The following is a 114,319-nucleotide window of genomic DNA, read 5'->3' as shown; positions in this document are numbered from 1 at the left end:
TCAGCATGACATTGCTGAAACTGCTACCAAGTAGTGCGTTTGGTTGGAAAGGTCAATGCTTGGTCTGTAGACCTTGCTTCAGGATTCATGTAAATATTGCCCTTTGGCTTGTGGCAACAGCTGCTATTTACAGAGCATGTGCTATCCTTATTTGCAAATCTGCCTAAAATTCATGATCTATAGACTCTGTTCAACAAGAGTCACCTCGTTTCTGAACCTACTCAACACCTTGCTCTATCTGCTACTACTTTCTCCTATTTTGTCTTTTCATTTGAAATTGCTATACTCCAGTAAGGTAGGAGAACAAAGCAAACTTTTATAGAGGACATTGGGGCCATATTTGAGAACCTCAAGACCAATCTTCATCTACTGAACAATATATCCATTCTGTCAGGTTGTGAATATTGCAGAATTTATTCAGTAGTCATTTTTATACAGCCAAACTTGTCAGTAGCTGCCAGAATGCATGTGCAGTGGTGATTGAAGTACTTTTATAAAGTTCATGAAGGCAAGGTCAAAGACTTGGTGTTCATTCTCTTACATTGAAACCACAGTATGACTCAAAACTACATTGTAATTCCACTTATCAATGTTGTTCAGAAGCTGGTACAAGGGATTCTGGTCACAGTATCTTGCTTACAACTATAGTAACAATTCTGTTCACAGCAGTAAGCTTTCTCACCATTCTTCTTGAAGACATTTATGATAGTGGAATTTCTGAAAATGTGATATTTCCTTGGTGCTCTGTATGTTAAGGAAAAGGTAATCGTAATGGCCAGTATGCATTCACAATTTCTTAAGCACTGTGCTAGGTTCCTTATGTAGGATATTGCTAATCCTGCTGGTGATTTTATGAAATAAATATCATGATCCCTGTTTTACAGATCAGAAAATGGAGACTGAGGTTATATAACTTATCTAAGTTCTCACAGCTAGTGAGTGACAAAACCCAGATTCAAATCCCAGACCAGCCGGCTCCAAACTTCATCTTTCTACTTCACCTTTATTTTTTTTTAAGAATTTATTTATTTGTCAGAGAGAGAGAGCGAGAGCAAGAGAGCGAGCACAAGCAGTGAAAACAGCAGGCAGAAGCAGAAGCAGGCTCCCTGCTGAGCAAGGAGCTGTGCAGGACTCAATCCTAGGACTCTGGGATCATGACCTGAGCCGAAGGCAGACACCTAACTGATTGAGCCACCCAGGTGCCCCTCCACTTTGCCTTTATTAAGTTCTCTGTTCTTCACAGGGCTTCCTCCTTGACAGTAGAAATCATATGGGGAAAATTACTGAAAAATATTTCTGCCATCTGTCTCCATAGTGTTCCCTCTGGATTTATGAGGAGGCACTGTCACTCTTAAGGCTCTGATAGTATGCACAGCCAGATAATTTCTTTAGCTCCACAGAAAAGTTGCTGTAAGGTGGAGGTTAGAGAATAACTTGGGATTCTTGCATGGCCTGTACCCAAAGTAAATTCTCAGAATTTACTGAGAATTTACTGGGTTGGGGAAAAACTAACTGAAACAATAGAAATGTGCAAGAGGAATTGTTTGCAAAATGTGCAAAACATTCATAAATGGAATACTATGCAATCATTATGAAGGATTACGGAAATACGTATCTGTTGGCATGCAAATATGCTGCTAACATCTTTTTCCCCCCATTTTTTTAGTTTTTCATTTTATTTGTTTCATTATGTGTATAGAAAGTATTTGAAAAAAATAAAGTATTTGAGTCTCAACAGTCGAAATTATGTTAAAATATATATTCATAAAATCTCTACTGCAACGCTGCCTTATCTTTTTCCTGCTCCTAACAAGTAGCCACTTCAGTATTCTTTTTGGTTGTATTTCCCATTTTTACACCAAAAATCTGGCTATGACATATTCTCCACATTTAGTGGAAATCACTCCATATTATATTAGTAGTCTTTCGAGTTTTTATAGCTTCACATTATATAATCATGTGTCTCTCCCCATTTCCCAAGTTATTTTCATCAAGGCAAGTCAATATGACAAATTCTGCCTAATAGGATAAGAGTAGAATAGATGTCTCTCTCCTAGGCCAGTTGTGTAAGAGCCAATTTGTGACCTTCTTGCTCCCTGTTCCTTTGCAGTCGTGATGACAGAGGTCCCTAATATACTGTTAAGTGAAAAAAGGCGAGCAAAAAAATAGAATTATCACATTTTTGAAGAGAAAGAAAGGAAGAAACTGTTTACATGAATAGATTTCCACAAAGGAAAAGGTCTCAAAGGTTCTACTCCAAATGTTAACAGTAATTGTAGGAAGGTGGTGGGATTATGGGTGAACTTTTTCCTTATTTTTGTCCATCTATTATTTCTAATTTTCCTTGATGAGGGTATTTATACTTATACAGTGAATAAATAACATTTTAAAGATTAATTGAAAAATATTGCTCAAAATGAGGCAGGTTGAAATAATCTCTAACAGATGGAGCAGGAACAAGTAGACAGGATGAGTCAAAAAAGGGAAAGAACAGTTTCATACCAAAGACACAAGGTAGTTATTTAATGTGTAAAATAAGAGAAGGAATATAAATTACTGGGCTATTTACAATGTTACCTGGTTAAGGAGCTATTTTTGAGGGGCACCTGGGTGGCTCAGTGGGTTAAAGCCTCTGCCTTCGGCTCGGGTCATAGCAGGGAGCCTGCTTCCTCCTCTCTCTGCCTGCCTCTCTGCCTACTTGTGATCTCTCTGTCTGTCAAATAAATAAAATAAAATAAATCTCTTAAAAAAAGGAGCTATTTTTGACATTATCATTTTAAGTTGTATGTAAAAGAATTCTTCTACTCTTAAAAATTATCACACAGGTGCGCCTGGGTGGCTCAGTGGGTTAAAGCCTCTGCTTTCGGCTCAGGTCATGACCCCAGGGTCCTGGGATGAGCCTGGGCTCTCTGCTCAGCAGGGAGACTGCTTCCTCCCTTCTCTCTCTGCCTGCCTCTCTGCCTACTTGTGATCTCTGTCAAATAAACAAAATCTTTAAAAAAAAATAAAAATTATCACACAAATTCTGGCTCTGAAAAAAGATATAGTCGATTTTTTAAACACTTCCCAACCTGGAATTCTGTACACCAAAGTGTGCCCTAAAATATGTAACACATGCTAAGTAATCTGAATTGGATTTGCTAAAAGCACATGGTGAATATTATTAGAAGCAGAATAACATAATTATTACCAACTTAGGCCTCTAGAGTCAGAAAGACTTGGAGTTCAAATGCAACCAAATTATTTAACCTCTCTAAGCCTCAGATTTACATCTGTAAAATGGATATAATATGTAACTCAAAACTAACTGGGATTAAAATAACAATTAAAAAACTAATTAAAAAAAAACTAATTCAGAGTGACTTTATGAGGATTTAATGTAAAAATACATGTAAAACATTTAACATTGTCTTAGCATGCCATTTGCATGCAATGGATGGTGGTTAACAAGAAGAAAAAAAGCATCAGACTGAGCCAAGGGAAAAGCCAGGACATAAGAAAGTCAGTCTAGAAGTCAGTCCTGAACTAAAGTGAGAATAAAGCAAAACTGTTGTTCGCCAAGTTAACTTTTTCTGTTCATTATCATCTATTAGGGTCAACAATTTGGTGCAATTACACTTCATCAAAGGTAAGTTTTGAGGAGTAGCAGTCAATGAGGAAGAAGAGGATCAGGACATAGAACATAGAACTTCCCTACATAGAACATGACCTCCTTGAGGACAGGGACCATACCTGATTCATGTTTGTTAAAAGGCTACATGAAATGAGGTGGAAGGAAAGAGGCCCAGGGGCTGGTGGAGGGCACAATGAAGGCTAGCCCTTCATTGTGCCCTCCACCCTCCACATATATCCTTCAGGTTTTATGCTGTCCTCTGTGGTTTCTCCCATTTTTCCTCCTCTAATTTTGACTTAGGTGTCTATTTTGGCCAGATTTCACATGCACAAAAATATATTTATAGAACACTTTTGAAGGCTCTTTTATAGCTTGCCCACTATGGGTAGAACAAAACATGAAGGCCTATGATGGCTTGCAAAGAAAATGGATTAGGTCCTTGTCCAGCGCCTAAACCAATTGTGTCAAACTTGAACACATCAGCATTACCTGGAGGGCTTGTTAAAACTCAGGTAGTTTGCCACAATCGCAGAGTTTCTGAATCAATAATTTTGGGTTGTGGCTAGGAATTTGCCTTTCTTTTTTTTTTTTTTAGGATTTTATTTATTTATTTGACAGAGAGACACAGCAAGAAAGGGAACACAGGCAGGGGGAGTGGGAGAGGAAGAAGCAGGCTTCCTGCTGAGCAGGGAGTCCAGTCAGGGCTGGATACTAGGACCCTGGGATCATGATGGGAACCGAAGGCAGACACTCAAATGACTGAGCCACCCAGGCGCCCCTGCTTTCTTTCCTTCTTTTTTTTTTAAGATTTTATTTTTTTATTTAACAGAGAGCAAGAGAAAGCACAAACTGGGGGAGCAGCAGAGGTAGAGGGAGAAGCAGCTCTCCACTGAGCAGGGAGCCCCAGCATGGGGACCAGCAGAGGGAAAGGGAGAAGCAGGCTCCCCAATGAACAGAGAACCCAACACAGGGCTCCTTGTGGGGCTCAAGGCAGGGCTCAATGAGGGGCTCAATGCAGGAATTGACCCCAGGATCTAGGATCATGACTGGAGCTATTTTGACACTTAACCAACTGAGCCACCCAGGCGCCCCGGAATTTTCCTTTCTAACAAGTTCCCAGGTGATAATGATACTACTGGCCCAGGGATCACACCTTAGAACCAGTAACCTAGACTAGAGATCAGCAAACTTTTTCTGTAAAAGGCCAGGTAGTAAATATTTCAGACATCGTGGTCCTCGAGGTCTTTGTCACAATAACCTCTGATGGGGTAGCATGAAAACATCCAAAGACAATAGGTAGACACATGACAATAGCTGGGTTCCAATAAAGCTTTATTTAGGGACACTGAAATTTGAATTTCATATAATGAAGTATTATTCTTCCTTTGATTTTTTTGGACCATTTAAAAATATGAAAACCATTATTAGGTTGAGGGGCATACAAATATTGGCATCAGGCTGTGTTCGCTGATTCCTACCTGAAAAAGGCTCATTATCTAGGGAAGACAAAACAAATACACGTGGGGAAAAGAGACATAACAAAGCAGTAAATGTATGAGAAGGTTTTAACCTCAGTAGTCCTCAGGGAAATGCAAATTGAAGCCACAATGAGATACTGGTACACATCCACTAGAATGGCTAAAATGTTTTCAAGATTAACCACACCAAGAGTTGACAAGGATGAGAAGCAATAGGAACTCTCATATAGTGCAGCTGAGAGTGTAAGTTGTACAACCACTTTGGAAACCAGTTTGGTATCATTACCTAGAACTGAACATGTATGTACCGTATGATGGATTGTGGTAGAGAAACAGAGAAGCCACTCCGATTCCCCTTCAAGGAAGGACATTCTGCACAGGTATGGGGAATGCATCAACAGATAGCCTCCAGCTGCCAGCTCCTTGAGGGTCGGCCTTAGCCGCAGAGAGCTGCCTTACTCAAAGTCATGCTCTTCCTAAGGTGAATGAGTAAGGCAAGAGAGTAACTGAGTGAGGTTTGAAGCAGAACACACAGATGGGCACTACTTATTCCCAAGTTCCACACCAAGTCAGCTCAAGCTTTGTCAGACTTGTATCACAGTTCATCTTCTTCCTCTGCTCAATCCTACTTCCTTCACCTTTCTTCCACAAGTGTTAGTCCCTAATAAACATCTTTTTTTAAAGGATTTATTTATTTATTTATTTATTTATTTGACAGACCGAAATCACAAGGAGGCAGAGAGGCAGGCAGAGAGAGAGGAGGAAGCAGGCTCCCCGCTGAGCAGAGAGCCCTGATGCAGGGCTTGATCCCAGGACCCTGGGATCATGACCTGAGCCGAAGGCAGAGGCTTTAACCCACTGAGCCACCCAGGCGCCCCCTTAATAAACATCTTGCACTCAATACTCCATCTCAGCTTTTGTTTCTGGAGAGCCCAACTTGCAACACCTTGACCTAGTAATTCCACCAGGATAATATATCCTAGAAAATAATCATATGTGCACCAAAACCCATATACAAGAGTGTCCATAGTAGGTTTTATTTATAATAGCCAAATACTTGAAACCATTTCAATGTCCATCAACAGGAGAATGAATGAATTGTGATGTATTCATACAAAGAAATATTATGCATCAAAGAAAATGACAGTTATATACAGCTACATGAGTGACATAATATTGAGTGAAATGAGCAAGATACAAAAGAATGAATACTGTATGAGGTAATTCATAGAAAGTTGAAAAACAGGCAAAGGCATTTATGGCTGCATCTGTAATGGGCAAAACTATAAAGAAAAGCAACAAAATGGGTAACACAGAAGTCAAGATAGTGGTTATGTACAGGAATGATCTTCAAAAATTTTAACAGGGGCGCCTGGGTGGCTCAGTGGGTAGCCGCTGCCTTCGGCTCAGGTCATGATCTCAGGGTCCTGGGATCGAGCCCTGCATCAGGGCTCTCTGCTCAGCAGGGAGCCTGCTTCCTCCTCTCTCTCTGCCTGCCTCTCTGCCTGCTTGTGACCTCTCTCTGTCAAATAAATAAAATCTTGGAAAAAAAAATTTTAACAGCTGTTATGACACAAACCTTGGCTAATCCAAATAGACAGAAGCTCTTATTCCTCATCAGAGTATGCGAGCTCAATACCAGCCCTGGTTTAATTCTGGGTGGATGAAGAAGAGGTAGTCGAGAGAAAGGCGTCTGGTTTGGGGGTGTCTTCCAAACTGCTAACAACGTTTGCTTTCTTTTCTTTTTTCTTATTTAAGGTTTTATTTTTAAATAATCTCTACACCCAACATGGGGCTCAAACTCATGACCCCAAGGTCAAAAGCCACATGCTCTATCAACTGAGCCAGCCACGCTCCCGAACGGTGTTTGATTTCTTGACCTGGATAGAAGTTACATGGGCACTCACTTTATAATCATTTGTTAAACTGTACATATATATATATATATATTTTTTAAACTTTTTTAAAGATTTTTATTTATTTATTTGACAGACAGAGATCACAAGTAAGCAGAGAGGCAGGCAGAGAGAGAGGAGGAAGCAGGCTCCCCGCTGAGCAGAGAGCCTGATGTGGGGCTCGATCCCAGGACCCTGAGACCATGACCTGAGCAGAAGGCAGAGGCTTTAACCCACTGAGCCACCCAGGCGCCCCTGTACATATATATTTTATGTTCATTAAAAGAAGGAAAAATAGGGCACCTGGGTGGCTCAGTCATTAAGTGTCTGCCTTTGGCTCAGGTCATGATCCCGGAGTCCTGGGATTGAGCCCCACATCGGGCTCCCTACTCAGTTGGGGGCCTGCTTCTCTCTCTCTCCCTCTGCCTCTCCCCTAGCTTGTGCTCTCTGTCTCACCCTCTCTCTCAAATAAAAAAAATAAAAATCTTTTTAAAATTTTTTAGAAAGAAGGGAAATAAGCATACTACGGAAAAATGTAAAAAAATGTTTTGTAAACATTTACTTAAAAAAGTATAACTGTAAAGTGCTGCAGAGGTGGCGGGGAAGTGAAGATAAGAATGATCAGAGCTCATCCTGTGCTTATTTGTTCTGTAACAATATGATACAAGGTAGACCTTGAGAAGTTCTATAAGAGATACACAGAGACGGTTGTTCAGGAGAGGGAGAATTCTTTTCCAGCTGAGGACTGAAAGAAGAAAAGCTTCAGAGGACCATCTGAGGTGAGCATTGAAGAATAGAGAGGATTTCAGCAGGTATAGTTGCAGGGAAAGTTATCATTAATAAGATGGAAGTAGTGGGGCGCCTGGGTGGCTCAGTGGGTTAAGCCGCTGCCTTCGGCTCAGGTCATGATCTCAGGGTCCTGGGATCGAGTCCCGTATCAGGCTCTCTGCTCAGCAGGGAGCCTGCTTCCTCCTCTCTCTCTCTCTGCCTGCCTCTCTGCCTACTTGTGATCTCTCTCTGTCAAATAAATAAATAAAAATATTTTAAAAAATAAGATGGAAGTAGTTAGCATGTGATCAAGAAATTAAATAGTCAAATATTTAAAGCAGTATTTCACAACTTGTTTTGATGCTTAACACTCTTAGGAAAATTCCAAATCATGCATTATTTTCTGCAAGGGATGATTATATGTTCCACAGATACCTATCAAATAGCTACGGTGCTAGGTGCGTAGCCATAGCAAGACAGACAAGGTTCTGGAGCTTACACTGCCTATATCTGGACTTACGTCTAAGTTACCATTCTTCCTGAGAGCAGAGAATAATCTAGCCTTGTCCACATGAACTCAGTCAATTCAATGGTGTGTGTGTGTGTGTGTGTGTGTGTGTGATTTCATGTTAAACTCAGATTTCAGAGTTATCTCTTCCCTTCTTCATGCCCCTCATGTTGATTTGGAGCTGTAGAGTTTATGCAAGACTGAAATAGCAGTGATGGGGAGGAGGTGTCTACTTCTTGGGTTCTTAATATATTCTGAGCCAGCCTTCCTTACGTTATACAGTCACCCTCTCCTCTGTCCCTACTGCCATTCATTAAGTGGGGGGGGGCAAGTCCCCAGCAGGCCTCTAATGGCATAGTCCATACTGTGTCCCTAATGGCTACCCAATGCTGCTTCCCCTCATCATGACCACAAGATCCCATCTTCTGTTTTTTTTTTAAGGTTTTATTTATTTATTTGTCAAGAGAGAAAGAGAGAGCACAAGGTAAGGGAGGAGTAGAGGGAGAAACCGACTCCACTGAGCAAGGAGCCCAACCTGGACTCAATCCGAGGACCCTGGGATCATGACTGGAGCTGAAGGCAGATGCTTAACCAACTGAGCCACACAGGTGTCCCAAGATCATATCTTCTAAGTTCCCTTTTCTACTTGCCTTCTTCTTCTCAGTTCTGAGGCTTTTATCTACTAGGGTAGAGGGATGGGTACAATACCTAAAAAGCAAGAATATGTTCTGCCCTTCTTTCATGACGACTGTGTTGGAGGCGGGACCAGCCTCATGTGCCACTGCTTGCCTTGAGAAGGGTCACAGGATTGAGGATAGAAGGGAGCTTAGGTAATCTTCATAGATCATCCCACTAGATCTATCACAGTGTAGATTAAATGTCACAAATAGACAAAAACTCAGTTGAATTTAGCCATAACTCTACTTTCTCTTTTAGGGCTTTTGAAGTATGTACTAGAGAAATCTTTACGTGCCATGTAAGAATTTTGATCAGATAAATGCAGCTTATGGGTCTGATGAGTATCACCTTGAGAACTTGTAGAATTTTTATCATTTTTATGGTCTGTGTTTCAACATCAGCATCTCTTTGATTTTTTATGGATATATATTAAACAGCTTATGACCATTAAAAAAACTGAACACTCTATAAAGGCCAAGACCAAGATAACATGTTAGCAGTATTCAGCTGAATGATCAGTGGAATACCTGAATCACAAGCATATCCGTCTGATTGCTACTAACTGCTGCATGTGTTCATTTCTTAAGGAAAATGCTGGGTAGAAAATAAGGTTTGTAAACAGTGATCTTGGGAAGTAACTGGAAAGATATGTTCAGGGCAGAATCCTTGGAGCCTTAAATGCCAGGCTAACTCCATATTCTTTCGGTTCAGCATCTCCAATTTCTGAGGGGAGAAGGAAAGTAGGACTATGTTGGCTCAGAGGTGCCAGAGCTGACTATGGGATTCTTGAAGCAGAAAGGAGAGTCTGACCTTAGAGAATGAAATAGAGGTGGAGGTCAAAGGAAATGAAGAAACTACCTAGGATAGGAATTAAGTAGCAAGTACCAAATTCCATAAGGAACAAAAAATAAAAATGGAAATATGTAAAAAAAAACGAACTTTTCTTTATGCTGCTTTTTATGGAAAGCAGTATCTGTATTGGATTTGTGTATATGAAAAGTGAGGCTTTTCAACTAGTGGTGACTTAAAAATCTGTGAATCATTTATACCTCTGCCCAGCCTGCCTTTCAGCCTCTGGCTGCTGACTCACCGATGCGAAATCTTCCCAGGCCTCGTCTGTGTTAGGCAGGCCTGTTTCTGCCTTCACAGGCCCTAAGCTTTCTCACTTGTGAAGACTTCAGCCAGCCTCATATTAAACATATTAAAATGCATCCACATTCTGCATTAAATATTTATATTTTTGTTATAAATTTTTGAAAGGGCTTTTGTAATTTTGTTCTTGAAATTATTTGTCTGTGCATAACTAATTTAATTTATGATGGCTGTGATTTCTCCATAATCATTATGCATATTTGGACATTCTTGGGAAGTGAGAAGATCCAACCTAAAAGTTGTTTTCAAAGACTGAATTTTTTAATAAATAGAAAATTTAATAATTAATGAACTTAATATGTTATGTTTTGTGGCCTTTAATTAAATGATTATTTTTGAGTTTTCCCATTTTCTTTTAGTATTTTATACTCTCCTTAAGATCTCACTTTTTAATTTGTCTCTAAAAAGCCTTTAAGTTCTAAGCTCTTAGTTACAGTTGTCTAATAAAAAAATAAGCACTGTGCACTGACTTGTGTGTGTGTGTGTGTGTGTGTGTTGTGTGTTTGTGGTGGTGGTGGTGAGACTCGTGTTTTCTTGAAGCTAGAATTTCGTTTAATTGAATTTTATTAAATGACCATTCAACTCTTTGCACCGCATGTTTCTGGTATGTAAATACAAGTATAGGGTATAAGACCTTTAGTTAGGCAAATGGTCATCTGATGATGATAGGTGAGAACAATCAGAGGTATACATTAAGGAATTTACTATAGAATTGAGAAAACTTGAGTTAGTAGGTACTGTAGATGAAGGTGAGCAAGTTCACCAATAAACCTGAAGCTTTAAACTGCAGTGACAAGTTAAACAGTGGTACCATTAACAATTGTAGCTAAGTCAGAAGGTGGTTGTGGATAAAATAATGATTTTAGCCAACTTACAAAAATTATTTAACACCTACATAAGCTCTTAAGTAAGCATAGTCCCTGAAGTGAGACTTCAAATATACAATAATTTGCTGCTGGGTCAGACCTAGGCATGATTACATTGGTCAAGCTTGCCTTCCTTCTGTCTGCTGACCCTAGGCTGAGGGGGTATATATTTTTACCTCACTTTGACTCCAGGATCAGCTATTCCAACATATCACAACTATTGCTTCAGACTCCCTCACTTCATGACTTCTGCTTTGCCTGCTATACTAATTCTCAAGCTTAGTACACCTTTTCAGTATATTTTTTCTACTCTTGCTTTTGATCTGCCAAGTATTAAAGAAAATTACAGACCTTTGCTGATTTGGACAACCACGGAAATTCAGGTTATTTGCCTCCACCTGGGCTTGCTCTGTTGCTCTAAAACCCCTTATTTTAAAAAAAAAGAGATTTTATTTATTCATCTGAGAGAGCGAAAGAGAGAGAGAGTGGCGCATGCGTGCATGACTGGGGAAGGAGCAGGGAGGGAAAAAAAAGCGGGTTCCCCACTAGGTGGGTAGCTGAACTTTGGGCTTGATCTCAGGACCCCAAGATCATAACCTGAGCCAAAATCAGACACTTAACGAACTGAGCCACCCAGGCGCTCCTCTAAAACACCTTAATTTTTCTGGATTCATTGTCATTCTCCAACGGTGCCTGTTCCCTTTTTCTCCACCTTGTTCAAGTTCCCAACCCCTCTCTCTCAACTTCAGTTTCATTAACTTAAATGTGGTAATTCAGGTAGAGCAGTTACCATAAAGCCTGACACACAGAGGGTTCTCAGTGAAAACTTATTGTTAGTACTGTTAATACTGAATGAACAGCATATTGTGTTTGGTTAAAAAGTTCTGACTTTGGGGGCACCTGGGTGGCTCAGTGGGTTGAGCCACTGCCTTCATCTCAGGGTCCTGGGATCGAGTCCCGCATCGGGCTCTCTGCTCAGCAGGGAGCCTGCTTCCCTCTATCTCTCTCTGCCTGCCTCTCCGTCTACTTGTGATTTCTCTCTGTCAAATAAATAAATGAAATCTTTTTAAAAAATGCAAACTATAAAAACAAAGTTCTGACTTTGGAGTCAGACAAACATTAAGTTTGAATGTTAAATTTGACATTTACTAGTTAATGAGCAAGTTGCTAAACCTCTCCAAGTCTCAGCTTTCTCACCTTTAAAATGGAAACAATAATATTAGTATTTTACAAGGATTTAGTGAGGATTAAATGAAAGTGTATATGTAAATCCATGCCGAATGTGTCTGTCACAAAACTATTGAACATCAGCCACCAGGATTTTTACTGGTATTAGTATTATAACACTCACTTACTACTTTTTTTTTCAATTTATTTATTTTCAGAAAAACATTATTCATTATTTTTTCACCACACCCAGTGCTCCATGCAAGCCGTGCCCTCTATAATACCCACCACCTGGTACCCCAACCTCCCACCCCCCCCGCCACTTCAAACCCCTCAGATTGTTTTTCAGAGTCCATAGTCTCTCATGGTTCACCTCCCCTTCCAATTTACCCAAATTCCCTACTCCTCTTTAACGCCCCTTGTCCTCCATGCTATTTGTTATGCTCCACAAATAAGTGAAACCATATGATAATTGACTCTCTCAGCTTGACTGATTTCACTCAGCATAATCTCTTCCAGTCCCGTCCATATTGCTACAAAAGTTGGGTATTCATCCTTTCTGATGGAGGCATAATACTCCATAGTGTATATGGACCACATCTTCCTTATCCATTCATCCGTTGAAGGGCATCTTGGTTCTTTCCATAGTTTGGCGACTGTAGCCATTGCTGCTATAAACATTGGGGTACAGATGGCCCTTCTTTTCACGACATCTGTGTCTTTGGGGTAAATACCCAGGAGTGCAATGGCAGGGTCATAGGGAAGCTCTATTTTTAATTTCTTGAGGAATCTCCACACTGTTCTCCAAAGAGGCTGCACCAACTTGCATTCCCACCAACAGTGTAAGAGGGTTCCCCTTTCTCCACATCCTCTCCAGCACATGTTGTTTCCTGTTTTGTTAATTTTGGCCATTCTAACTGGTGTAAGGTGATATCTCAATGTGGTTTTAATTTGAATCTCCCTGAGGGCTAATGATGATGAGCATTTTTTCATGTGTCTGATAGCCATTTGTATGTCTTGATTGGAGAAGTGTCTGTTCATATCTTCTGCCCATTTTTTGATGTGTTTGTCTGTTTCATGTGGGTTGAGTTTGAGGAGTTCATAATAGATCCTGGATATCAACCTTTTGTCTGTACTGTCATTTGCAAATATCTTCTCCCATTCCGTGGGTTGCCTCTTTGTTTTTTTGACTATGGTCAATTAATCTTTGACAAAACAGGAAAAAATATACAGTGGAAAAAAGACAGTCTCTTCAATAAATGGTGCTGGGAAAACTGGACAGCTATATGTAGAAGAATGAAACTCGACCCTTCTCTTACACCGTACACAAAGATCAACTCAAAATGGATAAAAGACCTCAACGTGAGACAGGAATCCATCAGAATCTTAGAGGAGAACATAGGCAGTAATCTCTTTGATATCAGCCACAGCAACTTCTTTCAAGATACGTCTCCAAAGGCAAAGGAAACAAAAGCGAAAATAAACTTCTGGGACTTCATCAAAATCAAAAGCTTCTGCACAGCAAAGGAAACAGTCAAAAAAACTTACTACTTTTTTTGGAGAAAGTCATCTCCCCTGTCAGGGACCACAGTTTTTAGTGTCCTCATCTCAATATATTTCCGGTTTTTTCACAACCTCTTATTCTTTACAACAAATATTTGAGTACCCCACTATGTATCGGGCACTGTTTTAGATGCTGAGGATACTGTAGGTTTGGAGGAAGAAATCTCTCTCTTCTTCCCTAAAGTTGATTCCTCCATCTGTACCTTGGATTCTTGTCTTTCCCAATCACCAGGAAAATTTTCTTTTTTTTTTTTTAAGATTTTATTTATTTCTTTGAGAGAGAGAGAGAGATTGAGCATGATATGGGGGCGGAGCTGAGGGAGAGGGAGAAGCAGGCTCCCCACTGTGCAGGGAGCGGGAAGCAAGACTGGATCCCAGGACGGAGAGATCATGACCTGAGCTGAAGGCAGATGCTTAATTGTCTGAGCCACCCAGGCGCCCCTGGAGGATTTTTTCTTAGAAATTTTCTGTTTCCATCTTCTAATATCTTAAATGTATCCCTCTTTCCTAGCCCCTTCCCCTTTGCTTTAAAATGGCTTCAGGTTTTGTCAAGAATTTCTGACTCTGGGGTGCCTGGGTGGCTCAGTGGGTTAAAGCCTCTGCCTTCGGCTCAGGTCATGATCCCAGTCCTGGAATCGAGCCCCGCATCGTCGGGCTCTCTCTCTCTCTCTGCTTGCATGTCTGCCCACTTGTGATAAATAAATAAAATCTTTAAAAAAATAGAATTTCTGACTCTTCTAATTAATTGAATTAAAATTGTATTTCACTCCTTTTTATTTTCAAGCCTCTTCAGTACATGGAATCTTGTTTCCATTCCTCACAATATAGTCCCTTCTCAATTCCCAATCATCTTGTTTCCATCTTCACTACTTACTGAAGCCACTTACGTGGTGGTCTCCAGTGACTTCCTTGACACATCTAAAAAGTCTCTTCATCTTCATTTTTCCATGCAGCATTTGACACTGCTAACCTTCCCCTACATATTATTTCTTTGTTTTTCATTTTCATTGATTGCTAACAATTTCAAAAACAGGAATGTGCATAATATAATATAACCAATTTATGTACCTTCTACCCGGTTCTACTGAATCTTGCAACATTAACTTTCAGAATGGGTTTAAAGAAATAAGTATTATAGATATAGTTGATAGTCCCTGTACGCCTCTCCCCAGTCTCAATCCACTTGAATTTGGTGATGATTATGCCCTATCATGTTCTATATACTATACTATTACTATTATATCTATGTAACCATAGCAACAGATAATATTTTATAAATATTCTTTTTTTAAAGATTTTATTTATTTATTTGACAGAGAGAGATCACAAGTAGACAGAGAGGCAGGCAGAGAGAGAGGGAAGCAGGCTCCCTGTTGAGCAGAGAGCCCAATGTGAGACTCGATCCCAGGACCCTGAGATCATGACCCGAGCCAAAGGCAGCAGCTTAACCCACTGAGCCACCCAGGTGCCCCAATATTTTCAGACTTTATATAAGTAGACTACTGCACATGTTCTGCTCTTTTTACTCAACATTATATTTTGAGATTTAATTCTGTTAATACATAGTTCAGATTATTCATTTGAATTTCAAAATAGTATTTAACTGTATTCATGGTGATTTATTTGTCCATTCACCTGTTGATGGACATTTAATTTGCTTCCCTTTTTTTTTTTGAGAGAACATATAATGCTATAATGAGCATTCTCTTTAAAAACTTTATTATGGGGGCGCCTGGGTGGCTCAGTGGGTTGAAGCCTCTGCCTTCGGCTCAGGTCATGATCCCAGGGTTGTGGGATTAAGCCCCGCATCAGGCTCTCTGCTCAGTGGGGAGCCTGTTTTTTCCTCTCTCTCTGCCTACTTGTGATCTTTGTCTGTCAAACAGATGAATAAAACCTTTTTTTAAAAAAACTTTATTTATGTATTTATTTGAGAGAGGGAGAGTGCATGAGCACACATGCCTGCAAGTGGAGGGGGGAGGGAGAGAGGGAGAGAATCCCAAGTAGACTCTGCACTGAGCATGGAGCCTGATGTGGGGCTTGATCCCATAACCCTGAGATCCTGAGCCTGCAATCAGGATATAGCTGAAACCAAGAGCCTTTGCCCAACCGACTGAACCACGCAGGCACCCCTTCAATGAGCATTCTTTTTCATGTCTTCTTGTGCATAAAGGTTAGAGTTTTGCCCGAGTCTATACCTGGAAATTGAATTTCTGGGTTGAATTGTATTACATATTCAACTTTATTATGCATGTCAAATTTCTCTTCCTAGCAGTTCTACCAGCTTATGGTAGAACTTAAGGAGTTCTGCCAACTCCTTCTAGCAATGGATCAGAGAGTTTCATCTGTTCTATATCCTCAACAACACTTGGTGATATCTGAATTTTTAAAGTTTGCCATACCAATGTTGTGAAATACTACCTCATTGTTTTAGTTTTCAATTTCTCTGAATAGTAATGAACTGAAACATCCTTTAATGTCTTTTTAAGAAATTTTTATTTAAGTAAACTCTACACCCACCATGGGGCTCATGGGGTTTAAACTCATGACCCTGAGATCAAGAGTCCTGCTCTTCTGACTGAGCCAGCCAGGCACCCCCGTCCTTTCATGTCTTTTTTGGCTATTTGGGTTTCTTTGAATATGAATTGCTTATTCATGTATTTTATCAATTTTCTTTCTTTTTCTCACTGATTTATAGGAGTCTTATACATTCTGAACACTAGTTCATTCATTAATTTAATCAAAATTTCTCTAGTATATACTTTGTTCCAAGAATGGTTATATGTTCTGGGACTGTAGCTATGAACTAAACAGACAAAATTTCTGCCCTCATGGAACTTACATTCTTGTGGGGGAAGGAAGGTAAATAATAGACAACATCAATAAGTAAAATAGATAAAATAATGGATTGTGATACATTTTATGGGAAAAAATGAACATGGAGGATAAATGAAGAGGCATGTTTTTGTGAAAGTGGTTAAAGAGATTGTTGAATGGCAATTTTAAATAAAGTTGTCTAGGAATTCCTCACTGAGAAAGCAACATTTGAGCAAAGACCCGAAGGAGGTGAAAGTGCAGGTAAATAGCAAGTGCAAAGGCCCTGGAGCAGGGGTGTGCCTAGAAAGTTCTAGGAATAACAAGGAGCAGTGTGATTGGGCAGAGTGAGTTGCAAAGAGTGGTGGGAGACAATTCTGTAAGGTGATGACAGCTAGAAGTATAGAGCCTCATATTTTGTCCTTTGTCAGTTAAGTGTATCAAACATATCTTCTCCCAGTCTGTGGCTTGTCTTTTAACTTGTTTATGTTGTCTTGAAGTACAGGCATTTTGAAAGTTAATGTAGTTAAATCCATCTATCAATTCCTTTATTGTTTGTGCTGTTTGGTGTCTTAAGTAGTCATTCTTATTCCTTATTCCAAGCTCATAAAGATATCCTCCTATTTTCTTCTGAAAGTTGTGAAGTTTTGCTTTTTCACGTTTGGATCTTGAATCCACTTGGAATTGAATTTCTCCTCTATGGTATGAGGTAGGGATCTAGTTTGATAATTTTCTATATGGATGATCAAGAGTGCCAGAACCATTTAGTGAATAATCCATTCTTTTTCCACTGATTTGAAATGCCACAGTATGTTGCATATCAACTTTCCATATTTGTGTGTGGATCTGTTTGGGGCTCTGAATTCTGTTCTATGGGTCTGACCAGCTCTACATAGCATGCTCTTAATTACTACAGTTTTAAAATCAGTCTTGCTATCCACTCCACTATAGAGTCTTTTTCTTTTTAAAGATTTGTATTTATTCATTTGACAGACACAGCGAGAGAGGGAACACAAGCAGAGGGAGTGGGAGAGGAAGAAGCAGGCTTTCTGCTGAGTAGGAAGCCTGATACAGGACTGAGTCTCAGGACCCCAGGGATCTTGACCTGATCTGAAGGCAGATGCTTAATGACTGAGCCACCTAGGCTCCCCTGTAGATTCTTGAGCAAGTAAAAAATGCAAGTAAAACATTATTCCGGGAAGAATGTTCTTATGATTATCAACAGAGTAAAATGGTCAAAGGAGAGATCACAAAGGGGTACCAGTAAAATGATGGGGGTGCAAGTGGAGAGAAAACAAGGAATATGAAAGTAATTCCAAAGAAAATATTAATAATGTTTGTTTGTTGAACAATTCGATACAGAGAAATTAGGAGTAAGGAGGAAAGCACATGGCTTACAAGTTTCAAGCCTGAGTGACTGTGTAAAATGATGAGTTAGTTTTTTGGTCCAGTATTGCGTTAACCAGTGGGATATGTTGGCAAGGGGTCTGGACCCGGGAAGTGTATTTGGTCTTTGCCTGCTTAGAGATTACCTGGAGGGGGCGCAAAGGAAGAATAAAGGTCTGAGCTTTGGGAATCTTTCTAAAGATTTAGTTGGTGGAAGGAAGAGAGGGAATGGGAAAACATTTGAGGTAGGATAACCACCAAGTGCGTTATAACTGTAATAACGATTTTTTTTTTTTTACTGGATGATGTAGGTCCTATCGGTCCATCACACTTGGCGTTCTCTCATAGGTATAGCTGTGCTTTGTTTCTATGGCAACCTTTGATGCCCACAGAACAATTCTTGTGTCACAGGCAGCATTTAAAACGCAGTCCTCCCTGGACGTGGTAGAGACGCCCCCGGTCCGTCGGATCTCTTGCTGCAGTTCCGCTGGTTGGCCGCAGGGGGCGAAATCTGCGGCGGCCTGGAAAACTGGCGGGGGCGCGAGACGCCGCTCTCTCTCGGGTCAGGCTCTCGGCTCTCGGCTCGGCTCCCGGTTCCCGGCTCTCGTCTCCCGTCTCCCGGGTTCCGGCTCCCGGCTCCGGGTTCCCTGTTCCCTGTTCCCTGCGCAGTGCTGTTCCTCAAACGACGCGCAGCCGAGGACTGTGGGTGAGGACGCGGGAGGCAGTGTCGTCTGATCCGCCCGCAGTCCGCAGCCCCACTGAGCCTGGAGGCCGCCGGGATGGAGCCGCGGCTCCCGGTTGGAGCCCAGCCCCTTGCTGTATCCGCTTGAGGGAAGGGGGAGGGAAGGCCGGGCAGGGCGGGTGGGGGGTCGGAGGAACTGCGGAATGCGGTGGAGAGGTTGGGGTGCGGTCGGGCCGGGGCCGAGCCGACCGGGGGAAGGGGGCCGGCGCGGGAGGCGATGCCTTGGGCAGTGGGGAGGACGGGCGGAGGGATGGGAGCCTCTAACCCGCACCGCGCCACCCCTGCCTGGCCGCGCATTTAGAGGAGACCCTTGACTACTGCCTGCATACTATCGAGGGTATGGAGATGAAGGGTACTCTGCGGGAGCCCCGCGCCCTGACGCTAGCCCGGAGGAACGGGCAATATGAGTAAGTAACCACCTGATTCCCACGGAGAAGGGGAGCCTGCCATTACCTCCTAACCCCAAACCGCGACAAGCCACCCACCCTCCTCCCCCTGAGGCTGCGTGGGCAACAGGTTCAGGCCCAAGTGTGAAGTGCGAGTGCTGTAGGCATGGGGTTTTGTCCCCAACTTCCAAGCCGCCAGATCGCTCCTAGCAGTGTGGTTCAGTGGAAGGACTCAACAGGCGGGCGCTGAAGCAGGAAGCCTGGGTTTTTAGTTCCTGCCTCTGCAACTGACATGTGTTGTGTAACCTTGGGCAAGTCAATAATGTTTTCTGGGCTTTGGTGTCCTCAACAGTTAAATAAAAACATTAACTGCCTTCACCTTATGGACTTTGAAGTTGTAACTGGAAGAATAATAAATGCTGAAATAGTTTGCAAAAAGTAAAAGTGTTATGGAAAGGCATGTTAGCCTTACAGAAGTGCCTTTTCTTAATCCCATTCAACTGGTTCCTCCAGTCTGCCCACCCCCTGTTCCACTTGCTTGAAGGCATAATCATAAATTCAGTAATGGTTTAGTGTACACCAGTAACTGCCTCACTTATTGACTTGACTGATAGAAAAAGTAATGAAAATGTGTAGAAATATAAACATTTGGCAGTTTGTCAGCGTGTGTTAACCTTCCATTCTGCCTGGCATTTAGAAGCTCAGTAAACACTGTTGAATAAAAGATTATTTTGATGAGCTATCACTATAGTTGCTGATCTCACTCCTTTCTACTAGTGCCACATCTTAAAAGTATCCATGGTGACCAGTACATATGGGCCCTATCCCTGTGTGCCCAAGCCACCTTCCTTGGTTGTTCATTGGTTTCTTGACATCAGAATTTAAAAATCATTGATCACTCAAATCTTGTCTTCTCCCAACATGGAATTAGGCCTAAAACCAGTTTTTCTCAATCTCTGCTTTTAGATTGCTCAGACCTGTGTCTGGTGCTGTATAATTTACACAGAGGATATTCCCACTAACCTAGCCTTCACTTTTCTGAGTCTCTTGGTGCCACTCTAACTGGACATTAGTTGGGCTTATGAAGTAGCTTTTCCCTAGGTCCTGTTTGGTCAGTTCTGTTGGTGTGGTAAATTTATGTTGTCTTTCCCAGATTTCAGCAAACCCTGGAAGACCAGTTTAATAGTAAATTCAATAGAAAAGTGAACTGAAGAGTGGAATACCACTGCCACTTCCAAAGGCTAGAATGGGTGAAAAGATGTGACCCTTGGGTAAATCAGTAAATTTTTTGTACTTCTGTTTACTCTTCTGTAAAAACACAATTAGGAGGATAAATAAAAGAGCTACACTGTTGAAATGACCACAGATAGGATGTGGTTCCTTGATTTGATAGGTTTAGAGCTCTAGTTAGCTAATACTGAAGTGACCAGCTGGCTTTGAGATAATTCCTCGTTTCATCTGGCCTCCTGCACTAGAAGAACGTTTAAATTTGGAGTGGGGGACACCTGGGTGGCTCTGTTGGTTAAGTGTCTGCCTTTGGCTCAGGTCATGATCCCAGGGTCTTGGGATTGAGTCCCATATTGAACTCCTTGCTTAGCGGGAAGCCTGCTTCTCCCTCTGCCTCTGCTGCTCCCCCTGCTTTGTGCGCGCTCTCTCTCTCTCTCTGACAAATAAATAAAATCTAAAAAAACAAAAAACAAATGGAGTGGCAGCTCTCTTGACTATTTGTGTCCTCTCCACAAAGAAATCAAAGTTTTATGTTCCATTTCTGTTTAAGGTACAAGGGTATAGCAACAACTAATACTTTATGGCTTGGATATGCTGGGTACTCTTCTAAGTACTTTCCACGAATTAGTTCATTTAACCATCATGTGAGGTTTACTGTGAAATTATAATATAGTCTCATCATCATCCCCCATTTCTAGATAAAGAATCTGAGGCACAGAGAGATTAAGTCACTTGTTCACAGGAAGTACCATACCTGAGATGTGAACCTATGTAGAATTTCAGAGTTAACGCTGTTTGAGAAGTTTCTTTTGAAATCGTTTGTTGGTACCTAATACTGTCATATAATCTATAATCCTCAGATTCTTGTCTCATGGGTACCTTCTCTGACTTGCATTCTTCCAAGTAATTTTCTTACTTTTGGGCTTTTTATCTTAGAACTTGAAGCCCATTATAACCTTTAGTTCTGTGGTTCCTGCTGTCAACCATTGGAGACATTTAGTGGAGAGAGTAAAATTATAATAAAAATAAGAGGTTTTTTTTGAAATAGGGACTCAAACACTATTCATTTTTTTTTCAAGGAAAATGGATTATGATGCAATGTGTTGTTTCATCTTTAACCTTCCTTGAACTAATCAAAGTATTTCTTAGTAATGCCAAGTTCATATTCACAATCTGTTTTTTCTGTTTGACAACTACCAAATTCTAATTTCCATTCTTTTTGCCGTATACTTATTACTTTTCATCTTCCTGTTCTGAAAGTAATGATTACGTTTAAGAATTTTTTAAAGATTTTTATTTATTTATTTGACAGAGATCACAGGTAGGCAGAGAGGCAGGCAGAGAGAGAGAGGAGGAAACAGGCTCCCCGCGGAGCAGAGAGTCCGATGTGGGGCTCGATCCCAGGACCCTGGGATCATGACCTGAGCCGAAGGCAGAGGCTTTAACCCACTGAGCCACCCAGGCACCCCTAAGAAGAATTTTTTATACTTATTTTTAGCCCTATTGCTACAATTTATTTAGTGACTAACACATAGTAGATATTGAGGAATTGACTTAAATTCCAAGTTTATCTTTGTTTTGTGATGGATTTTGAGGAGGTTGTACTTTTTAAATTGAGATATATTTGACATTATATGTTTCAGGTGTACAACATAATGATTCAGTATTTGTATATATTGTGAAATAGTCCTAATCTAGCTAATATCCATCACCACACAGTTACAGATTTTTTTCTTAGAAGAATTTTTAAGATCTACTCTCCTAGTATCTATCTTTTTTTTAAAGATTTTATCCATTTATTTGACAGAGATCACAAGTAGGCAGAGAGGCAGGCAGAGAGAGAGGAGGAAGCAGGCTCCCCGCTGAGCAGAGAGCCCGATGCGGGGCTCCATCGCAGGACCCTGGGATCATGACCTGAGCTGAAGGCAGAGGCTTTAACCCACTGAGCCACCCAGCCGCCCCATCTAGTATCTTTCAAATATACAACACAGTGTTATTGACAGTAGTCACCATGCTATATATTACATACCCATGACTTTTTATTTTATAACTGGTAATACGTACCTTTTGACCCCCCCTTGATCCATTTTACCCATACTGTACCCCTGACAACCACTGATCTGTTCTCTGTATCCATGATTTCAGGGTTTTGTTTTGTTTTAAGACCCTACATATAAGTGCGATCGTATGGTATTTGTCTTTCTCTGACTTACTTCATTTACAATAATTCCCTCAAGGTCCATTCATGTTGTTGTTTCATGATGGCTTTTTTTTTGGAGATTTTTATTTATTCATTTATTTTTGAGAGAGAGAGAGAGAAAAAATGAGCCAGGAGAGGGGTAGAGGGAGAAGCAGACTCCCAGCTGAGCAGGGAGCCCAATGCAGGACTTGATCCAGGGCCCTAGGATCATGACCTGAGCCAAAGGCAGACGCTTAACCAACTGAGCCACCAGGTGCACCTTCATAATGGCTTTTCACAGTACAATCCAGTCAAAGTTTTACTGCCAATGTCAAACACTCTATTTCTTTTTTTTTTAAGATATTTATTTATTTGACAGAGATCACAAGTAGGCAGAGAAGCAGGCAGAGAGACAGGGGAGAAGCAGGCTCCATGCTGAGCAAAAGTCAGCTCTTCCTCCTTCACTCTTGCTTTGTCAGTTTTTATCTAGTTTCTGATCTTCATTTGGCTTTACAGAACTCTGCAGGCTGAAAGGAACCTGCCCAAGGGCACCTGGGTGGTGGCTTAGTTGGTTAAGCATCCAACTCTTGATTTTGGCTCAGGTCCTGATCTCATGGATTCTTTGATTGAGCCCCATGTCCAGCTCTGCGCTCAGAGGGGAGTCTGCTTGAGAGTCTCTCTCTCCCTCTCCCCCTGCCCGCACTCATGCACACATGTTCTCTCTCTAAAACAAATAAATAGTTTTTTAAAAAAGGAGCATGCTCCATATTCCTCTAATCACCTTAAAATAGGAACCTTTGCAAATTAGGTAAGCAGAATCAGAGCAGAAAGATAGCATTAATATTTTTATTTCCACTTAGTTCTCTCTAGGCAATTCTTTTCCCCATGTTATCTCCTTTAAAGTTAACACATTTGAAATAAAAATTCATAAAGCCAAAATAAGTCCTCCGAAAAGACAACAAACTAGAAATAAAACCCCTTAAAACAATGACATTTTTTAATGTCAGAGGCTGAACAAGTTATGCTTAGAAATTTATCTGTTTATAGTTTAGTTAAACTGGTTCATTTATTCACCCAGTATTGAGCATCTATATTAGGCAGGAAGCAAAACTGAGTATGATAAGGTCTTTGTTTTCAAGGAGCTCAAATCAGTGAGGGAAATAAATAGAACTGCAGTGGAGGGCATTTGTGCTTTAACAAAGAGGTAAACAAAGAGGATTAGGGTACCGGTTCGGCTTCGGACAGTTAGGAGAAGCTGCTAAGAGGAGGTGATATTTGAGCTAGGTCTCAGGAAGAAGAGTGTTTCTGGCAAAAAATACCATCTGAGGACTGCTTGATTTGGGGAAGCTAGGAGATACTCAGAATGGTTGCTTACAAATAGGTCATCCCTTGATTCTGGGCCACTAAGAATAAGTAGTAAATGAAAATTAGTATTTCAGGAATACATAGAAATACATTGAGAAGTCTTTCATTTCGTACTGGGGGGCCAAATTCAGTCCTGTTTACCTAGAAACACCAGCCTGAAGTTGGAAGCCAGAGTGAAAGCACAAGAAATGTAAAAGCCCTGATTGTGAGATCTGCTACCCTGTCGTGGGTGGTTTTAACTGATCCAGCTGGCTGGACACCTCTTCGTACTTCTCCATGAACCTATTTACTTGTTTGAAGAGACAGAACCATTGTTTGGAAAAAGCCATGAGAATATAATCTGAAGGCTAATCTATGAAATTTCTAATTCATTTATTCAACAAACTTGAGTGCTAAGTTCTAGGCACTATGCTAGGTACTAGAAATACTATGGTGAAAAGACAACCATAGTCTGCCTGCATGGAGTTCACACTTAGCTACTCTTCACTCTGCTGTGCATACTCTAAATGTGTATGCACTATAATTCTTGTTTTTAAGATCATAAGCTGTGTTTAGGACATAGTCTATTATATATTCTTTATGGCAAAGGACAGTGTGGTATTCAGATATTGATCATCACTAATATCCTCTTAGATCTAGAGCAATTTCTAGCTGCCACGATGCTCAGATCCAGGGAATGGGATACAGTAAGTCTAATAAATATGGACTCGATTTGTGTAACTAGATTTGTTAAATGTTTGAATTTTTCAGTAGTTATTCCTTGATGCATTCTTCTGTTTCCTAGGTTAATAATCCAGTTACGCGAGAAGGAACAGCATGTTCAAGATATCATTCCTATAAATAGCCACTTCAGATGTGTTCAAGGTACTGGCTTTAATTGCCTAGCTAGTTTTACAATGTTTTTCCCTGGTCATTATTGCATCATGTAATACCATACATATTTAAATTTGTCACTGCACATAAATGAAATGTATTATTCTTTGCATAAAATGATAACATTACTAAGCTACTATTGAGAAGATGCTTTGTCTGTGAGTGCTGAAGGATTGTACAGAAATGCAATCACCTGCTTCCCTCGTTGGGAGTTAGAGGTGTATGTAGTCTGTTACCTATGATGGTAGTCTTTTATGCTTATGGACCTATGTTTGGATCTAAATGACATTCTTGGTTTTAACAAACACACTGCTCATTGTAAAGTATCAAGGTCACTTGGATTCACACACATTCAGCACTTTCTCCCCACACTATTCGAAATTAAAATATTTGGCAACAAGCCTTACCAGATTTTAATACCTTACACTCAATTGTGCTGATTCTCAGACCTTGACATTGGTGAATCATAAGAAAATTGACTCCCAAGGAGGAAATATTTGGCTTCCTGCTTGCAAATTTGGGGACAAAGAACAGAAAATCTGTTGTTTCATCTGCTATAATGAGACTCAAAATTTGGGAGATTTGTGTGGGAGCTGTTGCTTCTGTTATCTCACATTGCTCTAGAAGGGAAATTGATTACTAGAGAACAAATGCATTATGTTTCCAGTGGGTTCATTGGTGTCATCAGAAAGAAGCATTCTGTATCAACTGTAGCTTTTTGAAAAACTTGAATCTTATCTTGCATAGATTTTTTTTCTTAAGTTTCATAGAATCTTATTTTTATCACAGAAGTAATGCATATACTGTAGAAAGTTTGAAAAGACAGAAAAAGTGTAAAGCAAATAAGTACATTCCTATCTTTCAGAGATAAACACCTAACATTTTCCTTTTCTTCTACACATGTAACTTTTAGGGTGGGCAGAACTCATACTATATGCAGTTTTTTGTGTGTTCTTTATGCCGTCATATTCTGATTGCTTTTCCATGCTATTAATAGGTATATATATGCCATTTTATGAATAGCCCATAATGTAGTTATTCCCATGTTTGACATTTGGGGTTTTTTTTTTTGCTAGTTTAAATAGTAAATGTGATGAATATCTCTGTACATAAACCTCCTTGTATATCTCTTATTAGGATTTATTACTGTAAATAGAAATACTAAATGGGTCTGACTTTTTAAGAAAATATATATTAAGAATTAAAAATACCTGCAATGAATAGTATCCACATTGTATTGAAGAATGAAATCATAGCCATTTAGCTTGCACTGTGTGCGAGGGACATATTGAACAAGACATCTGCATGCCATAGTAAGTTGCTATGGTCATTTCACTTTTCAGGGTGTAGTACCATTTATTACATGCCTAGCCCTTTAAGGAGGTGAAAAGCCATGACTTCAGTAAGTTTTAGCATCCTATTAACTCTGTACCTTTTTGTACTATTTCTACAACCTCTTTTTACATTATTTCTCTTAGTATTCTTTTTAATAGGAAATGGTCGATTGTTAGATTGTAATCTAAGAAAATATGTGTGTACACACATCGTAGTTCCCCATAACAAAAGGAACAGTTACTTCCTTGTTTTTACACCCTTTCTGTTTCCCAACCTGTTGCATCTATTTTGATAAGTCTATAAATTCTTGGTTTTTATTTATTTTTTTTTAAGTTTTTAAAAATTTATTTGAGAGAGAGAGGGAGAGAGAGAGTGAGAGAGCCACAAGCAGGGGGAGGGGCAGAGGGAGAGGGAGAAGCAGGCTCCGCACTGAGCAGGGATCTCGATGCTGGGCTCGATCCCAGGACCCCAGGACCGTGGCCTAAGCCAAAGGCAGATACCCAACCAGCTGAGCCATCCAGGCACCCCAATACTTGGTTTTAAATAATTGAAGTTACTGAAGAACAGTGAGAAATTTATAGTACTTATGTCTTGATACACTATTGTCCCTTGCTAGTCTCATGCTAATGAGAATATTGAGGCTATTTTTTTAATATCAGACAACTACTTATAGTAGCTACTGTAATAGCTGAATAATGGGACCAAATATACAATCCAGGCTTGTGAGGAATCTAGAAAAGGCTGAGACTACTCCATCTGGCCAAGGTAGATCCAGGCTAATCCTAAGGAGTCAGTACCCAGAATTCAACTAGCCAGGAGGGTCTTACAGGTGCTGTTGGCCAAATCCAGGGAAGTCAGAGAAGAGATGGGTTGCATCTAGACACTGGAAGGAAGGAAGTCCAGGAGAGCCAGCTGGGAGAAAATAGAACTGAACTTGGAGACTGTGCTTTGCCCTGTTTTATACTTCCTTGTTGGGTGTGATAGGCCAGACCACAGGTATTAATTGTAGCCTGAAGGTCAAGAGCTTAAGGTATTCTCTGATCCTAAATGGGGCAGAGGCAGAAGAAATGAGATCACTGGGAAGTTTTCAGAGACAAAATCTGAGTTAAGGAAGTAATTCACCTCTGGACCTTTAGGGTCACTTCCATGGCTTTTTTTTTTAAGATTTTAAAAAATTTGTTCATTTTTAGAGAGTGGGGGGAGGGGCAAAGGTGGAGGGAGCCCCACACACGGAGCCCACAGAGCCCTATGAAGCCAGATGCAGATGCGGGGCTCTATCCCATGACCCTGAGATTATGACCCAAGCTGAAATCAAGAGTTGGACACTCAACCAACTGAAACACCCAGGTGCACCTTGGCTTTCTATAAGAATTATCTAGGGGCACCTGGCTGGCTCAGTTAGTAGAGCATATGACTGACTCTTGATCTTGGTGTTGAACCCCATGTTGGGTGTAAAAATCACAAAAAAATAAAAACGTTTTTAAAAAAAGAGTTAACTAAGTGACACAGATTATATTAAATCAGTATGTTATAGTTGAGGGGAATTGAATTCATCTTTGCTTGAATTAATATGTTTATATTGCCTACTATTGCCGTTCCTTAATTTGGTTTGAGGTGTTCCATATGGTTATTTGTTCAGTTTAGTTTTCTTTTAGTTGAATTGCTTATAATCTTTAGAACCTAGTGCTTCCAAAATCCATTTTTAAAAATGCTAAACAAAAAAAGCAAAGGATTTTTAAAATGTTTTCTAAGACCCAGGAGTGGTGACTGAGAGAAACAATTATTTACTTAGGCATATACCTTTTTTAGTTGTAATGAATGGTTTTCTCTTCCCTGATCCTGTTCTTTGTTTTTTTTCCCTCAGAAGCAGAAGAAACTCTTTTGATTGATATAGCTTCAAACAGTGAGTACCATTCTGAATGGAATTTACTTTCATTCAACATATATTTAATTGAATACCCACTAAGACCCCTTTTGGAGCACGTTTTGATTTTACCATTTTATCCTGTATTCTTCATTTTCTTAAGGCAGCCATACAAATTAAGTTTGCCCCCTAAAAACTTTTAGTCTAAACATAAGAAAAAGCAGGTAGCTGGCAAGAATTTAAAAAGTTGAAGAGGTGATCTGCTTCTCTAATGCTGAACTTCTTTGAGCCATCAGTATGGCATCAGTGGTTTTGTTTTTTAACTGCTATTATATTTAAAAAATTTTTCCTCACTCGCTGTTTATTTTTGCATATTAAATCATAATGGTTTCCTTTAGTCGTTATATCATTTTGGGAGGCCATAGAGTCCCCCTTGTACTGAGGGACTCAGTTTGATTGCTTATCTCAGGCTACCTCTTTTTCCTTAAAATAATTTTGGTCTTTCATTTAAGCTCCATCCCCTCAAGGCATCCCTTCATCAGAAAGAACACAGTCTTCCTTCTCACTGTTTCACTTTTCTCATTTTTATCTGTTTGAAGCAAATCATCATTGACTTTCTGTGCAAGCTGTTCTCTGTTTATCATCCAATTGTACTGTGTTATGGGGAGGAGAAAATGGACACTCGAATGCTACCTTGACTACTCAGTGGTTGCTATGGAAAGGAGTTTGTGACCGCATGAATGTAAATCAAACTGGTTGCCTTATCTCTTGCTTGAGTCCTCGGATGAGTGGGGTTTAGCCCTTACCTTGAGGCTATGGGTTTTACATAATTTTGTTTAGAAACAGTCCCTGTCCTGGCTACCATTACTTCGTATTGAATAGTTCAGTTAGACTTTTTCTGATTTGGGTTTTATTATTCTTTTCTTTGGTCATGGATTTTAGAAGTCTTAAGGGTTGGTTCTAAAAAGCTAAATAAACCCAGCTGCTGATTTCTACAGGTATCCAAGAGAGCAAATAATTTACTATCTATGTCTTACTGTGTTTACAAAGGAGAAGACAGAAACAACACTAAAAGAATAAAATGTGAGCAAAGGCAGTTCAGTAGTGACTGACATTGCTGACGAAATAAGATGCCAAAATGTCCTGTTCTCATAGAAATTGATACTTGAGCCAAAGCCGAAAAGTTAAACTGAGCTGTGCCTTTTCTCTTATAAACACCTATTTATAGCATTAGTTCTTTTTGCTTTTCCTACATAGAAATTAGACATGTGTTGCTTTGTCCTGGGTTCGAGTTACTGGATCATAGCAGGATCAGTAACCACTTGAATAAAATCCTTCGTTATTTCTGCCCATTTAGTAATATTTGCAGGGAAACCAGATTCTGTCTTGATTTTTGCGCTTCATACATAAACCTTTAAAGCATATAGTATGTGCAGGAGGGAGGCCCTGGGTTTGTTAGGCAGGCCTGATTTTAATGTAAATATGTTTTCCCATTGTCTGGATGTTGGTTTTAAACATTTTATATTTTTCTGATTATTGAGGTAATAAATATATCTTCATTATATACAATTTGGAAAATTCAGAAAAGTTTGAAATATCAAATTGAAATTATGTTCCTGCAATCTAGAGATCACTGCTGTAGGTAACACTGTTATGTGTCATTTTCCAGTCTTTTATGTTTTTATATGATTGGAATCTTTATATGTAGTTTTTATGTTGCATTTTCATTAACTTTATATTGTGAGCTTTTTCATTTTCATTAACTTTATATTGTGAGCTTTTTCCATGTCATTTAAAATTATTTAAAAACATGATTTTTAATGACTAATATTTCACCATAAGTATGTGCCAGATTTTACTAAAATTAAGTCCTTTTTAAAATTAAGACACTGTCAAGGAACATGGTGTATCACTGTACTAACTGTTACCGGGTTTTAGATATTTATCTTTTATCCAGTCACTTTATAGAAATATATTTAAAATTTTGGGGGTGCTGTTTATTTTGTTGGTTTTGATAGACAGCCTTAATCATCTGCAAATAATAATTTTGTCTCCTTTCTAGTACCTGTAACTATTAGTTTTGCTTCATGTCTCATTTCACCAATGAGAATTTAAAGACCAACATTAAATAACGATGATAATCCTTGTTTAGCTCCTATTTTCAGTAAGAATGCCTCAGGTGGTACTTCATTGTTGAGGACATGATTGCATATTGATTTGATAGGGTTTTTAAAAAACCATATTAAGAAACTGCATTTATTTCAAGTTTATGTGGTTTTTAAAATCATAAATGTATATTGAATTTTATCAGATGTCTTTATACTATTTATAGAGATGATTATATTATTATTCCTTATTTGACCTCTTGGACTATATTATACTAATTTCCTGATATTAAATCCTCCTTTACTATTCATTATTTAGCAAATACTTGTTGAGTACCTTCTATTTGCCAGGCACTGTTCTAAGTGCTGCAGAATCAGTGGAGAACAACATAGATAAGATTGCTGCACCTGCTTTTGTTCTTGCTTCTGTGCTTTTTGGTACTATATGCCTATAGGGAATTAATTCTTTCTATGAAATGTGAATACCCTTTATGTGCTAGGCACTGTGCTAGGCTCTAGGGATGTATCAGAAAGCAATATAGTCATGTTATACCATCAGTCAGTACAGAAAACAAACTTTGAACTGATAGATGTAGATACTTACACAGTTGCAGTTTTGATAAATGCGCTCAAAGAGAAATACAGAGTTTATAAGAGAGTTAACTAAATTAGGTGATGTGTTCAGGGAAGGCCTCCTTTTTTTAAAGATTTTATTTATTTTATTTGAAAGAGAGAGAGATCACAAGTAGGCAGAGAGGCAGGCAGAGACAGAGGGTGAAGCAGGCTCCCCACCGAGCAGAGAGCCCGATGCGGGGCTCGATCCCAGGACGCTGAGATCATGACCTGAGCCACCCAGGCGCCCCAGGAAAGGCCTCTTTAAGTGACATTTAAATTGAGACCAGAGGGGCTAATAAGAGAGAGGTAAAAATAGGGGAGAGAAAAGTAAATGGAACTATATGTGTAAAGGCCCCAAAATTGGGGAAGTAGCTTGACACATTCTTTTTTTTTTTTTTAAAGATTTTATTTATTCACTTTTTTAAAGATTTTATTTATTTATTTGACAGAGAGAGAGAGAGAGAGAGAGAGAGGGATCACAAGTAGGCAGAGAGGCAGGCAGAGAGAGAGGAGGAAGCAAGCTCCCCGCTGAGCAGAAAGCCCAATGTGGGGCTCGATCCCAGGACCCTGAGATCATGACCTGGGCGGAAGGCAGAGGCTTAACCCACTGAGCTACCCAGGCACCCCTTGACACATTCTTTGAAGTGAAAGAAGGCCAGGGTGGTTGGAACAAGGCTTAGGCATCAAGTTAGGATGGGCTAAGGCCAGATCCAATAAGATCTTATAAGCCATGTTAAGGAATCTGGATTTTTACATTTAAAAAATGAGAAGAATATGAAGGATTTTATGCCAGGGTGTCATCATTTGCATGGAACCCAGTTAGGAGGCTGTTTTAGGAGTTCAAGTTAGAGGAGCATCTGGGTGGCTCAGTCAGTTGGGCGTCAGACTCTTGATTTTGGCTCAGTTCGTGCTCTCAGTGTCATGGGATCTGGCTGAGTGGGCTTTGCGCTCCGCAGGGAGTCTACTGGAGATTTTCTCTCTCCCTCTCCCTCTGCCCCTCCTCCTCCTGTCCCCTGGCTTATGTACACACTCTCTCTAAAATAAATCTTAGGGTCCTTGGGTGGCTCGGTTGATGAAGCATCTGCCTTCAGCCCAGGTCCTGATCCTGGGTCCTGGGATGGAGCCACACGTTGGGCCCCTTGCTCAGCAGGGAGCCTGCTTCTCCCTTTCCCTCTGCCTGCTGCTCCTCCTGTTTGTGTTCTCTCTCTGTCAAATAAATAAATAAAATCTTTTTTAAAAAACTTAAAAAAAAGGATTTTAAGATCTAGAATATGAGCATGGTGGCAGTATAAATGGAGAGAAGTGGACAGATTTGATAAATGTTTTTGGAGATTAAATCACCAGAGATTGGTTTGGGCATAGGGAGTGAGTTGAAGAGAAGTGTCAGGAATGAATCTTGGGTTACTGGCATGAATGTGGATGATGGTACCATTTGCAAAAATAAGAACGTTGTGGAAGGATTAAGTCTTCCTTTGAGGGGGTTGTGAGTTCAGTTTTAGTTATGTTTAGTTTGAGGTTTCCTTGAGACATTTGAGTGTAGGTGATAAATTGACAGTTGAATGTATGCATCCGAAGCTCAGAAGAAAGGTTTGGGCCACTAGCACATAGATGGTCTTTGAAACCGTGAGAGATGATGCAACTGGACATAGAGCTGTACTATCAAATATGGTAGTTACTAGTTACATGTGCCTGTTTAAATTAATTAGAAATAAAATGAGAAGTTCATTTCTTCAGTCACACTAGTAACATTTCAAGTACTCATTTGCCACATGTGATTATTGGTTACCGTATTGGACAATGCTGATAGAAAATGAGAAGAAAGGTTCTAGATTGAACTCTAAGGAACCCTGCTTTTAAAAGGTTAGATAGTGGAGGAAATACCTGAAAGGGTGCTAAAAAATTAGTGATCAGAGAGAGGCAAACTAGATGAGTATAGTATCATAGAAGCCTTCCGAAAAGATTATTCAAGGACTGGTTAACTATTGATTTCTGCTGATAGGTCTAATAAGATGACTGAAGAGGATATATTGGATTTAGCAATTTGGAGGTTATTGGTGACCCTAACAAAGATATTTTAAAAGGGTTGTGGGAGCCAAAGTCATATTGGAATGGATTAATGTAAGAAATAGGACGTGATTAAGTAGTGACTGTGTTGTTGTTTTTTTTTTTAAAGGCTTTGCTGTGAGGGATGCCGGGATGGCTCAGTCGTTTAAGCATCTGTCGTTTAAGCATCTGTCTTTGGCTCAGGTTATGATCCTGGGGTCCTGGGATTGAGTCCCACATCAAGCTCCTTGCTCAGCAGGGAGCCTGCTTTCCCCTGCGCCTGCTGTTCCCCCTGCTTGTTCTTTCTCTCTCTCTCTCTGACAAATAAATAAAATCTTTAAAAAAAAACTGTTGTGGAGGGGAGTGTAGAGATAGACTAGAGTTGGAGGGAAATACGGGGTCTAGGAAGGTTTTTTGTTTTTTAAAATAGTGTAGTGCATAAACAATGAATTCTGGAACACTGAAAAGAAATAAAATAAAATGAAATGAAAAAAAATAATAAAATAGGATTTGGAATACAATTTAATGCTAATGGGAAGGGGCATGTGAAAGAGGGAGGTTAAAGATCTTGGGGGGAGGTTTCTGGGAAATGATCGCGAGTGTAAGGTTCCTGAGAGAATTGGAGGGATTATAATTCAAAGAGGAGGTGGCCTTTGATAGGACTTCTCTTCCTTAGAATGGAAAGGAGAATTTGAGTACAAATACAGGTAGGTTTCCATGTGATGGCTTCCATTTTCTCTGAAGCATGAGGTAAGCAATCCACTTGGAATGAGAGGTTTGAGAAGAGGGGATCCAAAAATTAAGGATAATTGAAGAGGTGTGAAATGTTTGTCCCAGATAGTAGTGGGAGACTAGTTGACTGTGGAAACTTAGATGACTTCCTATCATAGAGGGCCCAGTTGAGGTTAGCAGTCAGTTTATAATGGGGTGTGTGTGTGTGTGTGTGTTTACTTCCTCTGGAGAAAGACAGTTAGTTGGATTTCTGAGGGTTGAAAGTTAACCAGGTAGGAGGAACAGGATGGTGAGCAGTAGGTTCTGTGGAAGAACAGGGTGATAAGGCAGTTCTGGACTTTTGCAACAGAGTTTAATGACATCTGTTTGACAAAATAGAAAGTGAAAGCAGGAGTTAGCGAATGGATACTAAGAAAGTAGAGAGGGATCAGTTGGCTGGAGGTTCCCATATGAGCAAGTAAGCTGGAAGTAACAGGTCAGAATGGGATATTTCAATTAGAGATTTATGAGGTGATGGTTTCTATGATTAAAAGGTTCAGAGTGTATCTGAGGGAAATCCCCGTAGGGACTGAAGGAGCAGGTGGCTGAGATGGTGGGCCAAGGTCATTGGATGAGGAAGTTGAAGATGTTGACTGTGTTTTCTACACTAATTTGTAAGGAATCCAAATTTAAGGCAAGAGTTTGAGTGGGGAGAAAGTCTTAGGAGTTGGGTATTGAATCGTAGATTCAGTTGTAGAGAGGATGGTACATGATCTCATAGAGGGAGGAGAGAAGGGAAGAAGTTGGTATAACCCAATGGGTGAACCTAAAAGGAAAAAGGATTTGTCCTGAGGGAGGAGAGGGAATGGTTTGGAGATGGCATTAGGACAAAGAAGGACAGCAGTCTTAAATTCCATAGGGTGTGAGAGACCATAAACAGCATCCAGGGACCAGCCTCTTCACAGGTGACTCTTTGATTTTCAATTTAGATACACATTAGAATCACTTGGGGAGTGTTATAAAAACTACCAGTGCCTGAGTGTCACCCTCTGAGATTCTGCTTCATCGGGCTGGGGTGGGACCCAAATGTCCATTTTCTAAAAATGTCTCTGGTAATTCTAACACAGACATAGTTGAGAATTGCTGAGAGATTGAGAGATTGTTGAGAGAATTACTGAGAGAACAGGGAGTGTTCAGAGAAGTTTGTTGATTATAGAGAGGCTAGGGGGTTTGGGAAGGAAAAATAGTAGAAGGTTGGGTCATGGGGTAATTTGTCTTCTTTCCTATGCAACATGGTGAGAGAGTATCCAGTGTTATTTTATAAGCAATTTCTGGAATTTTCTGTTAAATGAGTCAGTGTATTTTTTATATTTGCTAAAGTATATCTTTCAAGGACTGTGGGAGAGAGATTATGTATTCTTGTTTAAGTTTATATCAGATAGAAACTTATTTTTTAATTTTTTTCTATTTTTTATATAAAGTATCCAAGAAAGGGAGGACTGTTCGTGCCCCAAAGGAGGTTTTCCCTCTATCTTCAAGGCTGTGATAATTGACAGTCATGCCCTTTGTTTTTTCTTCTCCTTATGGTAACACCCTCACTAATGTTCTTATCTGTGGTTCACTTGGGTGCCTTCTTTCTCACATTTTTCTTTTTTATCTCTTTTCTTCTAATCACTAAGTCTATGAAGATAGAAACAAAGAAATGCAAAGGAAAGAGAGATTCAGAAGTGGATTTCCAACATAAGAAACTAGGATTTTCATTTCATTTTCTCATTTCTTTCATTTACAAGTGTGAGGGAGTCTGGTTCAACAGTTGTCTATTAAATACCTTTTCTCGGGACGCCTGGGTGGCGCAGTTGGTTGGACGACTGCCTTCGGCTCAGGGCGTGATCCTGGAGTCCCGGGATCGAGTCCCACATCAGGCTCCCAGCTCCATGGGGAGTCTGCTTCGCTCTCTGACCTTCTCCTCGCTCATGCTCTCTCTCACTGTCTCTCTCAAATAAATAAATAAAATCTTTTAAAAAAAAAATACCTTTTCTCTGTGAAGTCTGACAGCGTTGTCGCCAGTAATGTAACCAATCATCCTGGGTTGCCTGGGACTTTCCCAGTCTTAGCTTTGAAAGTCCTGAGTCCTGAGAAGCCCTTCAGTCCCAGTCAACCCTAGGAGATCATCGTTAAGTGTTGTGTTGGATTTCCTGTATGTGCAGCCCCACTTCTTGCTCTCAAGGAACTTATGGTTTCCAGGGGCATGAGAAAATAATACATGTACTAAATCAGTTAAAATAAGAATATAAACAAGCGCATAGGTTTTCTGGATTGGCATATCCAGAAGATTGATACATATGATAACTAGGGCATCAGAAAAAGGGAGACAGTATGTTATATACATAAGAAACGAATGTCCTAGATCACTTTGCTGCTAATTATACTATTTTCCAATTGGCTATGCTTGAACCAGACCACTCCTGGTCATAGGTCATTATATTGCTTTCGTACATTCATTCAAAACATGCACCACTTTTTACTTGATGAGGTATAGTTGCTTCTTTTCATAATAACTCAAACCAATTCCACTATTCTTTTCTTTTAAAATTAGTTTGTAAATTCAATTGCCTAAGTACAGTCTATACCCAGGAGCAAACCATCTTGTTTTCTTTATTCCCTTTATGCTTCAGATACTCTTACTATATAATCTGGATTTGAAATGGTAGGAATTTCCAACTGGGAGATGGGAGGAGGGTGGGTGGGGAAGTGATCTTTTGTTAGAATTTGGTCCCTGCACTGACATTGGGGACCTATATCAGAACATAGGAAAACTGTTTTCAGTATGAATCATATCACTGTAATTGGGCTGCTTATTGACACAGTTCATCGGCCCTTTAGATTTCCTCCCCTTATTGTTCCCCCACCCACCCACCCAGTCCCCTGATCCTATAGGCATGTTTCCTGCATTAGAGGTCTTAGAATTTTTGTGATCTGGACCTTCTCCTGCTCAACTGCTAAGTTGAGAGTATGACCCCAAGAAAGCATGTATTCCATAGTTATATGTGTGTGGATTTCACTTCTTTTTAGGTGGCTGCAAAATTCGGATTCAGGGAGATCGGACCAGAGAGCGGCGCTTTGAAATCCCTGATGAGGAACACTGTCTGAAGTTCCTCTCGGAGGTCCTTGCTGCTCAGGAAGGTAAGTCAAGACTCAGAAGTTTTCTTTCTGCTCTTTGAATGGCAGTGAAATTCTGACATGCTGATGCAGAGGCAAGCAGCCATTAGCAAAGTACCTCACCCCTTCAGTCTTCAGTGCTGATTTTTCTGCTTTCAGGAATGAACTGAGGGTTAGGTTAGGGAACAAGTCTACTCAGCTATAAGGACACTGAGCCCTTTTCCAGAGTCTTCAGTGTCACAGCATGGACAGCTTACTGAAGGCTATCATCCTCCTTCTGCTCCCAGATGATCCCAGAGCTGCCCTCCCTCTCTTTGTCTCTTCCTTTACGTTTAAGAGAGCTGCTGGATCCTGCATTTGAGGAGTGCTGAGAAAATGGCTTTTGATTATGATAAATTCCACTCAGTGAAGGGCTCCCCTGTTTCTGACCATGACTTTTATCTCTCTAGCTCAGTCACAACTTCTTGTTCCAGAGCAAAAGGACTCATCTAGCTGGTACCAGAAGTTAGACACTAAGGACAAACCTTCTGTTTTTTCAGGTACTGAAAAGATTTTTTGCCTGGTTGCTATGATCACTACAGAGTAAATAGGTTTCATCTGGACAGATAAGACAATGTCAATCTCAGACACTTTCTGCTATGAAGTGGTTTTACTGAGTCCATGCCCATTGACTGATGTTCATTCTTGATCCTTTCTGTGGCGTGTTATCTCCTCCGGAGCCTGCTTAGCAGTGTGGTAAAAATTGCAGGCTCCAGGGCCAAACTGCTTGGGTTTAAACCCCAATTTTGTGACTTGCTAGTTATGTATAGCCTTGGTCAACTTACTCAACAATGCTGAGCTTCCATTTCTTTTTCTGTAACATGGGAAGATTTTTTTTTTATTAAAAGATTTTATTTATTTATTTGACAGAGAGAAATCACAAGTAGATTGAGAGGCAGGCGGAGAGAGAGAGAGGGGGAAGCAGGCTCCCTGCTGAGCAGAGAGCCCAATGCGGGACTTGATCCCAGGACCCCGAGATCATGACCCGAGCCGAAGGCAGCAGCTTAACCCACTGAGCCACCCAGGCGCCCCACATGGGAAGATTTTTAATAGTACCAGCTTCATGGGTCTTTATGATAATTAAAGGAGATAATGATATAATCCCTTATATCAAACAGGCATTATGCTAAGTCTTTAGTAAATGTTAGCTATTAATATTCAGATTCCAAATTAATGTAACTTGTTATTGTTCTAGTTAGTATATCAAGTCTTTCAGGGTATCCCTATGGTACCTCTCTATTTCGTAATGCCATTGAGCAAATAGTGATCAAATTAATACACTGATCAAAGAAAAGCTCTGTCTATCCTGTATAAATTGGATGTTATCTTTATTTTTTCCCCCTTTGACTCTGGGTTCTGTGTATTAGGGCTTCTTGGATTTGAGGATAATTTTTCATCTATGAATTTGGACAAGACAATTAATTCACAAAATCATCCTACAGGGATTCATCGGGAACCCCCTCCACCACCCTCTTCAGTGAATAGAATGTAAGTCCTGTGTCAAAACATGTTTCCCATTTAGGAGACTTTTTTTTTATTATAGGCAGTTTCGCTTTTGAAATTCTCGTTATTTGCTAGGCTTCCACGTGACAAAGAAGCTTCTAACAAGGAACAGCCCAAAGTGACCAACACTATGCGGAAGCTCTTTGTACCAAATACCCAAGCTGGGCAGCGGGAGGGCCTCATCAAACATATCCTGGCAAAGCGAGAGAAAGAATATGTCAACATTCAGAATTTTAGGTTAGTCTCTCTTCTACTTACTGAGGTATGGCATACAAATGGCTATATGTTTTTTAAGGTATTATTTTAATTAATAATTATTATTTTTAATTTAATAAATTTTATTATTCTGGTGTGCAAAGTAGCAACACCTCTATTTGTTGTTTGTGAACAACATGTACCCTTAATAGTCCAAGATTCTGGTCCCATCTGCTATCCCAGTGTGCCTCATTTGTCCTAATTCAATTATAACCGTAGCCCCTATGCTAAAACCTGTAGTTCCTCATATTCCCCATGATGCTTATTTTTGTGTGTAAACAGTTAAGACAGTTATATTCTGCTATCCCCCTTAATACTGTATCTGCCTCAACAGAATTTCCTACACAGATGTCCTTGTAATCCTTTGGGAAGTGAGTTTTTGGATTCAGTTACAGCTCCTTATGGAACAGTTATCCACATTAGATGTATTTACAGCATGAAGATACCTTTTTCCCATCCACAAGCTCTCCAAGTATAAGTTTGGGTGGAGTTTAATTGAAAGGAAATGAGCAATTAACTTTGCATTTTTAAAATAGAGACCTGGTTCCTTTCTGTGGGTTCACCTAATGTAAACTTCAGAGAATTAAGCCCACTGCCTTTGTGTTCTACATGTGAGACTATTTCTCATATGTATAGCAGAACATTTTGAGAAATTATGTTCGTTTATTGTGAACATACCCTTGTATGAAAATGATGAGAGAACTTCAGTGGTTCATACTTAACCCTCATTTTCAAATAATTTTTTGGTGTTGTGTATTAGATTTTTTGTTGGAACGTGGAACGTGAATGGCCAGTCTCCAGATAGTGAGTTGGAACCTTGGCTGAACTGTGATTCAAATCCTCCTGATATCTACTGTATCGGGTAAAGAACACATCTGGAATTTCATTTTGGCTATATATTTGATATTAGTTTCCATGACATTTTGTCCTCCTTTTGCTTTTTTAACTGTTTGGTAAAAACTCACCTTAGACTATATGTGAGAATTAACTTGTGGGTCAAATTTATGAGATAAGAAAGGAATGATACCTGAAATGGTGAAAGGAAACATCTAGTCCTCTCAAAATGCAAAGAAAACTGCTTTCTTAATTGAAACAGACTTGAGGTCAAGTCCAACAGTGACTATTCCTAGAATATATAAACAAAGCTCCACTGTTGTCCCTTGTGGAGGTTTTTTGTTTTTTGTTTATGTTTTACATAGTCTTTGCATATATTTTTTGGAGACAATACTATTTTAATTTTTCTATGGAAGACAATGTCAGATTTACAAAAGTAAAGATTAGTTTTTTGACATTGATCTTTGGCAAGATTCTTATGCATATTTTTTAAATTTATTTTTTAAGTTTTTATTAACATATAATGTATTATTTGTTTCAGGGGTACAGGTCTGTGAATCATCAGTCTTACACAATTCACAGCATTTACCATAGCACATACCCTCCCCGATGTCCGTAATCCAGCCACCCTATTCCTCCCACCCCCCACCAGCAACCCTCAGTTTGTTTCCTTTTTTAAAAAAAGATTTTATTTATTTATTTGACAGGCAGGGATGACAAGTAGGCAGAGGGCCGGCAGAGAAGTGGGGGGGAGGCAGGCTCTCTGCCTAGGAGAGAGCGGGCTGCCAATGTCAGGCTCAGTTGCAGGACCCTGAGATCATGACCTGAGCTGAAGGCAGAGGCTTAACCCACTGAGCCACCCAGGCACCACTCTCAGTTTGTTTCCTGAGATTAAGAGTCTCTTATGGTTTGTCTCTCTCCCCCGGTCCCCTCTTGTTTCATTTTTTCCTCCCTTCACCCCACAACCCCCCCCCGCATATACTTTTTTAAAAAAAGATTTATTATGGGAGAGAGAGTGCATAAGCCCGGGGAGGGGGCAGGGAGAGGGAGAATCTTTGAGCAGCCTAGCCACTGAGCGGGGATCCCAGGACCCTGAGATCATGAACTGAGCTGAAATCAAAAGTCAGCTGCTCAACCAATTGAACCACGCAGGTGCCCCCGCCCCCTTTTTAAGATTTATTTTGCATAGCCGGTGCATATACTTATAGAGGATCTTTTGAAAAAGAAAGCTGCTTGTCCTTACTGATCACCTGGGTCAATAGAGCAATTCTATAAAAATTCCCCTCTTTCCCCATTCCCTTTTCACCTAATGTCTCAGAAAATGGGAAAGGAGGAAGACAGAGATAATTATGGGAGATGTATAGATCTCATGTCTTCTTGTTTTTTTCAGATTCCAAGAGCTGGACTTGAGCACAGAAGCCTTTTTCTACTTTGAATCTGTGAAAGAACAAGAGTGGTCCATGGCTGTGGAGAGAGGTTTGCATTCCAAAGCCAAGTATAAAAAAGTAAGCTGCATTTCATTTTCTTTTTTAATATACAACTGAATAGAACTCCCTATAAGTTATTCTGTTACCTATAATTTGTTCCAAAAGAATGGTTTAATTGACTTTTGCCTGAGTGTAATACTGCAATGGGGCAGACTAATTCTTTACACTTATTTTTCTATAAAAAAATTTTCCTGAGCTTTCTGATGCTATGTTTTCATTGTTTAGGTAGTTTTAAGAGAAAAGAAGAATTTTATTCTCAGAATGATAATTAGCTTAAAATAATTACTTGTAAGGTAACAGTAAGAGTTTAAGATCAGAATTGTTAGCTGACATGGTCAGAACTGGATGCTCTATAGAAAAGTAGTTTGAAGCATGTGGGTGCATAGGGTATGCTGTGGAATCAGCAAGAAGTGTTGTAGAATTTAAATGAGTTCTAAAATTTGTTATAAATCAGAAGTAGAGTTGACTTTAGCAAGGTGGACCAATTTGTTGGTCTTTAGAAAGCAAGTGGTAGAGGCTACCAGAAGAGTTATTTTAATTATATGGCTACCATACAAACCCTTTAAAAGCAGTCATTTGAATATTTTTTATTTACTTCTTCTGACAGTTGATATAGGTAGTAAAAATGCTGAAGGTGTTAACTCCTCTCATATAGGTCACTGATTTAACACATATTTCAGACATATTTCTAGCTCTAGTTTTCAGACTAAAAATAATCAGAATAAAAAAGATTGCTCTTGGGCGCCTGGGTGGCTCAGTGGGTTAAAGCCTCTGCCTTCTTCTCAGGTCATGATCCCAGGGTCCTAGGATGGAGCCCCGCATCGGGCTCTCTGCTCAGCGGGGCGCCTGCTTTCTCCCCTCTCTTTCTCTCTCTGCCTGCCTCTCTGCCTACTTGTGATCTCTGTCAAATAAATAAATAAAATCTTTAAAAGATAAAAAAAATTAAAAAAGATTGCTCTTTTATAAGTTTTAGTTTTTTAAGAAATTGGAAATGAGGGGCGCCTGGGTGGCTCAGTGGGTTAAGCCGCTGCCTTCGGCTCGGGTCATGATCTCAGGGTCCTGGGATCGAGTCCCGCATCGGGCTCTCTGCTCAGCAGGGAGCCTGCTTCCTCCTCTCTCTCTCTGCCTGCCTCTCTGCCTACTTGTAATCTCTCTCTGTCAAATAAATAAATAAATCTTTAAAAAAAAAAAGAAATTGGAAATGAGAAACTAAGAAGGAGAAGCAAAAGGAACAAACTGGGATAGGGGTTTTTTATTTGATTTTTTTTAATGCTATCAACTCCTGGTAGGTTTATAAGTGTTTAAAATAATGAATCCTAGAGCTGAGTGTACTTGATGTCCCCAAAGACTTTAAAACTCCTGCTGGTCAAAGTCAGATAAGAGCTTGCCCAAAGAAATTTTGTTTCCTTTTTATGGGGTTCACTGGGAAATTAGAGGATTTGGATTCATATTTGAGCATCATTAATAGCTTCCTGGTGGAAAATCAGTTGTTGGGCAAGATGTGTGGCAAAGAGTGGTATTAACATGAACCTTTTCTAACTCCGTGGAACTCATAGGTTCAACTAGTCCGCCTTGTTGGGATGATGCTCCTCATATTTGCCAGAAAGGACCAGTGGCGATATATCCGTGATGTTGCTACAGAAACAGTTGGAACTGGAATCATGGGGAAAATGGCAAGTTACTTTGGACATGAGCTTGATTATTATTAATGTCCATTTAATGTTTAACTGCTAGTTGTGTCTTTGTACTAACTGTGAATAATTACTCTTGTTAACAGGGAAACAAAGGTGGGGTAGCTGTGAGATTTGTATTTCACAACACTACCTTTTGCATTGTCAACTCCCACCTGGCTGCCCATGTGGAGGACTTTGAGAGAAGGAATCAAGATTATAAGGACATCTGTGCACGTATGAGTTTTGTGGTCCCAAATCAGACCCTTCCACAGCTGAACATCATGAAACATGAGTGAGTGGTTCAGTCTCCTTAGCCTTTGAATAGTGGGGCTGAGAAGAGAATTTAATAAATGGATAGGAAACTGTGAAGAGTGAAGGATTACCATTTAGGGATTGGGGTCACAAAGAAGATAGGGTTTTTGAGGAATAGCAGATTCATTGAGGCAGAGAAATCGGATTTACTATCAGAGGAAAGATTAGTTCTATTAGTGGCCATATAAGAGTAATGCTGGAGGTGTCTGTCAGCTGGAGTCAGTTTTTATTGTTTTTTATTATAAAATAGAAATGTCCATTATAAATATAATAAAAGAAAATTAAAAGTAGAAATCACTCTGCTCTCCCAGCCAGTCTCTCAGAGGAAACTTATATTAACATTAAGCTGCGTATCCTGGAACTATGCTGTCCATTGTGACAGCCAGCCGTAAGTGGCTATTGGACAATTGAAAGAATTAGATCAAATTGAGATGTGCTCTAAACATAAACTGTACACTGTACATGGATTTCAGAGACTTAGTGGGAAAAATGTAAAATACCTCAGTTTTTCAATATTGATTACATGTTGAAATGATAATCTAGATATATTGACTTAAAGGAAATTTATTGTTAAAGTTATTTTTACTTGTTTCTTTTACTTTTTAAATGCAGCTACTAAAAAATTTAAAATTACTTCTGTGACATGCATTTTATTTCCTGTGAATAGTGCTATTCTAGAGCTTTCTCTATATGCATACAAACACATGCACACTTATTATATAGGACTATATCATCCTATTATTGTGGGTCTCTTTCCAAGCCAGTGTGTATGTGTGTGTGTGTCTGTGTATTACATTACCCATATTAATGTATATATTTTGTATATACTATGTATATGTATATGTATATTCTTATTAGTGGCTGTGAGTCATCAAGAATAGGGGCAATGGAGATTTAGACAACAGTGGATCAATATGATAATATGGGAGAAAGGTTCGTGGAGAATAGGACAAGGATAGAAGCAGAAATCAGTTGAGGGATGGATTGGGTGGTAGGAAATGAATAATTGTCAAGAAATTAACAATGGTAATTGAAATTCTGAGAGTGGTTTGAGATGGGAATTAGTAGGAAAACAAAAGATAATTTAGGATATTAGCATCAACAGAGTGGGGTAATTGAGGAAAGAATAGGGAAGGGTAGTGATATTAGCCTGTTTCCGTATTATCTTAACAATTAGGATCATATACAATTCTGTATCATGGCAGTAAAAAGTCAAGGCCTTGACATTAATAAACAGTTGCCCTGAAATTCCTTAAATTTGTTTCCTCAGAATTCCAGAAATTTCGTGTTGCATTTAAGATTGCCAAAGAGACCCCATTCAGGACTTGGGATAGCTCACAAGGAGAACCCCTTTTAGTGTAGTAATTTCAGGGTCTCCCCATGGGGGCTCTCAGCACATGTAAGGGCCTGTTGCTGTGATTGGGAGCTTAAGAATCCTGTGGCAAGCCAGTCTTCCTCCTGTCTGCGATTTGGACTGTGGATCTGGGACAGGGATAGGCAGGTTGGCTATAGTGGAGAGCTGTGGACCTACTTTGCTAGGGTCCTGACTGGGAGAGCTGTCATTCAGACCATGCAGACCTTAGTGGAGAGCCTGCAGAATGTCAGGGCTCAGAGAGGCAGAAAATGTTCAGATTCTTTTCCCCTGGAGACCTGGCAGGCAGCCAGACAAAATTTTGGCACTAGTCCAGCAAATAAACTACATGCTGCTTTTAGGCAGTTAACTCCTTGGCTTCTGAATCCCACACATGACACTGTATTTCCCTATCTTTGTTCTTCATGTATGGAATGCGCATCTTCCCACCTATTTGGTAATCCCTGGGCCTTCTCAAGTGTTGGTAGTACTTCCCTCTGAAGGATAAGTTGTAGCTTAAACCCTTTGTCTCAGGTAGTGATAAATGAATCCTTATCAATAATCTATCTAGTTTTTTTTCTCTCCATTTTCTCTTTTTATGCTAATTATTGCTACTCCTATTTATGTACTTCTTGATCTTCAGTGTTGTCATCTGGTTGGGAGATTTGAACTATAGACTTTGTATGCCTGATGCCAATGAAGTGAAGAGTCTTATTAACAAGAATGACCTTCAGAGACTCTTGAAATTTGACCAGGTAAGTAAATTTTCACGTTATAGGCACTTTCCTAAATGGCAGACAGTATTGTTAGGTTTGTTTATGAGATATGTGGGTGGCAGGTGTGTCTTACTCTAGGAATAGATGGAAAGGTCTCATTGTCCTGAGAAAACATATGACTAGTAATACACACAAGGTTTGTAGTGCTTTTATGAAGTGCTTGGATAGAAACAGGAGAGATAAAAAGTAAATACAACATTTGTTCATTGTCTTTATCAAGAAGAGATTTCAGAGATTTATATAAATAAGTTGGAGAATGGGTGGGGTTAATTGGAGAGTACTTCCTGGAGGAAGTGGGCCTTCAGCTATGCTGATGTGGTTTGGCAGATGGAACAGGGAAAGTTGCTGTGTGATTTCTTGGCAGGCTTAGCAGCAGTGTGGAGGTAAAAGAGGGAGGCCCTGTGAGGAGATTGGGAAGAACGGAAGAGAAGTTTGGGATAAATAACACAGACCGTGGTCTAATGGAAACTGATTGAGAAGTTGGGGCTATCTGGTTTATCAATGTTAAAACCTGTAGGAAAAGCATTGATTCAGTAACATTTATATAAAACTGGATATTCAGGAACCTGGTTTTCTGTAAATTTGCCTTGGAACCTGGCACATGACTTGAATTTTTACTTCAGCTTCTGGATACTGGTTGCTAAAAGTGAATGCTTCTTATGGAGGAAGAGAATGTTTTGATTTGATTTTAATGTCTTTAAATCCTTATGTAAGCCTTTTTGACCTTCAGACATAGTAAAAATTTAGGAGTTCTGTAGTTGAATTTTTTTTTATAGTGAGCCTTTTTTGGCTGTTTCTTTCTTCATATTGAGGTTGGCTGGTGGATTTCTTTACATTTCTTCCTCTGTCATGCTTCCAAAGGGGGTACAGTTGGAATAAATTCTGAATCTTATGTAATTCTGGAAAAGTATTTGAGTGAGGATAACTTTCAGAATGATCCATAATGATTCACTGAATTTGACTTTTGGAGTTATCCATTCATTTGTGTGTATGTGTCCAAATTCACTGAATTTGGCTTTTGGAGTTATCCACACATTTGTGTGTATGTGTGTTTTTAAGTTAAAATTTTGCTAGATGGTTCCTGTCCCGTTTGGGAGAACTTTAGATTATTCATATTTCATTTTTCCATTCTACCCGATGACTGTTAGCAATAAAAAATTAGCGATGTGTTCATAATGAGCATCCTATCTGTGGGTGAGTTTAGATGCTATGGGAATGGCAAGATTTTAATTCACAAGGTACAGAAATTTCATTTATATATCTGATAGTTGGAAAAGCTATGGAACTAGTCAGAAATGGATGATCAACCTGATTATCACTTGTATTAAGATGGTGTTACCCTGCTTATGTGATGCTTCTTTCCATCTCTAGCTAAATATTCAGCGCACACAGAAAAAAGCTTTTGCTGACTTCACCGAAGGTGAAATCAAGTTTATTCCCACTTATAAATATGACTCTAAAACAGACCGATGGGATTCCAGGTAAAGTAATAAGACTCTCCTCCTGGAGTGGCTTCAGGCTTGCTTTTATTTCTGTCTGACTACGTTGGTGAAGGGCTAGGAATTTTTTCTGTTATGCCAGAAGCAGATATAAAAACTTAATGGCTCAGTGCTATTATAGAAGAGTTTTTAATTCATGTGAACTTAAAGGTGAGCTTATCTGAAGAAAGTATTACTTCTGTGTCAGAGCTGTTCAAGTTTTATGGGCTGCCTGCAGTGCCTTATTTCTGTCATCTAAACAGACTTAGATTTTTACCTTCCTGATTTCACCCTTATTTCCTTACAGATTATCCTGTTCTGAATATTTTTTTTTCCAAATTGATTCTCAGCTCCTCAGCTCAGAACACCAGAAAGTGAACCATGATAGGTTCTTCCAGCACAGTGGTTCTCAGCCCTGACTATCCATTAGAATCTCTCGGGGGGACTTTTAAAAATACTGATGCCTGGGACCAACCTCTGCAACTGCCAGAGAAAGCTAAGAACCACTGTCTGGTGGGAGAGGGGAGCTTTGATTTCCTAATTCCCCCCAGTAAAGCGCCCCTGTCAGTATGTTCCTGGTAACTGTCTTCTACCTGCTATCTCTTCATTTCCTATCTGGCTGAGCCCAGAAGCTTGAAAGAGAAAATCCCTGAGCATATTCAGCTTCTGGAGATTCAGAGCAGTAGGGTATGGTGGAGAGGAGTCTGTATCCTTGTGCCCTGAGGGAACTGGTCAGCAAGTGAAAAGTGACACTGGCAGAGCTTATGCACTTCACCTTGTTTCTCCCACTCACCTGATTTGAGAGTCAGTTGAAGAGCTACTGATAAGAACTTATTTGTGTCACTTCTGGATCAGGTGTACAAGGTGTTGCTTATTTTAATATAATGATGAATAGGTTTTGTCCCTAACCTTAGTAATCTATGGGCTGTTATATGTTCAGACTTGCATGCTTAGTTAGTTCATCTCTATCTGAGGAAGCTAGACTTTCATGAAAGTCTAGGTTTAAAGGAGAAATCTCTACTATTATTTAGCTCCAGAAATTAAGCCCAGTCTTGGAATATAGGATTGGATTTTTAGATTTTTATTAGTTGTCTGTTTCTCTGAAATGTCATTGCAGTTCATCGAGCAAAGTGCTGAATATAGTCCTGACCTTCTGAGGATATTTTAAGAAGAGGCTATTATATTTTCCCCTGGGACAGTGTTGTTGAAGTTGTAATGTGAATTTTGGGAGCACTGTTTATTCATTCATTAAACAACTATTCATTGAACACCTACTTTGCACAAGATAATGTGCTAGAGGTTGGGAATTCAGTGGCAAACAAGCAGACACAGACCCTTTATAGAGCTTGAATATAGGGAATATTATATAGGGAATATAGGGAATATTATAGTTGGGATCATTAAGAAAGGAGAAGCATATAAAAAAGGACCTAACCCAGGTCTGAACCAGTGTGGTATGATCCCTTTAAATGTCTTTCTTTATTTGCAGTGGGAAATGTCGGGTTCCAGCCTGGTGTGACCGGATTCTTTGGAGAGGAACAAATGTTAATCAGCTTCATTACCGGAGTCATATGGAACTAAAAACCAGTGACCACAAGCCCGTTAGCGCCCTCTTCCACATTGGGGTAAAAACTTGTTTGTTCGTTTATTTGTGTGTGTGTGTGTGTGTTAGGTATTCTTAAAACATCGTTTAGACTCAAAACAGTTCAGTAGTTCATTGAGCCCTAAATGTTACCATAACCAGATAATCGTTTGCAACATTGAGAAATTAGTGCCCTCAATCCTCCTAAATGCTGTCCATATGCTTCTTAATGTGCTAGGCCTTTTAGTGACACAGATGTTTCTTATGCTGCATAATGGCTGGGTAGTAACCTTAGACTCCTACTAAAGTTGTTATACATAAGGAAGAACTGGAAGCTATGTTTTAAAGGATGAGTAGCCTCTCATCAGATAAATAGGAAGGGAAGCCCTGGGAGAGAAGTTCCAGGTGAAGGGTTGGGGACAGCAGGAGCAAAGGCGTTTGACTGGGTGGCATACAAACACTTCTGTATCTTACCTTAAAAGGCATGTTGCCAGCCATACTATTAGTGAAATTTGCTATCCAGGAGCACAAGTTTTAAATTTTTTAAAAGATTTATTTATTTATCTTAGAGAAAAAGAGAGCATGAGCAGGAGGGGCAGAGAGAGAGAGAGAGAGAGAGAGAATCCCAGAATCCCAAGCAGATCCCATGCCAAGTGTGTGGAGTCCGGTATGGGGCTCTATCCCAAGATCCCAAGATCATGACCTGAGCAGGAACCAAGAGTCAGACACTTAACCAACTGTACCACCCAGGCGCCCCCAGGAGCACAAGTTTTAAAATTTTTCTTTAACTGTTGCATCCTGGGCTGGCTTGATGGCCAGTTATTTAATTTTTTTGTCTCTGATGTGAGTAGTTTTTGTTTTCACTTGTATATTTTAGCTGCATGTTAATGGTATGTAGGTTATGTCTTGGGATCTTACTGATTTATTACAGCCAGTACATTTAGATTATTTCTTGTAGATTTTCCAGACCTCCAGTCCTGTAATTTGTCAGAATCTATAAAGTGCAGTGCTTGATAGGGTGGACTTCAGAGATGGACTGCTTAGATTTGCATCCCAGTTCAACGACTTTCTAACTCTATAACCCTGGAAAACATATGTAACAGCCCTATGCCTCAGTTTCCTCCTCTATAAAATGGAGATAACAATGGTACTTACTTATGAGGATTGATGAGGTAAAGACATGTGAAGAACATAATAGATGTATATTTGATTCTTTTGGCTTTTCAGATTATCACCAACATGTCTTGTCCCACTCCTGTCTTAAAGGGTAATGACTTTGGGGTATTTCCTTTATTTATAGAATTAGTTCTTAGTCTCAGAAAAGAATCTAAATTTTATCGAGGCAGTTGTGACTTGAGTTTTGTCCATTTTGAAGTTTTAAAATAATAATATTTCTCAAATAGTAGCTAGTATGTGCCAGGGACTGTAATGAAAAATTTATACACATCTCATTTACTCCTCACAACAGTACTTTGAGTTAAATATTTTTCATTTAACAGATGAGCAAATGGAGAACTGATGAGATTAAATAACTTCTTTACATGCATTCAACTAGAAGGAGAGCTAAGATTCAAATCTTGTCTGTTTAACTCCCAAGTGGTGTTCTTTCCACTAACCCTACAATGCCTCTGTAGTTCAAAGAACTTATTAACTAGATAAACCTTTATTTTTTTTAAAGATTTTATTTATTTATTTGACAGACAGAAATCACAAGTAGGCAGAGAAGCAGGCAGATAGAGAGGAAGGGAAGCAGGCCCCCTGCCGAGCAGAGAGCCCGCTGTGGGACTCAATCCCAGGACCCTGAGATCATGACCTGAGCCGAAGGCAGCGGCTTAACCCACTGAGCCACCCAGGCGCCCTAGATAAACCTTTAGATAACTACTTTTACCCCACCTAATTTCTTGTTTGTACTTGTGGTCTGCCCTGTTTTCTTCATTTTAATTCTCTTAAACCATTTTTAAAGATATTATTTATTTATTTGACACAGAGAGACAACAAGAGAGGGAATAGGAGAGGGAGAGAGAGAAAGAAGCAGGCTCCCTGTGAGCAGGGAGCCCTTTGTGAGCCTTGATCCCAGGACCCTGGGATCATGACCTGAGCCAAGAAGGCAGATGCTTAACTACTGAGGCACCCAGTTACCCTCCCTCTCTTGATCCATTTTTAAAAGGATGTCTTTCCCCAGACACTAACCTTTTTGGTTTAATCAGCTATGCTTGGCTTTTTTGTTTGTATTTCTTTTAAGAACTTTGGAATATTTGTAATATTCTACACATATTAATCCAGAGCTCCCAGCAGGATATTTAAAAATTTTCCATGCTTCTTGTGTATTTTTGTGTATCTTTAATGAAGGTCTACCTTTCTAGTTTTTTTTTTTTTAAAGATTTTATTTATTTATTTGAGAGAGAGAGACAGTGAGAGAGAGCATGAGCGAGGAGAAGGTCAGAGAGCGAAGCAGACTCCCCATGGAGCTGGGAGCCTGATGTGGGACTCGATCCTGGGACTCCAGGATCACGCCCTGAGCCGAAGGCAGTCGTCCAACCAACTGAGCCACCCAGGCGTCCACTACTTAAATTGCACAGGAATTCAAAAGTGCTTTTTCTTTAAAATAAAAAAAAATATATAAGCAAAATTTACAGATAAGTCTGGAGTTCTTCAGCCCCTGTTCTATCCCGCACTTCCACCTTTGCCCAAAAGGCCCCCTTCCCAGCCAGGCCAACTACATTATGACTTTATATCTTTATAGACCATAGTACTGTAGGTGTTTCTGTGATGATGGAAATGTTATAGATCTATACTGGCCAGTACAGTACTGTTAACTTTAGGTGGCTCTGGATCACTTGAAGCATGGCTAGTATGATTGAGAGAGCTGAATTTTCTGTTTTATTTAATTTGAAGTAATGTATATTTAAATGTCTGAATGTAGCTTTTGGCTATTATCTTGAAAAGCATAGTTCTAGACTTTTGCATATGTTTTTCTGTTGACCCATACACAATAGAGTATTTTTCTATGTGTTGGTACAAATATTATAGATGGTCTCCTACTGTATGTGTTAGTCTGCAACTTGCTTTTTAAAAAAAATTCAGTAGTGTGTCTTGGAGAGCTACCCATGTCACTACAGAAAGATCTCGCTCATTGATCATCTCGCTCATTCTTAATTCCTAATTTTGTTGGTAATTTCCTTTTCTAAAGTGGGTGTATCAGGTGGTGATTACATTCTGTTTTCTTCCCCTTCATTATCCTTGATGTGCCATTAAGGGTTATGATCATGATAACCCACTGAGGAAAGATTTTAAATTTTATTTAGTAACCACCCCATATTTTGGTTTCTTGGGGATGCTATAATTAGAGGCTTTAAAAAACACATTATATATATGTTTTTTATTTATTTATTTGACAGACAGAGATCTACAAGTAGGCAGAGAGGCAGGGAGAGAGAGAGAGGAGGAAGCAGGCTCCCCACTGAGCAGAGAGGCCGATGCGGGGCTCAGTCCCAGGACCCTGGGATCATGACCCAAGCTGAAGGCAGAGGCTTTAACCCACTGAGCCACCCAGGCGCCCCAAAACACATTATATTTTTACCACCACTGTCATCAGTGACTGTTAACAAAGGAACAAAGTGCTCAATGGCCAGTTAACTTTAGAAGACTTGCTGTTGGCTGGCTGAGATTAGGCTGAGATTGGGTTTTCACCCTGGTACTTGGTAATGGGATCTGTTGCATTAGTTCTGACTTTGGTGGACATAGAAATTGCATAGAGAGCTTTTAAAAACTGCAGTAGGCCAAGGCATCTGTATTTTTAAGACCTACCTGGGACGCCTGGGTGGCTCAGTTGGTTAAGCAGCTGCCTTCGGCTCAGGTCATGATCCCAGCGTCCTGGGATCGAGTCCCACATCGGGCTCCTTGCTCGGCAGGGAGCCTGCTTCTCCCTCTGCCTCTGCCTGCCTCTCTGTCTGCCTGTGCTTGCTCTCTCTCCCTCTCTCTCTGACAAATAAATAAATAAAATCTTTAAAAAAAAAAAAAAAGACCTACCTGAATTAATCCTGTTGTGTAGCTGGTATTTTGGAAAGGGTCTTGGCAGTAGTGGTCCCTATACAACTTCTGGTATTAACTGTGGCAGGGAGCAACGTAGTTGATCTTTTTGTATCTCGATCTATTCAACGATCAGAAGAATAATACTTGCTTGGGTAGCTTTGCAGATTATTGTGAAAAGATGAGACATGTAAAATACCTAAAAAACAAGCTGCAAAGTTTTATAAAAATATTTTAAAAGTAAAAAATTTCTCCTAACCTAACACTGTAGTGTGGACTCTGGTGACAGTAGTGATTGCCTGCTCCTCAGTTTTCTAAGTGTTATGGTTTAGATACATAAAACCTTCCCAGTCTTTGAGATATTTGGCTCAGCTTTGATGCTCTTATTTTCCACATTTGATTTATAACTTCTTCTACATGCATCAGTCCTTTTTTCTTTTTGATGTTGAATTTGTGAAGTTTCCTATTCTAAAAAGAAACTGGGACTTCAATAAGTTAAAATGCTATGTTAATTATGTTCATTTTTGGCATTGATTTGTATGAAGTTTTAATAGTGAAAAAAAACCCACAACTATATCAGGAAGCCTGAATGTGCTGTGGGAGATGTTTTTTGATCTATTGAAATGATTTGTTTGTCCATTGTCATGCTTTTATTCTAATCTAGGGCATTTTGTATTGGCTCTTTTCTAAAATGGCCACGGGTTCTATTTACTGACATGCCTTTGTCATTATATAATCTGTGTGTTGACGTTATGATTCTTGGCATTGTGCATAGCAGCTAATATAATTAAATGGTTTAATCATTTTTTCTGCTGTTTTAATGCTTTGTGAACATTATTAGAAACAGTACTTAGGTATATTTTGACACTTATTTTGTGCAATGCAAGAAATAATTTCTACCACAATTGTCACATTTCCCCCACCACCAAGTAACAGTGGAGCAAGAAAATGTTCTTCCCAAACATTACTGCCAAGCTTTTTAGTACAGAGGTTTGACTTTCCCAGGAAGTTAACCAATTAACCATACCTTTACCATAAAGTGGGTATGCTATAATGCTTACTTTAATTTATATTTGTTTTAGTGACTTTTTTTAAAAAGATTTTATTTATTTATTTGACAGAAAGAAATCACAAGTAGATGGAGAGGCAGGAAGAGAGAGAGAGAGGGAAGCAGGCTCCCTGCTGAGCAGAGAGCCTGATGCGGGACTCGATCCCAGGACCCTGAGATCATGACCTGAGCCGAAGGCAGAGGCTTAACCCACTGAGCCACCCAGGCGCCCTTTAGTGACATTTTTAAAAAAGACTCATAGAGATTCCAGCTGAGAGCACACAAGACTAAAATAAGATCTGTTTTCTTTGAGGTAAAAATTGTGGATGGAGCGATATTTCAGAAAGTGTTTGAGGACGTTGTTTGCACCACAGTTTATTTTAAATGATTGCTGTAACAACCCATTTTAAATTATTAGGTAATCTCAAGGGAAGATGAGCTAGGAGCATGTAAGACTGAAAAGAGGGTTTGTTTTCTTTCAGGTGAAGGTTGTGGATGAACGGAGGTATCGGAAAGTGTTTGAAGATATTGTACGGATTATGGACAGGATGGAAAATGACTTCCTTCCTTCCTTAGAACTCAGCAGGAGGGAGGTAAGCAAAAATACATGGCTTCCCTATCTACTGCCCATTGTGGTTAGTCTGGGGGAAACCATGTTTGGTAGAGGAGGCAGCACAGCAAAGTGGTGAAAACCGTGTGTGCTAGAGTCAAACTGCCTCCAGTGATTCAAGCACTGTCATTTAGAGGCACTTGTGTAACTCTCTGAGAGCCACAGTTTTCTTTTTTGGTTGAAGGGGTAGTTGTGAGGATTACACGAGTTAAGATGTGTGAAGCTCTTAAAACGGCTCCTGGCATGAAGTACGCCCTCAGATGTTAGCTGCTCTTATTTAATATTTCAGAGTTGCTGGTAAACTCATATGTCAGGAACCAGGGCTTACTTGGTCATGGGATGGGTCCTGACCCCAGGTTGGGTTACCCTCTTAGGTTCTCAGGAACCATTAGAGTAGCCTAGAGAAGTAGCAAGAGCTGCGTCATTCCTCCTCTGCTGGTGTGAATACTACAGGAAATGAGAGCGCATCATGTCCAGCTGGCTCAGCTGGTGAATGCATACAGCAGTTGCACACCTGGTTAATAATTACTTTATTCTTGATTCATATTCTCTATGGAATAATCCAACTGACATACTCCCCCTACTAGTGATGCATGTTTGTGTCTGTCTGTTATTCCCCAGTTTGTGTTTGAGAATGTGAAGTTTCGGCAACTACAAAAGGAGAAGTTCCAGATCAGCAACAATGGACAGGTTCCCTGCCATTTTTCTTTCATCCCTAAACTTAATGACAGCCAGTACTGCAAGCCATGGCTTCGGGCTGAACCTTTTGAGGGCTACTTGGAGCCAAGTGAGTTGTCCCTTTCCCATTGTCTCTGCTTGCAATGTACCATCTCCCCATGACTCCCATACCTCCCTTTGTTTAACTTCTTGTTTTCTAACCACTTGTCTCTTACCTTCACTGTCATTATACTGGGGACACCTCTTTTGTGTGTCCAGTGTCTCCTCCATCACTTGGTGATTTTTTAGAGGACACTACTTCTGTTGGTTCTCATCTCCCTTTTGCTCTTCCATCAGAAGTTTCTGTTACCATGTGTCATTTCTTTAATTTCAGATGAGACCGTGGACATTTCCCTTGATGTGTATGTCAGCAAAGACTCTGTGACCATCCTGAATTCAGGGGAAGATAAGATTGAAGATATTCTAGTCCTGCACCTGGATCGAGGCAAAGATTACTTCTTGACCATTAGTGGAAATTACCTCCCAAGTTGTTTTGGTACATCCTTAGAGGCTTTGTGCCGAATGAAAAGACCAATCCGAGAAGTTCCCGTCACCAAACTCATAGACTTGGTAAGAAACATTCTAAGAACGTGGAACCTCCTCTAGATGTAATTTTCATAATACTTAAAGGATATCCTCATTGTCTCTGTGCTTTCTCTTTGGTCGGGGTTGGGGGAATTGTCAGGTGATAAATAAGAGCAAGAATGTCACTTTACTCTGGCACTACTTGCATTAGATTAAGCCTAAAAGGAAAGCAAAGAGAGCAGTCAGTAATTGGCTCTCGTCAGGAATATAATGTGTAATACTAAGTTCACTGAATTAGATTAAAGGCTCCCTTCTCAAAGATCTAATGCTTATTTGTTACGCTCTTCCTACTCTAAGTCACTCTTGTATACATTAGCATGTATGCAAGATACAGTAAGTGGGAGCAGCAGTATTATCCTCATTAAACACATGAGAAAGCCGAGGCACAAAGACAAGAACTTGCCCAAAGTGGAATAAGTTAGTGACAAGTCTGTCCCCCAGACTTTTTGATTCCTAGTCTAGTAACTCCTCACTGTATCATCATATCTAATCCCAAACTTGGCTGCGTGTTGCAGCCCAGACCTATAAGTGAAACTTCAGAGTACCTGCCTCAGAATCCCGCAGGGGTCCTTGAACAAGTACACATTCTCTCCCCACCCCCACTCACCTCCGGCAATAGAATCACAGTCACAGAGCGCAGGGCTTAGGAACCTGCATTTTATCAGCATTCTGGATGATTATAATGTGCCCTGGAGTTTGCGCGTGTTTATTGGAACACACTTAACAAAGGGAAGGAGTAGGATTTCCCCTCCCTGATTCCAAGCTCTAGTATCAGTTTCCTTACGGAAGAAACGCTTATCTTCAGTAACATAAACTGATTTAGTAACAGGTTCATCCTATTAAAAACTTTTCTTCTAAATGGAAATATTCCTGCACCTTTCAGAGTGCAGACCTCTTTGGGCTATAAAAGCATATTTTTGGTCTTTTACCGAAGGAAATGAGGTGATGTGACAGCCATACTTTATCATTTCTATTAGTAATCATGTTGATCCTTTCAGCCTCGCCAGAGCAGTGATTTTATCATCTAGCAAGGAGGGCCAGACCGGCAGGCAGGCTGCTGGCTTGTCTGAGTGTGATCTCTTCTGTTGCCATAGAATTGTTTTAGCTATGACTCAGATGGTAGATTAAAACACTTGAGTCCGGTCCCAGCATTCTTTCTTGGAATTATACTTGTTTCCCTAGAGCCTTCATGACTGGGTGTATTACCTCTGAGAGAGAACCATTTTCTTCAGAAATTCACATCCTTACACTCTGTTATTTCTTACAATACTTGTTTTCTCTTTTACCACTATATTCTGTCTTTCAAATTTAGTATTTCACCATGTAGGATATATTCCAAATGAAGTTTCTCCTTTTTTCCCTACCTCCTTCCCTCCATCCCAAACACCATTTCCCAGCTTTCTTTTTCCCAACTTTTAATTATGAAAGTGACAAATATGCAGAAAAATGGAAAGAACAATACAGTGAACACTCACGTTCCTTATAGATATAGATCTGTATTTTTTCTTTTCTGCTGTACCATTTGAAATGAAGTAGTGATGTGTCACTTAACTGGTGAACACGTTAGCCTGCCTCTTAAGAAAAAAGACAATTTCTTTATAAACACAATACCATTATTATGCCTAAGAAAACTAGCCACTCCACGCCTGGGTGCTCAGTGGGTTAGGCAGCTGCCTTCGGCTCAGGTCATGATCTCAGGGTCCTGGGATCGAGTCCCGCATAGGGCTCTCTGCTCAGCAGGGAGCTTGCTTCCTTCTCTATCTCTCTGCCTGCCTCTCCGTCTACTTGTGATTTCTCTCTGTCAAATAAATAAATAAAATCTTAAAAAAAAAAAAGAAAGAAAACTAGCCACTCCACATTTCAGAATTCAATTTCAGAATTTTTTGGTAGCTTTTGAAGCCAGAATCTCATCTGGGTTCATATAATACCTTTGGTGACGTCTCTGCAGTCTCTTTTATTTTTTTAAAGATTTATTTATTTGAGAGAGCGAGAGCATGCACGAGTGGGGTAGGCAGGGGCAGAGGGAGAAGCAGACTCCCAGCTAAGCAGGGAACCCAACAGAGGCCTCCATCCCAGGACCCCCAGATCATGACCTAAGCTGAAGGCAGATTGGTTTTTTTAAGATTTTATTTATTTATTTGACAGAGAGAGATCACAAGTAGGCAGAGAGGCAGGCAGAGACAGAGAGAGGGGGAAGCAGGCTCCCCACTGACCAGAGAGCCTGCTGCGGTCTTGATCCCAGGACCCTGGGATCATGACCTGAGCCGAAGGCAGAGGCTTTAACCCACTGAGCCACCCAGGTGCCCCAGATTGTTTATTTGTTTGTTTTTTGTTTTTTTAAAATATTTATTTATTTGACACAGAGAGAGTAAGACAGCGAAAAAGGGAACACAAGCAGTGGTGCTGTTGGGGGGACGGGGAGCAGGTTTCCCACTGAGCAGGAAGCCCGACCTGGGAGCATGACCTGAGCGTAAGGCCGACACTTAACAGCTGAGCCACCCAGGCGCCCCTGCAGTCTCTTTTAGAGTAAAATAGTTCTCCCCTTTTGTTTCTTTAATGACATTGACTTTTTTAGAGTCCAGGACAGTTGCCCAGTCAAGGATCCACCATTTCCTAAATTTGTCTGTTTCCTCTTGGTAACTGTTTAAATTTAATCCTTTCATACTCTCTCCTTTCACTTCATTTCCTATAATCCGGAAACTAGTTTGATTTTTGGTCCAAGTTGGCAGTGGCATTATGATACCCTTTATTGTAATTGTCCTGTTTTAAACAGAATGACTGGAAGGAGACTCAACCACGTGAAAATGTTTTATTTTGTTTAAAATGTTATCAGGTAATTCATTGTTTGACCATGAATAAGAAGTAGCCAGAATCTTTAGTGGAGCTAATGGGTCTGTAGGAAGCCCTTTTCCTGCACAAATAATTCAAGGTTTAAAAAAATAGAACCCTGTTAATTTTTTCATTATGAAATTTTGAGTTCTTATTAAATTGTATGTGCGTGGTCCCTGTTTATTCTTTTAATTTTGTAGAATACAGGGTTCCTTTTTAAAAGCTTTTATTTATTTATTTATTTATTTATTTGCGGGGGAGGGGCGGACACAAAGGAGAGAGAGAGAAGCCAACTCCCTGCTGAGCAGAAACCCGATGTGGGACTTGATCCCAGGACTCTGGGATCATGCATGACCTGAACTGAAAGCAGAATATAGGGTTCTGATTTCTTTGCACAGCCTGTCACATTTCAGTATTATTAAATTCTTATATCTCATTGATGATAAAGTTGTCCATATTAGTGTAGGGCAATAAACAATATCTGTACCCCATTTGTAATATCTTCCCACTTTGTTTTGACTTGATTTTGACCTTCTGCAATGCTTTCTTATGTTTGTTCACATTTGTCCCAAGACCCAGAATGAGATTTGAGATCCTGTGAGATGATGCTATTAATAATGATACCTATTATCCTCTATTATATTATTTACTTTGAAATTTTGGTGAAACCAGAAATGAGTTCAGTGCCTACGTCGACTTTCCATGTACTATTTCAGAAAGATTGTTGTGCCACACCCTCTTCCTGCCAAATGTAGAGTGAAATAACTGGCACAAGTCCTTTTCATTCTTCTTGCCCTTCTCAATGACAGTGACTTTGCCACTACTAGCATAGTTGGAATTAGCACAAATGGCAAACAGAGGAGAATTTATTTGTAATTTTCTTGATTCTTTTCCAGAATAAAGATAGATTTTTTTTTCTGATTTATTAGCTAGCATATTAACTAGCTTGGAGTAATCAATATTTATTCATTACACATTGAATACAAAGTATTATGGAGTTTATGCGGGGACTGTAATTTAGTGGTGATGAAAGTTTGCTTATGTATACAGTATGGCTAAATTCTAAATCGAAGTTAATAGGGAATTTGGTTAAAGGTAATCTAAACATTAACTACCTTTACTAGCTGATGTCCAATGTGTTTGGTAAATCAGTATTTTGAAAAGGCATTTAGAATGAGAGTTGTGGAGCTTATAATTTGTATTAATGGAGTCCTGTGCCTGGGGCGCCTGGGTGGCTCAGTGGATTAGAGCCTCTGCCTTTGGCTCAGGTCATGATCCCAGGGTCCCGGGATTGAGCCCTGCATCGGGCTCTCTGCTCGTCGAGGAGCCTGCTTCCCTTCCTCTCTCTCTGCCTCCTCTCTGCCTACTTGTGTCTACTACTACTGTCTGTCCAATGGATTTTTGTGCCGTTTACTCAAGCCTTATATGCTATAAAAGCTTATTGATTGACCAGCTAATTTCTATGAAGATCAATGTCAGAACCAGCCTATTTTGGCTTTTTGAAAATTTGATTTATGTAGCATTAACATAACTAGGAACAAATTCAGCACATAAGAATAAAGTGTACTAGAAAAGTGATTTGGGGTTCATCATAGATGTATTTTGAGTCAAGTCCAAGTACTAAAGAAATATGTATTAACGTATTGGGTGAGCAGGTTCTTCCAGGTATAAGGGACATGATGAATAAACGTTAGAAGGTGAAAACAAAAAGACCATATATGAAAAATAGTAAGATTTCCCTGGGAAGAGTGAGGATTAAAGAAAAGAATATGTGAGGCTATTAGGGTGATTTTTTTTTTAAGATTTTATTTTATTTATTTGAGAGAGAGAGACAGTGAGAGAGAGCACGAGCGAGGAGAAGGTCAGAGAGCGAAGCAGACTCCCCTATGGAGCTGGGAGCCTGATGTGGGACTCGATCCCGGGACTCCAGGATCACGCCCTGAGCTGAAGGCAGTCGTCCAACCAACTGCGCCACCCAGGCGTCCCTATTAGGGTGATTTGAGAGCAGGGGATAGAGTCTCAAAGTCAACAGATGAGTTTGTGCTGGAGGCACAGGGCATCTACAACTATCAGAAGCCTTTTATGAGTAGCATGAGGTAATAAGTTGACATATTTTGAGGAATCGTCTGGTGTTGCTTATAGATTGGACTAATGGAGAGACCAGGTTTGAACTTACCAGATCTGGTTAAAGGTGTTGCTGGTAGATACAGAGATAAGAAAGGTTGAAGGATGGGTGGACAGACTATATTTGCTTGGGGACATGTTTATTTGGAGAACTGTATCAAAGTTTGAAATAACAAGAATAACATCTTGGTAATTAATTTGTCCCTAGTGATCTTTTCACTAGGTATTTATTTCATCTTACTGATCCAAACACTCATTTCTTATCCTGTTAGGTATATGGTTTGTGTTACTTCTCTTTATAGGAACTGATCCTTTCTAGAACTTTGATATCCATTCACTTTTCTGCTTTTTATTTTTAAATTTGAATCTGCCTCTAAGTGACTCTTTTACATTATTTTAACTGCATTTACTACTGGCAAAATTCCTCTCTGGGTGAATGTTGGAGTGAATAATGATTTGCAATGCATTTGTAGCATGCCATGGTTGCCCCACTGGGGAATCCTGAATTAGGTTCCTTTTTTAAATGTGAGCAACACACAGCCTTTTGCAGAGAGTGGGCAGGTGAGTTGAACCAAGTGATTATCAGCAACCTTAGGACTACCTTAGGAGTGTGCTGTTTATGAGTGGAGGCTAAATGGTGTTTCTATTTTCAGAATCAAGCCTAGTGTTAAGATAAATGTTATTTACATCCACTATATGCCTATAGCCAGAGAAGTAAATTCTCAGTGTAAATGTGCTGCTTTACCACCAGTATCTAATCAAAGTCCTTTTGATTCTTCTCTCAGAATTTTCTCTTTAATCCATTCATTTAAAAAATATATTATTTTCTCATTGTTAAAGTGTTTATTTCTTTTTGACCGACCTTGATAGCCTTTTAAGAATTCCCTTTTCCTTGGGACATCCAGGTTGCTCTGTTGGTTGAGCGGCTGCCTTCATCTTGATGCCGGGGTCCTGGGATCTAGTCCTGCATTGGGCTCCTTGCTCAGCAGGAGCCTGCTTCTTCCTCTGCCTGCTGCTCCCCCTGCTTGTGTGTTCTCTCTCACTCTGTCTTTAAAAAATAACAACAAAACCAATTCCCTTTGCCTCTATCACTACCCTTTCATTTTTCCTATTCAGGGCTGCCAGACTGATCTTCCTGTAATATAACTTTGGGGCCTATGACTTCCTTAAAGGTAGTCAGCAGCTTGCTTATGCCTGCTAAATATCCATATTGCTTTACCTGTCATTCAAGTTCCCCCAAAGTCTGACTTCAGCGTTGCTTTTCATATTTATTTCCCACTACTTTTCTGAGCATCCCCCCATGCTTCCTGCAGAACAGATGACCGACTTTTCCCTACTTTTACCTTGGGATTTACCTTCTCTAAACCTGTGTTTGTCTTTGCCTCTTCCACTTGTAGTGTCCCAACCCCATCTGCACTCTTTAAAACCCTATGAATCTTAAGGGCTAGTTAGGTCCCATCTCCATTGTAAAAAGTCCCCTGATCGCCCCATCTGAAAGCCATCTCCTTCCTTTGAACCCTTGTTTTGTTTGTTTTTCCTATTAACTGTTTATTGAGAACCCATATTTGTGAATTATAACAATATCAGGCTATAAATTCTGGGACTTCTTACCCCAACTCAATTGCAAATCCAAGTCAGGGACCATATCATTTTCTTCTGTATAGCCTCATTTTTCATCCTCCCCCGCCCCCACCAACACTCCCCAAAGACATGCATTGCACTAGTAGATGGTCACTGCTTGAAGAAAACCTCTTTGAGGGCCTGAATTAACAGGTTAGTGTATGAAAACTGCCTAGTTCTCATCATGTCATGTGGCATGTATTCAGGGGAGGAAAAATAGAGAAGTCTATTAGGCAGGTTTTACAATTTCTTTTTTTTTTTTTTACAATTTATTTATTTTCAGAAAAACAGTATTCATTATTTTTTCACCACACCCAGTGCTCCATGCAATCCATGCCTTCTATAATACCCACCACCTGGTACCCCAACCTCCCACCCCCCCGCCACTTCAAACCCCTCAGATTGTTTTTCAGAGTCCGTAGTCTCTCATGGTTCACCTCCCCTTCCAATTTACCCCAACTCCCTTCTCCTCTCTAACTCCCCTTGTCCTCCATGCTATTTGTCATGCTCCACAAATAAGTGAAACCATATGATAATTGACTCTCTCTGCTTGACTTATTTCACTCAGCATAATCTCTTCCAGTCCCATCCATGTTGCTACAAAAGTTGGGTATTCATCCTTTCTGATGGAGGCATAATACTCCATAGTGTATATGGACCACATCTTCCTTATCCATTCGTCCGTTGAAGGGCATCTTGGTTCTTTCCATAGTTTGGCGACCATGGCCATTGCTGCTATAAACATTGGGGTACAGGTTTTACAATTTCTTAATAAATAGTCTTAAATTTTTTAAAAAGGTTGTTCTCCAAAATTGTGTTAAATTGGATATTTGGCACTCAGAATTTAACTTTTAAATTAAAAAATATTGTAATTACAATACTATAAATATCATATTTTATGAAGCAATATTACTCTGATTATTTTTATCTCATATGTGGTATTTAGAAGTATAGGTAAGCCTACAAGAGCCTGTTTTATTTTTTTTCCTTTTATGTGTCTAGTTTTTTTTTCTTTATTCTTCCCATCTTTTTAAAAATTTTTTATTTTTTTATAAGCATATAATACATTTTTATCCCCCGGGGTACAGGTATGTGAATCACCAGGTTTACACACTTCACAGCACTCACCATACAAGAGCCTGTTTAATTCATAATGTATCTAATAATACTAAAATATCTACCCACCATATCTATAACAGTCATTTGGGGGAAATGCACTTAACATTGCTATTTGGAACAGGGAACACATACTCTGCCACCTCCAGCCTCCTGCACATCTTTCATAGTAAGATCAGGACGTCTCCTTTTACTGTCAGACCTGAGAAATGTGTTTTATACTCGGGTTCTTGGTGGCCTATGACAGAATTGGGAGGATTCCAGTTGGCAGTGGCTGGGAAGTGCTCATACACTGCACTACCACTGCCTTACCATGCCTGATTTTAGGCTGCCTCCTTGACCCTACAAAGGAGATATTGTTTTCTCTGCTTTGGAGATGAGGAAACTGAGGCTTTACAAAGTTGAGTAACTTGCCTAATGTCTGTACAAAATTAATTGGGGGCAGAACAAAGATTTGAACCCAGGACGGTCTCCCTCCAGTGCCAGTGCTCTCTCCGCTAACCATGGGGCTTTGTTTCTCACTGTCTTTTTCACAGCTTTCCCCTGCCTCTCTGGCTAGGAAGCAGCCAAATTGTACTTTCTGAGTTGTGTAGGAGACTGTGGTGGTAATGATTATAGAGTCCATCAGACCTGAGTTCTGATCCTGATACTGCCACTTAATACCTAGTAGTATGACCTTGGGCAATAATTGAACCTCTCAGAGCCTCAGCCTACTCATCTATAAAATGGAAATAATACCTACTTTGCACACTGTGCAGACTAAATGACGCTGTACAGGAGCACGTTAGGCAGTGCCCACTAAATGGTGGCAGTAGTTATTGCTGTAGTGCTGGTTACTGGATTGTAATAAGAGCACAAAAGACAGAGACCATTAAAAAGGTGCCTTCTTCCCTTTCCTTTGCTGCTTTTTCGTCTTATACATTATAAGAAAACATGATAGGGGTTAATGATGGGTCTTCTGGTCCACAAAGTCTGAAATGAAATAAGTTTACAATTCAGATGGGCCTCCATATTTGGGGATTCTCGGGTCCTTTGAAGAGGGGAGTAGGTCCGGCGCTAGGGAAGAGTGTGGAATACTGCTTAGGGGACCAACGAAGGTGAGAGGAATGGCAGTAGAGAGGAGAGCAGCCGATTGTGTCCCTCTGAATGGCCACTGTTGGACTCGCATTCGTCCTTCGTGTAGCATTAGGATGAGGTAAGAAGCTGCACTGTGTAGCAGCAGGGCCTGGCTCCAAGCAGCATGTGGAAAGGAGCCACCACTGGGCATTTGGCCAGGTCAGCTGGCAGCTGCCAAGGGACACAAAAGTCTAGGACTGCACATGTATGTTTCTTGAGTGATAATCTCAATAAACTGCATGAAAATTTAATATGTATAATACAGAACTTTTACATATGAGAACATGTTCCATTTTCAACAATAATGATTTATTTGAAAAATTTACAGCTGTTTAAAGCGTATGTATCTAGTAAGCTAGTGAGTTCTAATACTGATCTGTTTCTAATTCTGTAAATTAATTCAAATAATTTTCTCTGTCAATGACTTTCTTTTCCTGCTCTGCTCTCAGGAAGAAGACAGCTTCCTAGAAAAGGTAATGCAATCCATTGGTGGTTATGTGTTTCCTGTGCTTGATTCAACAGTTAACTGTTGTCCCTAGAATTTGCCCTTAGTCTTTCCCATTTCAGAGTCTTCTGGCTCCATGAGAATCCACCAAAGTCCTACCAGCTGTCTTTAAGTGTGTCTGAAGCATAGAAAAGACTTTTGTTGCACTGGTAACCATTGACACCCAGTACATAAAAGTAATAGGACTCAAATTCCAGATTTGTATGTTTAAAATGAGAAGTAACAAAAGAGCTGCCTTGATATATCTGAAAGTTCATGAGGTGGAGGAGGGCACTGCTTTAGCTGTCCTCCATTTCCAATGATAGTAAAACCAGAATTGGATTTCTGTTGCATTAAGAATGGTTTGGAGTTAGTGACAATAATGGTTAATTACTAAAAGAATACATAGGTATATGGTTAAGAAACAGCACAGAATCCTCAAGCTGCACGAGATCATAAGGGATCATCTGGTCTAGCGCTCTGCCTTCAGATGGGTAAGGTGTTTTCTCCATTCTAATAGACAAGACAACCAAGGCCCAGGAAGATTGAAACACTCACTGAAGTCCTACTGTTCCTGACATCAGGGGCATGTTCCTGACATGTGGGGTAGAGGGGACTGGAACCCAGGTCTCCTGAATACCTAGTGAAGGAAGCTAGTAAAGCAGTCGTACAGTGCTGGGCCACCTCCCGTGTTCAGGCTGGAGGGTGTCTGGCTCCATACGGTCTATCGGGTAGAGAAACATGGGCTTGAAAAACATTCTTAAAGCGCTGTCACATAGTATCTAATGCGATATCCCCATTTGATGGAGTTTAATGCATTTTGATAATGGGGATGGTGTACTGTTTTCTGCCTTAGTTTTTAACACTATGGTTTCAAACTGTGGGCTTATGAGGCACCACATGTGTCTCATTGAAAGAAAACAAAGTGTGCCTGATTTCCCTTTGAAAATTAGAATTCAGGACAATTTGTGGACTTTTGAGAAAGTATTGTTTCTTGTGCATGATCTTTCTCTAGACTTTAGAGACACAAATATGACATTTTTTATTATCACACGAGTTTGAAAATGCATAGTGAATGATGTATATAACCTACTGACATTTTATTAACCTTTTTAAATTGCTAAGGATTGAGGCAGTTCTGCTTTCCAGCCCTTCCTTGTTAATAGCAGGCCATAATGTCTTTTCATCTCAGACAGTGAGATGAAATTGCCTTGTATTGCCTTAATGCCTTAGTACAAGAAAAGCGTCAGTTGGATGTCGAATTTTTTAAAAAGTACATGAATCAGTGCTGAATAACTTATATGTGGTAAGTTTGGAGGCATCTGCTAAATCTGTACATGTGTTACATTTGGTTCAGAAAATGAGCAGAGCGCATTATGGACAGTGCTTTGGTTCAGACACCATGTGTCTGCCTGGATTTGATACTAGCAACCGGAAAGAAGTTAGTGGATGAGCCACTGGTAGAAATTCTGGCAGCTACATGGAACATGAATATCAAGTGATAGAATCCCAGGGAAAAAAAGAAAGGAAGCAAAATGAATGTGCAGAAATTAGATTTTAAACTGCAGCGGACTGTCATGCTCTTTTCTGTTCCTCATTCTCTTAGAAAGGTACAGCAGCTTTAAAAGGTCACCAGTGCTTATTGAAGAACATAATGTTAAGCAAAGCCCTCATCTCTGCTCTAGTATACACAGTCTCTTGAAGTAGTGAAACACTTCTTTTTTTTCCCATAAGGCAGCGTGGTTGGGGGTTGGGGATAGAATGTACAGAGTTTCCTAAACTTGAAAGTACACAATATATAGCCTTACGCCAGAGCTGGAGAAAGGGGGAGAAGATCCAAAAAAAATGGTCACCATTTTCTCCACTAGGATTTTTCTGAAGGCTGCTTTCATATGACTTTTAATCTGTCACAGACACTTTTTAATGTAATTTCTATTTGACTATATAAACATAAGATAATTGAGTTTATTTCCCCAGCCATTTACAAGTTCAGATTTAGTTGTCACTTTTGGGTTTTTCTCTTAGATTCCTTCAGGAGAATCTAAGAAAGTAGAAGGATACGTGAAAAAGGTCACAGACCTGAGAAATCTCTGCTGAGTTTTTAATAAAAAGAATAACTTCTGGACTCAGACCCTGAACTGTTCACAGTATTTCTGGCTCTCAGTGTGCTGTATTTGGTTTACTATTTTTGGATCTTAAGGGTTATGAGTTTTAGTGCCTTAAGATTAGACCTTCCATTGAGCCTGAAATATTCATGAATGTAGGTGTAATGTGGAGAATTGTCTTTAATTTCTGAGGACCAGAGAGCCTCATTTAAATCAGCAATGAAAACTGTAATATTTGTGCTAAGACCTGAGAGAATCGTAGGTTAAAAGTCAACAAAAACTTGCCGTCTCTGAGGACTGTATAGGCTGCCATGCTGGAACGGTCCCTAGGTCTCGGGCAGCCTGCGCACTCTGCTGTGCCGGTACTGCGGTAGCGCTCGTTCTTTGGGTCACCCCTGAGAGGGTTTACAGTACACAGTGCACCCAGTGCCCATGTGATGAACATAATAAACCCAACTGGAATGTTTCACTGTTAAGCATCTAGAAGAGGAAGGAAATCCTTTAACTGTGGGAATCTGTATCAAGTGCCTTCTGACCAGGGGTGTCCCCAGGAAGCAAAAAACCGAAAAATCTTAAGAAGATCACATTGTACCCACATAAGCGGAATATGAAAGAGATTAAGTTACACAAGTTTTTACTGAGACCTCTTTGAATCTCCTTTTTCATCTATTAGGAGAAATCCGTTCTGCAGATGGTTCCCTTGGATGAAGGTGCCAGCGAGAGACCCCTTCAGGTCCCCAAAGAGATCTGGCTTCTGGTAGATCACTTATTCAAATACGCCTGTCACCAGGTAAGTGACTATGGGCCTGCCCTGCAACTTTGGAAGGTGTGTGGATCTGGTAGGAAATGATAATACCTCATGTCGGAATAGGGCTTGTAACTTTTCCAAGCTATATTCACAGAGCAGCGCTATTGGGTCATCTAGGCAGATGGAAGTATCCTTATTTACAGATATGAGACTTGAAGCCTGCAAACTAAGTGATTCAACTAAGACCACAGCTAAGTGTAATGGTGGAGCCAGGCCCAAACCAAGCACGCCTGTCTACTGGCTACACAAACTTTTCCCTGGACCGCTGTGTACCTCAGTCTGTAAGACCTGCTTCCAATCTCACATAGGCATTGCAGATTTTAAAGTCCAAAGCAAACTTCAAGCCCATTTCTTTAATTTGGTTTTCTTTTCTTAATCCTATCTAAAATGCTAGCTACCTCCAACCCAACCCCCCAGATAGAGAAATTTCTTGGGACTAAATTGAAGGAAAATGTTTTCTTACCTACTGAAGAGTAATACAACTCAAAGGCAAGGCTTGGTATGGGCATGCCATTTACCCCTGCCCTAGCATTCCCTAGTCTTAGTATCTGAATGTGGTTCAGCTCTTTGGACTCTGCCTTCCACTTGTCAGGAAGCTAGAAGTGGGGACACCTCATCTCCCACTCTAGGCATCTAGTCCTCTTCCATCTCAAGTACAAGCTAAAACCTTTGAAGATCATTTGCTCGTTTGAAACAAAATTTCATGTGGATTATGCAGATGATAAGTGGAAAAGATGCCATTATCACACCTCTACTCCTAGTCAGGAGTGTGCATATTACCCTTCCATCTGCATCCTGCCACTCTCTTGATCCCTGGGTGGTCTTCAGAAACTTGGGGCCGATTATCTTGCCTTGTTCCATTCATTGTGACCTCTCTGGTAGGAGGACCTGTTCCAAACCCCTGGAATGCAGGAGGAGTTACAGCAGATCATTGATTGTCTGGATACTAGCATTCCCGAGACAATCCGTATCCTTTTTGACAAAGGCTTAGGAAGCAGGATGAAGAATTTGTGACCAAACTCTCCTTCCCACCTGCATTTGAGTTTTGTGTTTCCATCTTTACTTTCTTTGTAACTGCCTTTTACTATAAGGTAATCATCGATTCTGCAGTTGTTTTTCAGTTCCTTTCAGGAAATTTTGACTTCTCTCTTGTCTCAGACTCTTACTGAAAGGAATCAAGGGGTAGGTGACAATGACTTTTAATAAACATGGAACATAGGACCCACAGCACTGGTACTGTTCTGCTTCAGGCCCTTGATCACTCCTGCCACCACATGTGTTGTCACTAGGACATGGAAGAGGATGGGAAACATTGGTGACTAGTTTCAAGGACTGATCCAGTGTGAATGTCATTCTGCACGCCATATTCCCCTGACTCAAGTTGAGCCAAACCTCCCAAGAGTCTTTGGTCAGTTCTGTAACAACTCACCGGCAGCATACCCACCTGCATCAAATCCCAATTAGGATCAGTGTGCCCTAAATAATAGGAAGGAAACGTCCCTGAGGGAGCTGGAGGAAGAAAGCAAATCAGGTCTCTGTGTGGACTTTTTCCTGGAGCCCCTTTCCCTTGACTTAAGTTTATCCAGCTGGCAGTAATCACTCCGTGGCTGAAGCACTGCTCATTTTCCTGGAAGCCCTGCCAGAGCCTGTCATCTGTTATGAGCTTTATCAGCGATGCCTTGACTCTGCTCAGGATCCCCAGAACTGCCGACAGGTGAGTTTTACTGCTCTGAGGATATATCTGGGGCAAGTGCCCCCATAGAGAAATCAATTTTTAGATATGGTAGGATGGGTTTGAATCTGTCACTCATGGTAGGACACCAACATTGAGAGTTGGAACTCTTAAATTTTAGGTTGTGTTATTTCCTGTTATATTTGCCATACTTTTCTAGTTGGCTTATTGAGTGGGTCAGATACTTCTACTCTGGCATTGGATTGGTGAAGCTGATCATACGTGGAATTCTGGCTGACGTTACCAGGAAGGATCTGTGACATTTGTGAGCCTTTCTCCTTTTTGTCTTCATGGTGTTGTTGTTTTTTTTTTTTAAGATTTTATTCATTTATTTGAGAGGGTACAAGCGAGGGGGCGGAGCAGAGGGAGAGAGAGAAGCAGACTCCCTGCTGAGTGGTAAGCCTGCCATGGGGCTTGATCCCAAGACCCTGAGATCTTGACCTGAGCTGAAGGCATACATGTAACCAGCTGAGCTACCCCGGAGCCCCCATGGTGGTTTTTTTTTTTTCTTTTAAGATTCTGTTTTTAGGGACACCTAAAAGGCTCAGTTGGTTAAATGCCTGCCTTCAGCTCAGTCATGATCCCAGGGTCCTGGGATCAAGTCCTGTATCAGGCTCCCTGTTCAGCAGGGAGCCGGCTTCTCCCTCTGCCTGCTGCTCTCCCTGCTTGTGTTCCCTCTCTCTCTCTGACAAATACATGAATAAAATATTTTCTTTAAGATTTTTTTAAAGTAATGTCTACATCCAGTGTGGGGCTCGAACGCACAACCCCAAGATCAAGAGTCTTATGCTCCACTGACTGAGCCAGCCAGGTGCCCCTTCTTGGTGTTTATTTTCAATCTTGAAGTAATTTTTTTTAATTTTTTATTTATTTATTTGACAGACAGAGATCACAAGTAGGCAGAGAGGCAGGCAGAGAGAGGAGGAAGCAGGCTCCCCGCTGAGCAGAGAGCCCGATGCGGGGCTCGATCCCAGGACCCTGGGATCATTGAAATAATTTTTTAAAGATTTTTTAAAAAGATTTTATTCATTTATGTGACAGACAGAGACTACAAGTAGGCAGAGAGGCAGGTAGAGAGAGAGAGAGGAGGAAGCAGGCTCCCCACTGAGCAGAGAGCCCAACACAGGGCTCAATCCCAGGACCCTGGAATTATGGCCTGAGCCGAAGACAGAGGCTTTAACCCACTGAGCCACCCAAGCACCCCTTTTAAAAATATTTTTATTTATTTATTTATTTGAGAGAGAGAGATCACAAGCAGGCAGAGAGGCAGGCAGAGGGTAGGGGGAAGCAGGCTCCCCGTTGAGCAGAGAGCCCAATGTGGGGCTCGATCCCAGGACCCTGAAATCATGATCTGAGCCAAAGGCAGAGGGTTAACCCACTGAGCCATCCAGGTGCCCCTCAATTTTGAAATAATTTTGATGTACAGTGGCTGAGAATACCATTCAATTAGACCAGCGAATATTAAGAGGAGCTTCCATCCATGCTAAATGACATTACAGAGGGGCACCTGGGTGGCTCAGTCAGTTGGGCGTCTACCTTCGGCTCAGGTCATGGTCCCAGGGTCCTGGGATCAAGCCCCGCATCGGGCTCCTTGCTCAGCAGGGAGCCTGCTTCTCCCTTTCCCTCTGCCTGCCTGTCTGCCACTCCCCCTGCTTGTGCTCTGTCTCTCACTATCTCTCTCTGTGTGTCAAATAAATAAATAAAGTCTTTAAAAAAAATAAATGGCATTACAGAGAAAACCATTGAGCTTGGCAGATGCCGTGGCTACTTGTCTGAGGAAAAGACCAGATTAATACCAACCTGCTTGTGAGGTGGTGGATATGTGTGAATGTGTGATGACCAGATCACACATGTGACTGTGGCCTGGTCATTGAGTGTACAGAGACCAAACAGTATGACCATTCTGACTTGGACGTTTTCATTTGGCAGGTACTCTGGTAGTCATGAGGAAATAAAAGAGAGTTGTGACAAATGAATGGGATCCTGTATTGCCTGGATTATAAACTACTGTGGCAGCTAAAAGCTCTTCTTACTCCTTTCTTTCACTTGTTCTCCTCACTGTCCGCCCTCCTCTTTTTAAAAACAGGTGATTTCCCAGCTTCCAAGATGCCATAGAAATGTTTTCCATTACTTGATGGCATTCCTTCGAGAACTCTTAAAATTCTCTAAATACAACAACGTCAGCGAAAACATGATCGGTAAGAGTACTTCATGAGGATAGCAGCAGGAGCAGGAGGGTGGGCTGGTTGGGAAAGCGTTCACATCCGGGCACATGGCCCACTGCCCTCACCCCCTGGTCCCCCAGTTCCCTGAGGCTTTGCTTAGGTTGTGTCTAACAAAGCTTTTCCCCCTTTCCTTTCTCTCACCCTCCAGCCACTCTCTTCACCAGTCTTCTCCTAAGGCCTCCACCCAATCTTATGGCAAGACAGACTCCAAGTGACCGTCAACGAGCTATCCAGTTCCTTCTGGGGTTTCTTGAAAGCGATGAAGACTAATAAGCCTTTTCCTCTTAGTACTCTCTGAGATTCTAGAGGTGGAAGATTTGGGGCACCAAGTATTTCAGAATGATTTGAAAAGTCATGCCACAGGAAGGGTCTGTTGCAGAATTTTAAGCCTGTTGGCATGAAAAGGTTGTTTCTAGTGCAAGAGGAAGAGAGTTGCCTAATCTCTCCCTTACCATATCCTACACAGCAAAATACTTTTAGACTTATATTGCCAAGCCAAAGGTACCATATTTTGGTGTTTTTGTGTTCTCTCTTTATAAGGCAAAGAGATCTGTATTTACACTCCTTTACCTGGGGATGTGTTTTGCCCTCCTGCCCAGCTATCATGATTGTCCTTAGCGCCCTAGGCCTAGATTCTGAGATGTTCCCGTTCTAGGTCTACAAGCACTACGTGCTGTAGCTCAGACTCGTTTGCAGTCCTTTGTCTAAAGCACTTTTGCCTGACCCCCTCCCATATCACCCCTATGCACTCCACTCCACTAGTTCTATTACGTCAAAGGAAGTCTGAGTGAAGCTAGTGACTCCTCGAATGTCACCAACAATGAATTAACCATCTACGTGTGGTTGTGACATGCATTTGTGCATTTCTACTACAGTGGCATCTATATGTCTATAACATTGGCCTTTTCATGGATCTGCACTGAGTGGAACCATATTCTCTTGTCCCAGACCACATTTCCTAGCAGAAGTTTAGGGACTACTAGAGATGACATCCCATTGATGTGAGAGAATCACAGTCAGAGTGGAAGCACTTTGAGCATTTCAGAAGTGAAAATATTTGTGTTTGACAGATCCTGCTTTCTACCATCCCTTTCTGTTCTTAATCAGATTTTACATGAGAACTAATACTGGTTATCTGGGGGACCCATTCCTCACTTAGAAATCCACCTCCAGAGCAATGCTTGCATCACAGTCAAAAAGGCAGTCTGGACCTCAGGTGGGCCTCTCTGGCGATACTGCTCCTTCCCCCAGCAGGGTATGGTGAATAATCCTTAGAACCCCTCTCTGGTTTCCTGAAATACCGGGGGTCAGCTGTTGCTCCCTCCCTCACCAGGGTTGGCTCTGGGCTCTATGACCAGCTCCCCATGGCTTCTTACCCAGTGTTACATAAAAGAGACTGTGCAGTGAGCCCAATGAAGCCCCTTTCTCTCCCACCCAAGACAACCCTCTGAGCTTTTCGTTTACTCAAGCTCTTGGGGCAGCATTTTTTCTTAAATTATTCTGTGATGATTGGCACACCAGCTACCAGCCACTGACTGCAGAACTGCCCGATTCAGTTGGCTTCTTCCTGGATGTCTTTCATTAAAACCACCCTGAATCAGCTCATTCTTGACTGTTAACATTAAAGCCAAGGAGCCTAATGTATGGGCTCTGTGTCTGGTCTTGGGCACTGACTCTAGACTCTTTTAGCACACTGAAGGAGAGAGCCAGGGGAAACACCACTGCTGAATGCTTCTTCAGTTCCCCCCATCTTCGTAAGTTGAGTTCTGTAGGGGAAGAAAAGATATGTATCCTGTGATATACTGGTTAAACCCTTTCCTGATTTGGAGTTAGGAAACTAGGAGTCAAGTTCCTGGTGCCAAATAGCTGCAGATCTGATAGGTCAGAATTTCATTAATGGAAGATTGTGAGCAGAATGTTTTTGTCATCTCCACTAGGCCAGAAAGTGATCATAGGAGAGGCAGATTGTAGAAGCTGGGGCAAGGTCGTAACACAAAGACAGGGAAATGCCTGTCCTGGGCACATTGTCTAGTATATTGCCAACCTCGGATCTTTGGGTCATCAAGGATATGGTTGGTGGGGACCGTTTACAGCATCCTAGCTCTTTGTTCATGAGGCAAACACACGAAATTTGTTTACCGCCTCTGTGTTTTTCCAGCTCTGGCCCTGGGATGTATACAGCATTAAGGGTTTGAGACAATCTCTAGGCAGGGGAGACAGAAATAGGGTAGGTGTAAGAAATCTGCTCCCCTACTGTGCCTACTCCAGCAGCCAACCTCTAATTCCTAAGTAACTCTAATGCGCTATTTATTTCATAGCTCTTCTGAAGTAAGGAGTTCAGATCCAGCTGGTAGAGAAGAACTCTGCATCTGTATTGTTTTAGGGAAGAAATGGTTCGAACCCACATGGTGACATTGCATTAGTTTCCCTTTCACTGTTTTCTGATTCTTACTCTGTAATTCTTATATTTCCCAGAAATGTCTTGGTCACTAAGCAAAGCTGCTAGTGGTATTCTGTATTTTGTGTCATCTTTTTTTTTTATTATAATTTATTGCAAATTTTTTTCTGAATAAATATATGTTGTGTGAAAAATCAGTATGATCTTGGTAAGAAGAACTGAGGAGGGAGGCTTAGGTCACTGGGTCCCACTTGACTGTGGTCCTCACAGCTATGACTCTTCTGTCATTTCCTTACAGGGAAATACAAGAAATCTCAGTATATTTGACCTTGGATGGGAGAAGCAGCCACGTATTTTCAGAGGCTAAGAAAGAAGTCACAGTGCTTCTAGAGGCCAGCCCAGGATCTTATCTTAACCCTGGGGATTCAGGCAACAAAATAACACTGTTAGGAAAAAAAGACGTTGATTCTTTATGCATGTAAATGTCACCCTGGGTCAGATTCATGATCATCCCACCCCCAGAAATCCAACAAACCCGAACATACATATTTTGGGAGAAACCAATGTCCTTGCCAATATAGCCTCAGCAGTTTAGACATTCCCTACTAAGAGCCTGTTTTCACAGGATTCATTTTGCAACTTTGAAAATCAGTTTTGAACCTTTATTACCTCTTGGGGGGACAAAGTCCATAAATTTAGTTCTTTGGGGGGGGGCTCTAATCTGAACATTTAAGAGGAGACCCCTAATTTGAGCATGGTGCCTTTTATTCCCCTGCCGATCTCCATTCTGGTTCTCTTCCCTTTCAGACCAAAGAGGCCTCAGCTGGAGCTTTCTTTGCAACCAGGGCCCTCTTCCAGTTCCGTCTGACTATGAGCTTGACCCTGATGAATGTGCTGATTCAGTGTTGTCATAAACAGTTTTTTTAGCCCCACCCAAAGCCTTGGCAGAGGAAGGTGTTTCCTTTTGAGAGAGATTTCTCCCCAGCGGACAGAGACGACGGACATCCAGCAATTTTTACACAGCAGCTGGCAATGTGGGCAGAGCAGCCTCAGTGATGACCTTTCCAGAGGTGACAGACTGCAACCCTGGCTGCTGTTACAGGAGAACCACTGGGTCTTTCAGACCACCGGGCACGTGGCTCTTGGTGTAGCCTAATAATTAACAGCTACACACAGCCGGAGTGGGATCACCAAGCATTAGGGAGAGAACCTTAGTGATCTAACTCAATCTCATTGTTCCCACAGGCAGACTCAGGCTTAGAAGGGACAAGGAGGGACTCAAGGTCACTTAGGTTAGTGACAGCATGCCAAAGTGGGAAAAAAGAGTTTAAACTTTGGTGTTAGACCTAATTCTTTCTTCCAACTTTTTATTACAAAATCTTTCAAACATACAGAAAAGTCAAAAGGATACAGTGAACACTCTATACCCTTAACTCACCACCTGTTAACATTTTGCCACCATTCATATCAGAGAGGTTTGATCTTCGCTCTGGATTCTGCCACTTCCTCCCTGTGTGTGACCCTAGACTGGCTAGCCTGTAGTTTCCTGGCTATAAAATGGAACAGGCCTAGCACTTGTTTTTTTTTTAATTTTTATTTTTTAAAAAAAATTTTATTTATTTATTTGACAGAGAGATCACAAGTAGACAGGCAGGCAGAGAGAAGGGAGAAGCCGGCCCCCTGCCGAGCAGAGTGCCCGATATGGGGCTCCATCCCAGGACCCTGAGATCATGACCTGAGCTGAAGGCAGAGGCTTAACCCACTGAAGCACCCAGGTGTCCCCCCAGCACTTGTTTTGATGACTTAACTACATCTCCTCAATTCCCTCTTCAAAACTCCTTAGTGAGTTTCCAGTGCATTTAGAAGAAACTCCAAACTTCCCATGGCCTACCAGGCCCTGCATTATTAAGTGAAAAAGAAACGACGTGGCAGGCCCAGTATGCAGTGGGTGCTGTGTAGCTCTTAGCCTCTGCCCTGCGCCGCTTAGCTCTCCCCTGTATTTCACTGACTGTCTTGCAACTTCCAAAGGCTTTCTGTCTTTTCACTTGACATTAATCCTGTCAACTAGATACAGACCTTATGCTCAGCCTGCTCCACTGCCCTCCCCCTCCACCACAGACACACCACAGTGCCACGGTCTATACTCCCATATTTCAGCCTTCTCCTGCACGTTTGGGAAGTAGGGCTGAGTTGTAAATTAAAGGACACATAACGAGCGGCCATCACTAGTATGTGACACCTGACTGTTGTTGAGCCTCAGAAACCACACCTGCAGTCTGCCCATCCGCCCAGGCACCTCCTTTTGCTTTTTCCTATCCTGCTCCACCCTGCCCTCGGTGCCTGGTTCCTGGCCCTTCTTTCTCTGCTTTGTAGATAAATGCCCCCTCCAGTTTCCACTTTTGCTGCTCCTACCTGAATTGATTCTTACCCAGCCGATGCTACTTAACCTTCTCCCTTGTCTGTCCTGTGGGAGCTACTCCCATCCCCCAGCATCCCAGGTAGACAGGAGGGGCTTGCCTTTTCTTCAATCACACTTTGAAGCCGTGGTTTTGTGCCTTTCGCTTCCCCATCTTCAGTACAGATGAGCGGTTCTCAACCCTGGCTACTCACTAGAGTCATCTAGAGCATGTTTCTCCAAGTGCAGGCCCCAAATGAGTATTACATGGAAACTGGTCTAAATCAGTGTTTCTTAACCCTGGGCACATAACCCAGGGTTTTAAAAAATACCAGTGCCTACACCCTATCTTAGAATGTTTGAATGCTCACCCGTAACATTCCCCTGCCCCCAACACTATACTCTGACACTGTCCTTTCACTCCTCCCAGTTAGCTAAGCTCTTTGCCACCTCAGGGCCTTTGCATGTGCTGCTTTCCTCTATCCAGAAACCACCTTTCTTGTGCACTTAAGAATAGCTAAGCTTCCTTGGGACACATGGGTGGCTCAGTTGGTGAAGCCTCTGGCTTCGGCTCAGGTCATGACCCCAGGGTCCTGGGATTGAGCCCCGCATTGGGCTCCTTGCTCAGTGGGAAGCCTTCTCTCTCTGCCACTCGGCCTGCTTGTGCGCATGATCTCTCTCTATTTGACAAAGAAATAAATTTATAAAAAGGGTTTTTTAGGGAAAAAGGGCTCATGCTTACCGAAGACTGACTTGAACTGAGCCCAAGAACCCCCCCCCCAAAAAGAAACCCAAAAAACAGAGTAGCTCGGCTTCCAACTTCGCCAAGCCTAACAAAGTCATCACCACCCCCAGCACCTCCATTTCTGGGCTTCCTGGCATAGCTGTAGGTCTACATATATCATTTGTTCCACAGTCTTCCTCTTCCTCTCTTGAGGACCCTTCATAGACTTGCGCCTCAGGGACTGAGAGGCAGGAAATTGCTGTGGTTCTTTACCTAGGCTCCAACAATCAGATTGCCCTGGATTCAAATCCTAGCTGTGCCACTTCTAGGTGTCCAAAGTTGCGCAAAAGTATATTGACCTCTCTAGGCCTCAGTTACCACATTTTGTTTGTTTGTTTGTTTGTTTGTTTATTTAAGCAGGGGTTGGGGGAAAGGACAGAGGGAGAGAGAGAATCCCAAGCAGACCCTGTGCTGAGCGTGGAGCCCAGCGGAGGGTTTGATCTCACAAGCCCGAGATCACAACCTGAGCTGAAATCAAGAGTCAGATGCTCAACCAACTGAGCCACCCAGGCGCCCCAGTTACCCCATCTTAAAGTAATAATAGTACCTTTCCTCACTGGATCATCATGAGATGGTATCAGCTAGTACATTTCAAGGGCCGGGAACAGTGCCTGCTGCGCAAGTGCTAAATAAATAGCAGCTAGTATAATTACTCCTAAACTTCCACTGGCCTCAAGGCCCAGACCTCTTCCTCAGCCCTTCCGCTCTCAGTAGGTGGCCACACCCTTTACTTTGTGAAAATGTCAAAGTGGTTAGCCAAAGCAACCCTCAAAGTCTTGCTCTGCAAATCAAAATGTCACAGCTTTACCTCATCCTTCTCCCTTTCCACCTGTGTCAGAAGTAAGTGGTCTTCCTTCTTGCCTAGGCTAACTCTGTCGCTGTGCTTTGAGTCCATCTCTTCCCACTCTCACTGGACTTGTTCCCATCATTCACCACCGCCACCCCACCCCACCCCCTGCCTTGCATCTTCAATATCAGCCATTCATTAAGTATTTATTGAGGCCTCATATGTGCCAGGTGCTGTTCAAGGTGCTGATGATATAGCCACCATGGGGCAGGATGGGGTAAAGCAGATGGAAATAATGCACAAGGTAACTGGAGAGTAGGACGAATGCTCTGGAGAGAATAAGGCAGGGTGACGTGCCAGAGGGCACAGCAAGCCGACTTGGTCAGGGAAGGTTGCCTTGAGGAGATGATGGTTGCCAAGACCTAATCTCAGGAGACCAACGGGTCCCATATTTTGATTTGAAGGATGATTGCACAGTATATAGGCACCTGCCCCCATAAAAAGCCAGCTATACAAGATCTGGCAAAGAACATTCCAAGCAAAGGAAAGAGCAAATGCAAAGCAGCTTGCTGTGTTCAGGAGACAGACAGACAGAACACAGTGGGGTGGGGGTAGGGGTGTTTGTTGAGAGGTGGGCAGAGCCTGTGGAACCTGGGAAGGAGGCTGCCTTTTATTCTACAGGCAACAGGAAGCCATGGATGACTTCACTCTAGAACTTCATGATTTATGCTTCTCCTTAATAACAGTAATAGTCGCAAGCAACTACAGCTATCATTTACTCCAGATGCTGTACTAATACATTTAACCTCACTTTCAGCCTTGACAACGACTTTATTACGGACTACTTTATCCCCCTTTCATAGTTGGATAAAACAGGCTCAGAAACACTAGTTAGCTTGGTACTTGGCTAGTGGCAGACCAGAATATGACCCCAGACCAAAATTTGGGCTTTTATATATAGCTAGTATCTGCCCAGCTGGAGTGGGGATGAAAGTGGGGATGCTCCTTGAAATCTCTCTTCAAGCTACATCCAAGATTTCACATCAGCCAGGTGACCCGCCGGTAGGTCAAATTAACCTGACTCTGACCAACATCTCCTGGCATTTCCTCTCTCCCATCAGCCAGACTGGAACCTTTGATTATTTTTGGTCCCTGGCCCACTTCTAATCAGTCACCAGTTGCAATTCAACAAATATTTATGGAGCACCTGTAAGTGTAGGCCACTATGCAAGGTTCTGAAGGAAACCAAAATAAGTTGAACTGGTCATCCTAAGTCATACATAATATTTTTTTATAAAGACAGAGGAAAAAAAGAGGGAAGGAAAAGGAGGAGGGAAGGAAGGAGGGGAGGGGAGAAAGGGTGTGATGGGACATTCTCATGGGGCCAAATTCAGGTTGTTCATAGTCTCGTCCATCTGACCTTCTTTCCTTCTTTCCACTGCCTACTTCCCAGGCCCACCACCAAATTCAAACACTCATTACCTCAGGCCTGGCATGTCCTGCTTAATCCCTTTCTGACTAATTTTTCAGTTCCCTTTCAGTTTATTCTACACACATCACTGCCAGACTAATCCTCCCAATGTAATGCTTTGATGTTGTTCCCCTCATCAAAACCCCTCAGAGTCCTGAGCCTCCACTTAACCACAGAAGTTCCAGTTCTTCAGCCTGTTATTAAAGCTCTCCTTAGTTTCTTCCGCCCACCTCTCTGGCCAAAACTCCCAGTCTTGACCTTATCATGCCCTTATCTTCCCTAAACTCCTCTTGGGCTCAGTCTGTGTCAGTCGCTTGGAACTCTAACCCCCACCACTCCACCTGCCCAAACCCTATCAAGCCCAAATGTCACCTCCTCCAGGAAGTCTATTCCCACAACTCCTGCTTCCTCTGAACTCTTAGAACCTTCCCTTTGTAACACTGTTTTAACACACCACACAGAAAAGGTGTTGTTGCCCATCTGGGACTAGAAGCATCATGAGAGTAGGAACCAAACTGGGCATATTTTGGATTTCCCCACAATGCCTGAGAATATCATCAGTGCTCAACGATTTTTTTTGTTAATAAATAAAGACTGTCCTTCAAAGCACTTAAAGACACAAGTCTGCATATAATAGGTGTTTCTGAAATATGAATACATTTAGTTATTCATACTGAGCTCTATTAACTTGAGGGAAGTTCACTTGTGGGTGTGTACAGGGTACTTGGTAAATTATATTAGTGTCGTCCAAAAAGTTAACAGCGTTTAACAGCCAATCAGTTCTATTTTCTTTTGTTCTGTAACCAACAAAATCAGCCTTGCTGAATTAGCTTTTTAAAAGTGATACTTGGAGCGCCTGGGTGGCTCAGTGGGTTGAGCCGCTGCCTTCGGCTCGGGTCATGATCCCAGGGTCCTGGGATCGAGACCCACATCGGGCTCTCTGCTCAGCGGGGAGCCTGCTTCCCTTTCTTTCTCTCTGCCTGCCTCTCTGCCTACTTGTGATCTCTCTCTGTCAAATAAATAAATAAAATCTTTGGAAAAAAAAATAAAAGTGATACTCAAGTTTCCTCAAAAAGTTAGAACTACAATATGATCCATCAATCATAGTTCTGGGTATAAGATCCAAAAGAATTGGAAACAGGGATTTGAACAGATGATTTGCACACCCACTTTGATATCAGTATTATTCACAATAACAAATGTGTCCATTTGTTCAAGTGTCCATTGACGGATGAATGGGGAAACAAAATGTGGTATCTGCATGCAGTGGAATATTATTCAGCCTTAAAAATGAAGGAAATTCTGACTCGTTATATCATGGAAGAGCCTTGAGGACATTATGCTCAGTGATATAAGCCAGTCATAAAAAGACAAGTACTGTATGAGCCCACTTGTATGAGGTACCTAGCACTGTCAAATTTATAGACAGTGAGTAGATGGTAATCACCAGGGGCTAGGGGAAGGAAGAAATGAGAAGTTGTTGTTTAATGGGTATAGAGTTTCAGTTTTGCAAGTTGGAAACATTTTGGGGATCTGTTGCACAACAATATGAATATATTTCACAGCACTGAATCATACACTTAAAAATGGCTACAGTGGTAAATTTCATTACTTCACCACAATTTTAAGAATTAAAAACAATTTGTAAGTGAGTCTCCAAAGGTAAATTTAATCACATCACCCCTCTGTTTAAAGCCATTTAGTGACTTCCCAGAATTGGGACCCACAAGGCCCTGCAGATCTGAGTGCTACTGACTTCCAGCCTCCTAACCCTAACCTCTCTCCGCTTCAGCTACACGGACTTGTTCCTTGACTGCTCACCACAGAGCCAACTCCTCCCATGCTACAGTCTCCGCCGGAGCATCATCACAGTGTGATTTACACATTCATTATTGGATCAGGCCGCTCTCCCACTGGGTCAGTGACTGTGGAGGCAGAGACCATGGTTTATTTCCCTTACCGTGGTATCCCCAGCACCTAGTCTAAAGTCTAGCATCCAATAATCCGTGTCATCTACAACTCCAGTGTTGGCAGAGGGGAGGGCGAACATGTGTGTCTGCTGCTTGTCAAAGGGTAAATGAGTATCACCTTCCTAGAAGCAATGTGGTCTTGTATTAAGAGCCTAGAAACATTCATAGTAGCAATTTTGCTTCTAGGAAATGACCCTAGAGGAGCACAAAGGGTTAAGTCCACACAGGGTCATCCTAGCATTATTCATTAGAGCAAAATCTGGCAATGATCTACATACCCTTCAGAAACAGAAGATGAGTAAACACGTTATATATTTTATGGATAAAATATGCAGCCTTTACAAATAATGCTGCTGAGGAATGGGGACAGGGAAAATGCTAAGAGGTAACATTGAGCAGAAAAGCAGGCTTCTGAGTAGATATGTACCAAATGTCCCTAAATTTAAGAAATCAGATATAAAGATAATACATAAAAATTAAACATGTGATGTATAGCATGGTAAATAATTAAAAAATGGTAAAATGGTAAAAAATTTAAAATAGCATATATTTGTATATATTCTGTAGCATATATCTGGAAGTTGCTACAAGAGTAGATGCTTTTTTTTTTTTAACCAAGGTTCTATTTAAATTTAAATTAGTTAACATGTGGTGTAATATTGGTTTCAGGAGTAGAATTTAGTGATTCATCACTTAGTATAACACCCAGTGCTCAGCATAAGAAGTGCCCCTCTTAATGCCTATCACCCATTTATTTAGCCCATCCCCCCTCAGTTCCCCCTCCCACAACCCTCAGCTTGTCCTCTATTGTTAAGAGTCTTTTATGGTTTGCCACACTAAGAGTAGATCTTAAAAGTTCCCCTCACAAGAAAAAAATGTGCAATTCTGTCGTAATGGATGTTAACTAGACTTACTGTTATCGTTTCGCAATATATGCAAATTCACCTAAAACTAATATAATGTTATATATCAATTATATCTCAATAAAAAGTAAAATTTAAAAAATAATCCATAGGCACAAAAATAGTGGAAGTCGATGCTCCATTCTATAACTAGCTGTTACCCCTGGGTGGTGGGATTTGGGGCTGCGGTGGCTCCAGAATGTCTATAAAGGAAGGTTTAGAAGCCTTTCAGAAAGAAGCTAGTGACTTTGTCTTGAAACTGGAAGCTGTCTTTGCATAGCAAGCAGAGTTTTTCCTTAAACTGCATATATATTTGGAGAGACTTCGGGGGTGCTGTTGGAGATTATGGTAAAGTCCCCCAAGCCACCCTCCAATGCCAACCTAAATTATTTTTTTACCTTCATATTTGTCTGGTTCTCTAAATGTTTTACAATGAGCATGCATTACTTTTTTATATCAGAAAAAGATTAAAGAAAACATTATTTCATAAAAGAAAGAAACGTCTGTGTGTTGGAATGAACAGACACAGTGTCCTTCTCGGGCTTGTAGGCGGCTGGAGAGGGCCTCTCGGGCACAGAGCCCAGCCCACTCCATACCACTCCCTCACATCCCCGGCCTGCTCTGTCCCCAGCATCTGCAAACTGCTTCTAGCTTCTAGCACGTCAGACCAGCACTCCATCAGGCAGCCGAGGGGCCCTCCAGCCAGCCTCACAGCTCCCTGGGGCATGAGGCTGTAAACCACATCCTGACACAAAGCACACTTGCAAGGGCCATTTGGTGACCACGGGCCACCTCTCTACCTCTAACGGTGACCCTCGTTCCCAGGAGCAAGGATCATTTACTGATTGTAGTTGTGGCCAGTAGGTGGCAGAGGAGAGTGTTCCCAGTTGGAAAACTGTATTGGAGACTGCAGTTACTTTTCTGGTTTCATGATAATTTCTTTCTATTTTGAGGAACTTTATTGACTGTTCTCCTTACAATCTCTTACTTACGGCCTCAAAGTCAGCAAAAACGAAAACAGTTTCTCAGAAATTATCTAAAGGCCATGGAGCTTTCAGCCCCATCTTGCTGAAAACAGGCAGAATTAAATATCACTTTCTTCTCTTTCTTCCTTCACCATCTCTCAGTGTTGCAAGTTATTTAGAAAGTTTCAACAAGGGCGGGAAGTCTTCTTGCAGAAAGTTGATGAGTCAGATCTTCAGAGAGGGGTAAGCAGGGAAGGAGGGATGGAAGCGATAAGCAGCTAGAAGAGGGGAAGGCACAGATGTGAATGGGAAGGAACAGAATAATCTCTGGCCAGACAACTGGAGAGGAAGTGGAAAGAATGAGACCAAAAGGCTTGTTATAGGTTGAATTGTGTCCCCCGCCCCATTCGTGTGTTAGAATCCTAACCTCCTACCTGTCATTTTGACCTTATTTGCAGATGTCATCTGTCGAATAAAACGAAATTAATTTGGAGGAGGGTGGGCCCTAATCCTGTATTACTGATGACCTTATAAAAAGGGGAAATTTTGACACGGGGACACACAGGGAGAAGGTCATATGAGGATGAAGGTAGAGATCTGGGTGCTGCATCTACAAGCCAAGGGACACCAAAGACATCCAGCAAACGGCCAGAAGCTCTGGGAGAAGCCAGGAGCAGAGTGTCCCTGGCAACCCTATGAAGGCACCAACCCTGCCAACCTTGATATGGAACTTCTGGCTTCTAGGACCGTGAGAGAATAAATATTTGTTGCTTAAAGTGGTACTTCATTATGGCAGCCCTCAAAAACTACACTCTTTGGGGCAAGGTTCTAGGAAAAATGAGATGATGGCAGAAAATGGAGGTATTTCCTTTGCTTCTCCCCAGGACTGCATGTTCCCGCTCTAACAATCTGTCTCCAACAGCCACACTTAAAAGAGTTGTCTCCACTTACTGTCCCCACTTCTTCACCTCCACTCACCCCTTACCCTTTCTGGCCCTTCCCTCTGATACCACTCTCATCAAGGTCACCAGTAACCACCATGTATCCAAAGCCAAAGGTCATTTCTTAGCCCTCACCTTCTCTAACTTCTCAGTAGCACTTCCCCACTTCTGGAACACTCCCTCCACCAGACTGCCAGGACCAAAACTCCTGGTTTCTCTCCCACTTCACCCACATTCTGTCGCAGGCTCATCTCCCTCCCTGGTCCTGTTGGTAAATGACAGCACATCCTAGGTTGTAGGCCTTGGACTTGGGCCGCTTCTCTTCCTACTCCATAATCTTGCTCCAAAAACCGCACTCACGCCTCTGTCTGCTGTTGCCACCTGTCCACTAGTGAATCTCAAAATTCTGAAGCAGTGTCCTTCCCCACTACCTTCTGCTTCAGACGCATTTACAGTGGCATCACATCCCATTCAGCATACGCTACAATTACTTCAGGAAAAATGGAATATAACCAAAAAAATCCCTTAAATATCCCAAAGTGAAATAATGGTCCCAGGAAGCAACAACAACAACAACAACAACACACACACACACACACACACTATACAAGAACAGCTTTGTTTTTTGATATTTTATTTTTAAGTGATCTCTCCACCCAATAGGGTAATCGAACTTATAATCCCAAGATCAAGAATCTCATGCTCTACCCAAGCAGCCAGGCACCCCACGATCAAGAATCTCTTGCTCTACCCAAGCAGCCAGGCACCCCACAACAGCGGCTTTAAATGCATGACCCATATCCGCCCAGACAGATGCTCATACCATGATAGCCATGGAAGAACTGGGACTCACTGAAGGAGCGGCAGACCTACTTCTTTGTCTCACATTCTTTCCAGAGTCCAGGCTCAGTTGCAGGTGGAATCACTAGAATACTTTCCATCATCATCTTTTCTTTCTTTGGCAGCATGAGTAGACTTGAATTCAGATAAATCAAATGCTTATATGCTTAAACTCAACACATCACAAACCAAACTCACTGTACCCCCATAAACCTCCTTCTTTTCCTGTGTTTTCAGTGAATGTCAGCTCCATCTACCCTGGCAGTCCTCATGTCCTTTCTCTCCTTAGACAGGCAGGGGAAGGGGTGGCCCAGGGTTGGCCGGTGGTGTGCTTGGCGTCAGCCAGTGAGCTAACACAAATGGCTTGGTGCAGGCAAGAGGCCAATACCTATGTGAAGCGGCCCTGGCTGAGATTTAGACTTAATCTAGTGATAATCTAGGGACCTAGAATGCCAGGATGGCCTGCTCTGTGAAGGCAGGCACAGGACATACTATTGAGGAACCTAAGCCAGAAGCCCTGCCCACCTACCCAGCCAGAAAGGCTCCATTTAAGATGTCCATGAAGAATCTCGATGACCCTATGTTTGATATAGCACTCTCCTGTGTGACTCTTGTATAATTTGCCTCGGACAGGTCTTGTAGAACTATGTCTCAGGGGCGCCTGGGTGGCTCAGCAGGTTAAAGCCTCTGCCTTTGGCCCAGGTCATGATCCCAGGGTCCTGGGATCGGGCCTCGCATCGGGCTCTCTGCTCAGTGCAGAGTCTGCTTCTCTCTCTCTCTGCCTGCCACTCTGCCTACTTGTGTTCTCTGTCAAATAAATAAATAAAATCTTTTAAAAAATGAAAAAAAAAAGAACTATGTCTCAGTTGCTCTTGGGCATTGGCAAACTATGGCCCTCCATCTGGTTTTGTAAATAAATGTTATTGGAACATAGCCATGCTTACTTCTTTACATGTTGTCGATGGCTGTTTTTGCATGGTAAAAGCAGCGTTGAATGGTTGCAACAGAGACCCTGTGGGTTGCGAAGTCTAATATATTTACTGTCTGGTCCTTTACAGAAAAGGTTTGCTGACTCCTGTTTTAGACTGTGGTGGTATGAGACCCCCCCCCAACACTGGAGGCTGGGGCTTCTTAACAGAACACCCACAAACCTGGAGGTTGGCCTTGATATAAGTACATATCATGTAACTGTAGCGTTTAACTTCTAGGAATTTATGTATATATGCTCAGAACAAAAAGAGAGATTTAAAAAAATGACTAAGTGCAGGGATTTCGGTCTCCTACCACTCAGCGAGCACATACCTAAACAGAGCGTGAACTACACAGGGATTGTGAATCTGCTGTTCCCTCAGTCTCTGTCCCCGGGCTTCTCAAATGTGTACCTCTCAGAGCCAGCCAGGAAATGGGGCTAAAGCAGCCAGTAGGATGGAGCAGGCCAGCGGCTCACATAAGGTGAAGCCTCAGGAGCATATCTCGTTGGCCTAAGCAGACCACAGCCCATCAGGCCAGGAGGTGAGGCTGGCTGTTTTCATTAGTTACTGAAAGATTGCTGGGGAGCTGCATGACTTAATGGCCATGATGATGGGCTCCCCAGTCGCCTGACCTGTCCTGATCCACAGAACCTCCAGACATCCTCATTTGGGAAGACTCAAAGCCCCTGCAAAAGATGAAGCAATTCCTGTTTCAACTCAACAACCGGAGTCTCTAAGGGGAAGAGAAAGGGAGAGAGTTGGAGGCACTTTGGACCCTAGTTTGTGTTAGTATCCTGGCAGGGGCCCAAGCTCAGACCCTGAGAAGTAGTAATTACAACAAACAATGAAGCACTTTATATATATTAACTCATGTAGCCTGGGTGACCCCCTTATGAGGTGAGTATTATTATTATTCCCATTTTACAGATGAGCTCCATGATAAATTATAGATTTCTCCAAAGTCGTAGGCCTAGGAAAATAAGGTCCAGGCTTCCCAGGGGCCATGACAATTGCTGATGACTGAAACGTGCTAGGAGAGGATGCCATTCTTTGGGGATGGCCCACCATTCTAGTCAGATGTTGTGGGAGATGCAAGCAGTGGGTTAGTGATCATCTCAGCCTCAGTGACACAGCCTGGTGTGTCCCCGGGCCCTCCTGACAAGTTCCTGGAGTCAGAGGCAAGGGAGGGAGCTGCATTTCCTGAGCCAGTCTCCTTAAAAGACCTTTCCAGTTACTCCAGACCAGCCTTGTGCTACAGCCCACAGGGTCGTCTGAGGCCTGCTGTCTCTCAGCTCCTCAGCTGGAGGGCATAGAATGCTGGCTCTGGCCATGCACTCACAGACTCTGGTGTGGAGGAAAGAGGGGCACTTGGTAGTTCTTTCTGACTGGTTGTAACCCCAGAGAGGGAGGTGGCATGCTGGAAAGTGGCCGGGCCCACTGTTTGGCTAGCAACTTGCCCACCATGGGGAACCCAATTGTGGGACCCACTCTGCCCCTCTAGTTTTCCGGGTGGGAATGTCCACAAGCAGGTGTGGGAGGGACTGCAAACACAGCTACTTTTAGATAGATACCAGGTTTGCATCTACCAACCATGGAAGGCTTGGAAATTTGAAGACTATGACAGTCTCCGGTTCAACCTGGAGCCCAATTTCCTGAGTCCAGCCACGGAGAGAGACCTCAAGGCCTAGTTGTTCAGTTCTTTGGATGCCATCTTGGGCCACCTCTGTACCAGCAGGTCCACCAAACGGATGTGTTGCTCGGATTCGTAAGAGTTGAGGAGTATCATGGATGGATAACCACCAGCAGAAGCAGGACCCATGTGCCCTGCCAGGGGAGAGAGAGGAATGTGGAGCTCTCCTAGTGGTCTGCAAAGCGGTATCTACCATCTCACCTTGGACTGCAGTGTGCTATGCGACCACTAGGTGGCAATGTTGGGTCACAAGAGGCTCTGAGAAAGCAGGCCACCTTCAAGCCCCAGCCCTAGAGGGTGAGAAAGCCTCTAGGGGAAATCTGTGGTCTGGGAATGTTTGGGATTTCCCTCCCTGGCAGGAAGAATCTGTTCTAGTCAGTCATGGAGGCCTGGCCTGGGCACCTCATGCTAGCTGTTGCAAAGAGAGGTGCACAGAGGCAAAGAACAGAGGCCTAAAGCAGCCCTTGCTTGATTCCAGGCACCAGACCCTGGGCAATTAGCTGGACCAAGCAAGAGTTAAGACCAAAATGCAGAATCAAGCAGGTGTGGAACCGAAATGATCCAGACAGGAGGCCGGCCAGAGCAGGAGAGGACAGGGCCTTGGAGGCTGTCTTGGCTCCTGCATTCAGAGGTTCTCTGGGATATTTTAGGAAGGAACTTTGACTTCAGAGTATGTGTTAATTGGGGTGAGGTGGGATTAGAGGACCCAACACAGAGCAAACAGCCCAATCAGGAGATTGGGTGTTATGTTTGACCTCCCTCTCACTTTTCCTCATCCATGTCATTCCCAAGTTCTTTCATTTCTATCTCCTGAATACCCCTTGAATTTTTTCAACTTCTATCCAACCTTACTACCTCTGCCCTAGTCCAAACCTCCATCATCTCTCCTTGGTGGCTCTAAGATAAGGTTACCAGATAAGATATGGGATGCCCCATTAAATTTGAATTTTGAGTACATAAAGAATAAATTTTAGCATATCCCAGACAATATTTGGGATAGAATTTTACCAAAACTTGTTGTCTATCTGAAATGTCAATTTCAGCGGGCATCCTGTTTTCTTTTCTTTTGTTTATTCATCTGGCAACCCTCCCAAGAGCCTCCCCAGCCTTACACTTCTACAACCCATTCTCTACAAAGTGGCTGTAATAAACTCACAATAATTCAAATCTAACAATGTCACTACCCTGCTCAAAACCTTTCAAGGATTCCTGCTCAACTAGGGATCAGGTCTAAGCCTTCCGTGTGGCACGCAATGCCCTCCAAGCCCTGACCACCAGCCAGTTCTTAACTTCATCTTCCCCTGTCCCTCCAAATGCACACTACGGCTGCAGCAAATGGAACATTCTATAGTCCTTACATGTGACCCCATGCCTTCATATATACCCATCTCTATCTATTCCTTCAGCCACCTAAAGAACTCAGTCAATCAGCAAACTCAACTCCCACCTCTTCTCGCCAAGCTTTCCTGCCATGTCCCCTGCCTCCCCTAAGCCAAGCAGTCCCCCTTTGTGCCACATAATCTTGAACAGAGCACTTATTAAAATGCACCGGGATGATCTCTTGGTGTGTCTATCTGCCCCACTGGACTACAGCACCCTGCAAGGAGGGGTCTCTGTACTATTCGTCTTTGTACCCACAGTGTATGGCACAGCGCTGAGCCTAGAGTGGGGCACTCAATAAGTGTGTGAGGCACAAACGAATAGTTGAATGAATGAATGTAAGTGATGCTAAATGTCCTGAAACTTAGATGGGCCACTGGCAGTGACTGCAGTGACAGAAGGGGACACCAGGGGGCAGAATGACCTCAGTTTTGTTTGGCTTGTTAGGGCGTGGTGCAGAAAGCTGCCTCCTTGGTGCTTGCCCCCAACACACTTTTCCCCTCTGGGAAAGCCTGTCTGTTCTCGGCCTGCGCGTCCCAGTCGAAGTTGGCTGCCCTGCTAGCTCCAGATCCCTAGCGTCTCAGCACCCAAGCCTAGAATATCTTCATGGACCTGAAAGGTTCTGTGAACCCCAGGGAACCCAGCCCGGGACTTGTGGCAGCTACAAAGAGGACTAGGATGGAGGTGAGGCAGGTGAGGTGCCCAGGGCGCAGAATTTAGGGAGGCGCTCACCCACTGCAGGGCTGGGCGAGGGCAGGGTAAGCACGTGACAGTGACAGCCTCACCTGCCTCTCCCTGGCCCTGGCCCTGGGCACAGCGCTGAGAACCGAGACCTTGTTCTCCATCTGGCTGCCAGGCCAGTCTGACCCCAGAGGGGCCACAAGGAGGCAGGGGCTGCAGGAGCTCTTTTTTTTTTTTTTTTTTTTTAAGATTTACTTATTTGACACACACACAGAGAGATCACAAGTAGGCAGAGAGGCAGGCAGAGAGAGAGGGGGAAGCAGGCTCCCCGGCTGAGCAGAGAGCCCGATGCGGAGCTCGATCCCAAGACCCTGAGACCATGACCTGAGCTGAAGGCAGAGGCTCAACCCACCGAGCCACCCAGGCACCGCTGCAGGAGCTCTTTGAAGAGAGTTCAAATTGATGGCAGGAGCTCAGGGATAGTGTTCCACGCTGTCTTCAGTCACTATCCCCAACTTGGGAGGTGTTTGGAGGCCACCCCACTTCAGAGTTTCCTGATATGGGAGAAACTAGTCAGCCACCACTTCTTCCAACCAAGCCCCCTGCCCTCATGCTCATACTTACACACCCCTGCTGCCGGCAGTATCCCCAGAGGCCGTTCCCCTCAGGGTCCCCTTGCCCAGTGGCCAGTCCTCTTGGATAGGATGAGGTAAAACAGCTCAAACTTCACTACCTTCTGAGGTGGCCACTTGATCTGAGGAATGAGGTGCCATTGTCCTCTCCTCACAGACCCCCCAATCTTGATGGCTTTCTCTTGGAACCCTCTTACCTGGCTTGGGGTCTGGGGGAGAAAGAAGCTACAGCACCAGTCCCAAATTTCCTGGTCCCAATGATGTCCACCCTTTCTGCTTACATAGAAGGGGCAGGAGGGGATTGGGAGCAGTGCGGTGGTGGCCCCCCCACTGCTGGAAGTCCCTTAGCAGTTCTCATCTGATATTTGACCTCAGCTTTAGGCCCTAGTAACCAGTTCTAGGCCTACAGGAGAAATCCCACTGACATCCTGTTGGCTGGCAACTGCACAACTCTGCTCCGAATCCCAAGGATCAGAAATAAAACGAGGACCTTTATGGAGCCCAGCTATTCTCAACTGGACAGAAATGAGGCTTAGAGCACCCTAATGCCAGGAGAGGAGGAAGGGATTAGCTGGTGCCCAATTCATAAGCGAGTGGCACCTTGGGCCAGCCAAAAGAGCAGCTTTCATTGGATGCGTGTCTTGTGCAACTCATGGACCTGTCTGAGCCTCTGTCTCCTCATTTGTTAGCTGACGGTAACACAGATGTCTCAGGAATGTAGTAAATATCAGATGACACCAAGTATGTAGAAGCCCTATATGAACTGTAAAGTTCTGGTCAAAAGAGAAAGGCTAATTATTAACCAGTTAGAAAAAACTGTCCCTACCCTCAAAGAGCTTATGGGGATTGGGGAGCAATCCAAAACATATAATAATGGAGGCTGAGCTGTTGGGAGCAGGAGAGAGTAGTGTTTATAGTAGGGATCTTAGAATCTGATGGGCCTGGGCTCCAGCTTTGCCCTCTATGAACTGTGGGACTTTGGGTAGGTCACTTCCCCTCTTTGAACCTCGGTTTCCCTGGGTGTAAAGTAGGGATGATAACACCTCCCTTGGGATGTAGGAGGATCAGATGAGATACAATATAAGAAATATGAGCTACTAGGGAGCTTAGTACATCGTGGTATACAATAAGTGTTGGTTATAGTTACTATTAAAAGATCAGCAGACATGACAGTAGGAAGGGGAAGTCAGGGAAGGTTTCATAGGAGAGGTCAAGGCTTGAACTTGGCTTTGATAAAGGAGAATTTGGGAGGTCAGATGGGAGGAGATGCTTGTAGGTAAGTCTTTCAAGCATTAAAAACAAATAAACAACAAAAAAAGAAAAACCAAGTCCCCAAAGTTTGTTTCCATCCTCTCTCATGGACGGTTTATAGAGATGGTCACACAGGTAGCCCAGAGCAAGAGGGGCATACCAGTGAGAAGTCACAGGGAACCTGGAGGAGTGCAATGACACTCCTGCTCCCAGTGAAATTCAAATCCCTCACAGGCAAGGGAGGCATCGCTTTGGTCCAAGCTGTGTAGTCTGCCTCTAATTTGTGACCCAGCATGGCCCTGAGACCTCGGGCCCATCCTGTTCCCTGAGAAATCAGTCCTTAAGAAATGCCTCCTCGGGACACCTGGGTGGCTCAGTCAGTTAAGCATCTGCCTTCTGCTCAGGTCATGATTACAGGGTCCTGGGATAGTGTCCTGCATCTGGCTCCTTGCTTGGCAGAGAGCCTGCTTCTCTCTCCCTCTGCCTGCTGCTTTGCCTGCTGCTCTGCCTGCTTGTGCTCTCTCAAATCAATAAAATCTTAAAAAATAAAAAAGAAAACAAAATGCCTCCTCCTTTCTTCACGAAGATGGTGCCAAAGGAAAAGAAGGAAGTCCCAGCCCCACCCGAAGCTGAAGCCAAAGCAAAGGCATTGAAGGCCAAGAAAGCAGTGCTGAAAAGTGTCCACAGTCACACAAAAAAAGAAGATCCATGCATCACCTATTTTCCAACGGCCCAAGACACTGTGTCTCTGAAGGCAGCCCAATATCCTCAAAAGAGAGCCCCCACAAGAAATAAGCCTGACCACTGTGCCATCATCAAGTTCCCCCAACTACCAAGTCAGCCATGAAGAAAACAGAAGACTGCAAGCACCAGATCAAACAGGCTGGGAAGAAGCTCTATGACACTGACATGGCCAAAGTCAACATGCCAATCAGGCCCGATGGAGAGAAGAAGGGATGTGTTTGGCTCTTGACTGTGATGCTTTGGATGTGGCCAACAGAATTGGGATCATCTAAATGGAGTCCGGCTGGCTAAATCTAAATTTTTTTTTTTACCACAAAAAACGGGGCGCCTGGGTGGCTCAGTGGGTTAAAGCCTCTGCCTTTGGCTCAGGTCATGATCTCAGGGTCCTGGAATCGAGCCCCGCATCAGGGTCTGTACTTGGCAGGGAGTCTTCTTCCCCCCTCTCTCTCTGCCTGCCTCTCTGCCTACTTGTGATCTCTCTCTCTGTGTCAAATAAATAAAAAATGTTTTTTTTAAAAAGTGCCTCTTGGTTGTCACAGGATAAATGACTGAGCCCTTGAAGGGAACTGGTATGCATTTCAGTGGGGGCTTCCGGGAGACAATGTTTAGCAGCTGGAGCTCTTGCTTTCTTATGTGAAACCTCAATGGATTCCTTGAGCCCTTGACATCTTCATCATGGGCTGAATCCCAGGACCCAGGAAGAATAGCTTGCATCTGTGTGAATACCCAGGCCTCACTGGTGCTGGGCACTCATCTGCTTTGGCCCTAAGGTGTCTGGACTAACATGGTATATATATCATGTCCTTTTCTCTGCCACCGGGCATTGATTGGGCAGGATGGGCTAGGTTATGCCATAGTAATGCAGAAACCCTGAAATCTCAGTGGTTTAACACAGGAAAGTCTATTTCTTGTTCACAGAACAAGCTGAGCTATCTGGAACATGTGATCTTTGAGATCGTCATAGCAGGGAGGAGAGAGATGAAGAAGCATGTGTCTAAGTCAGGTTGGGCTGCGATGACAAAATGCCACAGATGCGGTGGCTTAAACAACAGAAATGTATTTTCTCATAGTTCTGGATGCCAGGAAGACCAAGATCAAGGTGCTGGGCATTTCAGTTCCGGTGAGACTCTCTTCTTGGCTAACAGACTGCCACCTTCTCACAGGCATCCTCACATGGAAGGGAGAGAGGGCGAGGGAGGAGAAACAGAGACAGAGACATCACTTTCATCATCTCGTTTGATCTCGGTCTTAATTACTTCCTTAACACAAATACAGCCACACCGGAGGACTGGAGGTTAGGGCCTCGACATAGGAACTTGGGAGAGAGGATGCAGTTTGGTCATAGTACATACCACCTGTTAACTTTCTCAGCCCAGAAATGCTGCCCACTACTTCTGATGACTCCCCACTGGTCAGTTAGTCACGTGTCTCAAACTTAACTAGAAGGGAGGCTGGGAAACGTAGGGGAGCAAACGTGTGTTTGTTGAACGCGATCTTTGCCATGTACTCTCTTCTGGGCTGGGCTTTGCTGGAAAAGAAAAGTCTTGAAGGTCACAAGAACAGCTCTAAGATGTAAGGATGAAAAAGACACGGCCTGGACTATCTACCAGGTATGTTCCAAGAACGAAGACCTAGAAGCTGATTCTGAACAAAAGTTCCAGGGCTGAGCAGGGGAGGATAGGAAGCCCGTCCTTGTGTTTGGTATATTTTGAGTTTACTATGTCCTGCCCAGGATGTAAACAAAATGTTTCATCACAGATATACCAACAGATGCTCAGGAAGTTCCAGTGAACTGCGCAGAGACCAAGATTTGATTCAATTTTTAAAAAATTGATATATTGAATATCCCTCCACCAAAGCTCTGGGGTTTTTTTTAATCATTTTGGGGGCCCCTAGGTGGCTCAGTTGGTTAATCAGTTCAGGTCTTGATCTCAGGGTTGTGAGTTCAAACCTCACTTTGGGCTCCACGCCCAGCATGGAGCCTACATAAATTTTTTAAAAAATCATTTTCCACTAATGTCAATATGAAAAAGGCTAATAATATGCAGCCAAGTCAGAGTCTTCATCAACCTACTTTAACGGCTAGATAAGACTGCTCTGTGAGCTACACAACCGTGGCTGATTTCAAACTTGCTGGAGAGTCTGTTCTTTCGACAGATAAGCTCCGCTTTTATCTGGTGGCATTTGGGAGGCAGTAGAGCAAACCCACCACATCATAGCCTGGCCTCTGTGTGGACTCGTTCAACGTTGGAATTGGTGAAGTCCAGAATAGACAGGCTTTGCTGTTCGGAAATGTCCATAACCATCATGGGGAAATGCGTGACTGGGTGCCACTCTTTCCTTTTTTCCAATAGACTGTGGATGATTGCGCAATATGTTTTGAGGGTTGTTTTAGGGAAGGCTCTGGGTCATCTGGGCTTGTTCTCCACTGGCTTCTCTTACTATGGCTTACATCCGCACCTGCCGCTGCAGCCTCAGCCTTCTGCTTAACAACCCAGGCATGCTCGCCCACACTGTATTCCAATAAACCCCAAACACTTTGGTGCCTCAGGGCTTTTGTGCTTGCTGTTCCCGCTGCCCAGAATGTTCTCCCAGATGTTTGCAGTCTGCGTCCTTTCCATCTTTCAGGTCTCTGCTCAAATGCCACCACCTCATAGCAGTCTTTAGTCGTTTAAAGTCAAAGTCTGCCCCCTTCTCCCCCAGCCACCCACATACACATATACTCTTTATCATCACCCAATTTATTTCTTTGGTAACAGTGGTCACCGTCTGCACCTATCTGTTTCAATTACTTGCTCATTAATGACTTGGAAGTGATTTCTGAGGGCTGGATGTACTTGACCGTGAATTTCCTCAGGGAAAATAGGGACTGAGGTCTCTATATCCTTTGTTCCCTCCCCCCAGGAGGGAGGGGCACTGCTGACTCATATTTAGGAATATTTGAGTCCTAAAGTAGCAGAAGAGTTAGCAAAGCCCTGGGTGAAGGTCGTATGAGAGTCAACTGAATACCTACTGTGTATAAGTTTAGGAGTTTCTATGTTCTAGGGCTCTAGGAAATCATGGTCCCTGCCTGACTTCATGGAGCTCACAGTTCTTAAGAAAGACAGAGAAGTCAAGTAATTATACCAGACCTACTCCTAATCATCATCGTCATCATCCTGAGAACAGTAGTAACAACTAACAAAATGTGCTTACATATTTTGTTCTGGACATGGGGGGAGGGGGCATATAGATCCTCTCCTAGAAATACTCACTATCCAGAAATGACAATACAAATAACACGTGACACTTACAGAGTGCTCAACACGTACCATGCATTAGTTCCAAGTACCTTACATCTAGTAACTCATTTAAACTTCGCAGTGGCCCCATGCAACAGGCACCATAATTATTCCCATTTTTACAAACAAGGACACTGAGGCTCAGAGAGGTCAAGTAAGTTGCTTGAGGTCACACAGCCTTTGAGTGTGAAATGAGCTATTATTAGTCAGTAACAGGGGAATTCCCCTGTTTCTATTGTGGTTGTTGTTGACCCAGGTTGCTTAGGAAGTGCTACATCAACCCCTACTGCAGTTTAGATCCTGTCTGCTGATAGTCATGGTAAACAAAGAATGCTGTAGGAGACCTGCATGTGTGCCCAGAGCACTTCTGAATTGTCTCATTGATTTTGTATGCAACTGAATAGCTTTGAACCTCAGTCACCGAGGCCCTTTCTCAAGAGTGACCATTGCAGTAACTGATCTTGGCAGGGAAGTCATGTTTATAAGAGTTTTTCTTTGTTCTAAGTTAGGATCTCCCACCGGCCAGTTTAATGGCTGAGCTCCCAAATGCCATGCCTTCCCCTCAGGGGTGGCTGGGGATGCATGACAATGGGAATATCATCGTGTTTTGTGTAGTGCTCAAAAAGAATTGAAATCAGTGAATTCATTCCTTCAACAAGTTCTTCTCAAGGACTATTCTTGGTACCGGGGCTCAGCAGCCAGCAAACCAACCCATCCCTTCCCCTCTCCACCCCGCTGGCCCCTGCCTCTGTGGTCCATACCATGTAACAGACAGCAAAGAAAATGGATAAGTAAAAAATGTCATTTGATGATAAATTTCTCCAGTAGGAGAAAAAGAAAGCATAAAGGGGTATGGGTTCAATTCTAAATAGGATGGCTGAGGGAGTCCTTACTGAGAAAGAGATGCGGGCAATTCCTGTTTCCTGGAGACTAGCCCGAGGCCCTGGGCATCATGGCGGCTTGCCAAGGCCTCAGAGGTGGATCTTCTCTTTTTAAAAAAAATGTATTTATTTCTGAGAAAAAGAGAGAGAGAGTGCAGTGGGTAGAGGCAGAGGGAGAGAGAGAAAACCTGAAGCAGACTCCACAATGAGCAGGTGCCTGACACAGGGCTCGATCCCAAGACCTGAGATTGTGACTTTAGGTGAAATCATGAGTCAGATGCTTAACCAACTCAACCACCCAGGCATTCCTGGATCTCCTCTTTCCAAGTCAGTTCCTGTGATCTGCAGGTGTTGGGAAGTGCTTGGCATAAGCAGCTCAGACCAAGGACCCCCCACCCGCCCACCCTGCCGGGGCTTCACAAGTTGCTGTGCTGAAATAACCCTACCCTCTTGCCCCTCCTGCCACTGAAGAGGCAGCAGGAGCACCCCAAGAGGCTCCCCAAGGTCGCAAAGGGGCAGCCCCATTCCCTAGGGTTTTTTTGGTTCCCTGCTGAGGATATCAGCTGCATTCTGTCCTTTTGACTTTATACTTCCAGTGTGAAGCCAGCCCTGGGTTAGGCCCTCCTCCCCCTCCCCCAAACCCTCAGCAGCCTGTGCTTCACAGAATTACTTCCCTGCTGGGGGTTGTAATATTTGCACAAAAAAGATGTTCTCAAAGCCTGCTATGTGTGTGCATGTGTGGGTGCGTGTCTGCGTTGCAAAAGGGGGATGAATCTCAGAACCCTCACATTTCATCAATTCATGTCTTTTGCTTCAGCATAGGACTAATGAGGTTAGAGTTGTGGATTCTGGTTTCTTTCATTTGTCAGTATAACACGGAGTTATGAGCCTGAGTCTAGTATCAGATAGACTTGAACTTGAGTACTAGTCCAACCATGAACTTGTCCTGTGACCTCAGACAAGTCATTTTTAACCTCACCAAGCATGCATTTTTCGCATTTGTAAGATGGGGCTAAAAATGCAACACCTTTCTCATAGGACTGTCAAGACAAAATGAGATCATCTTTGTAAGGTGCCTAGCACAGGTCCTGGCATATAGCAGGTGTTCTGTGATTACTGTAATTAGCCAGGCCTTGCTGAGCATGCACTGTGTGTTAGGCACTGCACTAGGTACAGGAGAATGCGGAGGAAGAATGCAGAAATAAGTCAGACACGGATCAGCTTGGCTCTGTTCCTCACACAGCCTCCAATCCAGCTGCCTCATGCATGAGACCTTGAAGCTGGATGTGTGAGCACCTGCTGTGGGTCCCACAGGGTTCAGACCAGAGAGTGTCGCTGGGCTGGCTCGGTGCACCAGTCACACCTGCAAATCCTATGCCCACACCTGCGCTAGAGGCACAACTGAGTGCAAGTTCAAGGCCACCAGCAGAGCAAGGCACGAGTTTCCAGCTGTGCATAAGACAGGACTTGGGGTATCAGCGCTGTGGAGATCATAACTGGGTCACCAATTTTCTGTTTCCCCTCCTCAGCTTTTTGGCCATTAGCAATGTGTCATGACTCTCCCCCTTTTCTTGAGAAATAGTTTCCCCTCCTTGTCAGAGACTCTGTCTATTATCTTTTCTGTCCTCTTTTCACCACCTGCCCACTCTCCAGTTCCTGTCCTCAGTCACTACTGGCTTCAGTGGTCAGTGTATCCCTCATGTCAATGGGGAGGCTCATTGGATCACACCAATATGTCTTACCAGCCCACAGGACATGGCCCATTGTTGGGTGCTTTGGGGAAGAGGAGGGGGAGGGAGGGGGAGATGAGTCCTTGGTTTCTGCCCTAGCTGAAGGAGAGTTGTCATCTCCTGCAGGAGGGAAGGAGGAAGCCCAGGGGGTGCTGCTACATAGCCTAGCGTGAAACTATGCAACCCATATTTTATGCCATCAAAGAAGGGAAGAACAGTGAGGACCACAGCAGAAGAGATGGGATTAGGGCTTGAAGAAGAGGAAGGATTTTCTGCAGAACTCCCCCTACTCTCTCTCCGAGTCAGGACCCTCCTCCCTTCTCCTGAGTCTTAGTTCTTTCATCTGCAAAATAAAGGTGAGCAGATCCGAAGCTTGTGGTATCACCTCTCCTGCTTTCTGTTCTGAAAACTGGTTAGTAAGATCCGCTTCCTTAGGGCTATTCCCCAAGGCCTGAGCCCTGCAGGCTCCTGGGGATGCCTCCCCAGGGGGAGGAGGTTTGAGGGCCCATGCTTGGAGGGGGGGTCTCTGCTCCTTATTGTTGGGGTTCGGGGAACAAGCCTATTTCACTTTTCACCCAGGCTGGAGACAGGCAAGGATGCCAAGTCTAGAAACTGCTTTTCTTCCAGAGTCAAATGACTTCCGCTCAGCACCAGTCCCTTTAAGACGAGAGGAGGTCTTTGATGCTGTTCAATGGAGAAATCCATTAGGTGGAAGCTAGCGCCCGGAAATGCCTGAGCAAGGGCTCTGTAACTGTTGCATTGGTAGGGGCCCTGCCTGGACTTTGTTTTTTGATAGCAAACATTCCCTGACATAAACACAGGAATAACAACACTCAGTCCCCAAACAAACAAAACAGGAATGGAACCTGCCTCCCAAGGGGGGTGGCTCTTGATGCAGTGGTATTTCCTGTGGTAAACATGATGGAGTTTCCATTCTTGTCCCTGAATGAACACTCACCTCAAAGCTTAGTGGCTGCTGCTGGGGCTTAGCAAGGCCTCCTGGAAATGGGCAATACTGGCTCAGCGGGGCTTGGATTCAGAGGGGCATGCCTCCCTTCTGGAGTCAGGACTGGGGTGATGGCCACTACTACACCCCTCAAAGCTCCCTAAGACACATTACCCTCAGGTGCCTGAAAACCCAGCTTGAAACCACCTTCCTTTTCTACCTCATCTTTGCCCACTCCTATTGATACACCAAACACTCTAGCCCTGACAGACTCACCTCTGCTTTCCATGAGGGGGCCATGTTTCCTCACATCCCTGACTCTGCTCATTCTATTGCTTGGACCCCTGGGCCCACCCTGTTTCTGCTTATCCAAGAGGCAGTGGTATGAGCATGACTCTATCTTGGTTTGATTCTGGGCTCCATCATCTACTACCTGTGTGGCCTTGGGCCAGTCACTTAATCTTTCTGTGCCTCCACCTCCGTAATGTTAAATGGGGGTGGCAATGATACTTACTTCATGGGATTGTGGTTTGCCCAAATGTGTTACTATTTTTAGTGCACTTGGAAGACTATCTGGTACTCAGTAAGCACTGTATAAAGTGTTAGGAATTGATATCCAAATCCTATCCCCTTTCCAAGTTCAGTTCAAATGTCACCTCCTCTATGAAGTCATCCTGACAACCCAAGTGGAAATGCTCTCTCTCTCTTCCAACTTCCCATAGCTTTTTATCTGGATCTGCCCTGAAAACACCTAGCCACTTTGCGTTGTAACAATGTATGCACAGGTACCAGCTACGTGAGGGCTGGGATCCATTCTGTAACTTCCACAGGGCCTTACACGCACTAGGTGCTCAGTGGATGCTTAGGGAACAATTGGATGGAACTGAAAAGGATCCAAAGGCACAGTGCAGCTACTCTTCAGCCTTGGCTGCTTCTCCAGGGGAAGGCGAGGGACTCTTCACCAGCTAGTCATGTGTGTGACAGTGGTGCTGGCTCCGGCAGATCCATCTCTATCCTCTCATCAGGTCTTCCTTGTGAGCATTGGCAAGGCTGGGGCACGGTTAGCAGGACACAGTGAAGGGATGCACCAAGCTGCCCCCACCATGTCATCCTCTGAGGGTAGCCATAAGGCACAATGGACTGGATCTGGGCACCTTTATGCCCACTCGGATCCTGGGATTCTCTGGCTACAGTGCAGTCAGATCAATTCAGAACTCAGAGCAAATGTCACACATTTCCTTTCCCCAAAATGCAGCTCACTGGTCCTCTTTCCATGATTGACCCAGTTCCTGCTGATCTTGGGCCTCCTGGTCCATTTTCTTTCCGTCCTGGTCAGGGATTATGGACACATCCAGCACCTCCTTGAGCCAGGCCCATATCGAATGAAGTTAGACTTGGGTCCTACCAGGGTATTGAGCTGTTTCATTGGTAGCCCTAAGCACCCTTCTATACTTTTAACTACTCTTACTCTCTTGACTTTGTTCTTTGCTTATCCATCTCTTGCTGAAATGACTTCTCTGTGGGCTTCAAGTGACCATAGATTTTTTGTATATTTCACAGCACCTAACATGGTGGGGCTGGTGGTTGGCCTTGAACATAGTAGAGGCATCCTCTTGTTCAGTTGCTGAATTAAAGGGTTAAATTAAAGCAATTTCAGTTGCTGAATGAGGGAAATAAAGCAACAATCACTATGATCATATTCTTAGCTTTTAAAATTCTGATCATGCTAGTGGGTCCATGAATTACCAGAGTCTTTCATGACCCTTGAGATCTAAACAACATGATAATGATCTGCCCTCCACCTCTGTGCCATGATTTGTGCAAGTCAAGAGCCCTGTCCCAGGTATTGGTGAATTTCTTGGGGTGGAGGAATAGAAAAGATTTATATTCTTTTTTTTTAAGTAAGCTTTACACCCAACATGGGGTTTGAACTCATGACCCTGAGCTCGAGTTGCATGCTCTACCAAGTGAGTCAGCCAGGAGCCCCATAAGATTTATATGCTTGCGGCCTCCTCTGCCACCCAGATTTCTGTGGCTCAGGGCATGGTCCCTACTTTCACTGCATTGACCAAGGCATGAAACCTTGACCCTTCCTCAGTTCCCACCAAGTAAAGGAGAGCAGAATTTACTGAAGGTCTTTGGGGGATGGAATCTTGGGGAAGGGGTCACATCACACATGGAGTTTCTTCCTTTCTTTGGCTCCTCTGTCCCTCTTCCCCTTTGTTCCTTACCCTTTCCCTTCAAGGTTTCTGAGTTTACGACAAATTCACCCACTTCTGAAGCCTTGGTACCTATTAACTGTGTGAAGGTCAGGGGTAGGTAAGTTGGTTTTTTGTTGTTGTTGTTGTTTTTAACCAACATAGGCAGTTCTTGCCCTGTGGATTCTTGCCATTGAGTAATGAAATCTTCCCCACCTCATTACATGAGCAAGCTCCTTCCCCTCTCTGGGCCTCAGTTTCATGGTCTGTAAAATGAACTATAACCACTAAATCAGTCCTGTCCAATAAAAATACAATGCAAGCAACACACGTAAGTATAAATTTTCTGGAGTGGCTGAGTGGCACAGTTGGTTAAGCATCCAACTCTTGGTTTTGACTCAGGTCATGATCTTAGGGTTGTGGATCAAGCCCTACATTGGGCTCTATGCTCTGAGGGGAGTCCGCTTGAGGTTTCTTTTCTTCTCCCTGTTCCCCCCACACCCCAATCTCTCTCTCTGTCTCCCAAATAAATAAGTAAATAAAATCTTTACAAATAAATAACTTTTCTAAGAACCACACCAAAAATCAACAGGTGAAATTAGTTCTTTTTTTATCCTCTCGGGTAGCAATGGGGGATCTACTTAGAATTTTTTAACAGCATTATTGAGGTATAATTGACATGACTGCAACATATTTAAGGTGTGCAGTTAAAGTTTTGACATATATATACATCTGTGAAACCCTCCCCACAATCAAGATTAGTGTCTTTTGTAATTATATGTTTAATGATATATTTTATTTAACTCAACATATCAAAAATATTGCCATTTATATCTAAATTCAACTTGAAAATTATTAATGAGATATTTGACATTCTTTTTTTATATTACATTTTCAAACTACGGTGTGTTTTACACTGACAGCATGCCTTGCTTTGCACAGGCTCCATTTCAAGGGCTCCATAGTCACATGGGGCTGTTGATGACCATTTTGGACAGCGGAGATCTACAGGATCTCTCCGCACCTTTCCCTCTCTCTCCCTGAAGGACTCCCTGTGTCTGACTATCTCCCGCGCGTTTTTTTTTAAAAATATTTTATTTATTTATTTGTCAGAGAGAGAGAGGGAGAGAGAGTGAGCACAGGCAGACAGAATGGCAGGCAGAGGCAGAGGGAGAAGCAGGCTTCCTGCTGAGCAAGGAGCCTGATGCGGGACTCGATCCCAGGACGCTGGGATCATGACCTGAGCTGAAGGCAGCTGCTTAACCAACTGAGCCACCGAGGCGTCCCTCCCACGCGTTTTCTGAAGTGTGTTGTCTTCTTCGGTCTTCAGGCTCTGCGGAGCTTCTGTCCCTGGATCATTGAGCTGGTCTGGCATGCATGGGGTTATAGCTTCGTGCTGGGATTGCACACACCCCCATCCCCGTCTTCTCTAGGCACAACCCTGGAGTCACCATGAAACCTCACTAATATGTGCAGCCATGCTTACTACCATCTGGGTTGGGGAGGTAGTTGTCACCACAATCTGAGTATGTCAGAGTGTGTCGTGGTGCCAAGAAGATTGAAAAGTTCGGGAACACTGTACCGAGGTGGGATAGGGCACCTACCCAGAGGAGCCGCCTGCCTCCCTCGGGGACCGGGCAGGGAAGCTGGGAGTGGGGCTGCCTGGGGCCCGAGCTCCCAATGTGTAGGACAGCCACTTGGGGCCAGAGGGAAGCTGAGTCTTTTGCTTTTGCAGCTGCAGCGGCAGTGAAGAAAGCGGGAGGGCATCCTGAGGCGGGAAATGCCTCTCAGTGTCATCCCCAGCTGCTTCCGGCTTCCTCCTTCATGGATTCCGTGGCTCCTCTGTATCCCCGCCAGCCCCTGTCCCATGCCCCAGGTTCTGGCAGGCAGCTGTGCACTCCTCTCGGGGTCCGCACGTCACAGGTCCACTGAGGGGCTGTCAGCTCCCCATTGTTCTCAGAACTTCTCCAGCATTCCTTTGGCTCAGGAGGGGAAATGCCTGAAGCTTCCCCCCACCTCCTCAGAGATGCTTGTCCAAAGAGTCACCACCATTCTTGGCTCCTCAAGGGACACTGAGCCACAAGTACACCTGCTGGAGGTCAAAGATGGAATCTGAGGGGCTTGAGCTCACCCTAAAGGCCCCAGGAAGTTATCTTTCCCCTCTCCCTCCTGAGCACATACACACAGTTACTCCACAGTTAACACACACACACACACACACACGTAATTGCACACACACACACACTCCCTACTCCCAATCCTACCCACCTCCACCCACATAGCTCCACGCATGCTCTCACACATACGCTTGCACCCAGTCCATTTTTTGTGTGCTTTGCTTTCACTGTGAGAAAGCAGAAGTGATGTGGGTGTGGACTGAGACTCTTCCAGAAAGCCTTCCTTCATGATAGGTAAAACTTTCTGGATGAAAACTGGCCCCACCTCCCCTACTACGTACCAGGCTTATATGCGCTGTGAATACAGTAGAGAATACACCAGGGAAAACCGCTGCCCTCCTTACATTCTCGTGTGGGGAGAGGAAAACAATAAATAAACAAGTGCTGATATTCAGGAGAACATTCTGGGATAAGGAATAGCAAGTGCAAAGGTCCTGCTGTCAGCTACGCTCAGTTCCTGGCCATGTGGAATGCACCACAGGGCAGCTCACAAGGCAACCAGCTTCCTCAGTCCAAGCGAGAGATGCTGAGAGAGTGTGAGAAAGACAGGAGTCAAAGTCTTATAATCAGACCTTGGAAATGACAACCCACCACCTTTGCCATATTTTCTTTGTGAGAAGCAAGTCACTAGGTCTGTCCACACCCCCCAGGGAGGGGTTGGATGAGGGTGGGGACACCAGGAAGTGGGGATTGTGGGGACCCTCGTACAGGCTGCCTACCACAGAAACCAGAGGACTTAGGTGGGCACAGGATCAGTGGGATCAAATGTCCACAGAGACATCAAGGAGGATGAAGGGGGAGGTGGCGGGGTGAGGGGGGGATGTATGTAAACCAGAGAGCAGGAGTAAGAGGATGGGTTACAGAGAGAGAAGATAAAGGCAGCTGGCAGAGACCATTTGTCTCATAACTTTGCTGGTGTGTGTCAGTGGACAGACGGAAGCTCTGAGCACATTTGAAGGCCAAGGGGAAGGCGAGGAGCCAGCAGGGAGGTGAGCATTACAGGTGGTGGAGGGAAAGGGAAAGCGTGGAGCCAGACTCCTAGAAGAGGCAGGGCATCTTGTCATCTGCTGCTGAGTATTTATATAGCACACAGTTGGTTAAAAGCACTTTTACATGCACTTTCTGATTTGATTCCCACACCATCCCAGTGAGGCTGGCAGAGTGGGTTCTCGCATCATCCCCATTGTATGGAGGAGGAAACATGTACGGAGAGGGGAAGTGGCTTTCCCGAGGTCATCTAGCCAGTAAGAGTCTGAGTCAGGACTAGAAGTCGGGTATTCATAGGTGTTTCCAGCCCCGGGCTGGCTCCTCACTAGGCCGCAGGCAAGAACCAACCTCGGCTCCCTTGTGCCTGCAAAGTTGAGGAACCTCTTCTTACCCCGAGGGGACTAAATGAGGGACTGCAGTTTCAGTGAAAGCAAAGCACACTACAGGTGGAACAGAGTGAGAATTCTTTGACTGTCAAGGGGCTATAACTCAAACTGGGGGGCTGTTGTGTGAGGGGGAGCCCCTTTGCAGCATGGTCCACAGAACTCTGATTAGGCCCAGTGAGGAAGCGTGGGCAGAGAGTTGCTGAGTCTGTGTGGGCCAAGCAAGGCCCCTTGGGGGAGGCTTGTGGCTTAGAAAGCCAGTTCTCACTGTGGAGGAGCTGTCCCCATGATTTCCTCTCCTCGCCACTCAGTGCTGCTGGCTCTCCAGCCGGCAGTGGAGTCCAGTGAGCCGCTGCTTTGTTCCAGCCTCACCAAGGCCTGTGTTTCCCTTTCAGCTGGAGGCCAGCCAGCTTTGGGCAACATTTGGAAACTCACTGGAGAGATGGCAGTCTCCCTCTGGGAATCCCTGTCTCGAGTCACACCCCCGCTCCCAGCATGGCCTTAGCCCCTCCCCAGGGGAACTGGATCACCCTGAGACCTGGGGCTGTGTCTCTCCCAACAGGCAGGGAACCCAAGCCCTGCCCTTCGTGAGCTCCACCCAGGACACACACAACTCACCCTGACCCTGGGACAAGGAACTAATGACAACCGGTCATCTGGAACCACCTGAGCTCAGTTCTCAGAGACCTTCTAGAGCCTCGGGTTTTTTTTCTATAAGGAAATTAAGGTACAAAATAAGGAGGGGTTTGGTCCAAGGTCACAGAGCAACTGAGTCATTGAGGGGAAGGGCCACTGTTGAAGGAGACCCGAAGCTAAGAAAGAAAGGGCTCCTGGGCAGCTAAGGCAGCAGTTTTTCTAAGGAACTGATCCAAGCTGTGCTTGAGAAGGCATGGGAGTGGCAGGCAGTAGGTGCTTAACAAACACGTCATAACTAAAGGAAAGTGATTGGTCCTGCAGAGGTGGGGGAAAGGACCATGCCACAGGGGTGAAAACTCTGCCCAGCACGGGGTCTTGTTGAGTCCAAATCAATGAGACTGGAACAGCCAGGGTGAGCTTTCTTCTCCTGGGACCCAACTCTGACAAGACACCAGGGCCGGGCGGCAGTGGGGGGGGGGGTTGGTGGCGGCCATGAGAGGGTGTTAGAGGGAAACCCCACCGTTACTTAGGATGAAGACCGCCCCCTTACTTTCCCCTTCAATTCTTATTCAGTGCTTCCTCAGTGCCAAGCAATATAACACACACACACACACACACACACACAGCACCGACATACAAGGCCCCTGTGAGGCAGAGGCCATCAGCTCCTCTCTTTTACAGATCAGCTTAGAGCAGAGCTGCTGCCCCTGCTAGTCAAAGGCCAGCTCGCTCCAAGCTACCCCGGCTCGGTGGCAGCCTCGCAGGGCCCAGTTTGGGGTTGCCAATGTCCCGCGTGCTTCCACACAGCCTCTGTGTTGTGAAGCCTGAGGTGCTGGAACGAAAGACCTATTAAGCCATTAGCCCCAATGAAGGCTTTGACATGAATCTCTCAGATCTCTGCAGGGGTCTGAGGGGTCCTAAGGAGACTGAACCAGGGAGGGAAGGTCGGGAAAGAAAAGGAGAAGCGCCGGGGCAGCTTGCCACCATCTCTTTTCCTTTAACACTTGTGAGCCCCCTACTCTGTGACTGTGCAGGGGGACGGGGGCGGGGGGGGGGCTTGTCCCTGACTCACACAGCCCACAGTCCAAGGAATGAGAGCAACTAGCAAACAGCTACTCTGTGGCACGATGTGGGGGGGAGCGAGAGGGGTGTGGAGGCCCAAAGAGAGGCCAAACCGAAACAGGTCTAGGGGGCCAGGGAAAGTCTCCCCAAGAACTTGACTCAGCAGAGGTCTTGTTTGATTCCCGCCCCAGCCCAGTGTACAGAGAAGACAACCGAGGCCCAGTGAAGTGAGTGAGTCCCAGAGCTAGGACCCAGAGTCAGCCCTTGGACTCCCTGTCTGGTGCACTTCCCAGTCACAGCAGCGGAGCACGTGAAGAAGACAAAGAATCTCCAAAGAAGGCAGGAGGATGTGCAATGGAGGAGAGGTGTGCGGCCAGCAGGCGGAGAAGGAAAGTGTTGTGCGACCTGACAGAGCAGTGCCCCTTGAGGCCCAGTCAAGTCCTGGAAAGCCTCTCCCCAGAGCCCACGCACTTGGGCTGGTCCTGGGGACAGCCAAAAGGGGGCCACCTCCCCCGGGCTGTACGGTGCAGCCCCAGAACTTCCACATGACAGATGTGGCATTTCTGACACCTTCCCCTGAGTTTCCATGGCAACTGGGAGTCATTTCCCCCCCTTCCAACTCAAGATGTTCTGCCTGTTGTGGCCAGCAGCTATGTGAGCCATGAGGAAATAACACGTCTGGCCTTCAAGACTGAATGTGCCCTTCAGTCGTTCCTGATGGGGCAGAGTTAGACATGAGATTAGGGGGGGTGGGGCAGGTGATCAGGGGTCTTTAATGCTTCGAATGCATCCACCTGCTTCAGCTCAATGTCTCCAGAGATAGGTTATGGGTCAGCATTCATCCCAGAATCCCCTGCTGGAGCTAGTAAGGCGGCCTCCCTGTGAAGAGATGCTCAATATTTAATCGACCCAAGCTTCGGTTAACCCCCAAAGCTTCCATTTTCACATCTGCTAAATGAAGGTAATTATGCCTGTCTAACTAGCTTGTTACGAGGAAGAAATAACAACAATGCCTAGCACAGAATGCATGTTCTGACAAAATGTCTAGCACATAGTAGGTGCTCAAAAATGTCAATCCGGAAGGTCCATTCTAAGCATTTTTGCCTATCCCCACAATATAACATTCTCTCTTCTCCAGATCCTTATTATAAACTTCCCACGAACAGGTAGAAAGACAGAAGCCCCAGTGGTCTTGGGAATTCAAAGAGCCCGAGTTAGAGATCACCTGGAAGTTCATAACTTCCTGGTTTATTGGTAGTGGCCCTCCCAGCATGAGAGTCCTGGATTTTAGTGCTGGCTATACTGATGACTGGCTGTGAGGCATTAGGCGTCCCCTGTCCCCTCTGGTCCTCGATTAGCCTTTCCATCCTGACTGTGAGGGACTGGCCTAGACCAGAGGCTTTTCAGGTTGTGTTATGCAGAAGGCTAGGTGTTTCAGGGGACACTGGTGGGGGAGAGGGATACGACTGAATGGGTGAGGCTCTGGGCCTCTAGATCCTGCTTTGATGGAATTCATATGTGCCACAGCTTTACAAGTAGTCTGACAACTCTGGCCCCATGCTTCTGGCTTTGCTAGGGGGAGATGGCCCCTGGCTGCTTCCTCAACTCCAGAGAGCATGAGCCCTGTGGCCTGGGACCAGCCATACCAAGAGATGCTCCTCCCCCTAAAGGTGCCCCAAAGTTCCATTGTCTTCCATGCCAAACAGCCTGAGCCCTCTTCTTGCCTCAGCCCTTCTCCCTGACAGTCTGAACTGCCCAACCCCAGACTGCTTCAGCCAAACACCCTGAAGAACGGTATGGCGAGGGGGTCTGGGGTCAAGAGGGAGCCTCAGAGGGGGAATAAGCCCTGGCTAGAGCTTCGTCTTGGGAGGGAACAGCAGGGTACTGGGCCAGTGGCCTGCCTCCCAGGGTGTCCTTGCTGAGTGTGGAAGGTGGGGGTCTAATCTGCATTTGGGACAAAGCCTACCCGGTGCTGGAGTGTTGTTGTCATGGAGACTCAGAAAGGTGTTATTAGCCTCTTTTCAACTCGATGGCCCTGTGTGGTCCAGTCCCGGTGCAATCTTAGCAGTAGCTGCACCATCACCCTGGCAACCCATTAGCTTAGTGTTGTTACCATGGAAACCCCGGGAAGGTCGATCAGCCGGGAACTTCCCGGAGGAGATGTGCGCTGGCGGATGCACTCATGGCTGGGCACACTCCACAGGTCTCCCAATTGACAGTGACCCGTTCTACGGACACTGAAGGTAATTTAGGATCTTTTCTGGAGCAAGTTCAGAGTCAGTGAGAGAGGAAAGAATTTGGCCCTGAAAAGTGGCAGGCTTTGTTACCATGGTAAAGCTGCTTCTAAGGATCTCAAAGTACAATGTAAAAGTAACTCTTCCAGGAGATTGAGACTGGCAGGAAAGGAGGCTGTGAGTCTGTCCTTCATTCGCTTGTCCATTTATTCATTCAGCGTTTATTGACCACTTGTTAATACAATGAGCGCTGTATATGCTCTGGGCTCTAACTATAGGAATACCTGCTCACTCACTCTCCTCAACAGAAGACGAATAGTGAGGTGGGGAACCATCCTACTTCCTGCTTCGATCTCCATAGGAGGAGAAGGTGTGAGCATGCCAAAGGAAATGGGATCAGAGGGTCTGTCTGTGTGTGTTGCGGGGACAGGGTCCAGGGAAAATATTTGCTTTCTGTAGTCTCCGTTTTTAGCCTACCCCATGCTTGAGTCTTCAGGGAATTGGGATCTTTCTTGTGGTCTGGATCACCAAAGGCTTGCAAGAAGATTCTAGCAACTACAGCTAGAATAGGCTACTTTGAGAAGTGAGGAGCTCCCCATCACTGGAGGTAGGCAAGCAGAGGCAAAACAACTGTCCAGTGAAGACTGTGTAGAAATCATAGAGCACAATGATTAAGAGCACAGATTCTGGAACCAAATTTCCAGGCCTCAAATCTTGTCCCAATTGACTAGCTATGGTCTCATTGAGCCTCGGTTTTCTCATCTGTAAAATGGGGATAATAAGAGTTTCTACCTCATGGGATTGTTGTAGGAATTCAGTGAGGAAAATATACGTAAAGAACTTAGAACAGTACCTAGCATATAATAAGCGCTCAACAAATACTAACTTGTCTGATCTAATGATGGCTGAACAGAGGTTTCTGCCAACACTGGGATTCTGTATGATTGTTGTTTAGAAATGTACCTGAGCACCCCAGATATAAAAATAGGGATTCTAGCAAGAGTGAGACTGCCCAACTGGGGAGCTGGCTGAGGGGAGCACCTTAAAGTGCTTTAGGATTCAGTGTCTTCATTGAGCCTCAAGACAGTTCAAGAGGTACAATTATCACCCCTTGGTAAGGGCAAGTCATGGGGCCGGCAGAGGAAGGGCTCTACCCAGCAGTCACCTGCGGGGACACAGCTCCCACAGTTTGCATTTCTCTCAGGAAGAGCTGACACCAAAGCCCAGGGAGCAGAAGACGCTGTTTCCTAGAAATGCTGAGGGTGTGGCTGGTGGGCCTCACCCACGGACAGAGGACAAGGCTAGGCCTGCTCTGGAGCATTCACTTGAACCTGAACTTGAATCCTCCAGAGCTCCCTTACCTCTGAGCTTACTCAGAAAGCTGGGCCTTTGGGCAAAGTCCAAGGGAGTCATTAGACTCTGATCTGATACTTCAGAACCCAACCTAGTGACTCCAGTGTTTAACTGACGGCTGATGGGCTCACCAAGGAATTTTGCCTGCTGAGACTAGTAAGATGGACGAATGTTTTCATGCCATGTTGAAGGGGCAATTTGAAAAAAAAAAAAACAACCAACCACACAACCTTCCTTTCAGACTTGAGAACTAAGTCATGGTCTCCTGAAGCTCCAGGTTAAAAAATATATATATTCCTCGGGAGTATGGGAAGTAGACAGGGGTAACATTAAAATTCCCTAATAACCAGCATAACATTATCAGCACTGACTGATCGGAATGTTTGCAGGTCAGAAACACCCAGAAAGCCTACACTAGTACACAGAGGAAAAGAGCAGAGAGGTCTTACACTGGGGCTCGGCTGGGGCAGGGTCCTCCCTTAGGGTTCTCCCATGAGCACATGCAGAAATCAGATTTGCTTATTGCCTCCAGAGGCTACGAGATTTCCCCTAGGAGCTGTGAGGGTGCAGGTGTGTACCTGCTAATCTGGCAGGGACAAAGAAATATTCCTTGGGACAGCCTGAGAGCCAGACAGCCTAGGACCTTCCAGTACCGATGCAAACAGGACCTGGCTTGGACTTAGAGGGCCAGCTGCTGCCTTTTGAAACCACAAACTGGATAACTTTACCCCCGGTGCCCTAGGCTAGCAACTTCTCTTCCTTCCCCACCCATACCCCATGCACAAGCATGGTTAGCGTCGTACAGTACACATCTTGGATCAGATATACACACCTGCCCCAGGCAGTGTTCACACACACATGCACACACATACACACAGCCCACCTACACTCATGACTCATAGATACACCCTTGCACCCTCATACTCTCTTACATCATGGGACATACATTCACACCCACAGAATCATTCACAGGCTTAGAATCCTGCAGCAGAAGCAGCCGAGTGTCAGCTTTGATTAACTTCGATCAGCTTCCCCCCACACCCACCTTGGTCCGCTCTCCCTCACACCTCTTGCTGAACAAGACAAGGGGACCTCAAGAGCTACCTTCAGGACCAAGGCCTGGCTCAGGCAGTAAGAAGTCCCTGCAGTCCCCAGGATCAGCCAGCAGGGGGCAACCTCTCATGTCACAGTGAATTTCACCCAGAGACTAAGGGACCTCGAAGAGAACGGGTGGCAGAGCAAAAGGAAAGTGGAACATCTAAGAAGTTTTCAGAGCGCCTTTCCAGCCTGCAAGCTGGCCCAGGTACACCCAGCGCCCCGCGCTGATGGGTGGGAGTCTCGGTTCCCCCCCACACACCCCACAGCTGGTAAAACTGATAGAGTATTGGCCAAGTTACGGGAAGAGGATGCCTTAGGTACCGTGGCAGGCCCCTGCTCTAGCTCTGCCCAGCGAAGAGTCTGGACGAGAATCAGCCAGCACACAGGAGTTAAGTGGAACTTTTCATTCTGCAAGTCACAGCCCCTCTCAGGGCCCGCTCCCAGTCTGTGAAATGGGTTTAAGAGTAAATCATACCAAAAAAAAAAAAAAAAAAGAGTAAATCATACCTGCTTGGACGCAAGCAGCATGCTCCCTCTGCCAGGAATTGATCCCTTTCTCCTGCTTAACCTCTACGCACCCTGAGGTCTCAGCTTCTCAATTCTCCTCAAGGAAGCATCTCCAAACCCCTTCCCCAATGAGACTTTGAGTTCTCTGTGATAAGCTTCTCAGAGTCCTGTGCTTTCCCCCCAGAGCCTTTACCACAGTCACTGTCAGACATTCCTTGTGATTTTTGAATGACATCGGACCTCCCTCACCAGGTTGTAAGGAATGTGGCACATAGTAGGCGCTCAAGCACGTGTTGAGTGTTGGGAAATGAATTTCTACGGCACTTTGCAGATGACAAAGCACTTTGCCAGGCAAGCTGGAAAGTAGGCATTTTTCTCCCAGTTCACACAAGCATAGCGCTGTCTAGTGTACCAAGCATTTAACTTCAAAAACATTTTAACCTCATTTTCACTTCACTTGAGCCTTACTACAAGCCTGTGAGGAAGCTACGGATTGTTATTTCTATTGTAGATACAATAAAACTGAGGCCTGGAAGGGTGGAGTGACCCAGGCTTAGTGCTTAGAGGAGCCAAGGTTTTTTCCAGATCCCACGCTGGGAGGCACAATCTTATATTCCCTGGTCATCATCACTATGGGCATCATCACCTCCACTGCGGGCATAGCCATGCTCAGTCTGGCAAGAAAGTGTATGGTTGGCAAGCACACAGGCTTAGGAGGGAGAGAAACCTAGGTTCCCATCCGGGCATCACCTGCTGTGACCTTCAGAGTAGAGGAGCATCCTGTAAGATTTCCTGGGGGAGGCTGACTTGGTTGGCACTTGAAGAATGGAGAGAATCTGGAGAGGCAGAGAGCCAAGGAAGGGAAGCCTGGGTAGACTAGAAAAGTACCGGGAAGAGGGTGGGGTGGGGGACTCAGGCTGATGCCTTCGCAGCTTCTGCTTCCTGAGATCTGTGTGTGCATCTCCCTCCTGTACAGCTCCTGCTGGGGCCAGGGGAGCAGCCAGGGGGTACAGAGCGCCCTGTGGAAGCCACAGGCAACAAGGGCTGTCCCACCCTCCCCGCACACCTTTCCCTTCAGCCTCCCAGAGGTGAGGCAAGAGCAAGTCTTCTTCACGGCCCCTCCTCCACTGTGGCTCACACACAGGGGCAGGCCAAAAGGGGTTTTTTTTATGCTTGGGTTCTGAAAATGTTGGTGTAGCTTGAGGGGAAACTTGCACGAGACATGTGACCTAAAGCTTAACAGGCAGTTTGGGAGAGGGGATGGGGTGAAGAGGGCTGTGGAGCTGAGCTGGGAGCTGGGAGCTGGTCCATAGTTGCGTGCGAAGGAGGGAAATCAGACTGCAACTCCTGGCCAAACCTGTGTCTGAGATCTCTGAGTGATGAAGGCGAAGGGGCTGCGTGGTGAGCCTTCCCTCACGAGACCCCTCCTCCAGCCCCTCTCTACCCCTGTGTGATCCTTTCCTCTGCTTCACAAATCTTTCCATATCTTTCCACCTTGCCCACACCTGAGGAGCTGGGAGTTCTCCGAAGGAGGTGAGAGAACTCTAGGCTCTGAGAAAGGTTGGGACCCCACGCACAGGGGGTGAAACCTCATAGCTACACCCCGGTCACTGGGCCCTCTCCCCACACCTGCTAGGGAGAGAACCAGAGACTGACTTTCTGGAAACCTGGGCTTCCACGGCGGGTGAGGGGGCGAACCTCCCCCTGGTTCCGCAGACACAGTGCTTCTGCAGTCCCAGGACAGAGGTGACAGCTGCCATTGACTGAATGCTTTGCATTTCAACACTGTCTTCGCCTTCCTTTAAAGTGCCTTCTCTTTCATTTTTACACATCACAGAGGATCCTCAGATGGACTTCGCCTCTCCATGCCTCCGGTTCCTCAGCTAGAGGATGGGCCTGCGATGGAGACAAGTCAGGACAGGTGAAGTGCCAACAGTGTGAGGCCCATAGGAAGGGCTCCTAGAATGTTTGCTAGCACCATCTAGCTGTGCCCCTCAAAGCCGGCCACTTTCCTTTACTGAGTCCCACTTTCTTCATCGAAAATCAAAGGAGTTCGGGGACTGAATGACCTCCTGCCAGCTTTGCTCTTCTGTGATTCTATATGTCTGAGGTGGGGAGGGCAGAAATTCCTGACCTATGATGACAGGTGAGGAGAAGGTACTGGAAGGCCCCCAAAAGATGAACTAACTTGAAGGTCACACAGCCAGTTACTGGCCAAGCTGAGGTTAGGCTCCAGAGTGCCAAACCTTTAGTTTCAGGCCACTGCGCTGGCTAAGCTACAGCCTGCCCATTTCTTAGCACCCAGGGGGAATCAAAGCATTTTGTCTGAACAATGAGGGAAATATGAAATGGAGGTTATGGCAGCCTCTGGGACTAAGGGAAGCTTGTGCAGACCCCCCAAACCCAGTGGTAACCTTCCTCGCTGGCCAAGGTTCCCATTTCCTGCTATACGCCCATTTCTTCTCCCGGAGCTCCTCCCTACACGTGCTTGTGGCCCTCACAGGATTCCTCACAGGATTCTCTCACTGTTTGCTGGGACCCCCAATAAGACCTTATTCACAATGGGTGATTCTCACTCACCCACACCTTCAAGGGGGCCTGGGCAGGTAAGGAGGCAGAGGCCCAGACAGGACCAAGGAGAGATTTTGCCAAGCTACCCAGCAAGCGCTCGGCAGAAGCAGATTCAGGACTAGATCTCAGGTTTCTGGGCCCTTGGCCTCATATAGAGAGAAACTCAAGGGACAGGCAAGTCTCCTAGAGCATGAGCCTGGCTTGGAAATCCTAGCTCAGGAGCTTTCCCAACTAATGCTGCTACGGGGGGAAATGCTGAGGGCCTGATCTGTCCCTGGGGAGGTCCTTCCAGCGTCCAGTGTCCGGAATACTGAAAGTTTCTAGGGGCCGAGATGCAATCATGATGGGGAAGCAGACCCCTAGCGAGGCACGGCAGGTGACCCCAGCTGAAGACAGAACCAGATGGCTCTGTGAATTTGAGCAAGCGACTTGACTTCCCTGAGCCTGTTTCCCCATCTATAAATGGGGGATAATGATGGCTTCCCTGTCCACTTCTCAAGGGTAGGGTAAGGTTTAGCAGAGATAACATGAACTCCCACTAGTAAG

The 114,319-nt window shown here is 43.3% G+C and overlaps 1 protein-coding gene across 3 annotated transcripts; it reads left to right on the top strand.

The window, feature by feature from the left end:
* Window positions 1–18,503: 18,503 nt before the first annotated feature.
* On the top strand, window positions 18,504–74,915 carry OCRL (OCRL inositol polyphosphate-5-phosphatase). Of its 3 annotated transcripts, none has more exons than XM_044234419.1 (24): window positions 18,504–18,703; window positions 18,955–19,034; window positions 24,569–24,648; window positions 27,857–27,895; window positions 36,403–36,513; window positions 36,963–37,028; window positions 37,896–38,016; window positions 38,107–38,268; window positions 39,047–39,148; window positions 40,511–40,625; window positions 42,164–42,280; window positions 42,385–42,572; window positions 44,587–44,698; window positions 46,091–46,200; window positions 47,687–47,822; window positions 53,339–53,449; window positions 54,088–54,253; window positions 54,518–54,753; window positions 64,023–64,046; window positions 66,836–66,952; window positions 67,853–67,937; window positions 68,557–68,684; window positions 70,789–70,900; window positions 71,076–74,915. In XM_044234419.1, the coding sequence occupies exons 1-24, from the start codon at window positions 18,665–18,667 to the stop codon at window positions 71,195–71,197; spliced, it is 2,679 nt and encodes an 892-aa protein (XP_044090354.1). In that variant the 5' UTR covers window positions 18,504–18,664; the 3' UTR covers window positions 71,198–74,915. The 3 variants fall into 3 exon arrangements, with proteins under 3 accessions (XP_044090354.1, XP_044090355.1, XP_044090353.1); XM_044234420.1 differs by having other exon boundaries at window positions 36,939–37,028; window positions 37,971–38,016; XM_044234418.1 differs by having other exon boundaries at window positions 36,939–37,028.
* The last annotated feature ends 39,404 nt before the right edge of the window (window positions 74,916–114,319 follow it).

The sequence above is a fragment of the Neovison vison genome, chromosome X, assembly GCF_020171115.1.
Source record: "Neovison vison isolate M4711 chromosome X, ASM_NN_V1, whole genome shotgun sequence".
Lineage (NCBI taxonomy): Eukaryota > Metazoa > Chordata > Mammalia > Carnivora > Mustelidae > Neogale > Neogale vison.
Note: the sequence above shows the minus strand (reverse complement) of the source record. Positions and strands in the feature narration are given on the sequence as shown.

Bases quoted from the DNA above. Each gene is read 5' to 3' on its own strand.
- OCRL (XM_044234418.1), top strand. From the start codon at position 18,665: ATGGAGCCGCGGCTCCCGGTTGGAGCCCAGCCCCTTGCT. The intron at 54,254-54,517 runs GTGAGTTGTCCC...CTTTAATTTCAG, and splicing joins TGAGGGCTACTTGGAGCCAA to ATGAGACCGTGGACATTTCC. The intron at 68,685-70,788 runs GTGAGTTTTACT...TTTTAAAAACAG, and splicing joins ATCCCCAGAACTGCCGACAG to GTGATTTCCCAGCTTCCAAG.